At 35.1% G+C, this 121,896-nt stretch overlaps 2 protein-coding genes, 1 long non-coding RNA gene, 1 other non-coding gene and 3 pseudogenes across 10 annotated transcripts; 3 read left to right on the top strand and 4 right to left on the bottom strand.

The window, feature by feature from the left end:
- The first annotated feature begins 3,990 nt into the window (after nt 1–3,990).
- On the top strand, nt 3,991–6,596 carry eIF3m (eukaryotic translation initiation factor 3 subunit M). Its single transcript, XM_011638917.2, has 7 exons — nt 3,991–4,150; nt 4,357–4,536; nt 4,617–4,711; nt 4,799–5,017; nt 5,278–5,546; nt 5,634–5,777; nt 6,072–6,596. The coding sequence occupies exons 1-7, from the start codon at nt 4,106–4,108 to the stop codon at nt 6,293–6,295; spliced, it is 1,176 nt and encodes a 391-aa protein (XP_011637219.1). The 5' UTR covers nt 3,991–4,105; the 3' UTR covers nt 6,296–6,596.
- Nucleotides 6,597–8,862: 2,266 nt separating this feature from the next.
- PRAS40 (Proline-rich Akt substrate 40 kDa) lies at nt 8,863–12,638 on the bottom strand. Of its 3 annotated transcripts, none has more exons than XM_011638916.3 (8): nt 12,128–12,638; nt 11,241–11,414; nt 10,368–10,491; nt 10,076–10,220; nt 9,783–9,993; nt 9,514–9,670; nt 9,296–9,447; nt 8,863–9,138 (listed from the first exon to the last, which is right to left on the bottom strand). In XM_011638916.3, exons 1-8 carry the CDS (start codon nt 12,248–12,250, stop codon nt 9,016–9,018), a joined length of 1,209 nt encoding a protein of 402 aa, XP_011637218.2. In that variant the 5' UTR covers nt 12,251–12,638; the 3' UTR covers nt 8,863–9,015. The 3 variants fall into 3 exon arrangements, with proteins under 3 accessions (XP_011637218.2, XP_011637216.2, XP_011637217.2); XM_011638914.3 differs by having other exon boundaries at nt 10,076–10,256; nt 12,128–12,607; XM_011638915.2 differs by having other exon boundaries at nt 9,296–9,435; nt 10,076–10,256; nt 12,128–12,590.
- A 5,241-nt stretch (nt 12,639–17,879) lies between these two features.
- Nucleotides 17,880–101,326, top strand: LOC105429006 (uncharacterized). 5 transcript variants are annotated; one of them, XR_016141459.1, is made up of 7 exons: nt 17,880–18,549; nt 18,655–18,804; nt 50,861–51,019; nt 99,585–99,809; nt 100,106–100,226; nt 100,495–100,660; nt 100,799–101,326. It is a non-coding gene; the product is annotated as an uncharacterized LOC105429006 (long non-coding RNA). The 5 variants fall into 5 exon arrangements; XR_016141462.1 differs by lacking the exon at nt 50,861–51,019 and having other exon boundaries at nt 17,897–18,549; nt 18,620–18,804; XR_016141460.1 differs by lacking the exon at nt 50,861–51,019 and having other exon boundaries at nt 17,904–18,549.
- TRNAT-GGU (transfer RNA threonine (anticodon GGU)) lies at nt 21,277–21,348 on the bottom strand. The gene has a single exon. It is a non-coding gene; the product is annotated as a tRNA-Thr (tRNA).
- Nucleotides 60,449–61,580, top strand: LOC148937829 (uncharacterized; annotated as a pseudogene).
- A 10,811-nt stretch (nt 101,327–112,137) lies between the features above and the next one.
- Nucleotides 112,138–116,347, bottom strand: LOC148937828 (uncharacterized; annotated as a pseudogene).
- Nucleotides 116,348–119,165: 2,818 nt separating this feature from the next.
- Nucleotides 119,166–121,896, bottom strand: part of LOC148937827 (uncharacterized) — a 10,410-nt pseudogene continuing 7,679 nt past the window's right edge.

Raw genomic sequence — 121,896 nt, 5'->3', positions numbered from 1 at the left:
CATCATTGTTTCAAAGGAAAAGAAGTTTTCCTTGAAGAAAAAAAGGAATTATACTCATCTGAAATAAATGAGATTCCATGTAATGTCAAATCGAAAAGATCATAATTATTTCACAAATATAAAATAAAGCGCTTTGTAACCAGGAATGAAATAATCAATACATATAATTTATTTAAATTTATTTCAGTATGTATCAATAATTCTTCAAAAAATGCACTGGCAATAATAAAAAAGATGCACTCATGTTTATGCGTGATGGTCTTTTTTACGTTACAATCTCTCTAGTGAGCATGTTTAGTAACTTATGTATTCTAATTAAACTCTGTACTGTGTCTTATAACTGTGTCTACTATACTGTGTCTTACAGTGTCTCTCTGTGTCACATTGTGTAACACCAAATTCTCCTTGAAAAGCACCCACTACAATAGACTGGCCACAACTCTGATCCGTCAATCAGAAACTGGCCACGACTTTGATTCGTCATGTTTTGACTAAATCCTATGAGAGAGAAAGAAATATATACTATCTCACTCTAACCAATAGCGATATTTTTTATTTTGCATGTACATTGATTTAAATGTATTATGCATGTGTATTTAACACATGGAAAGCGTGATAATATATTTTATATAAATAATAGAGATACTAAAATTGCAAAATATAGTCATAAATTAATTGTGATAAATCAATATAAAAAATGGGATGTTAATTTTTTTACTTAAACTTTATTTTATATTGTAATAAAGTTTGTTTATAATAATAATAAATATGTATAATAATCCTTTCTAAAAAAGGCATGACATCGATACTCTTGCATCTTTCAAAATTTCTTCGTTTATTGTTAACACTTTTCTGCGATGAGTTCTCTCGCTGCGCTAACTTTGTGAATAGCTATCATTGTATTGATTTCACAGAGGATTGTTTTAACAATTATGTATCAAAAAGTTAAAAATATTATAGTGTAACAGTAGTATAATAGTATTATATTAATTTTTGTTCTTGTGTTGAAAAAGATAAATATCGAAAAAAAGATAAATAAAAAATATAAATAAATAAATAGTAATAAATTTAAAATTGCTGATATTAAAGGAAATATATTAATAAATACGATATATTAATAAATATATTAATAAATTGATAATATAACAATGGTAAAATAATATATATAATATATATAATATATATAATAATATAAATAAAGTTTTATAAATATACACATTTTATTACCTTTAAAACACTTATGTTTTTAAATTATAATATTACAATTTAAGATTAATGTATTTGAAAATAAGTGGGAATAGCCAAAAGATGGCGGACCAATCAAAAGTTGCTTTTTTGTGACCAGTTTCTTATTGCAATGTCTCTATTGTTACCTATTACATATACAGAGCTTTCATTTCTCTTAGTATATGTATTTCTCTATGCTCATTTTCGTGGTTCAATTCGGAGTTCCTGTAAACTGTATTTAATTTCAAACTCAGTTAATCTTCGATCAACTTGCTTTGTTTTTCTTCAACTTTATCTTGGTTCCGATCAACTAAACATATATCTGCTAACTCCAATTAAATTTGTATCAATATGATTGGTGCATAATGAGCATAACAAAAAGGATGAAAAATTTGACAATAAAAGTATCGAGATGATCAAGCAAAACCAAATTCCAAATAATCTTCAACTTCATGACGAAACTCGGAAGAGTATAAAAAAATTGTTGGTTAATTGTTGGTTAATTTGTTAGTGGATAATAAAGTAGAGTTAATAAATATATTGATGAATGTAAAAGAAAAACATGAACTTGAAATCGAAATTTTAAAGATGCAATTGCAAAAAGAAAAGTTGCAAATTGAAATATTACAGAAAGAATTAGAGTTAAAAATTTTTATTTTAGAAAAAGAACAGCGAAGATTAAAGATATTATAAATATTGAAAGATATCTATTAGATTCGGAAAAATTAACGGAGACCGACTGGATTTGAACTCGGGATCCCTCGTCTACTAATCCGAAACTTAGTCTGCACGACCACGACGGCTCCTCTCTGTTAGCTGTTTATATTCCGAATCTCTTTCATGACCGCTTACGGTCGTCTAATTCTTACAATATATATATATATATATATATATATATATATATATATATAATACTTTTTTATAGATAAAAAGTTCTTAAATTTTTATTATTTTCGTAATTAAAGCAAAATTTAATTTTATTTACAATTATTTTTATTTATTTTCAAAAACATATGTTTATTTTAATTTTCCTATTATCATAGATATATTTTTGAATAATTAAAGATAAAACCAGGATTACTTACATTTATTTTAAACTACTATTATTTACATTTATTATAAACTACTGTTGTACTCGTAGCCTTATATAATTATCAAATAAAAGTTTTAATTTTACTCGTTTTGTGATAGAAATATGATTAAAAGTTTAATTAATTTGATTAAATTTTATTTATTTGTTATAAATAAATAATAAATTAATTTGTCATAAATGTTACTTCATTTATTTATTGAACTAGCTTTTAATTATTCAACGATGAATATAAATAGTTTATTTAATAAAATAATATACTGAATATACTCTCAAATACTGATAAATATATACACATATGTTTTGCATTGTCTTCTGCTTATACGCCGTTCAAACTTTTTAATTAGCCAAAAATGGGCGTTCAGAATGAACGTCGTTTAACTGACTTGAACTTATACAAAAAACTTGGTGGAACGCAAAATTTCATTAATCGGAATTTAAACTTGGTTAAAATTTTGAACTACATTGGAAGAAGCAGGCATTAATATATATGCTATATATATTGTCACAGAACATTTACTGAGAGAAATGAAAGCTCTCTATATAAGATGGGCAACAAAAGATGAGATACCATCTGATGGTGGAATGCAAACTAAAATAAATTGTAGGATTTTGTCTCATATATACATGTAATCTTTTTAATATCGAAATTTGAAATAGATATTAAATTATAATTAGATAATTAAATAGGTAAAATTAATAAAGATAAAAATAAACACTATATACAAAATAGATATATTTATTACCAAATAAACTGCACAAATACAATATATTTGCACCAATATTTACATGTATCCATGAATAGAGATATCATGCTTCATATACTTATCACAAAATATGCATCACAATAATATCATAGAAATTATCTTATATACTGTATGTTGTATTATATATTAACATATTACTTGTTTATATATTAACATATTGACAATAGTTGTATGTAGTTGAGCCTCTCATATACATTGGATGTTCCATGTAATTCCATATTTGTAAGTTCCATAGTGTATGTTCTGGAAAATACGTTCTGGAAAAATAAAATATAAAAAATTACACAAGATTTTGTCGATTACAATATATAAATTTATAAATTTAATTATATCTTTTGCTTATATTTGCAGACACACATTCCGTGTTCAATAATCCAGTATTGCTGGATCAGCGAAATAATCTGAAATAAAATTTATATTAGTATAAATAACTTTTCTTTCTTTAAATTCTGTTTAAAAAATTATTAATTTCTTTCGTCTCGACGATTATAAAGAATAAAAAATGTAAATTTATGTTGAAGTTATATTGCCATAAAGACTTGAAAATTTGAATACAAATTAGTAATATTAATATTAATATGTAATAAATAATATTAATATGTAATAGTAATATTAATATGCAATAAATAATATTAATATGTAATAATAATATTAATATGTAATAAATATGATAAATTAGATCAATTTGTTGTATTGTTTATTAAATTAATTAATTGTTACGTTTATTGCTATTGTTTATTAAATTAATTAATTGCAATTAATTAATTGCTTATTACTGGTTGACCAACTATTTAATTTTACATAAAATATTTATAAAAGTTGCTGATGGAACGATCAGAACTTCTGCGGAAGTCAGTGCCATGGCGTTTTCTGATTGGTTACGTTAACCCCCACTTTCGAGTGTCTCCGTCTTTTTCGTGTTGTAGGAAACCATGATATTAGTTTTACTCCCGTGTATACTGTATCTCTGGTCTTTACCGATTGAACTTGAACACGGTGAAACGTGGTATCGTTTATCAAAATGCAAGTGCCACCCATTTTCATGGAATTGCCCTTAGATGACCAGGTAAATTTGTAAAATTTAAATTTAAATGATAGGCCGTCTATTTTTCTAAAAATATACTTTCTGGCATATACATACGTATAAAAAATCTTCGAAATATCTCGTAATATTAAGTTTTTTCTGAATGTATATATATTAGAAACATTTTAAAACATATTTTGATTAAGCAACAATAATTAGGAAAGTATATAGTAATTCTTAAATATTAGGCGCAGGAACTCAGAGTATATTTTAAAAGCCTTGGTGCAGAAATTAGCGAAGAGAAATCTCCCAAAGGTATAGAAGATGATTTGCACAAGATTATCGGCGTATGTGAAGCGTGTTTCAAAGAAGGAAATGAAAGTGAAATAGAAACTGTGTTGAATGACATCGTATCTATCATGATTTTGGCAAGTTTAGAATTTTTAATATTTTTATTATTACTATAGATATCAACTAAATAATTTTATTGTATAATATTTTATTTTAGATTCCTACAGAACGTGCTGAAAATTTAATTTTGGCATTCTGTGAAAAACTTGTAAAAGCACCTGGTTATAAGCTTGGATTAGTTTGCTTAAAAGCGTAATATGTTAACTTTCATAAAATCATTATATAATCATTATAATATTATATATTTTTTTAATATTAACAAACAATATTTGTTTACAGTTTATGGCTATTATTCCAATCTCTTGCTGATGATTCTCCAATGAGATATCATGTTTATTACCATTTGGTACAAATAGCTCGCAATGTTGATCAAGTAAAAGCTGTGTACAGTGGAATAGATCAATTAAAACAACAATTTGCTTCCTTTCCTCCATCGAATGAACAGATGCAAAAATTATTGCGTCTGTTACATGAAGTTCTTTTGAACTGCAAACAGGGGTAATGTCTTATGTTTTTTTCATCTTTGTTTTTCTTTTTGCAGATGGCCATGTGCATTTTTTTTAGCAATATTAAATAATATTAAGATATGTCTAATAGTTTATATAAAATGAAACAAATCTAATATATATATATGAAATTAAGATAAAACATTTTTATATACAGAATTATTTTTGTACATAGAAATAATTTTAAGTACGAGTATTTTTTTTCTCCTAGATATATTGTCTATATAATATTTGTATAAAAAAATGTTTTAGAGAGCAAGCAGCAGCTGTTATGGTGGAGTTATTGGGAACTTATACAGCAGAAAATGCTTCCGCAGCTAGAGAAGATGCCCAACGTTGTATATTAGCTGCGTTAGCGGATCCAAATACATTTTTGTTAGATCCACTTTTAGCTTTGAAACCTGTGAGATTTTTGGAGGGTGAATTGATACATGATTTACTTCTTGTATTTGTGCAAGATAAATTACCAGCGTATTTACACTTCTATCAACATCATAGAGAATTTGTTGAGCATCAACTTGGTACATATCTAATCTAACATAAATAATGTAAAATACCGACTTTATTTGAACAAAAAAGATTTGTCATATTTTCTTTTTCATTTACAGGATTAAATCATGAGCAAAATATGAAAAAGATGAGATTACTGACATTTATGCAACTTGCAGAAACAAATCCAGAAATGTCTTTTGATACAATACAAGAAGAATTGCAGATTGGTGAATCTGAAGTAGAAAGCTTCATAATTGATGGTACGTTTTTACTTTTTAAAATCTTTTATTTGCAATAAATGACGAATTAACGCCCTGTACGAACAATATAGTTTTCATTATTGGTCATTTTAGTGGAAACTAGTTTTTAACAGGGTATATTAAGTGAATCGGTACTGACTTGATAAAGGTATATTTTTATCAAGTTATCGAGATATTCGACATAATTTTGATATTTGAGAACAGATTCGTATAAAAAACGCGAAATACTATGACAGCATATAATATTCTCACGAGATACTCAAGTGATATCGTTTTAATCATCATCTATTTTAGTTTTGAAAACTAAGCTTGTGAGAGCACGTATGGATCAGGCCGGCCGTAAAGTATTAATTTCGAGCACAATGCATAGAACATTTGGTCGTCCACAATGGATGCAATTGCGAGATTTACTCGTATCGTGGAAAGCTAATCTCTCGGCTGTGCAGGATGGTATGAAAACCGTAGCTGCTGCACAAATGGAACTTGCAGTAAAGAACAAAGCTACTCTTGCTCACTGACAGTATCAAAGTTACATAAATATACGCAATTATTCATTAGTGTAGAGAGTAAGTAAAAGTTTTTCCCGGATATAATGGAAATTTACAAACCTAGCTAATAAATGAGTAAAGTAACTAAAGATTCATGGTAATCATGTACTACAATATTATACTTGTATAGCACAGAGCTATCAAGAGAAAATTTTACAAAAGTTTAAATATGATTCGTTAATATTAACCCCTTTATATCATTAAATTATTTTTATGAAATAAATTTAAATTTATCACAATATATGAAATCTATTAAAAAATTGGATCAAAATGATTAATGTTGCCAGTTTTGTCTATTTTCATGCTATATTTATGTCCATACGTGCACATATCGCGGAGGCTTGTGTACACATTTATAGCATATTGGAATATATGCCTAATAATTAGATATTACATATTTTGTAAGGAATATACAAATTGGTATTAGAGCTCTCTCGAGTAGTCACCGTGGCTATATTGGAATCATGACATCAGAGACGAGAAATGACAGTAATATTTATTGCACCTAATTTGCAAAGAGATATTTGACTAAAAAAAGCACTTGAGACGGCTTTAAGATTTACTTCGGAAAATGGATGGCTACTATTCTTTCCTTCCTGATAGTCAATTAATTGTAAAAGGCATATGAAATGAAGCCTGTTCAGATAGAACACGATTCAAGCTGTTGAAGGAAGTGAAAACTATATTTTTATATATAAAATTCAAAGGTAACTTTAGCTGCCATCCATTTTTACGAATTTGGTAAGTACGAAACAAGTCACATTTGCACGATTAAGCACATAATGAAATTAGTCGGTCCACAATAAGTATTTAATTTTTAAACCGTAAGAAATTGACCAATCATAGTCGATTATTCTTTTCATATTCAATTATAATTGGTCAATTTCTTATTTCTTAAAGCTTAAATCTTAAATCACCTATCGTGGACACTAAGGTACAATAAAAAATGTTATCAGATCACTTATATAAAGATAAACAAGGCTAAGATGAATAAGGATGACAGCTTTTAATTTTTACCGCGACGTTGTGTAACTATTGTCAAGACAGAGTTCTTAGTCGATTTCCATTCACTACACTATACCAGGTCAATGCACATTAAAGATTGCTACATAATGAAATATCTAAATGTAGTAGCATAATCACTTCCTTAATAATGAAATTATTAATTCATCTTCAGCTAAATAATGACAAATTCATTGTTGACTATTTATATAAGCATTTTGAAGTGTTTATGTATTTTTACATTTCAATAATTTCATTGTATATCAGCATTTAGTATGCATTAACTCAGTGTAATGCAGTGAATGGAATTCGCTATTAGTTGAATGATCGGGAATCTTAAACATTGCATACATATGTTGAAAGAAAAGTCAGGAAATATATTTTTAAGTTTCATATAACTGTAGTAATATTTTTATAGATATCTCGTGTGATGTGAGTAAATTTAAATCAACACTATATCTTTGAAGATTAACAGATTTGATAACAATAATAAAACGAGATATTTCATTTTTATCAAAAGCAGAAATCGCATATAATTATATCCAGTCCATTATATATTTATAGAAAACTTTATTTTTTCTCACACATTGCAATAATAATTATTCAATCAGTATATTAAATAAATTGCGAAAATATTAAAGTTATTAAAGTTATTTAATAATAAAATATGCGATATTATAAGAAACATATGATAATGATATGCTTTAGATTTTAATTTTTGTATAAAAAAATTATGATTTTTTTTAAACTTTCTTATACGTATATTGACACATGTGTTTGTCTCTATCACATTAATTATGTAATCTTTTTGTAAAGTATCTCTCTCTCTCTCTCACACACACACACACACACACACACACACACACACGCACACATGCACACATCGCACGCGTGTGTACATATGCACATGTAAAATTAACATTTTTACAATTCGCAATTTGCGAATTGTACGCGCGCGCGTACATGTATGTGTATGCGTGCATGTGCGCCTGCGTTACAGTTTATGATCATCACAGTATAATAGCACAACGATTACGACAGATTACTGCGTTGCAATGGATTCAGCGAAATAAAGCAATCAATGAGCGGTTAATGATTATTGATCTTTACATTTAGTCTAATTACATTGGCGAATTACCTAATTATTATTCAACTCTTGTGTTTTCTGAATGCAGTCAATATGTTCATTATTTCAATTACACAATAAAAGATTCGGTCTATTGCATAGTACTTTTTAATAATGATCTGTGTATACAGAAACATTTATCGGAATGAATTATAAAATTTCGAATTACTATACTAGGTAACTTTAAATTTCGCACATGTAAATTTAAGTGTCAATTATGAATATTTAATTTGTTTTTAATCTATTTAAATAATCTTTTCACTTCTATTAATATAACCCGTTTAGTTAGCACATATTTCATTTCTTGAAGTATCTGTATCATTATATATTTAGTAAATTTGAATATAGCCGAAACTTGAATTAAGGCATTGTTCTCGAATTTTTATAAAATACATAAAATATTCTGTGCTTCTCTGCATAACTGATTATATTTATTCTAAGCCATATTTATACATATTTTATAACTTTTGTATGAAAGACAAATGACGGATGATTAGGACTATGATATATATAAAAAAATTGAGAAATGTTGAGTCGAACTTCTCTCATCAAATTTGATAAATCAGATCTGTGTCGAAAATCTGGGACGTGGTAAATCTCCAAATACTGTATCACCATGGACACTTTTAGCTAATGCTTTAATCGAAGCTCGAATATTGTGTGGATCTAGCGGATCACTCGGCAACTGTAATTATAATATATATAATGGTATTCTTGATTTTGAGTGAATTTCAATAAAGTAATAGCGCAATAAAAAAGAAACAGAAATAAAAAGAAAATGTATGAGAAAATCTTATATAATAGAGAGAAATATGAAAAAATTAAGAATTGTATAGTTTTACCTGGTCATCGTCTTGATCCTGTATCGCACGACGAACAATAGAAGGGAAAACAGGCACAGTGACAGGCAACGATTTTGCTAACGTGGAATGACCATCCCGTTGACTTTTTAGCATATGAATCCCTTCATTTTGACTTGAATCTGAGCAGATTACTGATATGTTGATATGAATGCTGATAATCTAAATACACTATATTATCAAAAAAAAATTTGGTATACCATCGGTATCAGATCCTTCTTCCGAAGACCATAGAAGTTGTTGATTGGCTGCATCTGTATCTTCCATTCCTTCAAAAGGAAACAACGCTTCCGTATCGAAGGTAGCAGATTCCTTGGTACAAATGTACAATGGATCTTTTTTTCTCAAAATTTCATTCTGTTGAGTATCATTAATATTATTATTATCATTATGATAATGAATAATTGCAATAAAGTCATTTATAGATCAAATAATACCTAAAGAAATTTTAATACATTTTAATACTTACGTTAGTAATACTTTTAGAAGAGGATTTAGTGATTGTCTCATGTTTAATGTTTGGGCTGAGTATTTTTGTATCATTGATTATTATATTGGATTTTGGAGTCACTGAATCAGTTGCAGAGGTAGTCAAGGTACTTTTAAAGCTATCAGGAGTTGTCGGTGGAGTTTCTATATTATTCGTTACTCTATTTGTCTCATCTCCTCTACACACTAATCTAATTACAATAAAAAAATGATTATTAATATTATAGTAATATGCACATACTTGTAAGATAATCCATCTATTAAGAAACATACTTTGATAACAGTCTGTGTTCATTGTGTGCTCTTTCACGAAATTGTTCTAACAATTGATACTGTTCAGCAGTAAACGTACGTATCTTATCTTCTAGCGCCGTTGTTTGACGTTGTACAGCTTCTTCTAATTGTCGTTGTAATGCATCTAGGGCCATTTGGACTGTGTTAGGTAATTGTGACACTAGATAAATAAAAGAATGCAATATATAGCATTGTAAATATATATACATATAAATATATATATATATACATACATACATGTGTGTATGTACATATATACTGTACCACTTACCAGAAAATTTATTAGGCTGTTGTAGATAATCATCAAGATCTTCCAAACTGTGATTAATTACTATCCTAAACACTGGACTATAATCTGGATTGGATTTCAATTTATTTATTTCTTCGGAAGATAACTGAAATGCATAATTACTTTTTCTCATATCAGGCAATTATTTAGAGATTAACAAACCCATAAAAATAAATAATAATGCACAATATTGTTATAAGTTCACAAAATATGTGTATCATATATGCGTATCACAAAATTTTTCTTTGATATTTATTAATATCATAGTTGTATAATACTTAGCAGACAATAGTTGTGACCAAAACAATCTTTTCACATGTACCACATAGATATAATTTAGTTTAATGTCAGCCTATTTTTTCTATGTTTTTACTGACACAAACTACAATTGATTACACTGTAATCAATGGATGTACCTTTTCAAAGATGTTTAAATCAAGTATTATTTAATACAACTTGCACAATACTTGTTTGTTATGTAGCACTTTTTCCATGACAATCTGACGAGACAAGCAACTGTTTTTATCAAGAATAATTATCTATATGATATTAATAAATGTACAATTTGTTGTTTTATATTATATATATATTATAAATATATTGTATATTATTATTTATTTTTATGAAAAAGATAACATATCCATTGAGTGTAATCAATTGTAGTTTGTTGTATCAGTAAAAACATAGAAAAAATAAGCTGACATTAAACTAAATTATATCTATGTGATACATGTGAAAAGATTGTTTTGGTTAATATCATTAAAACTATTTAAATAGTTGCAAAGAAAAACTATTTAAGTAGTAGCAAAGAAAAATTTTGTAATATACATATATACATATACATATGAAACTTACAACAATATTATTATTAATGAGAACCAAAGCAGCGCCGTATTCTCTATGAACCGCATGAGTATACATTGAGCAATTATAACAACGGTGTACAATCCATGATCCGACATTTCTTATTTCCATTAAACCAGGTTGTTCTTTAGTAATAGTTTCAAGTTCTGGTACATTTGCTAGATCCTGCCAAAGATAAAATCGATGATTATTAATTAATTATTGTTATATTATGTCTTGATTTAATTTTTTGCATTTTACAATTATATAAGCATCTGTACAATGATGAGATCACACGTGCAGATTTTATTTAAAAAAGAAAAAAAGAAAAATCTGTTAAAAAGATTATATAGTTTTTAGATATAACATAGTTTCTATTTATTGATTAACCAGCAATGCTATATTAATTGTTAAATTTTAGTCATTAATGAATTTTTGCATGATTATGAGATCAAGTATCTTATATACAAATCAAGAGAGATAAATGAGAGATCGAAGATGAATACGATTAGATCGTTTTAGTATTCCAAAACAAAAAAAAATGTTATCATGAAGCATCAGATTATCATTGCACTGTGAGAATTAAAATTTGTGTGTGTGTGTGTGTGTGTGTGTGTGTGTGTGATAACCCTGTCTGAAAAGATATATTTTTAAATCTATATATAATGTAAAAAAATTGTACTCTACACTCATACTGGCTTTAATTTTACAATTAAGCAAGTAAAACAAATGGAGGAGAGGGATGACAATGATTCGACCGGGGTACATCAAATATAATGTATAACATTTTTATGGAATCTCAGCGGATGACTTTCCTTTGTATTTCTTGTTTAAAAATTTAATCGTATTTATATATCGTGAAGAAAAGGTGGAAAGAGAAAGAAAATCTTGCATTTTACCTCACGAAAAAAGACATCGGCACGCTCGAGGTCGGTCAATTCGACGTTGGCGATATCGATCCGTTGTAATTCAGTACTTCTGGACCTAATGGATACATTTAAGCATTTGCAGGTAACATGCATCTTTCAACAATTGGTGAACAATACACGCACAGTGTGAAGATCAGAAAGGGCAGCGTTTCTTTTTTTCTTTTTCCAAGATCGAAAATGCGTAGTCTAACACCACGAACTATGCACTTTGTTCAGGTGCAGCTTCGACAATTCTACTTTCTTTTTGAGATTTACAACTTTGATCGAACGAATATCATTACTATGAATTTGTATGAACTGTCTTATTCGTCAAAATGGAAATATTGAGGATTTTACCGTACGCTTGCAATCAGATAAAGTATAGGCTATTGAAATAGTTATCCAAGTAAATATCGTGCATGCATACACGCGCGCGCGCGTTCTTTCGCGCGCGCGTTTGATAAATCATTTGTCTTTGATATAATTGTCCACAAAGAAAAAGGAAACAAATAGTGAGTCAAGCAATCAACCGTTATCATTGTGACTATTTTCTTTCTCTTTTTTTAAAAAAAAAACTTCGATTGCTTTTTGCGATCGATAGGAAAAACGTAAAGAAAGAATTCTGATTCTTACCTCCCCCTCCCCGCCCGTTCTATTCACACATTATATATATATATATATATATATACACACACACACATACACACACACACATTTTTGTCTCAATCATATGATTGAGACAAAATTTGCGATTTATTGTTATACAAAAAATTCGAAAATTTTATTAATCCGCAGATATATCGATAGAATGCACATGAATATAGATTTGTTTTTTATTCCCAGAACTTCCTGAAGTAGTGCAAGAAGTGTACACTAAAGCGTTTTCTATTTCTGGGGGTCAATCATAACTTTTCCCCTAGGGCGGAAATGTGAAAAGTTTCACGTGAACTTACACTCATGTACGATTTTACGGGATCATGTAACTCTCTCAAACGTGAAAATATGAAATTTTTCACGTGAACTTTTTCGCCATGTACCTTGATGGCGGAAAGGCGGCAATCTAGGGAATTAATAAATTAATTATATGCTTCGGAATTAGAGAAGATTAGGGCTGCGTTAGGATTAAGTGTACGTAGTACATATACAATTGGTTATTAAAAGATATATATAATACTGTACCAATAAAATAATTTTCATTAGCTATAAAACCTATGAAAACTATGTTTCATGATTTCACTTTCCACGCATCCAAGCTACATACATAATCGCTGTACGTGAAAAGTTTCACGTAAAATGTCAAGGTGTGAAAAATGAAAAGTAAAAAGTGAAAAATGAAAAATTTCACGTAAAGTTACATGATTGATTCCCTGAAATGACAATGATACTGTTTGTTATTTCAGTGCGACAGAACTTAGTGCGAGTTCACTGAACTGGCTGCACTGGATTTAGAGTCAGTACAAGCAGTGTAGGGCAAACGAAGTTCAAACAGTAGCGGTAATTTTGAACATCATAAAATATTAATTAGTAAGTATGAAAATAGAAAATTTCTTAGAGTAAATTTCAGTGTTTCATTGATATTGTTTATATATTTTAATACATAGTACTTGAGATATGCAAAAATAAAATTATAAGTATTCACTGTTTAGAAAATAGTATTCATTAAATATTAAATTTATAGAAAATTTGTAGATTAGAAAGTCGGACGCTAATGCACAATAATTAATAATATTATATATAAATATTATATATCTGTTTTTAAATTTATATTTACTGTTTAATGTCTTATAAATGCTTGAAATTTTTTTGAAGTTATTTTTTCTTATTACAAAGATTTTATATTATAAAATTGATTTATGTTGTGGCGATTATATCGTCATGATTCTCATGATCACATTTTTTTCGGTAATATATTTCTATTTGGATTTCGCCGAATTATCTATTCTCAGAGAATCGCACTAAATACATGCAAATACGAAGGCGTTGCATGTATTCAATATCAGCTTAATAGATTTATTTTCTATATTCTCTTGTAATAATTTCTTTTTATATTGTTTGGAACTAGATATATATTCCATGATTATTATCTTTAAGTTTTTATAATACCGAATTCCTGCGGGTTGAAAACATAATTCGAAACGTTTAATGTTTAATAAGACAATAGATAAGATACAAACAATAATAGCAAACAGGTTCTCCTTCAAAACTGTATTTGTTTGTAAAAATTAAGATATTTGCTATTTAAGAATAATCTCGAAGGAGAAAAATATAGGGAAGACAGCTGATACGGAATAATGGACGAGGAATACGACTGACGGCACAGTATAAGTAGATTCATTCAATTATCCGTGAAATGGTTGTCACTCGCGCATGACGGAAATGCACACTCAACAATATGGCGGTTCAAAGAAATCGTACATATTATGATGTAGAAAGGTGTACCTGTGACGTCCCATCGTTTTTTTTTTTCATTTTATTATATTGCCAAACTGACAAATATTTATTTTTGAATATTAAAAGCGTCACATCTTTTTCCGACTGATGAAGTAGTCACAATAAATAAAACTACTTTTGTTCATTCTAACTTTTATTTTGTTTATACATGGCCTCTTGAGGACAGCAATCAATAATAATAACAATACAAAATAATATAATAACTTGATTTTGGACAATATTATAAGCTCTTACCATTAAAAGTTCGGAAGTAGTTTATCTTATTATCGATAGATGTCTTAAGGAGTTAGTTATTGTAGGCTCAGCTCCTTTTTCTTTTAGCGATCCCTCCCTATATAAGTTGTGTACGTTATGGCGTAGAGAGAGCGAATTTACGAACGCTTTGGCGCGATTTCGTCCCTTTTTGATTTCGAAGATAGAGAGCCTTGGTACAGCTCTCGGGCAAGACATCTCGAACCCGCTTTTACATATATTGTAATATCCGCACAACACCTCAAGATAATAAAGTGCTATTGAGTTTTCTTAACGCCAGTGAGTTGAGTAATTACCCTCTCCTCCTATTGGCCTGGTGACCATACGCACACAGGAGGCACGAACGACGACACTGTTCACGCCGGCCATATTAAGATATCTTCTACCTACATTATCATATGGCCTATAAATGTCGCATGAACAGAGTTTCCTATATACTAGATAGATAGATAGTTCCTCACAAATTCAACAGATGGCCTGAAATTTGATTTCACTTTAAGACGATGCTGAACTTGTATTACCAATAAAACGCAATAATTTTTGTATTGCTCTAATTTCTTATTAACTTTATAGATTTGGAAATCCTTTTCCACAATTAAAGTTTATGCATTAATACGTGTTTAACATATGAATTTCGTATCAAGAATAAGAAAAAATTTTAAAATTTAGATCTTTTTTACCATTTGGTACCTTAAAATGGCGTCCAAAACTGTCAAGTCGCATAAATATTTACTTTATATGAAACTTTTACAGCTTGTACCTACAAAATTGATATTGCTAGACTAGAAGAATACATGAAGAAGTAATGTTAAGTTCTTAGAATTAAGCTTAGACACTTATTATGAACAGAGGAGTATCACAAAAATTTGTTCATATATGTATCATGTGTATACAGAAATGTATGAGTGTATGTATGTATACATAAATGTAGATGTACATATGTGTATTCGTTCGTTCGAAGTTCGTTCGTCAGTTCAGCATCCCCTTAAACTTAACTTTTATGCCTGTTTCCTCCAATGTGGTTCAAAATTTGAACCGAGTTTAAACTCTGAGCAATGATATTTTGCGTTTCACCAAGTTTTTTGTAAGTTCAAGTCAGTTAAACGACGTTCATTCTGACGTTCACGCCTATTTTTGGCCAATTAAAAAGTTTGAACGGTGTTTAAGCAGAAGACAACACAAAACGTATGTGCATATATTTATCAGTATTTGAGGGCATATTCAGTATATTATTTTATTAAACAAACTATTTATATTTATTGTCAAATAATTAAAAACTAGTACAGTAAATAAATAAAATAACATTTATGACAAATTAATTTATTATTTATTTATGTCAAATAAATAAAACTTACTATTAAAACTTCCTTTTGATCATATTTCTATCGCAAAACGAATAAAAATTAAAACTTTTATTTGATAATTATATATAAGAGTATATATATATATATATATATATATATATATGAGTTATATATATGAGTATAACAGTAGTTTATAATAAATGTAAATAATCCTGCTTTTATTTTTGATTATTCAAAAATATACCTACGATAATAGGAAAATTAAAATAAACACTTTTTGAAAATAAAAATAACTATAAATAAAATTAAATTTTGCTTTAACTTACGAAAATAATAAAAATTTAAGAACTTTTTATCTATAAAAAGGTATTATGTGTGTGTGTGTGTGTGTGTGCGTGCGTGCGTGCGTGCGTGCGTGCGTGCGTGCGTGCGTGCGTGCGTGCGTGCGTGCGTGCGTGCGTGCGTGCGTGCGTGCGTGTGTGTGTGTGTGTGTGTGTGTGTGTGTGTGTGTGTGTGTGTGTGTGTTTATACATCTTTAATTTTTGCTATTCTTTTTCTAAAATAAAATTTTTAACTCTAATTCTTTCTATAATATTTCAACTTGTAACTGTTCTTTTTGCAATTGCATTTTTAAAATTTCAATTTCAATTTCATGTTTTATTTTACATTATTCATCATTATATTTATTAACTCTATTTTTATTATCCACTAACAAATTAATTAACGGTTTTTTTTTTATATTCTTCTGAGTTGTCATGAAGTTGAAGATTATTTGGAGTTTTTTTTTGCTTGATTATTTCGATACTTTTATCGTCAAATTTTTCATCCTTTCTGTTGCTCATTATGCACCAATCACATTACTTGATACAAATTTAGTTGGAGTTAGCAGACATTGGATATACGTTCAGTTGATCGGAATCAAGATAAAGTTGAAGGAAAACAAATTAAGTTGATTGAAGATTAAATTGAGTCAAAATTGAACGCAGTTTATAGGAATTCTGAATTGAACCATGTTGGAGGAAATGGGCATTAGACATCAATAAAACAAGATGAAAGAAAATATTGGTAACAAATATTAATTAATTATTATGTTTTACACAGGGGATAACAATAAAATTTTTGAAAAAACAAATAAATAAAACTATAATAACATTATTTAAAATCCTGTAAATAACAAAATAAATTTAAATTTACAAAATGGTCAGTTTAGTAACAAGAGCATAAAAGAGATTTTTTGAAAATTCAAAATTGCAAATTTTCAAGATGACGATCCTCTGATAACAAACCAAAATGATAACGCCATTCGATAGCCTTATGTTAATTGTAAAATTAACTACGTTTAAATTTTCTTAATATGACTAATAGTTTCTGAAATAATCCCATTTGTTTATAATTTTGCAACTTTCAACAACTTTCTTTACCCCCTTGAGTGTAAATAAACTACTAGTAAAGTCCAACATCGATCCATTCTCAAGATATTCACAATTATTTATTGCAAAAAGCGATCAGCCAACTAAGTATATTGTTATAAAATAAATTATGAACAATAAGAATTTCATAAAGTCAATTGTCATAAACGATTAACGGTAAATTTTTTATTAACAAATAACCATAATAATCGTAAATTTACTTCTTTTTTCGACTTAATATAAAGAATCTTGTGAAAAACGAGAAATAAGGAAAGGAATAAGAAAAACCGCTGTTATGGAAGAACAGTATTAAGCAATGACGCCATCACCGATATACACGAATGCATTCATATCTCGTTCTATGTATATCTCATAAAAAGGTATCATCTGTAGAATTCACGCGTACCATCTACTATATAGTATATTTTATGGACACTCTATATTCGTATTCGCCATAAACTATAAGATTTACGGAAACTTATGAAATCTTAGTGTCGGTCCACAATAGGTGATTTAAGCTTTAAAATGTAAGAAATTGACCAATTATAATCGAATATGAAAAGAATAATCGACTATGATTGATCAATTTCTTACGGCTTAAAGATTAAATCATCTATTGTGGACCGACATTTACGGATGCAGTAAATATATAAGCACTCGGGGTATTTACGACAAATGATCAGAACATCGATTACATATTTTTCAGTGTCATAGTTCACTTTTAGATTTTCACTAGTGGCCATCTCACGGTTTCACCGTTTGTCATTTTCACTGCGATCACGCAGCGAAAGAAATTATTAGTGACATAACTAGAAGTAGTGAAGACCTATTCACCTCAAAATATTCCAAAAATTACATTAAAGACAACTTCACGATTGTAAATATAACCTTAATATTTAGCAAAATAAAGAGGTACGAACTTAGGAATAGAATATTCTTATCCATGCAAAGAAGATAAATACATCAACGGCAATAAGGAAGATAATTACTAATAATTGTAAGTTGCAACAATTTATTAATTTATTTGAAATATATAAACTTTCATTTAAAAAATTTCTCTATTTTAGTGTATTTCATTCATATCTGTATTTCAAACAAACAGGAGCAAAAAGGTAGCCAACTTTGAGAGCTAAGCCCGCTTGAAGACGTCCAAAGTGATGAGCTGCAATTTATCGAAGAGTATGAGTCGTTGGAGTCCATGGAGTAGACGACCCACACAAACAAAAACCTCTAATACATGTTCATCATGGAGGTTTGTAACTTTCATTAGACGTCCATAAATCCTCTAGAAGACCTCTACAGAAAAAGTTATTTTTAACTTTTTCAAAAATATTTCTTTGAAGGAACGAAGCGCGCATACATACATAACGTGCAATGGAATTAATTAAATCTTTTTTTATCTTGTAAATGTTGGTAACATGTCGGTAAAATGTCACATAATTTTTCCGAGGATCATCCATTTTTGTAATTTACACAGTCAAGCTTGCTTCACCTACGTGATCGGCTGATCAGATACTAGAACAATAGTATAATTAAATTTAGAACTTTGATATAAAAATATGACAGATCTTCGATCAGTAATTGTTATCGCATTGTCATAAGATTCAAATAGTCTCAATGTCAATGTCCTGATAGCGTGTATAATTTTTGTAGATAATTTAATTTTGTAGATAATTATATATATAAAGGAAAATTATATGTTATATGAATTTTTAATATCATGTTCCATGTAAGTAATGTTTATAAATTTACGTATATATTCTATTTATTCATTTATACATTTATTGATCGTATTAAATACGTGGGATATTTTTCTTATTCGACAATATATGTTTTCTTGTGTTTGTATGTAATAATTTATATACAATCAAATATAAATAAATAAGATACATAAATAAATTTTAATTATTTATAAATTTTTAATTTATTTATAAGTAATTTAGTAGTTTTAAGTTAATTTATTTATAAGCAATAAATTTTTAATTTATTTAGTATATATTTATATATTTTATATAAGTATATATTTATAAGTATATATATTTATAAGTATATTCTCAAAGTTTTTATCAAAGTAAAATAATCATCTACAAAGAATCTGAAACCTCCAATTAAGCTCTGTATGATCCATGAAAGTTTCATAAAACGTCTGTAATTCATCCATACAATCTCCATAAAGGCCATATCAGACAATTGCGCAGCTACGGTTGCCGGTTGACGATTCTATTTCAGCCAGTCACAATGTAGTAGGTCCTGGTTATGATTAATGTGATTCATAATAGTAGAATCGTCAATCGAAAACCATAGCCAGGCAACCGCCAGTCTGATATAGCCTTAAGGGGGTCTAATGGGGGGTTGGTAGAACTCAATTAAAACTCCATCATGGAGATAGTATAGGTTTCTATTAGAGATTTATCTGACTTTCATCATGGAGATAGATGTCGCATAGAGGTCATGGAGGTTATGTGAATCTATGGATGTCCTCTAATGGATGTCATATTCCGTGTGGGACCATCCACCGTGAAGGTTCGCTGGACGGCTAATGGATGTCCACGATGGAATCCTAGAGCATTGTCCACCGTGGAGATTCCCTGGACTTCTAATGAACGTCTATCTGATTTTCATCGTGGAGATAGACGTTCAATGGAAGTTTAATGAAGCCATGGAGGTTTAATGAACGTCCACTAGAGATTAAGTTCTATGTGGGTAAAGTTTGTAATAAATTTGAATTTATATATTGTAATATTTTTTATACTAAACATTTATTTCTATAAAAATAATCTATTTCAAAGCTTGTAGTTATATTGAAAATGTGCAAAATCGCGCAAAGTTAATAAAAAAATATTTTATTAAAAAATTGTTAGATAAAAAATAGTCATGAAAATAAAAACATTAAGTTAAACGCATACTTTTGCAATATCAAAGTTTTTATCATTTTTTTATAATTTTAATTACATTTTAATTACATTTTGTGATCTTCTTATAGTAAATTAACTTAACACAACGTTTTTATTTTATAGAAATGTCAAATAATATTTTTGTTTATTTTTTTTAAATTGAAAGTAATCTTTTTAAAATTACAAAAAATGATAAAAACTTGGGTACGCAAGAGTACACGTTGCACGTTTAACTTGACGTTTTTATTTTCATTACTCTTTTTTATCTAATAATTTTTTAATATTTTTTTATTAACTTTGCGCGACTTTGCATTTTTTCAATATAACTAAAGCTTTGAAATAGATTATTTTCACAGAAAAAAATGTTTAGTACAAAAAATATTACAATATATAAATTTAAATTTATTACAAACTTTATTTTATATTTTGTAAAATTATTTAATATTACATATAAAAAAAGTAAAGAGAGGATTACCTTTCAACAAAAACGCTTTTATGCTTCGTTAATCCACGATGATTGATCCGATCAATACTGAGACAGAGATCATTGATCCGGATTAGGAACATTTAGAAAATTTATTGGTTGAGTGCCACTGTTTCGTCCGAACAGAGATCTGATCATTTGTCGTAAACATCCTCGGAAAACTAAGGGTTAGTTTATGGAGGCCGTAATCTGTTAACTTATGCCGTAACCGTAAAAAATTGACGAATCATAGTCGATTATTCTTCTATAATTCGATTATATTCCTAAATAAGAAGGGAGAGTGTGCGTCACGGCGGGGCCCGATCACGAACCAATGAAGACTCGTAATTATTTTGCGAAAAAATACCACCTCAGCCAGGAATCGAACCTGGATCTCCTGCTTACCAGGCAGGCATCTTATCCCTTCGACTACCGAGGCATGTGATAATATTTATCGCAAATAACGTGTTTAGAATAACACGTCAACAATACAATGATACACATATATACGTATGTTACAATATACATATATATATGTATTCTTTCGAATCTCCACGACCGGTACTCTAGAAAGATGATGGTCCTATTCTCTCGATGGATGCAGTCGGACTGCAGCGGCGATACTCTCCAACGCCATTGGCAAATATACATATAAATACATTGGCAAATATACATATATATACATATAATCCTCGGAGCACGACAGGAGAAATTATATCAAGCATAGCTCGAGCCCCCGATTACGGCTTCCATAAACCAATTCTAAATCCCATATGTAAAATTAAAACGCAAGTTATTTAATTTAAAGATTTTATTAAAATTTAATAGGAACATTCATTCCTGATTTTAGGAAACTAAAATGACAAAATTCGTAATTTCTGAAATAAATAAAATGTAACATTAATGCTTATACTCATTGTGTTCGTCAGACAATTTTAAATATAATGACTACATATTTCTTTGTGTAATACAGAAAATTGCAGAACATTAAACATAAACGTAACACCCGTTCTCCGATCTCAACGATCCGCCGACCTCGCGAAATATCCACCCTCGCGACAACACCCGCGACACGCGTGCACGTTTAAATCCACGCCGATTGAAAGGCCCGCGACGAACACGTGCGACACCGCCGCCGCCGCACGCGCCCCGCGCCACCGAATTGCGCGCCGCGATCAGTATCGCGCCGAGCGCCCGAGCGATATCTTATTTTATATTCACGCGCTATCCGCGCGTCGATCGCCGTCTCGCCCGTCCACGGCCACGAACATTAACGCGAAGATTCGGTGCATTCCATCGCACCACTCTTAGTCAAATAAACATCGTTTTTTGTGATAATTATCGCCTAACAATTTAATCACACCTTTCTGTCTCCAACGTCCTTGCTTCTCCTCCTGGTAACCGACTGACCGCTCTCCGCGCGGGAAAGCGAGACCGTTTTAACTTTATATCACAATAGAAAAATTGGATATATAATAAGAAAAAAATTTATATAATTTCTTATTTTTTTCTTGCAATTGTTCAATTTTTCTTACATAGATTGAACAAATTCTATTTTTTCTGTTTTATCTTTTTTATTAATTTATTAAAAAAGTGTTTGTGCCGTTCTACTATTTTTATTTTTTAGCGTACTACATGTTAAATTTGAAGTGAAGGTGATATTGCAATCACATTATTAACTTGCTTTCTTCCATCATCCCAGTCTTGAGCATTTGATAACACTTTTCCTAAGGAACTCAAAATATCCTTTTCTGATACAAAATATCCTTTTCTATACAGATATCTCTGTAATACTTTTGTTAAGTGGTATCACATAACAATATAAAAAAGAAAATTGATAAAAATAAAAATTGAAACATTCATATAAATTGAATAAAATATGGTTTATAACGTAAATATATTAAAAACATCTCTCTTCATGTTCTTCATGCAATTAAAAAAAGGCTATATTATACATAAGAAACTTATTATTAACTTTCTTAGAACTTGTAAATTTCATTGCATTTGTGCTGTTATAATCTTTTTTAACATTACTGAAGATTTAGTAATAATTCCATTTTTATCTAAATAGAACCTAAGCATGCTGTTTTGGAAACAAAGAGTAATTTATTTTAAATGTTTTTATGTTTTTATTGGAGTAATATGCATAATAATTCAAAATAAATTTGCAAAGCCTCTAAATTCTATCATTTACGTCTCTTCGGCTTTGTAATGATTCACGATAGATATAATTTTTTAAATGTTCTTACAGAAAAAAATCTAATAGGGTTAAATCTGGCGATTTAGCCAATCTAGCCAATTTTGAGGCCCATTCATGGCGTCCCATTTGTTTGCATATATTACATTCAAATAATTTGTAACATTTCTTGATATATTTAAAGATGTGCCATTTTGTTGAAAATACATATTTCTTTTTATTGCCAACGGGACATTTTCCAACAATATTGGCAAATCATTTAAATAAGTTTTGCTGTTAATTCGAATGATTCACTCTAAAGAAAGTTCAAATTATTTATTTTTTTAAATCTAAATATTCAATGATATGATGACAATTAAAGAGTATAAATATGTTAAAAGATAACATATTAAAATATTGTCCATTATACCAGCCCATAAACTGATAGTAAATCTATGCTAGTAATTTATTGCAATGTGCTCATGAGGATTTTCATTTGCCCAAATGTAACAATTATGTCTGTTGAAAATTCCTTCACGGGTAAAATAACATTCATCGCTAAACATTATATAATGTACAAATCCAAGTTGTTGTTCTTGATTTAATAACCATGTGTTTATTCGCCGTGCATAATCTTGTGGCATCAAATGTTGCACTTTCGAATAATGAAATGCATGCGTTTTTTTCGCGTCTATTTTCTTGTAAAATTTTATTGAAAAAAAACTGTTGTACCAAGTTAAAAATAGAATGTAACTAACAATATCTTTTATTTTAAAAAAATAGAACTCAAATGGTACGTATATCTGTTTATTCATTGGAGTCTTTTTATTGTTATACTTAACTCAATTCTAGTTGTGATCAAACTAAAAAATAAAATCTAAATGCTAGTATCTTTGTGATAATCTTTGTATTTTCATTGAAGAGTTTTCCTATTCCAAGTGATAGTAGCTTTAATTCTTTAAAAAAAATTTATTTCCACATTGCTAACTTAACTCAAATGATATCATTTGTATAAAAGATTAATATCAATAATTGGTGCCAAGTTATAATCCTACTATAAAAATTGTGTCATTCTACTAAATCCAAGTGATATGTATCAAGTAAAGGGACATATGTGCCCTATGAGCGGAGATATTGCTATACAAAGTTCGATTCGTAAATTTTTACTTTAAGAAACGTCATCATTATTATTTGTATAAAAGACTTGATATCAATAACTGGCGCCAAGTTATAGTCCCATAAACATTAAGCTACAAGTTCACCTTAGCCAAATTATATATTTCATTTGTAAAAGATATTTCATTCATAAAAGATTTGATATACCACTTTTTTAAAAAAATAAAATCAAGCGGTATCTTTAATTTAAAAATAATAAAAACCAAATGATATGTATATCTTTCTACCCATTCAAGACTCTCTTTCCTAACTCAAGTGGTAGTTAAGTGGTAATTATTTAGTTTTAAAATATTGTTACGACCGAGCGACGCTATCCGATTTTCAACGTGAAGATCGTTCTTTGCCGACGCGGTTATCAAGCGATCGCTAAGCGGTTGTCAAGTGGTTGTTGTAGCGAGAGAGTCGGTGCGCGAATTTGAGCCGTAACGCGGATTATAATTGCGAATAATAATTAATCATGAAAGTTTTTGTTAAAGCTCCTGTGCTTTGTGCGTAATAAAGTTTGTGTTCTTTTCCCAAACTGTTCTTCCTTTCTTGACGCGAGTGAACCCGCCACGAGTGCGACATTTTTGGGGGCTCGTCCGAGATCGGAATAAAAAAGAACATGACGGAGCGTCAAGCGGAGGAAAAGGAAACAGTGACGGAGGTGGGACAGGAAGGAGCGTCGGAGGTTGTCTCAGCAAGAAACAGAGCTTGTGTGCGTACGGAGGAGCCGGAAACGACTCCGAGCTTGGAGATGGCTATGGTTCTCCGAATGACTATTGAGGAGCTTCGCCTTCTTAGAGAGAAGCCGAGCGGCGACTGGATGACAGACCTGTGTGAAGATAGCCCCCTAACATTGAAAAACATAAAGTTTCTATAGCTCATTCGATTGCTCATCGTTTGCACATGTATGCACATTTCGAATTTTCGTTTGCACACTTCTAGTAAAAAAGTTATTAACAAAACAAATTTCGGGGGGCCACTTCACACTAGCCCCCCAACTATGAGTAAATTAAATAAAAAATAGCTCAATTGATAGATATTCGCTTGCACATTGCCAAACAGCTCGATTTTTCGTTTGCACACCTCTAGTTAAAAAGTTATTAACAATTAAAGTTTCAAAAGCGAGCGACTTCGGCAGATGAAATAGAAACAAGAATATTGTGCTTAAAATGGTATTATTCGACTTTTGTTTGCACTTTTCCGAGCAGGAAGCTAAATTTTCGTTTGCCTCTAGTTAAAAAATTATTAACAACCAAAGGCCGCTCTTGGGGAGCGGCAGTTCTACATAAAAAAATTCGTTTTCAGGATGAATTCCGAAGATACGCGATTCAAAATAGAACCAATCGATAGATATTCGTTTGCACAAACGCGAGATTTCCATCTCTCAAAATTTTGTTTCTAGCAAGAGAGGGAACGCTTCGCGTTTGTCATCTGTTAATTCCGAATAGCGCAAGGAACAGAGGTACAACAGCGACTGTGTCTAGTATTTTCAGTCCGCGTAACACGTGGAGATTTTACGCATTCGATTTTACGTTTCTCAGCGTTTAAAATTGTCTTCGAATATTGTTGTCTTAAAATTGTCTTAAAATAAAATATAAGTATGCCTCGTAAAGCCTGTGTAATAGCAGAAGAAATATTTGAGACTATAAAAGATAGAGATTGTTTCACAGATGGAATCTTAAATCGCGATCTGATTCCATATGGATAGATTCCATTTGCCGGTCTTTAGAAAGCAGAATACAAATAACAAATCTGTATTTATACTTAAAGCAAAACAGGAATAATGTTCTCTCTCGTGTAATGAATTATAAAGGTATTGCCATTGTACAAGAAACAGAATATTCACTCTCTTTTGAATCTTGTAATATGAACAGCACTAAAGAAAACGAGAGTATTGAAAGCATCATCCATAGTGATAATGAACAAGTGCGTGTGAAAAATGGCAATGAATGTCCAACTATTTTATACACTATAACGATCGATGCTGAAACATGGCAGCGTATAGATCCGAAGACAGTATTATACAAAGAAAAAGGCAAATGTAACAATAAACAAAAATATTCGATATTACAACGAGGATGGACAGATGTGATATCTAAACTATGTTGGCTTAAAACTAAAATCCCATGCGCGTATATTTTCAGAAGAGCGAAAGTATACGATTCAGTAAATAGTATGTATATTACAATCTTTGACAGATGTAAAGATTGTAGTGCATATTTTAGCGCGCATTCTGTTAAAAAACCCGAAATAGGAAGTGATTTAAAATTATTTGTAAAAACAGTGGATACAAGAGGAATATCCCATGAAAAAAAAAGAGCATTGAAAGGCACGGAAAGAACATCAGTGCAAAATGATCTTCTGCATAAAAAAGCAATTGTTTGGCGTCGCGAAATGACGAAAGAGATGGAATATGGCGATCCTGAGCCGAGTCATTTATATACAATTGATGTATTAAGAAAAGCACGTTAAGAAGGTAAAGATAAAGAATTAGCGTACACAAGATTCAAAATGTTATCGAATTTATAAATAATTTAAAATATAATGTTCAATACGCTGGTATAATACGAGAAATCGGATTAGACAAATTTTATTGTATGTATTGGTCACCATTACAAATAGATATATATAAGGATATAATAAAATTGAATAATCCCATCTCTATTGACGCTACTGGTTCACTCGTGCAAAAGATAGACCGAAAGAATAAAAAATCTGGTCCAATTTTTTTATATCAGGCTGTTACAGCTGGAATATGTGGCATCGTACTATTATTTCAGATGTTGTCTGAAAAACATGATGCTAATACAATTCAATATTGGATAAGTGAATGGTTATGTTGTGGGAATAAAATACCGCATAAAATTATCACTGATTTTTCATTATTAAATGCATTATTTTGCATTATTAAATGCTGTTGCACGTGCGTTTAATAGCTGCAATTTATCTCAATATCTTCAAATATGTTTAAAATATCTAAATTGTGAGAAAGTTACCATGCCAATATGTCGTATACGTTTAGACATCGCACATGTCATAAAAATGATTACTAGATGGCAATGTTTTCGTGGGAAAGGAATTAAAGATTTTTACATGCGATGTGTTGGATTTTTAACTACTATTCAATTAAAAGATCAATTTGAAGACATTCTGCACTCAATATTAATTGTAGCACTTAGCGAATGTGATGATAAAAATACTGAATGTGCAAATAAACAGGAATTTTTTTTAAATATAATACGTAATTTTACAATTGATGAAAAAGAAAATCCAAATGAGAAAGAAGATTCGGAAAAAAATGATTTCAATAATAATCATTCCATAGATGAAATAGATGCAATGGAGGATGATAATTCTTTTCATTTTGAAAAATTATACGATAGCGCAAAAAATTTCGCTGCAGAAGCAAATTCAGGTCAGCGACCTAATGCATATTATTGCCCAGAATTTGTAACACCGTTTATGCGATTTGCAACATATTACGTTTTATGGACAAATGTCAATGATGCAGAAAACTGAAACTGAAACAAAATATTTCGTAGTTTCGTCCGCTAGATCAGAGGCCTATTTTAATGATATAAAAAATATCATATTTTGCGACGAAGGCAAATCGATAAGAGCAGATAAATTTATTATCAAACATGTGCGCTCTATTAACAGTATCTGCAAAATTGAATGGGCAGCGCTTGACAATCGCGCTACTATAAAAAAAGATAATTCCGTTGAAATAAAGGAAAATTTTAAGTGCAACGTTCAAGTAATCGATGAAGCAGCTTTGAATCTTAAGCCATATTCAGATGCTGAAGAAAATTGGCGTGGTTTAAATCCACCAAAAAAACGAAAAGAAGAAGCCACAGTAGATATCGCAAGGAAGAGAGGAAAATATTTAACAGCCTGCCCAGATATTACTTTCATTCACAATCGTCCTTTCCGTAAAAAAAAGGGCGCTTGTATTCAAAACGGCTCGTTACTTCCATCAATTAAAATTGGCACAACCAAATTACAAGCATTCTCCACTTGTCCTTTTGATGCTTTAACAGAATTATTAGCAACAGCATATGCAGACTCCATTGTCTATAAGCAGACGATAGATGAAAAATATAAAGATTTAATATTCTTCCAAGTAATGTTAAATTACGTTACTAATGGTATCAGTAATGCATTTTATTTTGAAAGACTCTTTTATCTACTGACACTTTTTGACATAGAAAAAAGCGTAATTCATTGTGCTTGTAATATCTCTGCATTCATTGCAAAAGTATTAATCGATGCGCCAAGCGTCAAAGAAAAAAACTCGTGTACACAGTGTCATCACAATGAAACAAAAAATATTCCTATCACAGAGATTAATACTAAACCAATCCTTACACATGGTCTGCACAACGGATTGCAAAAATCTATAGATATATTTTTCAATAAAGAAGTATTGTGTAAAACCTGTGGTAATAAAATATTGAATGATATAAATCCAGAAGCACATTTGCTAATAAATGTCGAACATGCATATCACAGTACACTCTTAGCTAAAATGAGATTTTTAAATTTACCCAAGCATATAGCCCTGTCGGAAATACCAACACATTTATATATAAAAAATGAGAAATATCAATTAATAGGATTGATTTCTTATAACGGTTCTGCCGAACAAACATTAGGGCATTACATTGCTTATTGTCATAGAGTTACACATGCAGGCTTATGGGAAGAATATGATGACCTACGAAATAAATGCGTATAATTACAGATAACAACAGCAGCTATTAAACATGTAAGACCATCCGTTATAGCATATATAAGATTAACGCAGTAACTGTGTTTTTGCTTTAATGCATTTCAAGATGAAAGAAATATATTATAAACAATATCAATCAGATTATTACACAAATATGTCAAATGATTATGCTCACATTTACCTACACCAAAATTTTTTCTACACACACGCACACACACACACACACACACACACACACACACACACACACACACACACACACATACACACAAAGAAGCGTAAAACCGACCGAGCAACCTCCACGTGGTACGCTTTGGGTAATGCTAATGCCGGCGGTATTTAATATTCTAATAATAACTCTTAAATAACTCTTTAATACTATTGCACTAAATTACAAATTCTTGATTCAAAAAGTCATCAATCAAAAATTTTATTTATGCTATTATATTAAAACAAATAATAAGCATTTCAATGCTAAACTTATCAGTTATTACAAGATATAACGTTTAGGTACAGATATTAAAGATGAGCGAGAACATGCAATAGATTTATGAGAAATAAACAAGAACCGAATATAAATGAAAACGCCACAACTTTTCGATTGATATCATTTTAAGCACAATATTTTTGTTTTCACCTCATCTATCGAACTCGCTCGTTTCTGAAACTTTAATTGTTAATAACTTTTTAACTAGAGGTGTGCAAACGAAAAATCGACCTGTTTGGCAATGTGCAAACGAATATCTATCGATTGGTTCTATTTTGAATCGCGTATCTTCGGAATTCATCCTGAAAACGAATTTTTTTATGTAGAACTGCCGCTCCCCAAGACTTTGTTTGTTGATAATTTTTTAACTAGAAGTGTGCAAACGAAAATTCGAGCTGCTCGGAAAAATGAAAACAAAATTCTATCGAATAATACCATTTTAAGCACAATATTCTTGTTTTTATTTCATCTGCCGAAATCGCTCACTTCTGAAACTTTAATTGTTAATAACTTTTTAACTAGAGGTGTACAAACGAAAAATCGACCTTTTGGCAATGTGCAAACGAATATCTATCGATCGGGTCTATTTAAATTGCGTATCTTTGGAATTCATCCTAAAAACGAATTTTTTTATGTAGAACTGCCGCTCCCCAAGACTTTATTTGTTAATAACTTTTTAATTAGAAGTGTGCAAACGAAAATTCGAGCTGTTTGGGAAAGTGCAAACAAAAATCTATCGAATGATACCATTTTAAGCACAACATTTTTGTTTCTATCTCATCTACCGAAGTCGCTCGCTTCTGAAACTTTAATTGTTAATAACTTTTTAACTAGAGATGTGCAAACGAAAAATCGAGCTGTTTGGCAATGTGCAAGCGAATATCTATTAATTGAGCTATTTTTTATTTAATTTACTCTTAGTTGGGGGGCTAGTGTGAAGTGGCCCCCCGAAATTTGTTTTGTTAATAACTTTTTTACTAGAAATGTGCAAACGAAAATTCGAAATGTGCATACATGTGCAAACGATGAGCAATCGAATGAGCTATAGAAACTTTATGTTTTTCAATGTTGGGGGGCTATCTTCACACAGGTGGATGACAGCGTTAAATGCCAGGTCAATCGTTAATTAATTAATTTCTTTTCGCTTTTATAGATAAATTTTTTTCGCTTTTAAGATAAATTTTGTTTTTCTTTTTATTTGCTTTTGCGCGCTTTTGAGTTAAAGAAAATTTTTTTATGATGAGTTTTCTTTTGACACGGATTGATTATCGGACGGATTGATTATCGGACGCGTATACGTTTTTCAAGTTTGGCACAGGCTTCGATGTTTCGGTTTTAGGAGGGAAAAATCAAATAATTTAGGGAGTCTTATAAGCTTCGAAGTTTCTTCTAAGTGTCTATTAGAAGGGAACTCATTCAGATGTGTGAATTCCGTTTCGGGGAAGCGTTCTGGAGTGGTTTTCATCGGAGCCTGTGGGGAAGTCGGTTGTTCTTTCCGTCCAAAGAAGGGAAAATATTGAATTGAAAGATGTTCTTATTTTATAAATTACTGTTTGTGTTTCTTTGTTTTCTTTAAGTATTTCATGAAGAGGAATCGTGCAAAAAACGATGTGGGGAAGAAGATCTTCTGTTTTTTGTCCGAACATTTAGCTAAAGAAATCCTTTTTTTTAAGAAATCCGTCTCGCTCTCGGTTTTTTTTTGAACCGTGATTTTTCCGAGGGACTTAGGGCAAATGCCGAGGCGAGGACTTGGGGTGTCCGTAAAGACGAAAGGAAGCTTCCCCCTTCCCTTGTCTGAAAATTCAAGTGTGAAGTGCGCAAGACACAAGTGCAAGATAAAGAAACATCACGGAGAAAGAAAGAAGAGGGAAGATGACCTCGCAGCGGCACGGAACTTCCGAGAAGGATGAAGTTTGGGACTGGTTCGACGCTCGGTAACCCGCAGCAATAGCTCGGGATAGAGCAGGAAGCCGACAGATTCCCTGAGAGCTTCACCATTGAAGAAGAAGCCGACTTTTCTGCGGAGGAGTTCCCTGGAATTGTCGGGACGACAATTTCGAAGAGGAGGAGGGTAGTGTTACGACCGAGCGATGTTCCGCTCGACTATCCGATTTTTAACGTGAAGATCGTTCTTTGTCAACGCGGTTGTCAAGCGGTCGCTAAGCGGTTGCCAAGGGATAGTTGTTGTAGCAAGAGAGTCGGCGGCGCGGCGCGTGAATTTAAGCCGTAACGCGGATTATAATTGCGAATAATAATTAATTGTGAAAGTTCTTGTTAATGCTCCTGTGCTTTGTGCGTAATAAAGTTTGTGTTTTTTTCCCAAATTGTTCTTCCTTTCTTGATGCGAGTGAACTCGCCGCGAGTGTGACAATATTATACACAAAATTGTTTTACTCAACCTAAGTTTTTATCACAAAAAATTAAAGAGTAACAGTACAAAATAAATGATAAAATTTTAGTTAAATAAAAAAAATTTTATGTAAAAACACTTGACGCTGCCCGACCGAATAAAGAAAATAATAATTAAAAATGTATAATTAATGATGAAGTTATTTGAATGTTATAAAGACTTATTGTTCCATATGTATGATAATTATGAGATCAAACGAGCCCGTCGAAGACGGACAAAGTTTGATCAAAATTATATGAAATGTCTCGTTCGAAGATGATAGTATTGTAGTGTTGCTTGTCATACCTCATATCACAATGTTTAATGTATGACCAAATCAAAACTTGAGATCTTTATGAATACATTATCTTCTTTCGAGCGCGATTAAGAGGATCCTAAAGTGACGGGAATTACCGACACATTCCAGTGCACCAAAGAACTTTTTATTGGCTTGACAGATTGCAAAATTCTTTCAGGCAATTAAAATACAAACAAAAAAATATGCGAGATAATCGATTTAATAAGTAAATAAGAAAAAAATTAAAAATTTCATAATTTTAGCTCGTACAGCTGTCACATCAGATTTTCGTTTCCTTAATACAAAAATTCTACAGCTCATATATACAAAATGAGTACGTTCCGCACTTCGGACTGAATAAACGGAATGAATAAACAATATTATATTTTTGAATTTATGATTGAAAGCTTAAAAAAAAAGTTTGAAACTTGAACAGATTGTGTATGATTTTACGCATATATATATATATATATATATATATATATGCTTGGCGCAGATATAAAATGATAAGTAGAGCAGTAATTGTAGTTAATAGATCTTGCAATAGATGGCGTTGCAGAGGAAAGATAAGGACAAACGATTGATAAAACGTTCAATAAGCTTGCTTGTTAAAATGAATTTAATTTTTTATCGAAATCAACCATCCCGCGCTTCTTTTTTGTGCTATGTTTCAATTGCAAAAGAATTTTGTAATCTGTAAAGCCAATTCAAAGATTTTTCAATAAAGTAGTATTGAAGTATTTTCAATAAAAACAGTCAACATATAATTTTGTGTTTTTACTTTAGATATATATATATATATATATATATAATATATATATAATATATATATATATATATTATATATAATAGAAATTTATATATATATAAATTGCTCCCCTCTTCATAAAATTGTCGTCCCGACAATTCTTCGAAGCATGAGCTTGAAGATCTTGCTTGGTGCTCAGGCTCGAGGATCCCACGATGCTTCTCATGACGGAAGAAAGCTTAAAGAAAGATAAAACAGAAAACAGTAACTCAAAACAATCAACAAGAAATAAAAGTAATGTCAAAATTGGAAAACCGGGCTCCGAAAATCTCTACTTAAAATTCTTCCCTTTCTCTAAACGGAGCTAACCTGTCGGCATGCACAACTTTGCTTTTCTGACCACCTGAACGAGAAATACAGAAAACTACATTACTAATTTTCTTAATTATCTCAAAAGGCCCCTCCCAATCGTTCTGTAGTTTGGGAGACCTACCCTTCTTATGGTGAGGATTAAACAAACCTTCTGTTCTTCCTCAAAAACAAGATGCCTAACCTTTCGATCATAGCGGCATTTGATCTTCAAAGACCTTGATTCTAATCTCTCTCTTACTCTCTGATGAATTGCATCCAGCTTCTGCCGCAAATTCCGAATGTACTCCTCCGCTGACTCGGAAAAACCGTAACTTGGAGAAGTACCTCTTAGCAAATCCATCGGCAAGGTAAGATCTCTTCCGCAAAACAATTCTGAAGGAGTTACGTCTGTAGTTTCATGTTTAGAGGTCCTATAGGCAAGAAGAAACATGGGAATCCAACGATCCCAATCCTTTTGATTCTCTTCAACAAACTTTGACAAATACTGTAAAATTGTCTGATGTTGTCTTTCAACTTGACCATCAGACTGAGGATGAAGAGCGGTCGTCCTCGTTTTCCTAATTCCCAAAATTCTCATCAATTCTTGAAAGAGCTGTGATTCAAAATTCCTTCCCTGATCAGTATGAAGTTCCAACGGGATCCCATATCTAGAAACAACCTGATTAACAAAAATTTCTGCTACTGTAGTAGCTCTCATATTTTTCAAAGGAAAAGCCTCTACCCATTTAGTAAAACAATCTACAACAACTAGGAGATACTTATTGCCTGAAGAAAAAACGGGTAACGGGCCTAAAATATCCATTTGAATCCTCTCAAAAGGAGCTCCCAAATTAAAGATCTGCAAAGGAGATTTCCCCTTATCTGCAGCACCCCTCTTCGCAATACAAATCTTACAAGTTCTGCACCATTCCTCAACATCCTTCTTACAGGTTGAACAATAAAAACGCTTCCGGATCTTTTCCAGCGTTTTATTGATCCCGAAATGTTCTCCAGAAGAAGTATCATGAGCTTCTTCTAAAATCTGCTTCACTTTGCTTCGCGAGACCATCAACTGAAGAAAACTGTTTTTCAAATTAGGAGCCTCCCATCTCTTATGCAAAATTTTGGACTTCCAAAGCATGCCAATGATTGATGCCAATAAATCTTGGCTGACAATCCTTTCGAAGAAACTTCCTCCCAAGAAGGTCGCAAATCATTTTCTTTGGCAAGTAAAAACATTGCCAGTTCCTGATCCTCTATTTGAGCCTTACGCCAATCCTCAGAAGAATCCTTACGCAAAACAATACGAGCAACTACTTTATCCTCAGAAAGCCCTCTCTGAACTTCCACTTTAGTACAGAATTTACATTTTTCTTCTGCAGAAGGGCGTCTCGAAAGACCATCGGCTATATCGTATATAATCCCCTTTCGATAAGCAATATCAAAATCGTATTGTTGTAATCTTTCCGTCCAGCGAGCCAATTGTCCCTTCAAGTCTTTGAAGGACATCAACCATCTCAAAGAAGTATGATCAGTTCGAATAGAGAAACTCTTTCCGTACAAATAATGATGAAAATGTTTCACCGATTCTACCAAAGCTAATAACTCTCTTCTTATTGTGCAATAATTCCGCTCAGGCTTGTTCAAAACTCGACTATAATAAACAATAACCCTCTCATAGCCGTCCTGAACTTGTGAAAGTACCGCCCCTATTCCAAAATCTGAAGCATCCGTAAAATTCCCCCTTCGGAAAGGAAAGAAGAGGTGCAGACGTTAATACCTGTTTTAACTTCAAAAATGCTTCTTGACATTGCTCGGTCCATTCAAATTTAGTCAAATTCTCAGTTAACTTAAACAGAGGCTTCGCAATTGAAGAAAATCCCTTAACAAACTTCCGATAATAAGAGCAAATTCCAAGAAAACTTCGGACCTGTTTCTTATTCTGAGGAACTGGCCACTCAGTGATCGGTTCAGTTTTCTTTGGATCTATAGCGATCCCAGCAGAAGAAACAACATGACTCAAATATTTTACTTGTCTCCTAAATAAATCACATTTCTTTGGGTTAACACTAAGTTTCGCAGCACGAAATCAGAAGAACCTCTCTTAAATTCTCTTTCATTTTCTCAAAAGTTTTGCCAAATACTATCACATCATCTAAATAAACCAGGCAAATTTTCGAAAGTAAACCCATTCCATAAGACGTTTAAAGGTAGCCGAGGCATTACACAGACCAAAAGGCATTGCAACAAATTGTCAAAGTCCATTCCCCACAGAAAAAGCAGTCTTTTCCCTATCTTTGGGACGAATTTTCAGTTGTCAATAACCACTTTTCAAATCCAGAGTAGAAAACCAGGCATTTCCCGATAACTGATCAAGAAGATCATCAACCCTTGGAAGCGGATAAGAATCTTTTTTCGTAACCGCATTCAATTTCCGAAAATCAACGCAAAATCTAAGAGATCCATCTTTCTTCTTTACCAAAACTGCTGGAGAAAGGCTTGAAGATTCTTCAATTACCCCTTGTTCTTTCATGTCTTCCATAATATAATTTTTTCAACTTCTGGACGCATATGTATTGGAATTCTCCTAGGAACCTGTTTGATAGGACGAGAATCAATTCAATTTTATGTTGAAGAACTTCACACTTTCCTGTAACGGCTTGCTCCGAAAACACGTCACGAAATTCTCGCAACAATATAGCGAAAACTATTCTCTGATCTACCTCCAACTCTCGGGAATTATTATTAAAGAATTCTTCCAACTCCGCGGGCACAGCTTCATCCTCTTGCTTAATCCGACGACAAAAACCTTCCCTTTGACCTCCACGGAGAAAAGATTCTATTACAGTTTGCATCCCTACTCGTAAAAAGAAATCCGCGCCCAAAATACAATCCTCACCAATATCGGCAACGAAAATTGGTAACTCTAAATTAAATCTCCCTAAGTTTATCTTAGCGAACATTTTAAAACTGATCGGGACCCTTTCCCCCGTAGGATACTTCAAATTTTCTTCATTTGCTGAAAAACGCATCTCTTTTCTCCCTACAAATTTACTGCTCATCAAGGTCACGTCGGAGCCCGTATCCAATTTAAAAAAACAGTCTCTCCCATTAAGAGAGCTTTGGAAAACAAAATTTCCTGATTTTTCATACCCTCTCTCGAAACGCCTACAAACACCCGGGGCATTTCTTCCATTTGTCGAGCCCGCCCCTGAAAGTTCGACAAAACCTATTTTCCCTGTTGTGAAACAGAAAGTGATGGACACTCGGAACGGAAGTGCTCTTGTTTTCCGCACTGCCAACATTTCTTTTTCCCTTCAATTCTAAAATTTTTCTTTTTCTTAAAATTTAAACCCCTCGTTCCACGAGATTCTACTTTGAACCCGTTTAAATCAGGATTGCTCTTATAATCTTTAACCTCTGTAAAATCAAAATTTCTCCGTTTCTTTAAACAATTCTCCCTAATAATTTTAATAGCCAAAGTCCTTTCTACCGCGGCTCTCAAAGATGTTAACCCTTCTAGCTGCAATGTCTGTTTAACATTCACATCAGACAATGCAACTACAAATTGAGGACAAGCAATTTTGTCACGAACTCCGGGAGAACATTCAGGATAAGCTAATCGAGATTAACGCTCGACATCCGAGCCTAATGCAGCTAAATCTTCTCCGAATCTCTATTTTCGATTTTTAAATTGATAACAATAATTTTGCGAAGATAAATTTTCTCCAAAACGTAGTTCTAAACGCGCGACCAAATTTTCAAATTGAGAGTTCTCAAAATCCATGCTTCCTTCCAAAATCGCACGCGCTTTTCCTCGGAGACATGACACTAATACGACAGCCTTCTCCGCGTTTCCCAAATTATTCGCCTGCGCAATTAAATTAAACTGCGTAAGATATTCGCGCAACGGAACACTACCGTCATAAGTATCGGGCTTAAGTTTTAAGTCGGAACTAAAATTTGAAAAAGAAAATGACTGGCCTGATATCGGACGTTGCGAAATCTCTTCCTGCGGACCGGGCATTGAAGATGTTTCCGTCTTTCGACGAGCACGCTCCTCCCTCAGAGAGCGAAGCTCCTCCAGCGTCAAGCGAAGAATTTCCTCCAAGTTCGGAGACGCCTCCGGCCCTTCCGCTCGAGTACAGGCCCTTTTTCTTGCAGAGATCACTCTCCGACCTTTTGCCTCTTCCTGTCCAGTCCTCTTCTCTTCCGTTTGTCGCTCCGCCATTATCTCACACACACACACACACGCACGCACGCACGCACGCACGCACGCACGCACGCACGCACGCACGCACGCACGCACGCACGCACGCACGCACGCACGCACGCACGCACGCACGCACGCACGCACGCACGCACGCACGCACGCACGCACGCACGCACGCACGCACGCACGCACGCACGCACGCACGCACGCACGCACGCACGCACGCACGCACGCACGCACGCACAGGGATCGAAAAATTCGATCCCGGACGAGCCTTTAAAATTGTCGCGTTATTTCCCGAGATCGCGACACTCGGCGGAGCGCTTTCGGAAAGGAAGAACACTGTTTAAAGAAAAGCTCGCTCTTTATTAAATCAACGGTACAACGGTACAGAAACGCGTCTGGCCACCGCGGAATCTGGCCGTGAAATCTCTATAACAGTCGGAGAACGACACGTTGTCAAGGGTCGATTCTCTATTCGAACTCTTATCGATTGATATTGATTAATTTCACGGGGCAGCGCCGAACGGAACACCGCACGGCCGCAACACTATATATGTATATATATATATATATATATATATATATATATATATATAAGTTTTACGGTCTCCTATGGATAAAATGATATAATTCAGTTTGAATTACTTTAAAAAACAATACTGAGCTTGTAAAATTACAATCCGAAGCCTAACAAAAAAGATCTAAGCATCAACAGTATGCGTATAATTATTTCTCATTTCGACGACATCATCCGTCTTTCTTTTCGTGTATTTATCCTTGTCTTTTAGAATCAGATTGCAACGCCATCTACTATAAAATCACGGTTGTAAAATCAGCGTTGCAATCTGATTCTGATAAAAGAGGCTCAAGACGTGACATAACGTGTAAGGCATGAAAGAATGGACCAATCAGAGTTCTTCATTCTTATTCCGTAGAAATGAGAAATGATTATACGCTTATTGTTGATGCTTAGATCTTTTTTGTTAAGCTTTGGATTGTAACTCTACAAGCTCAGTATTGTTCTTTAAAGTAATCCGAAGTGCGGAACTATATCATTTTGTATGTGCAAAACTTTTATATTCGTCGAAATAAGACATCGTGTTTCTGCTTTGTATAATGTATAAGGCAAATGTACAAATTGTAACTTAGAAAAGAAATTTTCATAAATATATCTGTCGTACATTTTGTTAACTATTTCAATCATGTATACAATAGAAATATCAGAATCGAAACGGTGATCGACGAAGTTCTATGATAGAATGGCAACATATGAGACTTGTCGTACGAAAAACTCGGGTTCTATCCCCAGTCACTCTCCGCTAGGAGATGATGCTATCATATCTTCTTTTTTTTATCTTTCTTACAACAAGAAATATACGATTGATAAATTTAATTAAAATAAAAAATTTTTAATAACATTTTATTTGCCAAATCGTTATGGCGCTATATATTTGTGAATTTTTATCATGGTATGGATGTACCTTTAAAAATATGAACAATTTATATATAATTGGACGTTGGAGGAGAGGGTGAGGGATCTGGAAAGGGAGAGGGAGAAAAGAGAAAGGACTGAGAGAAGGAATAACATTGTGATGAAGGGCTTTAAAGAAGTAAAGGATGCAAGGAAAAGGGTGGAAGAGGTGTTCAGGAAGATAGGAGCGAAGGCGAGGGTGAAAGAGTTAAGAGTAGTGAGAACGGGGAAGGAGGAGAGAGAGGGGATGGCCATTGTGAGGTTGAAGGAAAGGGATAAAAAGGAGATAAACGGAGAAAGGGTATGGATAGAGGACGATCTGATGTGGAAGGAGAGAAGGTCGAGATGGAAATTTAGGGAGGCAGTGGCGGAGGAGAAGAGGGGAGCGAGGGTATGGGTGGGGGGTGGTGGTAAGGTGATGATAGAAGGGGAATGGTGGAATTGGGACGATAAGGAAGAGGTTTTGAGGGACAGAATGGGAAGCAGAAGAGATGGAAGAGAAGGGGAGAAGAGGGAAAGGGACATTGCAAAGTGATGTTTTGGAACGTGGCGGGACTTGGAAAGAAGAACAAGGACTTTTGGAAAGGGATCGAAGAATAGGATGGTTGTAATGTCCGAGATGTGGTAGAGAAAAAGGGATAGAGAAAGGTGAGGGAGAAGCTATCGGGGAGATTTGGGAAGTGCAATTGGCCAAAAAGAGGAACAAAAAGGGAAAGGTGATAGGGAGAAAGGTGATGAGGAATGAGGAAGGGAATAGAGATGGTGAAGGAGGGCAAGGTAGAGGTGGAGGGTCTGATGACGAGGATGATAAAATTAAAGGGAAAGGAGTGGAGAATTGTTGGGATATACGTGAATGGAGATTTGGAGGAGAAGTGGGAGATCATAAGGGAATGGGCGGAACATGATCGAGAACTATAGTTGGGGGGGATTTTAATGTGAGAAGGGAAGCTAGGGGGCTGGTGGGAGGGGAGGAGTTAGGCGAGGGGGTAGAGGGAGAAAATCAATGGATGGCAAAGTGAGTAGAGAGGGTAGGTGGTTGGTAGGCAGGTTGAAGGAGGTGGGGTGGTTTATTTTAAACGGATGCGAAAAGGGAGATGGGAATGGAGATCTCAGGAGGGCGGGGAGAGTCGGTTCTGGATTACGTAGTAAGGAACTAGGACATGTGGGACAGGATAGAGAAAGTAAGAATGGAGGAGAAAGTCGATTTTGATCACTTTCCGGTCGTGGTATGGATCAAAGGGGAGGAAGAAGGGATCAGAAAGAAAAAGAGTGGAAAGGAGGTCAGAAGGAGATGGAGTTGGACAAAGGAGGGGAAAAGGATTTTTAGAGAAAGGATGGAGAGAGTAGGGGGGAGAGGGGAGAAGAAAGGGAGATGAGTTAGAAGAAATTGAAGAAGGAGATACAAGGGATAATGAAAGAGGGGCAAGGGCTAGAAAAAGGGGGAAAAGAGAATAGGGATTGATGAGATGGGGAATGTAAGGAGCTTAAGAAAAAGGTGAGGATGGAGCTTAGAAGATGGAAGAAAGGGACGGAGGGGGAGACAGATATAGAGAGTACAGAAGGGAGTATAATATATAATAGGCTCTGTGAGAGAAAGAAGAAGGAGGAAAGCGAGAGATGGTTGGAGGTGGCAAAGCAGGCGAGGACGGAGGGGCAGGTTTGGGAAATGGTGAATAGGGAAAGGAGGAAGGAAAGGGGAATAAATGAAGGGAGAGAGAGCTGATGTTGGAGAGAGAGCAACATCACGTGAAGTGCGTTTGGCAACCACGCTAAAGTGACATTATACGTGCGTAGCAGTCAGATGGCGCGCGCTGACCCGGAGTTCAGTTCATAAAGTCATACGGAACTATTAGGTGTACAAAAAATTCTGAGCTTTAGATTTCATACACCGAAATAACAATTTAAATTTTATGTATCTTCCCGCACTTTTGCAGTTTTAAAGCGTTGACATTTGGCCTTCTAAAATGCCAAATGCCAATACGGTTTGGCGTTTGATGCATATAACCTCAAAAATCAGTAGTGTTCATGATGGCAATAACAAAAGAGCATATTCGATTTTCCATCTTTGCGTTTCATCTGAAGAAAAATGCTGCTGAAGCCACTGCAATGATTTGTGCTGCATATGGAGAGAACGCTGTAAAGTCATACTACATGTAAAAGATGGTATCAAAAATTTCGCCAAGGAGATTTCAGTCTTGAAGATGAACCACGTGCTGGACGCCCTCAAAAGATTGAAACGGACGAATTGCAAGCACTGCTGGATATAAACTCTGCGCAAACTGAAAAGAAGCTTGCAGAACAGCTTGACGTTACGCAGCAAACCATTTTCGTACGTTTACATACGATGGGAAAGGTTCAGAAGGAAGGCAGATGGGTTTCCGCATGAATTGTCCGAAGACAACAAAAATCGTCGGCGTGACACTGCACTCACTTTGCTTTCGAAGTTCCGGAAAAAAGATTTTCTGTACAAAATCATTACAGGCGATGAAAAGTGGATTCTTTATAATAACCCTAAACGTAGAAAATCATGGGTTGACTCTGGTCAACTTTCGACATCGACGCCAAAGCCTAATATCCACGCCAAGAAGGTTTTGCTCTGTATCTGGTGGAATTGGAAAGGTGTGTTGTATTACGAGTTGTTACAACCGGATGAAACAATCACGGCAGACCGCTACCAACAACAATTGACCAATTTGAGCAATGCATTAGAAGAAAAGAGGCCATTTATTGGCCAAGGACGTCGTAAAGTGATCTTGCTTCATGACAATGCTCGACCACATGTTGCGAAAGCGACTCAGGACCATATCTTTGCGTTAGGCTGGGAACTTCTCCCGCACGCGGCATATAGCCCAGACATGACGCCTTTCGATTACTACCTATTCCGGTCGCTGCAGCATCATTTGGCTGAATACACATTTCGTGAGATTTGAAGAGATACGAAAATGCATTAATGACTTTATCGCTTCGAAGCCGGTGAGCTTCTATCATCAAGGAATTCGCAAGCTATCCGAAAGAGTTGATGCAAATGGGGAATATTTCGCTGATTAATATTTTTTGGTTTGTTTTTGAATAAAAATTGAATTTTATAAAAAAAAGCTCAGAGCTTTTTTGTACACCTAATATAAGGACATATACTCGGTTTCTCATATTCAGTTTATATATGTATATTCTCATCAGTAATCTGTTTCTCTAAATATATGTTGATTTTTATATCATATATGTAACCAAGTCCATTTTTGTGTTACTATTGTGTTCACTTGCATTTCACCGCCAACAGGTTATGGGCCCAGTAATCCATCAGTAACGGATTATCAGTGATTAAAGTGATACTGGTATGAACAGAAACAATGCAAGTGAACAAAAGTGAGACTCAGTAAGTGTATACTAAGGAATAATAGAATAATATGGCAGAAGTTACTAGAATTAGGATCGAGAAGCAATGAAAACTACCAGATATGGAAATACAGAATGGAACAATTGCTGATTAAAGAAGATTTATGGGAAGTCAGGAATGCGGCTCCCGCAACACCAACAGAAATATGGACTAGGAAAGATGACAAAGCCCGTGCAACGATTGGTTTGTTAGTGGAAGGTAGCCAATTAATCCACATCAGGGAAGCAACCACGTCAATCATGGGATTCACTACACGACTAAAAAATTATCACGAGAAGTCTACCCTGACAAGTAAAGTGTTTCTACTAAAAAGAATATGTAAGGTTGGTAGATGGAGATAATATGGAAGAAATACCAAAAGTGAAAAGCAAATAAAGAAAAGGAAAGCAAAGATAAAGATTCAAAAAATTCTAAGGATTCAGCAAATTTCTGTTTCATGGGAATTGAGAGTGAAGCCAATTCAGGAACTTCAAATGAGTGGTTTGTAGACTCTGGTGCGTCGAGCCATATGTCAAACAACCAATCATTTTTCAAAGAATTTACTCCAAGCCGAATGAGTGTTCAACTCGCACAGAAAGGAATCACTGCTGAAGTACTCGGCACCGGATCGGGTAACATAAACAGTCTCGACGAGAAAGATAATCAAATTAAAATAACCTTAAAGAATGTTTTGTACATGCCGTCTTTCGATGAGAATTTGCTCTCGGTAAGCAAAATAACTCAGAATGGGTTTAAAATGATATTTGGCGAAAATAATGTTGAGATCTTATGCAACGGAAAGGTTGTAGCAGTTGGACAGCGATTCGGAAGACTCTACAAATTAAGAATGTCAGAAGCAGCCTATGTGATGAAAGATGATACAGAACACAACAAAGAATGTCTGTACACATGGCATAAAAGATTTGGTCACAGGGATCCAGATGCTATAAAGGAACTCCAGAACAAGGATCTTGCAGAAGGAATAAGGATTACAGACTGTGGAATTAAAGAAACCTGCCAATGTTGTATCGAAGGAAAAATGTCACGTAAACCATTCCCAAAAGAATCATACACAAAGTCGAGTAGCAGTAGGGGATTTGATTCACACTGATGTGTGTGGTCCAATGCAAACGATGACACCAGGCAAACGAAGGTACGTGTTGACGATGATCGACGATTACAGCAGATTCATTATAGTTTATCTAATGCAATATAAACATGAAGTGATCAGGTTTCATTATGTTGAATGGATAAAGACACAGCATGCAAGAAAGCCTAAGGTCATTAGATCAGATAGAGGAAAGGAATATGTAAACTCTAAATTGAAGCAATATTTAAAGGGTAAAGGAATAGAGATGCAGTATACAGCAGCATATTCATCTCAGCAAAATGGAATAGCGGAAAGAAAGAACCGTAGTCTAATAGAAATGGCTAGATGTTAATAGAAGCAAAATTGTCCTACACATACTGGGAAGAGGCAGTCAACACACCAAATTATTTACAGAATAGATTACCAACAAGATCAAAGAAAACAACGCCTTATGAATTATTCAAGAAAGCCTAATGTAAACAATTTACAAATTTTCGGTTGTATTGCCTTCGCTCAAATACCAAAAGAAAATCGAAAGAAATTAGATGCAAAAACAGAAAAACTAACTTTCGTTGGATACTCTCTCGCACTCTCGACACGTATGAGAAGGAAATAGAAATATTATCGTACTCTTTCGCGCTCCATGTCGTGCAGTCCTCTTCGACGTTACCTGATCACCGCTCATTATTGTTGAGTACAGTATTGTTATACAGTATGAATTAAAAAGAGTAAGCAGATATGAAAATAATGTATGAAGAAATTCAAAAATTGTTATATGCTTTACTTGTCATACTCATAATGACCTGTTATATAATTTTATAAAATTATAACTGAAGAGTCTAATAAATGAGTGAGAATAAGTACGAAATTATTTTCTTATTATAATCTTATTGTATATATTCCGATTCTTAGAAATGGAAAATTTATTATATTTCAGATAATTAACTATAAATTTAACAAGTTGCGTATATTTTTGCTTATGTCAAATAAAAAGGAAAGAGAAAGAAGAAATAATATAATTTTATTATTTCATTTATCGTTCAATAAATGTCTTGTCGAATTTGTAAGTAATTACTCAAAACTGTAAATTTCTTAAAAATTTTCGAAACATATATTATACATTTATGCTGAGAAAATAATTTCATACACATTCTTATTTATTACATAATTATAATTTTTATACATAAAATTATATACAATTATATATAACAATTTTTGTTTTTCTTTATGCATTGTTAATGTCTGTTTACTCTTTTCAATTCTTTCACTATATTACGTTAGCAATAATGAAGGATAATCAAAAGACGCTGAACCATCGCATACTGCGCGAAAGAGTACGATAATATTTCTATTTCCTTCTTATACGCGTCGCGAGCGCGAGAAAATATAACGATATTCCTATTCTTTACTCACGGTGCTTCGGTGCGAGGGAATAGGATGATATTTTTATTCTCTTCGGCCAACCCAACGTTGCCGAGCGCCGAACGCACATGTACATGTCTCGTCTTTTGTGTGCGTGCCTCGCACATGTGAACCCGTCGCAGTATGGTCAAAACTGTGGCGATCACTGCTTCGCAACCGCACCATTGACACACCGTCGCGCACAATCCCGCGTAGCATGGTGGTTCGCGCGCCCGCCACTAGATGGCAAATCGACAAACCACTTTCTCGTGTCTGAAACGCCGCAGCGGAGTTATATAAGAGCGGCACTCGGCATCGCTCTTTGCCTCAGTCGCTTCCAACTAGTTTACTGGTTACGAGCTGCACTGCGACGCCTTCCGAGCTCTGGAGGCCAGCCCTGGCCTCATTGCTCAGTACACGGCAGTTTTTCCTGCTGGAAATCACCAACCTTTCGGTCGTACTCCCCGCGGCAGTTAACGTCGCGGATACTCTTCCGGCCTTACCTCTGACGGTCGTGAACGCCGCCATATCCTTCCGGCCTACGTCTGACGGCCGTGAACGCCGCCATATCCATCTCGTCTCTCTCCTACGGACGTGTTCCTGTCGGCCGTGAACGCCGCAGCAACACCACGTCCAAGAAGGACTCTCGCGGCCAGCGACGCCGCCCAATCCGCCCATGTCCGGGCGACCTGCTCCAGGCCGCAGTCTCAGCACGCCGATCTCCATCGACTCGAGGAGACGCTGCGCAACATGAGGACCTCCGCCGGCGTACATTCTCTGTAGGGGCCGCCCACGACCATTCGTCATCTCCGGGACGATCGACGCTGCCCACCATCCGGCAGTCACCGGCACCACAACGCTCGCCGCCGCCGACTTCGCGGCCATCTACGCCGCTGCCTGGGCGCACACCTCCCTCGCCGTGCACCGACGAGGAGGGACGAGTTTCCGGACGACGAGCCAGGCGCCCAACCGGCCGCTTCAAGCAACGGCTCCTGTTCGGGTCAGCTTCATTCTCAGAGGACAGCCTGCCCCGGCCGCCGACTTCGCCAGCAGAGGACACATCGAGGCCCTCGACCTCCTCGAGCTCAACGGTACCCGAGCGACCACCGACTCCTGGTCGCTCTTTGGAGCTCGGCACGCAGCAGGACAGGCCGTGGCAACTCTGCGCCATCGAGCTCGGCCACAGCAGCATCGGTCGCCGCGCAGACCGCGGGACTGCCACCGGCCCAGATCGAGCCACCAACACTCACCCCCGGTTATGCCGAGGAGGAGCCGGGGCTCGTAAGAGGGAACGGCTACAAGAGCTTGCATGCGCAGAGACCGACGCGATCGACTCGCCCACGCGTTATTCTTGCGGGACTCAAACCAAGTCCCGATAGCCTTTTTGCAACATTTTCCTTTTTGTTTGCGAGAATATGGCTTTATATTAACTCGGAGTTCCTTGATTGTTAGCGGCATGCTAACAATCTTCATATATCCTTCAGCTTGCGCTCTTATTATTAAATGCATAGCGACACTTGGCTGCTAAACCTTCCGCTTTGCTTAGTGCCGACACTCGCACCATTGGTCTGCCACACAGCTGGTCGAGGACAGATACTCCCCTCAGACTGAGAACCAGCTTTCATCAACCGATTGCGGGCGACGTAATGCAGCAGGCCACACATTCGCTCGAGACGCAGTGCAACACGCAATCATCATCCACATCATCAAGCACAACAGCCACCACCACAAATTGACACAGCCAACAACACCAAACAACCAACATACACACCTTCCTCTACAAAACAATTAGAATCGAGACAGAGCGTGACATGAAATTACGTACTCGGAAGAAGACGCTCTTTTCATAATTATTTTATCCACAATTATATTCTTATAATTAGTGCAATGATGTTTCATCAATATCAGAAGCAAAGTCCATTCTATATTTCATATTACAGTATGATTCTAATAATAAAAATCAGAAGCGTCTGTTTGGACGGTACCGATAAAAATTATAATCAGAAGCGTCTGTTCTGACGGTATTTGCAAAATGAATGTCAGAAGCGTCAGTTCTGACAGTACTGATTATTACAAATAAATTATTTGTAAACAATCAGAGAGACAAGAAAAAAATTATCAATTGCATTCTCATGAGAATGAAGAAGTTCATTCTATATTTTATATTACAATATGATTCCAATAATAAAAATCAGAAGCGTCTATTTGGACCGTACTGGTAAAAATTATAATCAGACGTCTGTTTGACGTTACTGGCAAAAATGTATGCCAGAAACGTTTATTCGGACGATACCAATTATTACAAATGCATTATTTGTAAACAATTGGAGAGATACACACACACACACACACACACACACACACACACACACACACACACACACACACACACACACACATATATATATATATATATACTGGAAAAATATCGCAAATTCTACTGAAATTATATATATGTTTGTACTAGATATCGTAGATAACTAGTCAATAGCAACGGTACAAATAGTTCCATGTTCTTTTATAGACATAGCAAAAAGTCACTTCACTACGTATGTGCGTATACACATATTCTCTTTGAGAAAAATACATGTAGTGTCCTTCGTATTCTGACTTATAAGGATATTGAACATAGCGAACGTCATGAAGAATGACTACTGCATTGACAATACATGTATACAATATATACATGTGTTTTCATTTATTTAGTAAAATAATAAATAATATGACAGTAAACGGAATTAGTCATATCGATAATATAGACGTTTTAAATTGTCGATAATATCGACTTTTTAAATTGTCGAGTGTTACCGACATTTCTTTAATTCCGTTTAGATGGCTAATGCCATCTAAACGGAAGCCGTCGGAATTCGTCCTTCGCTTTAGGATCCCTTTAAGTCTACGTTTATTCTATGCCCCCTACGGAAACCTATTCACTTATCATAGTATGATTGGGTATAATGAGGATGTGTTATACTACTACGCGTCTCGAGAGAAGACGGAAACTGAATGTGCGAAAGAAGAATGCGAGTATGTGTGTATGTGGCCTGTCGTACTGCGTCACCCGCAATTAGCTGATGATAGCTGGTTCTTTTCTCGAGGGAGATATCCAGTCCTCGACCAGCTATGTGGCAGACCAACGGTGCGAGTGTCAGTGCCAAGCAAAGCGGAAAATGAGCAGCCAATTATCGTTATGTTTTACCGTGGCGGTAGCGCAAGCTGAAAGACATGCGGAATATAAAGATTGCATGCACACTCAATAATCAAGGAACTGCAGAGTTAATCGAAAGCCATGATATATATTCTATACGATAAGTTAGATACAAGAAGTTATCGGGACTGTGTTTGAGTCCCGCGAGAAAAGCGTGGGTGCGTCTAAAGCGTCTACTTCTGCGCGCAGGCGCGTGAGCTCCTGGAGCCGTTCTCGACGCCTTTCCCGAGCCCCGGCTCCTCCTCATCATGGCCGGGTGATGCGTATCCACGGAGTAGCATGGGCCGGCGGCAGGCCCTCAGTCTGCATAGTGGTTTCCGCGTAAAAGCGAGAGTCGCGGCGCGGTGGCCGTTGTGGACGTGGCCGAGCTCGATGGCGCAGAGGCGTCACGGCTTTTCTTGAATGGTGCCGAGCTCCAGAGAGCGACCAGGAGTGGATGGTCGCTCGGGCGTTGTCAGCTCCTCCTGTGGAGTCGACGGTCTCGGCGGGCTATCCTCCTGTGAAGTCGGCGGTCTCAGCGGGCTATCCTCCGGGGAAGAAGCTGACCCAAAAAGGTCTAAGAGTCACTGTTTGAATCGGCGAAAAGAGCGTCTGATTCGCCGTCCGGGAGGTCATCCTTCTGCGTCCACGCGTGCTGGAGGAAGCACGTAATCAGGCGGCGGCATAGATGGCCGAGGTAGGCGGCGACGGACGTCACGGTGATTGCCGGGCGGCAGGCAGCGTCGGTCGTCCTGATGGAATAGACGAGTCGTCGTGGCTGGCCTCTAAAGAGGACGCACGCCTGCGGAGATCCGCATGCTGCACGGAATCTTCTCGAGGCGGCTGAGATCAGCACGACGGAGGTCGCGGCTCTAATCAGGTCGCCCGGATACGGGCGAATTGGGCGGCGTCTCTGGCCGCAAGAATCTTTCCCGGACGTGGTGTCTGCAGTGTTCACGGCCGCGTAGGAAGATCGCGGCGGTAATTGCCGCGAAGGAAGGATTGCCCGGAGAAAAGACGGACTGGACGGCTTTCACGGCCATTAGAGAGATGCGCTCGGAGGAAAGGATGGGTTAGTGTGGCGGCTTTCACGGCCGTCAGTGGTGCGTTCGGAAACGGACGGATTAGAGTGACGACTTTCACGACCGTCAGTGGTGCGTCCGGAAACGGACGGGTTGGTGTGGCGGCTTTAACGGCCGCCAGAAAGATGCGTCCGGACACGGACGAATTACCGCGGAGCTTACTGCCGCGGGAAGTACGGCCAAAGATCGGTCGGTTTTTCCCAGCAAAAAAAAATTGCCGTGTAGTGGAGCTTGAGGCCAGAGCTAGCCTCCAGAGCTCGGAGGGCGTCGCAACTCTTAGCCTTTAACAGGCTGGAGGCGACTGAGGTGAAAAGCGATGCTGAGTGCTGAGTGCTCTTATATAGCCCCGATGGGGCGTTTCGAACACGAGAAAGTGATTCTCCGACTCGCCATCTAGTGGCGAGCGCATGAACCACTGAGCTACGCGGGGCTGCGCGCGACGGTGTGTCGTGGTGCGGTCGCGTGGCAATGTCACAATAGAAACAATTAAAAATTATATTTCTCATTTTTTCCCAAATAAACTATGGAATCCTGATACTTCTTCGCACTGTTCTTCCCGTGGTACTCCCCCCCCCCTCCCGGTGGAATGATGAGTGAACATGCCATGGTTTTGAAGCGCAACGCTATTGCCGAATATAGACATGCCCCCATTTTAGAAGCTTATCTCAACCTCAATCTTTAACAACCTTAAACGCACCGCCGCAATATGCAAAAGGACCTTATACAGGGTTAAATCTCAATCTTGAAAAATTTTCTGTACTTCTTTTAGTCGCAAAACTCCTACTATCTTTTTATGGAATCTCGTTAAATCGTTTAAACGATGCAATCTTGCCAAATCTCTTCCCACGCCAGACCTTTCGACACCCACAGACATTCTTACTCAATCCATTAATAAACTATATCTCCTTTCGTATTTGCATCTCACTGAATTTTTCCCTTCTGACACCATCTTCCCTTTCCTTTGCATCCTTTTACATTATCGAAAAAGAGTTTAGAGATACTCAACTTCTCTAAAATTAATTCCGTTCCAGGCTTAGATCAAATTAGCTACTTCATAATTGCTTACATTTCCGATTGTTTCATCTCGGCTCTGACTTACTGCTTCGAATTTCTGACGGAGGCATCATTCTTGGAATTCTGGAAATCCTTAATTATTTTAATCCCCAAATCTGGGGGGGAGGCGCGTCTAATTGTTCTCCTATCATGCCTACTGAAAATTATAGAAAAATTCATATACTCAAGGCTGCGCTGGTTCGTTGAAGCTAGCACGCTATTGCCAGATGTGGATTCAGATCCTACTACGACAATCTCATTATAATCACACACACAAAGGATTCGCTTCTAACGTATACACTCTAATCTCGTCTTTTTGAACATTGCATCTGCTTTTGACAACGTAATTCCCAACATCTTGATAGAAGACCTGATAAAGATTGATATTCCTGACTTCATCTGTAACTTTATCTACAACTTAATTAGAGAAAGAAAGCTTTAATTCATCACCGATGAACGCATATTTAGAGTCTACTCCTCTCACAAAGGCACACCACAGGGATCGATTTTTAAGCCCTTTACTCTTTAACATCTACTTAAGAAAACTTCCCAAATCTCTAGAAACTAATGTATAGCTTGTATCGTACGCACACGACATCACAATTTTCACTACTAACAAATCTCTCGCCACTACTCTTAACTCCTTAGAAACTACTTTAGGTAGAATGGCTAATTTTTTGCGCCTGAGAAGACTGGAAATGGCTCCCACAAAATCAAGGTGTATGATATTTCCTAGAAAAAGAAATATTCCTCACACTTGGACATAAAACTGCAGCGTGTTACTATCCTGGAGGCGCATCAGATTCTTGGAAATGTAACTGGATGCGAAAATGGAGGGAAGGGAGCAGTTGACATCTCTTCAACAATAAAGGCAATCAACAAGGACAAACAGGTCGTGAGTATTCTAAGGCTTCCTTGGCTTGTATGTCATGGGGAACTCATCCATCAACTATGGTCACGCTGTATAAGGTTGTCTTCAAAGGCGCTATGGATGCCCATATTTCGCAGACACCAAACTTTGTTTCTAAAACTGGAGAGGTTACAATACAGAGCTATCAGAATGGCTACAAAAAACGACCTCTATTATCTTACATGTCGAGGCTAAGAAACTTCCGCTTTCCATGTGCTTCAAACTATTCCCAAATAGTAAAATTCCAGCACTGTGCCAGCAGATCCGATCATTCTTCGCAGCAGATTTTAAACTGCTGCTTCCCAATTAGCTTAGTTTTTTGCGGCACACCTTCTCATCATAGAATAACGAACAAAAATGCGATAAAAATCGAGCATTGCTTGCTGGCTCTCATTGTGACAGCAGATATGTAGCAGATATTGTTCAAAGTTTGTCATATCAGATACTGGCAGCAGAAACGCAGCAGAAATCGAGCACAGTGTGTCGTCATGATGTGACGGCAAAAACGCAGTAGAAATCGAATAGGGCTTGCTAACATAACTTGTTGGTAAATTAACAACAGAAATCGAGCAAATTCTGTTTCGTAAATATTTAAATTGTTATTACTAAAAAATTTTGAAAAATAATATCTTTATTATTTTTTTATTTCTTATTTAAAAAAAATAATTTTTAATTATTTTAAATTATTTTCTAATGATGAAATTAATATATTTTTTACAGTACAAATAAGTTATAGAAAAGATATCTTTTTAAAGATATAAATTAGAATTCTTTTGAATCTTATATAACGTATCAAATAATATATTAAACATTGTATGTATAATGTACTATTTCCCAGGTACTACACTTTGTTAACAACCTTGGACAATTACATCTTACAATAATCTATCAATAATTACATCTTACATCAAGCGCATACATAAAAATAAACGTAAATAATAAATGCATGTTTAAATTTTGATTATGATTTCGCTTATGTAGAAAGTTTGATAAATTTTACATGCGAAAAACGGACGCAACCTAGCAGTAGTTTTCTAATTATTATGTTTAATGACAGACGCAGAGTTTTGTATGATTTCTATTGCCGATTTGCTGGCAGATTATGCCAGCAACCCCTACTTGATTTCTGTTACAATTTTGCCAGTATGACATGATGGCACATTGAATTCGATTTCTGCTGCATTTCTGCCGACACACTGATAAGGCAGATCGTGCTTTATATCTATCAAAATTTTGCCGTCACGATGTAATGGCATACTGTACTTTGTTTCTACTGCGTTTCTGCTGCCAATATCTGACGTTACAGATCGTGTTGCATTCTTGTCGCATTTCTGCTGCCACAATGTGAAAGAATAAATATGTCAGATATTTATCACATTTTTGCAACATGTCTTGACGGCATATCTAAATTTTGGAATATTTTCTGTTGAATATTGTGACAACACAAAATGCTTCAATTCTGATATATTTATGACGACAAGCTTTTTCAATTTTTATAGTATTTTTGCAGCATGTTATGATGCAGAACCTGCTCGATATGTGCTGCAGCTTTTTGCTGGCAGTATCTGTTACAGCAACCCATGCTGGATTGCTGCTCGATTTTTGCCGGCATAACATATATCATAACTTCGCAATTTGTGCTTTTGGCCCGTTTTGCTATCTGGGTAAAATCAGGAATAAATGTTCCTATTGAATTCTAATAAAATCCTTAAATTAAATAACTTGCGTTTTAATTCCATTTGCGTTTTAATTTCACATATTAGATTTAGTTTTTTGAGTGCTGATATGCTTACTGCTAGAAACATTATAAGAGACTGGATCAGACCACGAAAAGGCAACTTTTGATTAGTCCGCCATCTTTTGGCTATTCCCACTTATTTTCAAATACATTAATTACATTAATCTTAAATTGTAATTTAAAAACATAAACGTTTTAAAGGTAATAAAATGTATATATTTATAAAACTTTATTTTACATAATGTTACGTCCGGGAGACTCATGAATTCTTCTCTTTCGGAAAAAGACAACGGCTGCTAATCAGAAAATGAAGCACTTCGAACCTAAAGAAACCCTAAATAAATACACAAAAATTCCTCTCGAGATACGCCTCACTATCAAAAAAAATAATTCTTGGGATAGATAGCTTTGTCGGCACCGACAAGTTTATAACATACCAATAAAAATAAAAAATATTAACAAAAACAAATTCCTAACGGATAAGAAACGCGTCGGATCGTTCGAGGGTGACACTCCCCAAATTGGTGGGGAAACTAAGGGAAACGCCAATCAAAAAGAAATGATTAGCGGCCGTTGGCGGCCACACCAATGAATAATTGAGGGTGTGGAATTGCGGAAAAATTTTCACTAATTAATTCCATCATTCGATAGGAAATCTGGAAATATAAAAACAATCACAATTCACAGAACACCGCTCCCCTCCTTTCTCTATATTCACAATTTTTCTAAACTATCATTCGACAAGCCAACGCGAAAATCCATCACGCCCTCAGATATTCCCATCCCTTCGGAACCCTTTAAAAACCGCGACTTGGAACGGATCGCTCTCTTCTCGCTTCTTATCGCTCCACGCCTTCACGGTCGGTGCCATCCGAGCTTGTCGCAAAAATTTCTTTTCTCAGTTAGAATTTGTGCGATTCTTTCATTTCGTATGATTCGATCCACGATCCAGCCTAGGCACCACACCTCTCGTCCATCACCAGCGCCCGCCACAACAAAAGTAAGTCCATTTTTATCACTCTTTCTCGCGGTAGACTGGCTGTTTGGTTCGCGACCTCGACATATTTGTTTTCTTAAAACACTCCAACATTCCAAACTGGCAAGCCGCCGATTAACTCGGTGAAGCTGCTTTCCCCGATTTCTCCACATTCCGACTTAGCAAGCCGTCGATTAACTCGATGAAGCTACCTCCCTCGAACATTCCAACCTGGCAAGCCGCCGATTGATTCAGTGAAGCTGCCTTGTCACGATACCTCAATTTTTTTTTACTACTCTCACCTCACTCCCTCCCTACTCTCACTCCCTCTCATCTAACTCTTATATTTACATAGTGAACCAAACGAAAGCCATCCCGAACAACCCAATAAAACGAGCATTGCGACACCGTCGGGAAAAGCTAAATAAACGGATTCGTCGCGAAACCGGACACGCCGAGGAACTCGCGGAGCAGTTAATAGACATAGAACCGAGACTTGCTAACATCGCTTTAAAACAATACGCCACTGCCCTCTGCTCCGCGGCAGATTTCGAGAAGCAATGTACTCCAGAGAACTTCGACTTGGAGAAGTTCTACGATCTCGTCCGTCAATTTCCCCGCTCTCCCACCCATCCACCTCCTGGAACCTTTTTCATTAAAAAAAAATTTAAACCTGACAGCCAGTTTTGGGATCAAATCTCAAGACATCAAGTTAACGATACCATCCTTATATACATTTCCCGTGATCCTCTTCCCTACCTTATTCCAGTAAAGGCTTTTCGCAGCGCTCATCCTAATCCCCCGCCACACCTGCAACTCGATCCCATTGATATGCTCGCGATCATCAATTTTTTGCCCCAATTGGAACAATTGGGTATATAAATACCAGATTTCTTTGTTTTGTTATTTATTATCATTTGAAATTTTATGTATAAAATTTTTTTGTAACCAGTACTTCTACACTCAAATGTACACAGCAAAATTCGCGAATTAACATATTGTATTTCCTTTTTTTTTATTATTATTAAATCAGTTATCTCTGATTCCGTCTCGATTTATTTACCCAAAAACTTGATCCCGAACCGTTCACGGCTCCCTGAGGATCGCACGAGTCCATCCCTGGTAAAAGAGATTCGGTTCTCTGACCAAAAAACGGACCACCGATAGCGCTGGCGCAGATAAGGGTTATAACGTCACCGACGTTGACCCGATTCCTGTCCCCTTGATAAAGCATTTACACATGTCCCTTTCTAATGAATCTTTAATATTCTGTTCGGGAAGAGAAGGTCCCGAACTTCGATATGCTTCGAATATTTGCTTCCCCAAAATTTTCACTCTATTCGCGTATGTTATTACGTCTTCGTCGTTCCCTTGATAGACACATCCCATTTCCTTTTGTAGTTGATAGACATTTTTCGAAGAACCGTAAATTTGTTTTAAATATTTAGTGATTTGGGCAACGTTGTTAAAGTCTTGATCCTGAATGGTTCGACGTACTTCTCCGATTAAAACCGAAGATCGAACAAAGAATATTAAGAAAGCCACAGATGGATGTTAAAGCAACTGTAGCTGATGCGATACGCATAAAAAGAGAATTACGCGCAATGTCAGATTTACGGCGCGGTAATATCGCAAAAATGCAAAATATTAGTTTACAACGCGAAACTTGCCAAATTTGTTATAAAGACGGACATTTAGTCAGTAACTGTAGAAAATTCATTCAAAATTCACAGCAGAATTACGAAATACTAATTTGTTAGATTTGTAAAAAACGTGGTCACGATGCTAAATGTCGAATGCGCGACCCGCAATCACGTCGAACTGTTAACGTGATACGAGAAAATACGATTGTCTGTCAATTGTGCTTTAAAGCCGGTCATAACGCGAAGTCATGCCGTAGTACTAATCAAAACAAGCCTCTCTTGATTTGCCAGTGGTGCGATAGACAGGGACACTCAGCTAATAACTACTGGAAAAAGCAAAACGAATTACGCGCGACAGAAAATAAAGCAAGAATTATTTGCCAAAATTGTAATAATGCAGGGCATACTGCTAGGGATTGCAGATCCAGAATGGATCGAACTACGAGCAATAATAACACACCATTTTGCCGATATTGCAAAACGCAAGGGCATCTCCTCGAAAACTGTGAGTTGCGCATCGCAAGTAATAATCGAAGAATGGCAAAAGATTCGGTAAACTCCAATGGCCCCTCGAAACCGGGCGTGCAACAGGGGACCGAACGGATTCCACGCCCGTCGACATCTTCGGCGCTTCAATAAAAAACGCTCCGAACGCTCGGTCAGTAGCGGTAAACCTCGATAAACATAATCGCGTGCCGATCGTTCAGGTAGAAATACGAAAAACAATCGAGGAAGACGAGATTATGAATATAAGTGACATTAAGATTGTTAACGAAAATAAAAATGAAAATAAAAATAAGAATGAAAGCGAGAATGCAAAGACGAAAGAGGACGGAATTATAAATAATAAAGAAATTAAAACCTCCATAAATGAAGATAAAATTAATAAAAATTTAAAGGTCAAAAATAAAAATAAAATTAAAATGAGAGGAAGTAAAAGGAAAAATCTTAATTTTGATATTCAGCGAGAGGGAAGTTACCAAACCTCCTCTGAGATATCCTCCCATCCCAAAATTCTCGGAGAGGGAAGTTACCAAACCTCGTCCAAAAATTTAAAAAATTCTGAGTTACTTGGAGATAAAAATTGTCGAATCACTTCAAGAAATAATTCTGGAATTGCCAATGGAAGTTTCCGCACTCCTCGAGCATTTTCTAGCTCCATCGGTTACGAGGAGAGAAATTACTAAACCTCATTACGTAATCCGACACGATTCTGTCTAAAGGAAAACGACAATACTAATTCCTCAGTCTCGTTAAAAGGTGTTAAATTCCCGAGAGTTGGGATGATCTCGGAAAAAATGATTGGAAAAAATGAACCTTCTCATATTACCGTCAAAGAGCTTATGGAAAGGATACAAATAAATAAATCGAATAAAATAAATCTTGGCAAATTAGGAATGAAAAATAAAAAACCGTCTTCAAGAATTTTTAAATTAAGACAAAATCAATCTCAAGAGATATTAGACGGATGTATACAAAAGCGCAAATCAAAACATAAGGAGAAAGTTATACAAGGGATACAGAGTAGTAGCAAATGGAACGGAACTACCGAATGCTTAATACTATCGGAAGAAAACCAAAAGGATAGACTCACAAAAATTATAGAATTATTACTAGAGCACTTGAATAATTATGAAGAAGAGAATGTGATAAATCTTATAATTAATAGTCAAGACAGATTTCATATACTGATGGCAATTAATGTTCTACGACATAAAATATCAACAACAGATGACCAGCCGATAAACACCCGTCAGTAGATTTCCGCAAATTCATAAAGAGGAAATAAACAAACAAGTAGAAGATCTGCTAGAAGGGGCCATAGTAAAACCTTCACAGTCGCCTTACAATATGTCCATATGGATTGTACCCAAGAAAGAGGATTCTCAAGGAAATAAACGATGGAGAATGGTATTAGATTTCCGGGCATTAAATGACAAAACTATCGGAGATGCGTATCCACTACCAAATATAGTTGATATCTTAGATCAATTGGGAGGAGCTCGATATTTTTCGGTATGCGATCTAGCCTCAGGATTTCATCAAATAAAAATGGACCCAGCAGATAGCCATAAAACCGCTTTTACAACACTTTTTGGGCATTATGAATTTGATAGAATGTTTGGATTGAAAAATGCTCCCGCTACTTTCCAACGATTAATGGATTTAGTTTTATCAGGATTACAAGGAAAGGAACCATTTGTTTATATGGACGATATAGTTATTTACGCGTCGTCATTAGAAGAGCATAAAAGAAAATATAATCTTTTAATAGATAAACTATGCGAAGCAAATTTAAAATTACAGCCCGATAAATGTGAATTTTTAAAATCAGAAGTAACTTATTTGGGACACGTTATAGGCAAAAACGGAGTTAAACCCGACCCAAAAAAATTAGAGGCTGTGCGACGATTTCCTAGACCCAAGACACCTAAAAACATTAAACAATTTCTAGAACTAGCGGGATATTAGATGATTTATCTCTAATTTTTCTAAATTAGCAAAACAAATTTATGACAAATTTATTAAAAAATGACGTACGTTTCGAGTGGACACAAGAACAAGAAGAATCATGTGAAATATTAAAACAAAGATTATGTGAAGAACCCATGCAATATCTTGATTTTTCAAAGCCTTTTATCCTAACCACCGACGCTTCCGGAGTAGCCATAGGAGGAATATTGTCGCAGGGTGAAATAAATAAGGACCGACCAGTCGCGTATGCGTCGCGAACTCTAACTGATAATGAATTAAAATACGATACATACGAAAAGGAAGCGCTGGCTATATTATATTGTGTTAAATATTTCCGCCCACATTTATACGGCCGAAAATTTACTTTAGTCACAGATCATAAACCTCTATTATGGTTTAAAAACGCTCAAGATACCAACATGAGAATATTACGATGGAGATTAAAATTAGCCGAATACGATTACGATGTTGTATACAAAGCAGGAAAAACTAACATAAATGCTGATGCATTATCCAGGAATCCAATAAATTTTGAAGAAGTGAACTGCAAGGCAATTATTGACCGGAGAACTTTCCAACGAAGCAAAGGATGCAGAAATAATTTCTAAAATGTTAGAAGAATCCGATGAGGAAGAAGAAACAGAAGAGGACGAAAACTTCGAGTTATATCTTTCAGCACGACGAGCAAACAGAAAATTTACTACCTGACGACAATCTGTTTAGAGATAATACGAATTCAATATCTTTTACACAAGAAGAACTGGACGAATTACCAATGCAGCAGACAGAAAAGGCATTAATACACGATCCACCGAGAGCCAGAAGAGTGCTCACTCGCAGCCAAACGATAAACGAAAAAAATAAAGGCTTAAATTCAACGCAACCTCAAGGAAGAAATGAATCCCAAGAAATTGAAGATCAAACCAACAAAAGCGACAAGGAAAAAGAGAGTGACGAAAATACTGACGATGAAGAAGAAAGCGAAATAACAAAGAAAGAAAATGAAGAAAATGAAGAACTTAGTAATATAGATAAACTTAAACCAACTATCATTGACCATAAGCTAATGAAAAACAATGTTGTTGATTCTCGCGAATTATTATTTTTGCGGAAAGATAACGTAGCATATTTTGTCGATATCGATGGAAATCCATTAGATTCTGGAGCACAAAAATTACTCGAGCGCAACGAATTGCCTATTCTCAATGAACTCGCTCTGTGTAGACCGCAGGTTGTAAAACGCAAAAACTATTTTCACGTGACCTTACCCATTGATGAAGGATTGAGAGAAGGGCCAACAATCATTTTAAATTATATAACGCAAACTCTGATAAAATTACGAAAAATAATAGAGGAATTAAAATTAGAAACTATTAGCATTGCTAAAACGGATTTTATTTGCAACATTCCGTGGAGCAATATTAAGACACAAACACAAACGACCTTTCTCGACTCATTAACTAAACTAATTATTTGTAACGAATTAGTAAAATATCCTTCGAAAGATCTTCGCCCTTCTATAATAGGCGAAACACATTGTTCACCTACAGGTGGACATAGAGGCGTTACTAAAACGTATAACAGAATTAAGCATTATTACTATTGGGAAAATATGAAATCTGACATCCAACGGTATATTCAGCAATGCCTGCAATGTCAATTGAAAAAGTTAGTACGCGTTAAAACGAAACAACCCATGATAATTACCAATACTCCGGGAACAGCCTTCGACAAAGTAGCAATGGATATTGTCGGGCCTCTACAAAAAACTGAGAAAGGAAAACGAATACATTTTAACACTGCAAGATCAATTGACTAAATTCAGCATGGGAATTCCCTTACCAAATCAAACCTCCGAAACAATAGCCGAGACTTTTGTTAATAAATTCATTTGTATATTCGGAACACCCAAAGTAATACTAACCGATCAGGAAAGAAGTTTTGTCAGCGATTTAATGAGAAAGATTACAAAACTTTTTAGAATCCGTAAGTTTCGTACAACCGCCTTCCATCCTCAATCCAATGGATCTCTAGAGCGATCGCATCACGCACTAGGAAAGTATCTTAAACAATATGCAAACGAACAAGAACAATGGGACCGATTAGCCTCGCAATGTTTAATTATAATACCTGCATACACGAAGCTACAAAACATACTCCATACGAATTAATATTTGGAAAAATTGCAAAAATACCTTCGGAAAAATTTCTAGCACCAGAAGATAAATTAACTAGCTATGATGACTATTTAGTAACCTTAGTCACTCAACTCCATAACCTTCGACGGAACGCGCGTGAAAATATCATCAATGCGAAACACAAATCAAAGAAATATTATGACAAAAAAATCAACCCTCAAATCTTTAAACCTAGGGATTACGTATTTCTATTAAAGGGACCTAAACCGGGTAAATTTGGGGATCAGTATACCGGACCACACGAAGTTCTAGAAATATTAAATAAAACTAACGTAAAAATTAAAATAAAGAAAAATAGTCGAATCGTCCATCCTAACCGTTTACGAATTTCGCATATTAAGTTACCTCCAGACAAATAATAAAAAAAAACGTAACCATTTTCAAATGGATCTTCATAATTACTGGACGGTAATAATAGCAATTTTAACAATCCAGTTTCATAAAACGCATGGGATAATAGGCTATGACTGCGGCTCGCCCTCAACAAATCTAACAATCTTATCTCTATTAAATATTGAAGAATGCGACATCCCGCCACAGAACGTAAATTCAACTAACGTCTATATATAACTTCTACAAATAAACGAATTTGAGTCAATAAAGGTTATCCAATGCAAGGTCGAAATAGACAGATTAATAAAAAAATGCGGAATGTTTTCCCACTCCATGGATGTTTTAAATGGCAAATATTCATATATAGAGGAAACATCGCGCGAAGTATGCCAACGAATGCATTCTTATGGAACTTATCAGTTACATAACGGATATATCACTGGATTAAAATCGAATCATACCACTGCCCGACCAGTAACATTGACAGGACACGTAGACGCCGATGGATCATGCAAGGGGAGCATGTATTCAGATCCGTACGGCATGTGGGCTGACGTCGTGGTACTCGCCAGCATAAAAATCTCACTATAAGAATATATAGCCGACGTACGAATAAATAGTAATCGAGTGCTACTCAGATCCGGAGTGGCCTGTGAACTCACAATCACTCATTGCACAGATATAGAGGGAGGTGAAATCTACTGGGACCCAGTGCCCGCCGATACTTGTAAATTCAGCAATTACGGAGTATTGTACAGTGGGATTGCAGACAAAATAATAGATAACGTAAATGAGCAACAACTAGTCGTCTATTCATTAACTGCACAGGATACAACTGCACAGGATACAACTTGACTAGCAAAGGAAAATATGCAACATGCGGCTATACACTCACTCGAACCGAACATCCCAAATTAATCATCTTCGAAACCTCGCGTGGCGTAACGATCTTCAAACAACGAACGCGTGTCTCTAACCTTGACATATTCATCTACATGAATTCCAAATTCGTATACATCGAAAAGCACATCCGTACGCAGATAAATCAATTATACAGAAATATCCTTTTGCAACAATGTGAACTAGAGCAAGGAATGTTAAAAAACGCCTTAGCTAGCTACTCAAACACCCAATATCTTTGCTTATTATCTAATGAAAGAACCTGGATATATGGGCCTGTTAGCCGGAGAAGTAATACATATATACATAAAATGCGTACCCGTAGAAGTAAAAATCAGACTGACAACTGTTACAATCAGCTACCGGTCATTCGGGGAAACGAAACCTATTGCTTAACGCCGCAAATCCATGTACTATTGCAACAAGGAATTCAGATACATTGCAACTCTTTCGCACCCACTATGTACCTAGGAGACTCATGGTATAAACTCATGCCTAAACCTGTAGAATCATTACCGTCCACAATTATGAAACCTATGACCAAACTTACGTGGAAATATGTTAGCCCTGGATCGCTCGTTACAAGCGGAATATACACCAAAAATGATTTCAATGATCTACGAGACCACATATTGTTCCCTGCTGAGCGACCGGCGGTGCTCAACACGGTAGCTAGGCGGATGATAGGACAACCAATGGGACAATCTCTGAATGGGAGGATCACTCTCAAATCTATTAGACGAAGCATTCATAACAAAAATAGCTGCATCCGCATGGAAAAAATTTTGGAATAAATTCTTAATTTTCGGCAATATCAATGCTGGGATAATTGGAATATATCTTACCGGGAGAATCATAAAATTAATAGTAAACACAATCGTACATGGTTACGCTTTGCATACCGTATATGGGTGGTCCATACATCTATTGGGCGCTATCTGAGACTCTATTACCCATCTTTTATTACTGTTGGGGACAAAAAGGTTTCAAAAACCCGAGCAGGCCAGCGCACCAGAGTCTGACCTGTATAGTAAAACTCTCGAAAACCAAATATACCCTTTATTACCACCACAAGAAAAACCAGGATTTTCGTTCGAACTAAAAAAATAATAACAATAAAACAACGTCTTTTCTTTCCTTCTCCTATCTACTATTCCCCCTCCACAACCACCTAATAATCATTAAACTTTTTAGAAGTGAAGAAAGTAAAAGTAAAAAGGAGAGGAGAAGAATGGAAGCCATCGATTTGACTCGTTTGACTCGTGGGCGTCTCGAGTGTAAGATTCTACGAATGGAATTTCCTCTCCTGTTTTGGGTGCGGTTAAAAAAATGGAGAATCAGCTCTGCAAGATCTATCGGAAAAACTTAACTTTCGAATGAACCGCAAATCCAAAGAACTCATTTGCTGGCCCAACGACATAGAAGAAGACAAGCCTGTTGCCATAAAAGACGACGATGTATGACAAAGGGGATTGATTACGGGAGTCGACCCGGCCCAGAGGACCGCCCGGATCGATCTCAGGAACATAGGACGCCAAGTGTGGAGACCATTCCATCAAATTTTCTTTGCTTGGAAGGGCGTTTCCAAGAATTATGCTGGCAGGCTCTTACCTGTGAAGCCTAGCCTACACAGGCCCAGCTAAACCAACCAGATTTTGGTCCAGGAAAACTAGAGCCTTGTGCCGAATCCTAACCGAAGGACGCAGCGGATATATTAACATCGTGCGTCGACTGGAAAACGGGGTCGCAATGGTCAAATTAGTCTTGCCGCACGAGGACGACTGGGGGTCACGAACTTTCGTGACACACTGGTATTTCTAGGAGAGGCACGAGTCGAGAAAGAGGCCCGAATCGTGGATATCTTCCAGCGATCTAAAAAAAATGAGTCTATATACTTAGTTACACAACCTTTGTTTCTTTTAATTATACCATCCTTATTTCTCTTAGTTATATCTTTTTTTTATCTCGTATATTTACTTAGTTAATAAAGTAATGTTATTATAATGTTTAAGTTGAACAATCGTAAACATTATAATATATTTAATAATAATCATAATAATTTTGATAACAATTACTTAAGTTCCTTTTACACATTTATCATCTACTTCCTTTATTATTAAACTTATTAAATTAATTTTTTCTTTTTGTGGCATAAAGAGGGAGGAAATGTAACCAAATCGATTAATTCTTTATTCATATCGATACTACTTGAGTGTCTACTGGAGAGCGGGAGCGCTTATTATTTTTATTTTTCTGTCCTCATCTGCAACCACCAACACTCTAAACTACAGTATAATAATATTAACAAGTTGGTAGAATAATAATTCTACCCATCTAATTGCCCAGTTGAATAAATTCTCATGCGAACGTCACCTTACCTAGTATAACAAATGTATCATATGTAACAAATATATCATATAATCAGACGATACGCAACGACTGAGGCAGGTAAAACGCCTAATGGCCACGGCTTGACCATTTGTATTAAGACCCCTGAAAAAAAAGAAGGGGAAGAGGATAGGAAAACCATCCTGGGATGTAAAACATGGAGATATAATTCCAAACCAAGCGAGACGCGACTAGTGGTACTCACGTAATATAACATGTTGTAAAAAAAAAGGGGGGGAGGCAAGAATTTGCTGATCGTTTGTTATACAAAATCATTTTCTTCCTCTTGAACGCTATATAATAAATACGATAGAGTTAAGCCCAAAATTATCATTAATCCTTTCGAAATTCTTATAATTCCTTCGAATTTATTTGTAATAATAATAATAATAATAATAATAATAATAATTATTATTATTATTATTATACTAATAATAATAGTCTTCTATCGAATCCAAGCACCTTCGCATACATCAAGATTTTGCGCATTTTTCACCCTCTCCAACAAGGAGAAATAAGTCCTTTCAAAATAAATACGCATTAACAAATTTTAGGCATGAAACACTTAAGATATTTTTCTTTAAAAAAGAAAGGAGGGGAGAGTGAATGATGCGCACAATTTAATTTTAAACAGTATTGAGAATATAATGTAACGTTAGTTAATGTAAGCGAAGAACGAGGAAGAACGAGGGAATAAGGAAGGGGTTTTGGTGGTTGTCTGTTCCTTTCTTCTTTTTCACAAAAAAAAGGGAACCGAAAAAGAAGAATTATTATCCTATTGTTGCAAATGTTGTGCACCCCCAACATTTGTCTAAGGCGGGAGGTGTTACGTCCGGGGTACTTCACGAATTCTTCCCTTTCGGAAAAAGACAACGGCTGCTAATCAGAAAATGAAGCGCTTCGAAAGATCTAAAGAAACTCTAAATAAATACACAAAAATTCCTCTCGAGATATGCCTCACTATCAAAAAAAATAATTCTTGGGATAGACAGCTTTGTCGGCACCGAGTTTATAACATACCAATAAAAATAAAAAATATTAACAAAAGCAAATGCCTAACGGATAAGAAACGCGTCGGATCGTTCGAGAGTGACACTCCCCAAATTGGTGGGAAAACTAAGGGAAACGCCAATCAAGAAGAAACGATTAGCGGCCGTTGGCAGCCATACCAATGAATGATTGAGGATGTGGAATGGCGGGAAAATTTTCACTAACTAATTCCATCATTCGCTAGGAAATCTGGAAATATAAAAACAACCACAATTCACAGAACACCGCTCCCCTCCTTCCTCTATACTCACAATTTTTCTAAACTATTATTCAATAAGCCAACGCGGAAATCCATCACGCTCTCAAATATTCCCACCGGAACCCTTTAAAAACCGCGACTTGGAGCGGATCGCTCTCTTTTCGCTTCTTATCGCTCCACGCCTTCACGGTCAGTGCCATCCGAGCTTGTCGCAAAAATTTCTTTTCTCAATTAGAAATTTGTGCGATTCTTTCAATTTCGTGTGATTCGATCCACGATCCAGCCTAGGCACCACACTTCTCGTCCATCACCAGCGCCCGCCACAACAAAAATAAGTCCATTTTTATCACTCTTTCCCGCGGTAGACTGGCTTTGGTTCGCGACCTCGACATATTTGTTTTCTTAAAACACTCCAACATTCCAACCTGGCAAGCCGCCGATTGATTCGTGAAGCTGCCTTATCGATTCCTCAATTTTTTTTTACTATTCTCACGTCACACTCCTTCTCATCTAACTCTTATATTTACATAGTGAACCAAATGAAAGCCATCCCAAACAACCCAACGAAACGGACATTGCGACATCGTCAGGAAAAGCTAAATAAACGGATTCGTCGCGAAACCGGACACGCCGAGGAACTCGCGGAGCAGTTAATAGAACCGAGACTCGCCAACATCGCTTTACAACAATACGCCACCGCCCTCTGCTCCGCGGCAGATTTCGAGAAGCAATGTACTCCAGAGAACTTCGACGTGGAGAAGTTCTACGATCTCGTCCGTCAATTTTCCCGCTCTCTTATCCATCCACCTCCTGGAATCTTTTTCATTAAAAGAAAATTTAAACCTGACAGCCAGTTTTGGGATCAAATCTCAAGACATTAAGTTAACGATACCATCCCTATGTACATTTCCCGCGATCCTCTTCCCTACCTTGTTCCAGTAAAGGCTTTCCGTAGCGCTCACCATAATCCCCCGCCACACCTGCAACCCGATCCCATCGATATGCTCGTGATCCCCAATTTTTTGCCCCAATTGGAACAAATGGGTATATAAATACCAGATTTCTTTGTTTTGTTATTTATTATCATTTGAAATTTTATGTGTAAAATTTTTTTGTAACTAGTACTTCTACACTCAAATGTACACAGCAAAATTCGCGAATTAACATATTGTATTTCCTTTTTTTTTATTATTATTAAATCAGTTATCTCTGATTCCGTCTCGATTTATTTACCTAAAAACTTGATCCCGAACCATTCACGGCTCCCTGAGGATCGCACGAGATCCATCCCTCGTAAAAAAAATTCGGTTCTCTGACCAAAAAACGAATCACCGATAGCGCTGGCGCAGATAAGGATTATAACGTCACCGACGCTGACCCGATTCCTATCCCCTTAATGCGCGTTCGACTCGCGGATCGACCTCACCACGTCGGTCTGTGAGAGCAACGAAGATACCGTGCGTCCACCCGAGTTCTCCTCCTCCTGACGGAAGGTATTATCTTTCCTCCAGAACCTCGGATGTAATAATAATTATATTACCAATTTATTGATATATATATCCTTTAATATTAATAATATATTCTTTAATTTTAACGATTTTAAATTTATATTAATTATTTATATTAATTATTTTTTTCACTATTTATTTTTTTCAATACAAGAGCAAAAATTAATATAATATTATTATACTACTGTTACACTATAATATTTTTAACTTTTTGATACACAATTGTCAAAACTATCCTCTATCAATATAATAATAGCTATTCACAAAGTTAGTGCAGCGAGAAAACCCATCGTGGAAAAGCGTCAACAATAAACTTCGAAGAAATTTCGAGAAATGCAACTATCGATGCCTTTTTTTTAGAAAGGATTATTATACATATTTATTATTATTATAAACAAACTTTATTACAATATAAAATAAAATTTAAGTAAAAAAATGAACATCCATCCATTTTTTATATTGATTTATTACAATTAATTAATTTATAATTATATTTTGCAATTTTATAATATCTCTATTATTTAATAATATATTATCACGTATTTAATACACATGCACAATCACTTAAATCAATGCAAAGTGTTACGTCTCGAGATGGCATAGAACGGTTAATGGAATTTGGGAAGGGATATCTAGTGTATTTATGTTGAATGGCGATACTGGATATGATTAAACTATTTTCGGATTAGAACTCGCGACCGAGCGGAAATCGCGGGGAAATATGTTTTGTTAATATAATAATCAGGATATGATATTGTATTATAAAGTTATGATTGTTGTTGTAATTGGTTGTGAAATTGTGATTCAAAGTTATTTAATATGACAGAAAGAAATGATTTGTTTGATTATTGTAAAATATTAAATGTATGTAAAAAAAATTATATAACACGAATAAATAGTTACATTAAAATAATAATAATAAAGAAAATAATAATAATATAATAATAGTAATGAAAATATTAATGAGAATTATATGGTGAAATATAGTGATAAATAAAATAATGCCAAAATATCGGAAATACAGGTTTACATATATATGAATATTTGATCTATGCAAAAGATGAAGGTAATATAAGCTTAATTATATATGAAATGAGAATGGAAATCAGAAAATATTGTAAGAATTAGACGACCGTAAGCGGTCATGAAAGAGATTCGGAATATAAACACTAACAGAGAGGAGCCGTCGTGGTCGTGCAGACTAAGTGTCGGATTGGTAGACGAGGGATCCCGAGTTCAAATCCAGTCGGTCTCCGTTAATTTTTTCCGAATCTAATAGATATCTTTCAATCTCAGAAGTGGGATTCAGCCTATGTTACCTCAGAGAAGATTCAGCCTATGTTACCTGACAAGTCGATCGTTCAGGAGTGAACGGAAAAAGTCGGGGGTAGTACTCCAAAGTCGTTGTCGGTCGTTCAAGAGAAATGAACGGGAAAAAAGTCGTGGAGTAGTACTCCAAAGGAGTCGTGTCGGTCGTTCAAGAAAGTGATCGAAAGTCGGGAGCAGAAGCTCCAAGTTTCGGATAAAAAAAATCCGATAGAGGAAGACTCGGTACATTCGGGACGAATGTAATACCAGAATGGCCGAACTGTAAGAATTAGACGACCGTAAGCGGTCATGAAAGAGATTCGGAATATAAACACTAACAGAGAGGAGCCGTCGTGGTCGTGCAGACTAAGTGTCGGATTGGTAGACGAGGGATCCCGAGTTCAAATCCGTTAATTTTTTCCGAATCTAATAGATATCTTTCAATATTAAATAGAAATGATAAAAAATAATGTGTAAATTCAAAGATATACGATTAAGGAATATTAATACACACACACACACACACACACGCGCGCGCGCGCGCGCGCGCGCGCGCGTGTGTGTGTGTGTGTGTGTGTGTGTGTGTGTATAAACAGAGATATTGACGTTGAACATAGACAGACGTAGATATAATAATAATATGAATGATACAACCAATAAAAATATCAAATATGTAATAATAATGAGATAAGATGTGAATATGATAATTAAATTCTAAATTATCTTTAAAATTTATATAAGTAGTGATATTAAAATGAAATGAAAATCAATAATATAAAATAAACAAATCAGATAATATAATATAATATAATATAATATAATATAATATAATATAATATAAGAAAATCAATAATATAATATAAGCTGTCGAATAATATAATATAAGCTAATCAAACAATATAATATAGGCAATTCAAATAATATTCAAATAGTATTAGAAGCAATGATTACCTTAAATTGTTAGAGGTAAGTTATTAAATGTATTAGAATTCTAGTGATTTCCTTTCCTTTTACTTTTCCTTTATAATTATAAGATGTAATTCCTTGTAATTATAAGATTCAGCTGTTTGAGAGAGTGACTGCACTCTTTGACGATTTGATAACGACTGCCGCATCTGCATCCAAGCCGTACCTCTAGGGTAGGGCCCGATGCAAAGGGGAGGGGCAGACAAAGCACTCCTCGACTGAGCATTTTATTTCTACGGTTATTTATGCGAAAATAGGAGAAGATAAAAGAAAAAGAAAAAAAATAAAACTAAGACCTAATATTTTTTGGAGATATTAATACTTAATAATAAATCTTATTATTGCAAAACGAGAATTCATTTAATTCGTTTTCGAAGGTTAAATTTCGTTGCGCAACGAAAGACTCTCCGAGCTAGCCCGTTGGAAAGTTTACATTAGGAATATTTAAGTGCGATAAGCCTCTCCTTTAGTATAAACTAAGATCGTCGAACGCTCCTTTGTCTTGTAGTAGATAATGCGTTGCTGGTTTATGATTTATGATTGAGCCCTGAAAAGTCGGAAAAGCAGGAAGGTTGCAAAACAACTAAATAATACCATCACGATTTGAAGTTCGACCATCGCCAGCAAAGTCTCGCAAAGTTCTGGCTCGGTCTCGTTTATTTCAACAGACAACGGATAATAATTTCTATTAGGTATACAAAAAAGTTCTGAGCTTTTTTTTGTAAAATTCAATCTTTATTCAAAAACAAACAAAAAAATATTAATCAGCGAAATATTCCCCGTTTGCATCAACGACCTTTTGCCATCTTTCGGGTAGCTTGCGAATTCTTTGACGATAAAAGCTCACCGGCTTCGAAGCGATAAAGTCATCAATGCATTTTCGTATCTCTTGAAATCTCACGAAATATGTATCAACCAAATGATGCAGCGACCGAAATAGGTAGTAATCGGAAGACGCCATGTCTGGGCTATACGCCGCGTGCGGGAGAAGTTCCCAGCCTAACGCAAAGATATGGTCCTAAGTCGCTTTCGCAACATGTGGTCGAGCATTGTCATGAAGCAAGATCACTTTACGATGTCCTTGGCCAGTAAATGGCCTCTTTTCTTCCAATGCATCGCTCAAATTGGTCAATTGTTGTTGGTAGCGGTCTGCCGTGATTGTTTCATCCGGTTGTAACAATTCGTAATACAACACACCTTTCCAATTCCACCAGATACAGAGCAAAACCTTCTTGGCGTGGATATTAGGCTTTGGCGTCGATGTCGAAGGCTGACCAGGATCAACCCATGATTTTCTACGTTTAGAGTCATCATAAAGAATCCTTTTACTTTTCATCGCCTGTAATGATTTTGTGCAGAAAATCTTTTTTCCGGAACTTTGAAAGCAAAGTGAGTACAGTGTCACGCCGACGATTTTTGTTGTCTTCGGACAATTCATGCGGAACCCATCTGCCTTCCTTCTGAACCTTTCCCATCGTATGTAAACGTATGGAAATGGTTTGCTGCGTAATGCCAAGCTGTTCTGCAAGCTCCTTTTCAGTTTGCGCAGAGTTTATATCCAGCAGTGCTTGCAATTCGTCCGTTTCAATCTTTTGAGGGCGTCCAGCACGTGGTTCATCTTCAAGACTGAAATTTCCTTGGCGAAATTTTTTATACCATCTTTTACATGTAGTATGCCTTACAGCGTTCTCTCCATATGCAGCACAAATCATTGCAGTGGCTTCAGCAGCATTTTTCTTCAGATGAAACGCGAAGTGAATGGAAAATCGTATATGCTCTTTTGTTATTGCCATCATGAACACTACTGATTTTTGAGGTTATGTGCAAATGCCAAACCGTATGGCATTTTAGAAGGCCAAATGTCAACGCTTTAAAACCGCAAAAGAGCGGGAAGATATATAAAATTTAAATTGTTATTTCGGTTGTATGAAATCTAAAACTCAGAACTTTTTTGTACACCTAATAGAACAGTCGGTTATTTGACAAACAAAGCGAACGCGATATTTACACGGCTAATATCACAAGACAAAGAAAATCGAGACGATACAATGCCACAAGGGCACCGCGAACACGAAAAATGCGCGTGACAAATGTTATTTTGCGGAACGTACAATGCCTACAAGGGCCACCGCGGACACGAAGGAATGTTTGAGATTAAAAAACGCTGAAACAAAGAGAAATAGAAAAAGAAACGCTGAAAAAGATCGCTCGCGAAAGAGCAGGCGGATCGCCGAAAGACGCACGCTGCGTAGCCATGCGGAACGCTCGCGAATCACAGGAGATCGCGGGCAGCTGCCGCACGCCTAACGCTGATTAAAGAAACTGAAAGAACGCGACGCAGACAATTGACAGACGCAACGCAGACGAGCATGAAACGCGGGTAAAACAGGACGCACGCAAAAGAGAAATGCAGAGGGCGAGACGCGGAACCTTGACGATTGCACAGAATGCGGATAAAACGCAGAAGACGGGATGGAACAGACGCGAACGCGGATGAGACGCACGCAGGTCGCAGATAAGACACATGTTCGCGAGCGAGAAAGAAAGACCGCACATACGCGAATGAGAAAGAGAGCAAGAACCAGCCGGTCACACACGAGCAAGAGAGGAGGAACGGGCGCACCAACGTCTCGCGCGCAGGCGAGAGAGATGGAGGCGCACGGAGAGCGAGAGAGGCGGCGAACACCTGGCGCAACAGGCGGAACGCCGCACGTGGTCGCACGACACAGACACGATCGCGACACAGCACAGGACCCGGCACATACGCGACACCCGACACTACACAGGGCGCGGTCACACACTCGCACGATACGGACGACCGGGATGATACCTGGAACTCTCTCTCCCTCTTTCCTTGCGCCAGACGTGTGGCTGTCTGTGCATCCGATAGCAGGCACGAGGAACCGCGTAATGGCCACTCAATTCGATGTGGCTAACGGGGAGGAAGACGGAAGTTACCACACTGGTCGTGATATAATCGTCTGCTTTCTCGGTGGACGGTGGCGCTCGGCGACGGTCGCGCCAAGCGGCACAGCGGAAGTAGGTAGCAAGGCCGCCACAGTCTCTTCTACAGTTGCAACATCGAGAACCAAAGAAGAGAAAAAGAAAATTAAGTTATAGAATTATATTTCCAAATTATATATCCAAAAGAAAACAATAGTAATAATAAAATAAAATTATATCTTATCGCAAGACGAAGGAAAATGAGTTCTCGCTTTATCATTAATTATCTTAATAATAAAAATTATATAAAAAAAAGGAAGAATATAAAATAGTATAAATAAGACTATAAAATAGTAAAAGTATATAAAATAGTAAAAGTTATATATCTTAATATTTAAAATTGCGCATGTGTTAACCCTAAGGTACCGCTCAACTGCACCTACGTCATTTCGGATGAACGTTCGCAAGTTTTAATTTTTTGCGGACGTTACAAAAGTAAAAAATATCGCTATTAATTAGAGTGAAATAGTGTATATTTTTTTCACTCTCGTAGGATTTAGCCAAAACATGACAGATCAGAATCTCTGATTGGCGGATCAGAATCGTGGCCAGTCTCTGATTGTAGTGTCTATAGGAAACTTCATTTGTGCGACATCTATAGGCCATATAATAACATAAAACATCTATTAGTAATAAGATAAATTACTTTCAAACTTTTAATAGTAAGAACTTTAATATTATCCAAAATTAAGTTATTATATTATTTTTTATTGTTATTATTACTGATTGCGATTCTTAATAAGCTGTGTATAAACAAAATAAAGATTAGGATGAACAGAAGTAGCTTTACTCGTTATTATTTTATCAATCGGAAAAAGATGTGACGCTTTTAATCAAAAATAAATATTTGTCAGGTTGACAACAGAATGAAAAAACGACAGGACGTCACAGGAAAGATGTCTCTTAAAAAGTTGCAAATTTATGTGACAATGAATTATGAATGTTCGATATAACTGATATCGACCTTCAAGCAGCAATAACTGGCAATAAGTGCTAATATCGACTGCGTAAAGCGCATATACACGCATATGCGCCGAAGATAATGTTTCCTGCATATGCGCGCAATAGCTATATTAACCATGTTATATTCCTGTATAGTGAAGTTGTCTTTTAACAAAAATGCGCGCATAAACTGCTTCAAGTCTGAAATAGAGGCACTAGTAACATTAGTAATTTTTCAATCTTTTGGTTGCATTTAGGAATGCGCGAGTAGTTAGGTCAAAAATTTAAAGAGAGACGTGAAAAGTTGTAGAAAAAAGTAGGATTATTTTTATTATTTTTTATTACAATTTTTTTATTTATCTTTTCATAGTTCATTTTCAAGATATGGATTTAGTAAATTTTAATGTTTATATGAAAATGAAGATATTACATTAAAAATTCAAATTGATCGGATATCGAAAGAGCATTTAGAAATTAGTTTTTTTTACATATTTTTCTCAAGTATTATACAAGAATTTTTATTTACTTTTATTTCTTCAGATTCTGTCTATTTATAAGAGATAACAAATCAAGAACTAAATAAATTAAATATGCAAGCAGCAAAAAAAAGATTTAAAACAAACTGCCTATGGATTGAAAATAAAAATGAAAATAATGAGAAACAATTATCATACTGTGAAGATACAATAGGACTTATGTTTATAAAAAATTTATTATTATTATTCTTTATTATAATATACTCATAATTTTGAAAAATGTTTCTATAGAAATAAATATTTTATTATGGGCACCGAATGATACTCATCTCCTTTTAATGATATAATGAAAGAGAAAAAAAAGAGGAAAAACTTTAAAAGAAAATAATTGAAACAAGGACAATTTTGGGAAACTATTGCCAAAGAAACAAATAGAATTAATCCTAAGATACAGAAAACTGCAATTCAGTGCAGCAGTAAGATTGCTTGTTTAAAAAATATTTATAAAAATATCAAAAATCATAATAACAAATCTAGAAATAACAGAAAAAATTGATCATTTTATGAAATATTTTAAAAAAGCTGTAAGATTTATCTTATTAAAAGAGAAAAAATTATAGAAAGATTGAAAATTATAAAAAATATTAAAAATTTTTTTTTTTAATATGGGGGATTTTTTTGACAATCGAGCATGAGTCACTCCAAAATGTTTGACTTCAGAAGCTCAAGTCAGTTTTTAACATCTAGGTCAACATCATCATTAACATTGTCAGCAAATCCTAAAGTGTCTAAAAGAAAAAGAGAAATTCTCTAAGATGAATTAATAAATGAAATTAAAACTCGTTATGAGGAAAAAAAATGCAAAAAGAAAAAAAACTTGAAATGTTTAAAAAATTTAGAGACAAAAAAGTTCAGGTGCATAAGGAAAAATTTAACATGCAACAAAAATTATTGGACGTAATGACAAAGTTATACTCAGCAAAAAAATAATATAACTTTTTTCTAAGTTGTTTTAAATATTATTCAATATTATTCAATATTTTTTAATTATATTTATAAATTTGCATTGTTTCTTTTTATATTATAGTTTATCAAACAAAATATTTTTAAAAACATTGATTTTAAAAATGTTGATTAATATTTTTTTTTTTTGTAAATTTGTTTAAATTTTATTAAGATTGAGTACACTAAGTTTTGAAGAATTAATTATTTTATAATAATGAAACTCTGTTTTTATTTTATATATTATAATAATATAATAAAGTGATATTCAAGTGTGACGTAAAAGGAAAGTACAACCCACACGGAAACCTCCAATGGACGTCCACAAAACCTTCACTAGACGTTTATTGGAGATCCATAGTTTCGCATTTTTAATCTCCATTAAATTTCCATTAGATCTTCATGTAGACGTCTCAGAGATTATGTGAATTAATTATGAATGTTTTATACGATTTTGAGAAAGATTAATAAAGATTAAATACACATTGGAGACTTTATGAGAAAGTTATTAACAGTTATTAACAAAATATTAAGTATATCGATTATTTTTTTATATTATATAATTAAAATACTAAATAAAATTTAATTAATGTTATAAAATAATTAAAATAATCAGAAAAAGTTAATAAAATTGTTCAGCATTATAAAATTTATTTCTACTACTGAATATTGTAAACTAAAATTGCGATTTTGATATAAAAGTATGACAGATCTCCGATTAGTGAGTGTTATCACATTGTCATATGCTTTAAATAGTTTCAACATCAATATCCTGATTGCGTATGCAATTCTTGTAGATAACCTTAATAACATGTCCCTAATAAAGACGTCCTCAGGCTGTCCTTAGAATGTCCTATAAGAGCCGGATATCCTGAGGACTACCTATTATAACCCTGAAACGTAAACAGGACGTCCTGTGGATTGAGCAAATGAGCGCCTCATTATGTCCTCGAGATGTCCTCAGAATGTTCACCACTCAGCCTCCGACTACTTGAGGACTTTTTTAAGATGATTTTAAGATGATTTTAGGATGACTTCAGGATGACTTCAGGGGCATCCTGAAAACAATCGCGTTCCGATATGACTGCTAGTATTGAAAATCTATAATATACGTGACACTCCTTACGGAAAATAAATGAAAAAAAAAATAAAAAAATGAAAAAAAAAGAGAGAAAGTAATGAAATATCTTTTATCTCGTACCACCGCATGTTTCTAAAACCGGTCACCCATTCACTTGAAGATCCTGCTCGATGTCGTTTAATCTCTGTATGAAACCTGCTACTGAAATGAAGTGATTACATCTCGGCTTAAAATATGATAAAGCTGGTCAATGAATGTTACTATATTGTCGCATAAATAATCTCAATTTTAAAATCTCGATTGCATATGTAATTCTTGTGGATAATTTAATTACATATATAGATCCGTGAACCCTGTGTGTTTAACGAGAATCATTTTTATTATAAAAATTGTTTATAAATTGTTGAATATATTTTGTTTCTTTGTTTATGAATTTGTCAATAATTGTATTAAATATGAAAAATATTTGTTTTATTTATATATTATAGTTAATTAAGAAAGATAGTAATAAATAATGTTATTTCATTATTTATTCATTAAAAATTATGATTAAATGACGTATTTATAATGATAATATTTCGGCAAATGTTACATTATTATTTTACGTTATTATTTTTTATTAGTTCTGGTTCGTGGTCGGGCCCCGCCGTGACTCTCCCTTCTTATTCGGGGGCTCGAGCCATGCTTGATGCAATCTCTCCAGTCGTGCTCCAGGAGGATTATTTGTATATTTGTCAATGGTGTTGGAGGGTGTCGCCGCTGCAGTCCGACCTGAATTCATCGAGAGAATAGGATCATCATCTCTCTGAAGTATCGGTCGTGGGGATTCGAGAGAATACATGTATATATGTATAATATACGTATATATGTGTATCATTGTATTATTGACGTGTTATTCTAAACACGTTATTTGCGATAAATATCATCACATGCCTCGGTAGTCGAAGAGATAAGATGCCTGTCTGATAAGCAGGAGATCCAGGTTCGATTTCTGGCTGAGGTGGTATTTTTTTCGCAAATAATGAGTTTTCACGACTAGTTTGTGATCGGGCCTGCCGTGGCGCACACTCTCCCTTCTTTTTTGGGAGGGACTGACGTCGAATGCTGAAAAATAATTTTAAATCATCGTTATTGATGTCATCTTGCTACTTGAAATACAACAAATGATATTCTACACAGATTTTATACGAATAATCTTTGATATAATCACAGTACATTACACAGTATAAATACAGAATATGTGAGATCATGTGCTGATAGGGTATATTCAGTATATTCTGAAGATGAGCTTAAGAAATGATATACCATCAAGATCATATGAATGTTCTTTTCTATATTAGGCAATAGTATGTATTACCAGTACTTTCAGTACGAATGTAGAATATTCGAATGATATCGTGTGCTATTAGAGAAAAACAGTGATGATACAAGATAAAAAATGTGTCATTACTTTCTCTCATTTTTTTTCATTTTTTTCATTATTTTCTGTAAGAGGTGTCACGTATATTATAGATTTTCAAGTTCTATATATCTGGGATACACTTATGCATGCCCTACATGATATATACTGTTTTTAAATCATTTTCATCCTATGGCCATACTGCGGGATATTCTCCAGTACATACTAGAGATTAGGTTAGTAATAATCTAAGTACATTCCACAGTATATCGCAATACGTATTTCGAATGTTTGGAGAATATCTCGAATATACTTGTATGATATCCCGTGGAACGTTCTCAGAATAGATAAGTGCTATTAGAGTATAAGAAATGTTTGCAGTTTTATCATAATTATATAATAATTATATAATAATTTTAATATAAAATACATAATGCAAAATATTTGTGTTAATATAAGTAATAATATAAGAACCATTTCAGATTAATATATTTTATTCTATGTTTACGTTTCATAATTTTATATAAGAGTTTTATAACGGCTGAGTGATCAAACAAAAATTTATTTCCCAGGATTCCATCTTGCGCGAATCCGATATCATCGGATACAACATGGAAAAGGGCTAACTTTCCGATGATAGATATTAGAATAGTACCCAAAGTATTTACTAGTAGGGAAGAGATTTCTTGTAACGTAATATACCTTGTCGTCTTCCCATTTAATTGGCGGCTTCACGCAGTTTTTCTTGATTAAATTTATCCATGAGCCAGAGTCGAGTCATAAAACAGTTGTAAGAAGTTCTTAAAGCGACCGGCAGATGGCGCCAAAAGTACCGTTCGGCGATCGACGAGAGTGACACTCAAACGATCGCAGTGCCCGTTTCGACTTCTCGATTTCGACGAATCACCCTGTGAGGCTGATGCAATCTCTGTTTGAACTAAAATCATGTAGCGTGTAGCGTGCTCCGGAGTTTTTTGGAGCAGCCGGTGACATTCTCTCTTCGATCGGCGGTTGAGACGGACATCTTTTCCGCAAGCGTCAAGTCGAACATAGTTGGAGTCGAATTTAGTCGGAGTCATAGTCGAATCGATTATTGTAAAACCTCGCGCTCTTGATCATTTGTATTTTTGTGTAAAGACGTTAAATATATCGGTGTCGGTTAAATATATCAAGTTTATTCGTTAAATCGTCTATTATTGTGTCCGTGATCATTCGCCTTTCCGCGAACTCATCTGATGCGCGCGCTACAAGTAACGGACATTAAATAAAAACGGACTCGAATTTCTAACAGTTAACTTTATTTAAATTCAAAAACAAATTATTAAACAAATAGCTTACACAGCATTGATTAATTAAATGTGGCGACGAGAGAATAATTAGTAGACTCTTTTTTAATGCGGCCATCGAATTTATTTTGATAACGGAGAGAGCGTCGGTCTGTTTAATATACTGATCCCGCTCGTTGACGGGCGTCCTAACTACGTCGCATTCCGGCGGACGTCTTCCGGATCCGGAACGCTCACGGCGTTTTCCGAATTTCCGGCATTTTGAGCTTGTGCGTTGTTATCCATTGTCTTTCTATAGGCCAATTTACGGCATTCTCTCATAACATGTCCCGGAGTTTTATAATAGAAGCAGATATTTACCCTCGGCACGTTTGGTCCTAATTGGCCTGGAATCAGAGGATTAATGAATACATTCCGTGATCTACTATTGTGTGGTTGTTCGTATCTTGGATTTATAGAGTTGTTTTTGATATTTGGATTCACGAAAACTGATTGCCTTTCTATTCTGGCACGAAGGGATAGAACTGATCTTTGAACAAAATGTCATTTTCTTAAGTTTTCAGCTTCCAAAGTCTTACATAGTTGGATGGCATTGATTATAACTTCTTCTAAGGTATAATATCCTTCAATTTTGACTCTCACTAAAAATTCAGGCGGAAGGTCGTTAACAAAGCTATGTATGGCGCACATTTCTATCGAATTCTTCATGGAAACATTTACAATACCATAAAAATCTGCTTCACAGTCTAAGATAGCAGCTCGTAATTTTTTGACTTTTCCAACGTAGTCAAATAAGCTTTCACAAGATTTCATGTAAATGTTTGCAAGTTCTCCACGATATTGATCGATAGACTTATTTGATCTAAAATTTTCCTCAGCTTTCTTGTTAAATCAAATACGGTAGAATATTCGAATCCTTCGATGGCAGCATGTGTAATCGTGAAGCTTATTTAAAATTAATTGTACCAAATAATATTCGTAATTTGATGAAATTAAATTTTTAGCTCGTACATTTTACAAAAGTGGGAAACAGACAATTTCTGACTATCACAATGGGGAATGAAATCGACATCTTTGAGATGAATAGATGAAATTCCAACTTCGATTGTTGTTCCGACGGTAATTTGATCATTGAATGTAACGTTTCGACGCATACCATTTTCAACACGTCCACTAGTAGACATTGATTTTGGCAGCAATCATCTTGTCGAATTATTGATCTAAAGAATTTATACGATGCAGCACTTCTTGATCTATATTGTTCATCGCAGTGACTCGTTGATCTATTACTTTAGTTGCGGCTTCCATGTCTGTGCGTATTCTGTCAATTTCTTCTTGTCGTGTCCTTAAGGCTTCCGCTTGTTTCTTAATTATTTGTTCCTTGTCAGCGAATCTTTTAGTAAGTTCTTCAATTTATTCTCTAGTTAACAATTCCTCCATTTCTGCATCACTTTCTGATGGAGCGCTCGAGCTCTGGAGCTTCTGGCTATCCCAACTCTCACCATGAAGATGTCATTCTCTCTATTTACCCCCTTTTTGGCTATCCCACCGCTGCCATCAAAAATTTTTATAATGTCACGTCTCACGTGATGCGTTTTCGGTTTCCTAGGGATTTTGAGCTAAAAATGACGATTCGTTTCTTAAATCAAATTTTACTTTAACCATTACAATTTCTGTATCAACTGAATTTACCGGGAACGCATTGGTGATGAGAATTTGATCTTATTCGATCTCTTGTACCTCAGTCGAGAAACGAGCGTCGCTCTCTATTTTGTTTCGAGGTTATCTACGCGGCAATACTTCTGGGAAGCCAAGAGCGTGGAGGAAGGAATGGAGGACGGCTACCAGGAGGAAAGGATCAGCAAAATAATCGCGTGATTTTAGTTTCTACTTTTATTCATAAAAATGTATCAAAAGCATTATCAAATTGCATCGACAGTATCGAAAGTGTAAGAATAATATGATTAAACGTTATTGTCCGGAGTAAACACAAGATCAATGACTTTATCGACTTATCGTATATATCCCGTTTCCCTCTATTATTACGGCTAAGAATCGGTTTATTTCTTGAGAGGGAGGGGAAGGTGGTATCTATAATAAGAGCGCTCTTGTGGTAAAGATTAGTGGGTTTTCAATTTTCGATAAGTTGGTTCCTTTTATTGACGAGCCTTGTTCTTGTTTATCAAAGATTCATCTTGTTAATTATTTTTGTTTATTGATGTCTCATAATCGCTGACGGGCGAAATAAATTCTATCTGTTCAAAAGCTGTTTCATTAAAATTTTCTTCATCGGTATCGAAGTTGATATCAAGAGCAGCTCATTCTTCCGTCTTCTCTATAGTAAGGAGAGACGGCTCAAATGCAGATGTATGGAAAATGACATACTCCTGCAACAGTCTGCAGGAATCTCTTTCGGGGCTGTTTCAACTAGATGATTTATTTCCTCGGGCGTCCTTATCCGTATGCGTATTGGAAAAATCCGTCTAAACTCCGCACGGTTCCTGGCTGCCAAGCCTCGTAAGTTTTAATTGCATCAAGAAATAATCAACTAAATCCTATTGAAAAAAAGGAATTTTCTTTCGCATATATCGTTCTTCTTTAAACCAAACTTGATTTTACTAAATCTCTTTATGAAGTAGAGTAAATATTTTAATGAAATTCTTTTAATTCTGTTATGGGGGTTGTGCGTGTCACCAATGTCGTAGTTTAGTATCTGCAATGTGGTAGTCGTCAATATTGCGGTGGTCGTTGCCAATACGAGTTGTTGTGATGTAGTTGTGATATTTGAATGGATTCGACGAAACCAACTCGCTGTACCTCTCTGCATGCCCCGTCAGTCCACGCTCAGGTAAAGCGGAAAATGGCGGCAGATTCGAAAGGGAAATGAAGGTTTTCGTGCAGGTTCCCAGGATTTAGAATATGGCAATCTTTAAATACACATTATATATTTTTCATGTAAAACTACAAAAACGAACGGAGATATCAAGGGCGTGACGCGGGGGTTTGCGTGCCCCGGGTGTTTGGCGTGCGACCCGATGTGGCGGAATCGCGAGGTTCTTCGCGGAAGCGCTGTACTCGCCTTTCGCGAGCACCAGCCCCGCCGTGGTGCGTGGTCCTGGCGCGAGTCGTCAGCAAGCCTCCAGCGTGCTGCGAGGCCTCGGTCTGCGAGGCAACGTTATAGGAGGCCGGTCGGTGGTTCCGTCGAGGCGTCCTTGCGACGATGCTCCCGAAGTCGAGTGGGATGAGGCGCTACGGATGTCTGGGGAGCTCAGGACGCTGCCCCGGAAAGCTCGGAGTAGGCGGGCGATGATGCGCCGCAATCTGCGGTGAGATCCTCGCCCGTTGCGGGGTTGATGGCTCGCTGCGTGGGCCCCTACAGGCCGGGAAGCTGATGGTACGGCCCGGCGTAGACGGGCAGGTCCGTGGAGCTGTGCTCGGGCGCGGTGGTGTTCGCGACGCTGGCCCTGATGCGTGACTGTCCGCCGAAGACGATGAAGTCGAGAGGGCGCCGAATAACTCCACCAACTGCTCTCGCCTGGAGGCCGGGAGGCGCGTTGGTTGCCCCTTGCTACTGGGGGCGCAGGCTCTGGCCGGCGCGAAGTCGCCGACGATCCGGGGTGTCGGGGTGTCTCGCTGTCCTCCTAGCCGATGGGAAGTTCGCTCGATGCTGGTTCTGGCGGCGGAGGTAGGCCTCCTCGCGGTGACGGCTGCCAGCAGGTTGCTCGGGCACGGGCGGATGTAGCTGCGAGGTCGGCGGCGGTGAAGAGGCGGTCCCGACGTGGTGGCACAGTCCTGGTCCCTGAGCGGCGTACTCCGGTGGCGTCTCCGCGGTGTGGCTCTCCTCCGGTATCGGAGGCTCGTTCGGTTGCCTCTCGGCAGGGATGCCAAGAGTCTCGTCCAACGGCGTGTACGGCCGCTGAGAGAACTCAGGCGAGAGGAGGCACGGCGTGCACGGCCGCGTCGGAGGGTTGAGAAAATCCTCGCGGCCACTGAGGGGGGAATACGACCTAGTGGTCGGTAACGCCAGCCGTATAAAAAAGGCAGTATAATAACCGCAAGCGATCAATCCTCAGTGCTAGCTTAAGCCGTGCGCGAGCTCCAGTGCGCACTGAGGGGGTAGTGTCGAACGGTAATACTGGCCTCTCTTATATAGCGTCGATGATGCTTTCCGCGCACGAGTGGATGATCAAACGGTTGGCCATCTCGTGGCGAGCGCGTGAATCACTCCCGTGCGCGGGCCCATGGTGTCGGAGATGCTTTCCGCGCACGAGTGAATGATCGAACGGTTGGCCATCTCGTGGCGAGCGCATGAATCACTCCCGTGCGCGGGCCCACGGTGTCGGCGCGCTTGTCGATGAGCCAGAGTGGCGGTGACCGCCACACTTTTAATTCTTTCAAAATACCAAAAATCAGATTTATTTTGCTTAATGACTTTCTGAACAAATTGCAAAGACGTTTTCGTAAAAATTTATCTGTTATTAATTTCTTAATATCAAAATTATCGTCAAAAATTTGTCTTTAACTGTTATAATCAAAAATAATTTCCTTCAGATACCCAGTTTGAGGAAGATTACACAATTTCAGTAGCGCCTAACGTTAACCTGAAAGAGTTTCGAAATTCTAACAGAGATGGATCAATGCCCACTTTTACATATATCACAAAGAAATCGACAAATGATTTCATAAAAAGTTGACAAGTTGTTCACAGTATTCACAATTGGACAAGAAATTAACATGCGATTAGTATCTTACCTTGATCGTTTTTTATTGTCATCGCCTTTTATTTGTTTAATACATGATTTATTAACAAAATTTTGTAAGAACAGAGCGTGCCAAGATGTAAAGTTTCTATTTCTAAGGATAGTTAAGCCAGTGGCACACAATGCTTTTTTTTCTGCTGGTTTGCTAACTGGATTCGCGTGTTTGCTTTTTTTAGATCTAAAAGAATATACCAATCAAAGACAAGAGCTCAGCAAGTACACAAATTCAGCTAGCAAACCAGCAGGAAAAAAAGCATCGTGTGCTGCTGGCTTTAAGCAGGATACGATAGCTCATCACGTTAAGGTGCATCTTTAACGCTCACTTACACCGTACGGAAATTTATATTTTTTTTTTTGTGAAAGGAAGCGGCTTGCAATCTCATCTACATGTAAAGTCTTGATTCTCCATGAAGTGTACTTTTTCAGATACGCAGATTACAAAAACCAATCATAAATTAGTTTAGCATTTCTGTTAGAGAGTACAACAGAAGCCTTAATCAGCAATTGGTTGTATTAATTACGCATTTCTCGAAATTCCGCGAAATACGCTCTATGTGAAAGAAGGCTTTCAGAACGGCGTAACGTGTTTTAGTAAAATACTAGAATACGCAGATTACATTTACGCAAGTTACGTCGCATATAATGGCACTCTAAGGCGGATGAAGTGAATCTCTTGTAACGTGCAAGGGTGAGGATTCACGACAGAGAGAATGCCGTGTTACGTCCTGAGATGGGGGAAAACAGTTAACGGAGTTTGGAAAGGGATTTCTAGTGTATTTATGTTCAATGGCGATATTGGATATAAACTATATTTTCGGATTGGAACCTGCGACCAAGCAGAAATCGCGGGGAAATAGTTTTGTTAATATAATAATCGAGATATGATATTGTATTATGTTACAAAGTTATGATTCTTGATGTAATTGGTTGTGAAATTATGATTCAAGATTATTTAATATGATAAATAAAAAGAAATGATTTCTTTGATTATCGTAAAATATTAAATGTAACACGAATAAATAGTTACATTGAAATAATGATAATAAGAAAATGATAATAATAACGAAAGTATTAATGAGAATTATATCGTGAATTATAATGATGAATAAAATAATGCCATAATATCTGAAATACAGATTCACATATATGCGAATATTTGATCGATGCAAAAGATAAGGGTGGTATAAACTTAATTATATGTGAAATAAAAATGCAAATCAGAAAATATTAAATAGGAATGACAAGGAAATAATGTATAAATTCAAAGATGTACGATTCAAGAATATTAATATATATATATATATATATATATATATATATATATATATATATATATATTATATATATGTAAATAGAGATATTGATATTGAACATAGATTGACATAGATGTGATAATAATATGAATGATATACAACTCAACCAATATAAAAATACCAAATATTAATAATAATGATACGATGTAAATATGATAATTAAATTCAAAGTTATCTCTGAAATTTATATATGTAATGATATTAAAACGAAAAAGAAATCAATAATACAATATAAGCAGTTCGAATAAGAAAATCAATAGTATAATATAAGCAAATCGAATAATATAATATAAGCAAATCAAATAATATTATATAAGAAAATCGGTAATATAATATAAGCAAATTGAATAATATAATATAAGCAAATCAAATAGTAGTATAATATAAACAAATCGAATAATATAATATGAGAAAATCAAATAGTATAATGTAAGCAAATCAAGTAATATTAGATTCCAAATAATATTAGAAACAATGATTACCTTAAATTGTTAGAAGTAAGTTATTAAGATATTAGAATTCTAGTAATTTCCTTTTTCTTTCCTTTTACTTTTCCTTTATAATTATAAGATTCAACGGTTTGAGACAGTGACTCTCTGACGATTTGGTAACAACTATCTTCTTCGGAGGTTCGTTCACCACTGCCCCGTCCGCGCCCAAGCCGTATCTCTAGGGTAGGGCCAGGCGCAAAAGGGAAGGGCAAACAAGGCACTCCTCGACTGAGCATTTATTTTGTACTACAATTATTTATGAGAAAATAGGAAAAATAAAAGAAAGAGAAAGAAGAAAAATAAAACTAAACCTAATATTTTCGAAGATATCATTAATGCCTAGAGATAAATCTTATTATTCAAAACGAGAATTCATTTAATTCATTTTCGTCGTCGGTTAAATTTTGCTGCGCAACGAAAGACTCTCCGAGTTGGTCTTTCGTTTGAAAGTTTACGTTAGAAATATTTGAGTGCGATAAGCCTCCCCTTTTGTGTAAACTGAAGGTCATCGAACGCTCTCTCGTCTCTTCTACAGCTGTAACATCGAGAACCGAAGAAGAGACGATTCGAGAAAAGAAAATTTATAGAATTATATTTCCAGATTATATTTCCAAAAGAAGTCAATAATAATAAAGTAAAATTATGTTTTATCGCGAGACGAAAGAAAATAAATTCTTGTTTTATCATTGATTATCTTAATATCTTAATATTTAAAATCTTAATATTTAAAGTTATATATATTTTAATGTTTAAAATCGCGCATGCGTTATTTAAAGTGTCATTCAATTTACTACATTATTTTTGGATGAACGTCCGCAAGTTTAATTTTCTGCGGACGTTACAGCCGGTTCTCTTCCTGCGCAGAGTCATATGGTAGAAGAATAGTATAGAATAGTTAAGCAGGATACGGAGGCTCCAATCGCGTTGCAAAGTGCGCAAGTGCACCGTGCCACTAACTCATCGCACGAGGAAATAATAAAAAGAAAGCGACTTTTTATCTTAAGGCTTAAGGCGGGCAGGGTGAATCTCTCTCAAGGCCATATCAGACTAGTGATTGCGCGGCTACGATTGCCGGTTGACGATTCTATTTCAGCCAATCACAATGTAGCAGATCCTGGTTACGGTCAATGTGATTGGTAATAGTAGAATCGTCAACCGCTAGTCTGATATAGCCTTCACGCACGGGGGTCACTACCAGAGAAACGTTCTCTTCTCTGGCACAAAGCGTAGTAGAAGAGTAGTAAAAGAAAGAAAAAATAGAGAAAGAGAGAGAAGCTTATGTAAATAAGAGTAAAAAGAAGTATAGGGAACGCGCACTCATTGTTCATTTCTAGACAATGTCTTTTTATATTCATTAATTGACCTCGCGGTACGATGACAACAGTTTACAAGTTATGTTAGTTTTGAGATTTAAGATCCTCCGTAAGAGTATTGTTGATTAAAATACGCTACCTGATGAATAATTTTAAATCTTTTATTATACATGCAAAATAACAATCTTGATTCTTAGTGCAATATTTGTATTATAAATACTTCGAGACATGCAAACACATTGAGTGTACTCTATTTCACAACGTAATTGGATGTACTACAATGCGCACACACATGCATTAATTTATAAATGATACAGAGTTCAGACAAATTATCAATAACTTACGAAAATTGCAGAATTAGCAGCAAGGCAACAAGACTGTTCGATAGAGACTTGTTACGACAGGCGCACCCAGCAGGAATCAATTGGTATTCACAAAAGTATTCTAGAGACTTTACAGAGACGTGCACTTCTTTACTCAATAAAATTCCCACAGAGTCTAAGTTCTTTTATATTAGAAAATTTATATGATACGGAAATGCGCATTATTCGCTCAATAAATTTCGACTGCTCGGATATTATAAAATAATTTTATATTCTATGTTTCCGTAGTTATTCGCGTAAAATATTCTAAGTACAAGCCGAATGTCAAATAATTCTAAGTTCCGATTATGAATGCCGAAAATATTCTAAGTTCTTATTCGAAATTATTTACAGAAACAAATTCAAATGTATAAAGTCGTACCGAAGTCTAAATTCTTTTTTCACGAAATTGACTGACGCGGAGATGCGTGCTCTTTAATTGCTAAATTTTTACTGCTCTGCGAGCACTCCTTAGATAGCTCTTTTATATTCTCGGATTTCATCAGCCTCCGAATATTCCAGAACGAAGTGTCACCCTCAAATTCTGGGAATTGTTTTGGATTTATTGTATCAACTAACATGACTCCAAATTATTTTTCCAGAAATCAATTATAAGCTAACAAGCTCGTTCGGCATTAAAAGAAAACAGCGTCTTCTTTGATTTGATATCAAAGGATGCCATCTTTAAGAGAGAAATTATTTTAAATTCTTTTGAAGCAGTTCGTGCATGTTTATTTATTCCCGTTCCCTGCCGAGAGTGCTCGGCTGACGGGGGGTGCGCCCCCCGTCTGTCTGTCTGAATGTCGAGTGAACTCGGCCAGCCGGGGAGGGCCCCAGCTGTGTGCGGAGAAGAAAGTGGCGGTGCCGAGTGTACTCGGCCGACCAGGGTGTACCCTGGTGCTCGGAGAGGTCGTATCGGGGAGAACCCCGATACTCGGCGGTGAAATCTCGGGAACGGCGGAGTCGGGTCGAGCGAACTCGACGCGCTGGGGAGACCCCAGCAACTCTCGGCTTGCCGTGCGAGCTACGGAGACGGCTTTCGGCCAGGCCAAGCGAACTTGGCGCGTTGGGGAGAACCCCAACAAATCTCAAGCTTGCTACCGGTTACGAATGCTCGCTTCCTTGAGACGGGCTCTCGGAAAACGAGCTAGGAACAGGAGTAAACGAGGAGTAAGTTCCTGTGGAGAGTGATGCCTTTTTATACCCGAGATCGATCTCGGTATTTTCAGTCGGATCGGTCGGATTGGTCGATCTCGGGGTTAGCATCCCTCTCCCCAGGAACGGGAAAAAAAGGATCGGGGGATGATTGGTTTTTTTGGTAGGGAAGGAATTCGGTGGGAAGGTAACGGCGCGGTGCGGGGTGGTTGCGCTTGTGGACGCGGTTGTAGCGCGGGACGCTCGCTCGGTTGCGTGGCGCGGCGTCGGTGTGGCGCGGGACGCGTTCACGCTCGGTGGTACGGTGCGTAGCACGGTGCGGGGTGCGTTCGCGCTTGTTGACGCGACGCTTGGCGCGGTGCGGGGAAATACCACGAAAACATACGTGTTTTCGTGGTATTCTCCGACGCTTTCGGAGTTCGCGTACAAAAGTATTAAAAAGGAGGCATCGCTGCCTCTTTGCGGCCACTGCCGCACTCCGCCTGATGTCCGGCGGTCCCCAACGGATGGTCGGTCGGGGGAAATCCGGAGGAGGACTGGAGCGGAAGGATGCGCTTCGTTACAAAGTTAGTGTTCCTAATAGGTTAGTAACATTGTTTTCAACATATCCATTCTTTAATTTCTATTTTTATCAACATTACATCTTATAATTTTTTTTATTATTAGCAAATATATAGTTATAATTAATTTTTGAAAATAAAACTTTTTTTTAGAAAAAAATATAAAGTTTTCATGATATAGGCAATCCGAATGTAACAATAAGGTTAATGAGAACTAATAATGCAGAAAATTTTCAGAATATAATGCTTTACTATTTTTAATATAATATATATTATGCATACAAGATTTCTTGCATTATGAATCTCATTAGCCTTGAAATTTTACAATTAGCAAACAAACACAAATATAAAATATTACTAGAACAAAACTGCAGTAGTTTATGAGCAGCAAGCTTACTTATTAATTATGAGCAGCTTGCTTATTAATCTGACGCGGAGTGGAGGGTGGCGTACTGTTGCAAGGTGATGTTAGCTAATCTCGGTTCTACGCTTATCAACTGCTCCGTGACTTCTTCGGCGTGGCCGGTTTCGCGACGAATCCGCTTATTAGACTTTTCCCGACAGTGTCGCAATGCCCGTTTCGTTCGTCTATTCGGGATGGCGTTCGTTTGGTTCACTATGTAAAAGAGAGTCAGATGAAAGAGAATGTGAGGCGAGAGTAGTAAAAAAAAGGAAATTGAGGAATCGTGATAAGGCAGCTTCACCGAATCAATCGGCGGCTTGCTAGGTTGGAATGTTGGAGTGTCTTAATGAAACAAATATGTAGAGGTCGCGAACCAAATAGCCAGTTTACCGCGGGAAAAAGTGATAAAGATGGACTTACTTTTATTGTAGCGCCCGCTGGTGATGGATGAGAAGTGTAATGGCTAGGCTGGATCGAATCACACGAAAAATGTAAGAATCGCGCACAGATTCTAACTGATAAAAAGATTTTTCGACAACTTCGGATGGTCACGTCCGTGAAGGCGTGGAGCGATGAGAAGCAGAAAGAAAGCGATCCGCTCCAAGTCGTGGTTTTTAAAGGATTTCGAAGGGTTAGGAATATCTGAGGGCGTGATGGATTTCCGCGTTGGCTTGTCGAATGATAGTTTAGAAAAATTGTGAGTATAGAGAAAGGAGGGGAGCGGTGTTCTGTGAATTGTGGTTGTTTTTATATTTCCAGATTTCCTAGCGAATGATGAAATTAGTTAGTAAAAATTTTCCCGCCATTCCACACCCTCAATCAATCATTGGTGTGGCCGCCAACGGCCGCTAATCGTTTCTTCTTGATTGGTGTTTCCCTTAATTTCCCTACCAATTTGGGGAGTGTCGAAACGATCCCTCGAACGATCCGACACGTTTTTTATCCGTTAGGAATTTGCTTTTGTTAATATTTTTTTTATTTTATTGGTATGTCATAAACTTGTCGGTGCTGACAAAGCGGTCTATCGCAAGAATTATTTTTTTTGATAGTGAAACGTATCTCGAGAGGGATTTTTGTTTATTTATTTAGAGTTTCTTTAGATCGTTCGAAGCGCTTCATTTTCAGATTAGTAGCCGTTATCTTTTTCCGAAAGAGAAGAATTCGTGGAGTCCCCCGGACATAACATAGTAAACAGGGACACTTTCGCTCGGACTGTCCGATCCTTTTGGAATCGCAAAAGGGAAATTAGGTTTCGTTAAGCTTACGGAGGCGAGTTCAACGAAGAAAGGTAATGTCCCATTACCGCTAAGTAGCATTAGGCGTTTTAAAAGAAATTGTGAAAAGAATGAAAGGTTTGTTTTGCGCGGTTTGCTAAATGAAAAAGATTGTTTATTTAAGTTAGATACGAGCTCCGATGTTACACTCGTAAATAATTTTGCAGGTATTAAAGGGAAGCGATTTTCTGTAAGAGAAAGTAACTTGAGATATAGGGGAAAAAGTTCCAGTAAAATTTAAATAAGATTTAAGATTTAAATAAGATTTTTAATTAAGATCGAGATAAGCAGGTTTACTTTGGAGACTTTTGCGTTTGCGGTTGAAATGGCTGAGGATTGTATTCTGGGAACACATTTCTTTTCGTGCGTAAAAATGCAATCGGTTATGGAGGCTTTTCTTCAAGAAGGATTAAAAGTTAATTTCTGTCGGCGGATAACGAGTGTGGAGGAGGGTGTTCCTGGGATTGAAGGAATTCTTCAATAATAATTCTCAATCAATTTAATAATAATTCGTGAATTAGAAGAGAATCAGAAAGTGATTTTTGCAGGAATTTCACGCTGTATTTTCTGAGCAAGCTATTGCAGGAAAGTGTGAAGTTCTTCAACATAAAATTGAATTATTGGATTCTCGTCTTATTAAACAGATTCCTAGGAGAATTTCAATACATTTGCGTTCAGACGTTGAAAGAATTATGGAGGACATGAAAGAACAAGGGGTAATTGAAGAATCTTCAAGCTCTTGGGTTTCTCCAGTAGTTTTGGTAAAGAAGAAGGTTCTCTTAGATTTTACGTTGATTATCGGAAATTGAATACGGTTACGAAAAAAGATTCTTATCCGCTACCAAGGGTTGACGATTTTCTTGATCAGTTATCGGGAAATGCCTGGTTTTTCACTTTGAATTTGAAGAGTGATTATTGGCAGTTGAAAATTCGTCTCGAACATAGAGAAAAGACTGCTTTTTCTGTGGGTAATGGGCTATGGCAATTTGTCGTGCCTTTTGGTCTGTGTAATGCCTCGGCTACCTATAAGCGTCTTATGGACCGGTACTTCGGAATTTATTTCCGAAAATTTGCCTGGCTTATTTGGATGATGTGATAGTATTTGGCAAAACTTTTGAGGAAATGAAAGAGAATTTAAGAGAGGTTCTTCTGAGATTTCGTGCTGCGAAACTTAATGTTAACCCAAAGAAATGTAATTTATTTAGGAGACAAGTAAAATATTTGTCACGTTGTTTCTTCCACCGGGATCGCTACGGATCCTGAAACGGTCACTGAGTGGTCAGTTCCTCAGAATAAGAAACAGATCCGAAGTTTTCTTGGATTTTGCTCATATTATCGGAAATTTGTTAAGAGATTTTCTTCAATTGCGAAGTCTTTGTTTAAGTTAACTGAGAATTTGATTGGACCGGGCAATGTCAAGAAGCATTTTTAAAGCAGGCATTAATGTCTGCACCTCTTCTTTCCTTTCCGAAGGGAGAAGAAAGGATGATTCTGGATACGGATGCTTCAAGTTTTGGAATAGGGGCGGTACTTTCTCAAGTTCAGGACGGTTGTGAGAGGGTCATTGCCTATTATAGTCGGACTTTGAACAAGCCAGAGTAGAATTATTGTACAACAAAAAGAGAGTTATTAGCTTTGATAGAATCGATGAAACACTTTCATCATTATTTGTACGGAAAGAGTTTTTCTATCCGAACTGATCATGCTTCTTTAGTTGATGTCTTTCAATCACTTAGGGACAATTGACTCGCTGGACGGAAAGATTACAGCAATACGATTTTGATGTTGCTCATCGTAAGGGGATTACACATGGTAATGCCGATGGTCTTTCGAGACGCCCATGTGCAGTTGAAAAATGTAGATACTGTACTAAGGTGGAAGTTCAGAGGGGGCTTTCTGACGATAAAGTAATTGCTCGAATTGTTTTGCGTGAGGATTCTTCTGAAGAATGGCGTAAGGCCAAATGGAGGATCAGAAACTGACAATGTTTTTACTCGCCAAGGAAAGTGATTTGCGATCTATTTGGGAGGAAGTTTCTTTAAGGGGTTTGTCTGCCAAGATTTATTAGCATCAATGGCATGCCTTGGAAGTTCAGAATGGGATTTTGCATAAGAGATAGGAGGCTCCTAATTTGAAAAACAGTTTTCTTCAGTTGATAGTCCCGCGAGGCAAAGTGAAGCAGATTTTAGAAAAAGCACATGATACTTCTTCTGGAGGGCATTTCGGGATCAATAAAACGCTGGAAAAGATCCGGAAGCGTTTTTATTCGGCAACCTGTAAGAAGGATGTTGAGGAATGGTGTAGAACCTGTAGGATTTGTATTGCGAAAAGGGATGCTACGGATAAAGGGAAATCTCCTTTGCAGATCTTTAATTCAGGATCTTTAATAAGGAGCTCCTTTTGAGAGGATTCAAATGGATTTTAGACCCGTTACCCGTTTCTTCTTCAGGCAATAAATATCTCCTAGTTGTTGTGGATTGTTTTACTAAATGGGTAGAGGCTTTTCCTCTGAAGAATATGAGAGCTACTACGATAGCAGAAATTTCTGTTAATCAGGTTGTTTCTGATATGGGGTTTCGTTGGAACTTCATGCCGATTAGGGGAGAAATTTTGAATCGCAGCTTTTTCAAGAATTAATGAGAATTTTGGGAATTAGGAAAACGAAGATGACCGCTCTTCATCCTGAGTCTGATGGTCAAGTTGAAAGGTAACATCAAACAATTTTACAGTATTTGTCGAAGTTTATTGAAGAGAATCAAAAGGATTGGGATCGTTGGATTCCCATGTTTCTTCTTGCCTATAGGATCTCTAAACATGAGGCTACAGGCCATAACAGGCCATAACATAACTCCTTCGGAATTGTTTTGCGGAAGAGATCTTATCTTGCCGATGGATTTGCTAAGAGGTACTCCTCCGAGTTATGATTTTTCCGAGTCAGCGGAGGAGTATGTTCGGGATTTGCGGCAGAAATTGGATGAAATTCATCAGGGAGTAAGAGAGAGATTGGAATCAAGGTCTTTGAAGATCAAATGCCACTATGATCGTAAGGCTAAGCATCCCGTTTTTGAGGAGGGACTAAAGGTTTGGTTATTTAATTCTCATCGTAAGAAGGGTAAGTCTCCCAAGTTGCGATTTGGAAGAGTCCTATGAAGTTATTGAGAAATTGAGTAACGTAGTTTTCTGTATTTTCCGTTTAGAAGGTCGAGCAAGCAAGGTTGTGCATGCCGATAGGTTAGCTTCTTTTAAGGAAAGGGAAGAATTTCAGAAAGGTTTTCGGAGCCATGTAATCTAGTTTCTTTTGTCGAGTTTTGATTGTTCAGTCCCGTTCTTCCTAGTAGCGATTAAAGTCCGGTTCTTGCGGAATAAAGGGGAATTAAAAATATTAATTGTACCTTTTTAAGACGTTACTGTTTTCTGTTTTCTTTTCTTTTTTTTAAGTTTTCAATTTTTGAAGATACGTTGAGGGAAGATCCTCGAGCCCGTTCAACAGGCAGGAACTTCGAGCAAAACATCGAGCCGAAGAAATTTAAAAAAAAAAAAAAAAGAAGTTTGCTTCGCCCCCGGTTTTCCGAGTCGTGATTTTTCCAGGGGATAGAGGGCAAATGCCGAGGCAGGGAGGCTCAGTGAGTCTTTCTTAAAGACGAAGGGTCTATGACAAATACCCCCACTTTGCCCGAAGAATAAAAGAGAGAAGCGCAAAGCTCAAGAAGAAGAATCAAGAAAGAAGCGCGCAAAATTTCAAGAACAAGATTCTTCTGAAGAGTAGATAAGACTGGGACTAGAAGTAGCGGTGCCCGGTAACCTGAGGCAGCAGCCCAGGATAGGACAGGAAGTCACCAGATACTCAGAAGTCTTCTCCAAGAAAAAGTTCTTGAACGAAGAAGAATTGTCGGGACGACAATTTTATGAGGAAGGGGGCAATGTTGCGGTCGTGCGGTGTTCCGCTCGGCGCTGTCCCCGAGGAATCAATCAATATTAATCAATGAGGGTTTTAAGTGAGAATCGGCCCTTGGCAACGCGTTGTTCTGTGGTTGTTTTAATGATTTTCATGGCCAGATTCCGCGGCGATCGGACGCGTTTCTGTGCCGGTGTATTGTTGGCTTAATAAAGAGTGTGTTTTTCTTAAAACAGTGTTCTCCTTTCCGGAAGCGCTCCACCGAGTACCGCGATCGCGAGAAGCAACACCGCGAACGCGACAGTATTAATATTTGACAATTATGATCAATGATCATATAAAGACAATTATAATATAATAGTGATGCAGTATAGTAAGAAAATTAAATAAACAAGAATGAAAAAGTATATTATTAATAAAATCAAAGAGTTTAAAAAATAGCACATACAAAAAATTTATTATCAGTAAATAGTTGAATAAATAAAATCAGAATAATATTAGCAGCAAAAGACTAATAAGCAAGTCACTAAAATTAATAAGCTACTAAAAATAAGATATAATAATTACAATAAATAAATGATATTATCACTCACTGTAAAAAGCATAGTATATAGCATCACAATTTAAATAAAGTGGAATAAATAAAAAAGAACATATCAGGTTTCGATTAAAACAAAGCTATAGATATATGATATGATATATTAGGTGTACAAAAAAGTTCTCAGCTTTTTTTGTAAAATTCAATCTTTATTCAAAAACAAACAAAAAAATATTAATCAGCAAAATATTTCTCTGTTTGCATCAACGACCTTTTGCCATCTTTCGGGTAGCTTGCGAATTCCTTGACGATAGAAGCCTCACCGGCTTCGAAGATAAAGTCATTAATGCATTTTCGTATCTCTTCAAATCTCACGAAATGTGTATCAGCCAAATGATGCTGCAGTGACCAGAATAGGTAGTAATCGGAAGGCGCCATGTCTGGGCTACGCCGTGCGGGAGAAGTTCCCAGCCTAACGCAAAGATATTGTCCTGAGTCGCTTTCGCAACATGGTCAAGCATTGTCATGAAGCAAGACTTTACGACGTCCTTGGCCAGTAAATGACCTCTTTTCTTCTAATGCATCGCTCAAATTGGTCAATTGTTGTTGGTAGCGGTCTGCCGTGATTGTTTCACCCGGTTGTAACAACTCGTAATACAACACACCTTTCCAATCTCACCAGATACAGAACAAAATCTTCTTGGCGTGGATATTGGGCTTTGGCGTCGATGTCGAAGGTTGATCAGGGTCAACCCATGATTTTCTATGTTTAGGGTTATCATAAAGAATCTATTTTTCATCGCCTGTATTGATTTTGTACAGAAAATCTTTTTTCCGGAACTTTGAAAGCAAAGTGAATGCAGTGTCACGCCGACGATTTTTGTTGTCTTCAGACAATTCATGCGGAACTCATCTGCCTTCCTTCTGAACCTTTCCCATCGTATGTAAACGTACGGAAATGGTTTGCTGCGTAACGCCAAGCTATTCTGCAAGCTCCTTTTCAGTTTGCGCAGAGTATATCCAGCAGTGCTTGCAATTCGTCCGTTTCAATCTTTTGAGGGCGTCCAGCACGTGGTTCATCTTCAAGACTGAAATCTTCTTGGCGAAATTTTTGATACCATCTTTTACATGTAGTATGACTTTACAGCGTTCTCTCCATATGCAGCACAAATCATTGCAGTGGCTTCAGCAGCATTTTTCTTCAGATGAAACGCAAAGATGGAAAATCGAATATGCTCTTTTCTTATTGCCATCGTGAACACTACTGATTTTTGAGGTTATGTGCATCAAACGCCAAACCGTATGGCATTTTAGAAGGCCAAATGTCAACGCTTTAAAACCGCAAAAGGGCGGGAAGATATATGAAATTTAAATTGTTATTTCGGTTGTATGAAATCTAAAGCTCAGAACTTTTTTGTACACCTAATATATATATATATATATATATATATACAAATGTTAATGTTCATCAATATTTTACAACGAGAAAATTGCACAAATTGCGTAAAATAAATATTTAATTATATAATTATATATTTAATTATATTCTTGTTCCTTTCGAATTGTGGAATTAGCACGGACACACACACACCGGAATGAAATTTTGTCGACATTGTCAAAAAATGGAACTTAACCTTCTTTCACATAGAGCATATTTCACGGAATTTCGAGAAATGCGTAATTAATACAACCAATTGCTGATTAGGGTTTCTGTTGTACTCTCTAACAGAAATGCTAAACTAATTTGTGATTGATTTTTGTAATCTGCTTATCTGGAAAAGTACGCTTTATGAGGAACCGAGACTTTATGTACGAGTATGTGTACGAACAAGTAAAGACTTTATGTACGAGTATGTATACGAACAAGTGTGAACCTAATCTGTAAGAATGTATTCAGAAGTCATTATGGACCCTGACCCGTTGTTATTAATAATATGGAAGTGATGGCAAAAGTAGAAGAGAAATAATCTCAACAACAGAAAATTAGATGGTATATTTTAAAATTGTTTGGAATATGGAAACTAATGATATATCAACAAGAAAAAATTTGTCATAGAATGTGAGTGCGTCCGTATTCACAGAAAGATGAAGATATTACAGAGTGACAGTAACAATCTGGTCAAAAAAATGGAATTTGAAGAAATTATGAAATGTTCTACAATTATTGTAGAATGTCCATAGAAATATTTAATCATTTGTTAGATATTGTTGGACCACGCATTGAAAAACATTATAAATTAATTTATATATATATATATAAATATATATTATTTATTATTAATTAATTTGATATGATGATTTAATTATTCATTATTATATTAATTAATTAACTTATCCTAATTTGATTTTTGTTCATTTTGTCAAAAAGCTCTGATTATTCACTGTATGTGTGTTTCTTCCGCAAAAAATTAGATTCAACGTAACAATAATAACATAAACAACATAAAGTAACTAGGAGGAATCTGATGTTCAAGTGAAACGATGTGATTGGTCGGCGCAAGTTACACTTACGCAAGTTATGACGGCATTCTAAGTCTCGGTCTACAATAGTGTCGCTTATGATAAGTCAATTTCTTACGACTTAAAGATTAAATACCTATGTGTTGGTCCACAATAAATATTTAATCTTTAAGTCGTAAGAAATTAACCAATCATAGTCGATTATTCTTTTCATATTCGATTATGATTGGTCAATTTCTTACTTCTTAAAGCTTAAATCATCTATTGTGGACCGACACTAAGAGTCGGTCCACAATAAGTATTTAATCTTTAAACCGTAGGAAATTGACCAATTATAATAGATTATTCTTTTTATATTCGATTATAATTAGTCAATTTTTTACTTCTTAAATCATCTATTGTGGATCGACACTAAGAGGTGTTTACAATGAGACTTTAAGCCGTAAGATTTAAGAAATTGGCCTACCACAATCGATTATTCTTCTATAAATCATGATTGGCCAATTTCTTATGTCTCAAAGTCTCATTGTAAACGCCGCTTAAATGTCGGTCCACAATAGCTGATTTAAGCTTTAAGAAATAAGAAATTGATCAATTATAATCGAATATGAAAAAAATAATCGACTATAATTGATCATAGTCGATTATTTTTTTCATATTCGATTATAATTAATCAATTTCTTACTTCTATTGATAATTTCTTACGGTTTAAAGATTAAATACTTATTGTGGACCGACACTAAGTGTCGGTCCACAATAAATGATTTAAGCTTTAAAAAGTAAAAAATTGACCAATTATAATCGAATATGAAAAGAATACTCGACTATGATTAGTCAATTTCTTACGGCTTAAAGATTAAACTTATTGTGGACCGACACTAATAGCACAGTACCAGAGAGAAATCTGAGAGCGGCCATCCCGGCCTTTTTCGTGGGATCATCGAAACCCCCCTGTACACTAGCGCCACAGGTCCATTTTAGCATGTTGAAACTAAGGGTGCTGTCACATGCGGTGTAACTTGCGTAAGCGTAATCTGCGTATTCTAGTATTTTACTAAAACATGTTACGCCATTCTGGAAATCTTCTTTCACATATTTCGTATTTCGCGGAATTTCGAGAAATACGTAATTAATACAACTAATTGATAATAGGGTTTCTGTTGTACTCTGTAACAAAAATGCTAAACTAATTTGTGATTGGTTTTTATAATTTGCATATCTGGAAAAGTACATTTCTTGGGGAACCGAGACTTTATGTACGAATATGCTACGAACAAGTCAAGTAGATGTGAACCTAATCTATGAAAATGTATTCAGAAGTCATTATGGCTCCTGACCTATTGTTATTAATAATATGGAAGCGATGGCAAAAGTGGAAGAAGATGAAACAATCTCAACAACAGAAAATTTACGTTTACAGAGTTACGTTTACACAAATTACGCCGCATGTGACGGCACTCTTAGGGTGCATATCGCAGATCGCGCGTATTGAAAATCTGACCAATTGCGGACGTTCCGCTATTTTCGATACGCGTTCCGCCGAATCCATTATTGTAAATTTCGCGATTGTCAGATTTTCGATACGCATGATACGCTCCATGGGACAGCACCCTTAGGCTGGTGTCCTATGGCGCGGAAATCCACAGCAGAACGGAACGCGCAAACCAATCACAGCGAAAGAACTAAAAGAAAACTCGTTCATTCTGTTCGTTCTTTTGCTGTGATGGGATTCGCGAACGTTCCGTTCTACTGTGGATTTCCGCGCCATGGGACACCTTACTCCGCCTTACTCGTCATTACACACAAAAGTTGTTGCTATTGGCGGAATGTTAATTTGCTATTAGAAATGCGCCGTATGTTTTATCGCGCATTACGAACAGGTCCATCGATACCTTCGGCGCGCAATTGCGTAATTCGAAAATCGCTACGCAGTTTTCTGATGCGGCTTCACCATCGCGAAAGAAGGTGTTTTTAGGAGGCATAAAAAAATTCGCTCTGCGAGATACTCCATTGCACAACGATTGTATTTCATCATTTTGTACGGTAAATTTAGTATATTGTATATTCTGTATTTTAATCTCTATGTATATCCTCATTTTGATAATGCAAATCAGCGAGAACAAAGACATCTCGAAGAAGATGGCTGATATAACGATCGCAGATGGTTAATCTACTAGTTATATTAAATACATATAGACATTATATTTCTATTAAATTATTTTATAAACAGAGATACATCAAGAAAGAATATCGTCTCAGTAAATACTTAGTCCAGCACTTGTAAATATATCAAATAAAAAAGATAAACCCAGAAACCAATTCCTTGAACTCCACAAAAGCGGCTGCAACATCAGATACAAGAGAAAATACCTACAAAAAGTATGTATTTGGACATTTTAAAGCTATAAAATGAAAATAAGCAAAAATCGTCATAATGGTTGAGAAATTTGAGAAATTTAAAATTGTCTCTGCCTTCTTTTATTTGGAAGATTATTTGGCACTTTATTATTTTTTATTTACTTAATTTTTAATTTTCTTTCTATATACTACTTTTTAGTTAACTTTTGACACTGTACCTCCCGCTCTTATAGAGAATGTGGCAGTACTGCCTCCTGAATTATTTAAAGAGAACATGAAAATATTAGCTTTTTTAGAGGAAATTAAATTAAAATTATATTTAGATAATTCCGAGATTGTTAAACGTTCAAAAGGGTTAATCATTGATCAGAGGATCTCCTTAACTGATAAACAGCTTAAAAAACAATTTCAGAATGTACAATTTTGTTGTAGAGTGAATTTTTTAATTATGTAAACTTATAAAAAGTATATGTATATATATATATATATATATATAAAATGAACTTATAGAGAAGTCTAGAAGACAAGAAACTTTGATTTGAAGAAAATTTTAAAAATTCTTTATGTTCTGATTAGCAATTGGACACATCACAAATTAATCATCCGATATCGGCAGTAAATCTATTTATGCAACCATTGTATTTACCTAAATGTTGGAATGCTAACTTAAAACGCAATTCTTTTGCTCATTCTATTAGTAATGTGACTGATAAACTCATGCAATGTAAAATTTTATTTAAACATTTATTAAATATTCACATTGATGAAATTTTAAATAATTATGTCTTTAATTTCAGCTCAAGAAGTGATATGTATAGAGATACTAGATGAAATCTTCCTATGGAAGATTTGAGTGCATTTGGGAAAACAAATATCATAATTGCTACTGAGCCTACTGTGCCTAGTATTGCAAACATTATACCGATAACAAATATAATTCATAATATTTCATGAAATTGAACAGACATCAATGGTACTAGAAATGCCATCAGATACAATGTGACTGTAGAAGAAAGTACTAGGTAATAATCTATTTTATCGCGAATGCTCGTAGCTAATTTGATATTTATATTTATATTTGAAACAAGTTGACGAAAATAGAAATTCAATTGTTTAAATAACTCTATTATATATTTTATATATGTTTATAACACAAATATGTATGTGCAAGCGCGCGCGCGTGCGTACATACATATTTAGTCTATGAACTTGTTAGTATTTTATCAATTTCTTATTTTTAATATTCTTTATGTTTCTTTTATGTTTTAACACTGCAATTTTTTTTACATTAATATCTAATTTTTAAATTATATTTTAGGATTGTTGATCATAGGACAAAAAATAACAAGTAAAAATGATAATGTAGAAAGCTTCGAAGATATAGAATTTTTAAAGAAACAGCAATCCCAGAGCATACATCTTTCATAATCTTGTACCATGTAATTTGAATTTTTCTTTTATCTTGAAGTAAAAACTGAATGTAACAACATTCCAAGTACATATCCGATAGCTTTCGTGGATAAATGTTTATATGTGAAAACTTAATCTTAGAAATATGAAGAAAGAATTAGATTTTTATTACTTTGTTTTTTTCTAAGAAGTTCACATTCTTTTCTGTGAGAAGGAGTGGCATGTTGTTATCTCAAATTTATTATTTATTAAAAAATTGTTTAATACTTAATAAAAATATCGTTTTTACTACACCAGTTCAATTGAGACATCACGGCCTTCACTGACAAGTCAAGAGATTTTGGCTTTGTTGAAAGTTTTATGATGCGACAAATCATATGTTAAATTCATATGTTAAATGAACTCATTCCTAAGGAAACGCACACGAAAGATGACGCTGCTACCGCTTTTGACATACCTCTCCGTAAGTATTATTATGTTTATAATGTTTATTGTTACTTCGAAAAATAATAAATTTTATTTTATTTTTCTTTGTTGTGCTAATTAAATATTAGCTATACTTTGTTTTGATAATTTGTTATTTTAAATATGTTATTTATAGAGTTACATGCGCAAAAGAAAATTGTTTTGCAACAGGAAAAATGTTAGCGCATTCTGTGGATTTTAAAGTACGGTCTAACTCATAAACATAATTGAAATATAAGTTATATTACTTTAATTATATTTAATTATTAATGTAGATAATATAGATAAAGCGTTAATTATAGTATCTTTTATATAACGATATTTATTTAAATTATTTTTAATACTTTTAATATTTATTGAAAAAAAATGCAAAGTTTTATTAACTTTATAGTATGTTTAGATAAAATATTAATTGTAGTGTTCCCTTGAATTATTGTCATTGTTATTTAGCAAAATATTTTATATTTTAAAGTTTGTCTTTAACGTTTTTATGAAATAGATAAAAATTTACGTACGTAGTACGTAGCATGTATTACCTGATATGTATTTTTGTTATATCTATGTTTTATTTTTATAAGAGATAGTTCATATCTCTATTCATAATTATTTTTTTTAGCACATTACAAATTACAAATTATTATATTTTATTGTTACTTTACGAAAATTGGAATAATTTAATAAGAAAAAAAGAATATTTGCTTTATGCATTCAAAAGATTATAAATATTCGTGCAAATACGCGAGTGTACGCTTATTGTAATAATCAGTGATACTTTTTTAATATTTTTAATATTGACAATGTTAAAATATAATATAATAAATCGTTTTGTGTTTAGTTGTATTTTACAATATTTATTTAAGAAATGTTTAAGAAAAAATTTTAAAAAGTTACAAAATTTTAATAAAATTTACCCTAATGTATATAGTTTTCTTAAATATTAATAATTTTTAAATATTATTCTTTATAACAAATTCTTAATTAATGCCTAATTTAATTTTAAAATAAATATCGCTAAATATAACTTCTATTAAATTTATATTTTAAAAAATAAATCGACATATGCATAATTATATCCATAATTATATCCAACAAATTGGAAATAGATCAACAGAAAATTGAATTTATCTAATTTGTCATTTAGTGTTTTAATATTTTGAAAATCGCGACATCTTGATCTTTTTGATACTTCGAAAATCAAATATTTTTCGAAACATTTCAAATATAGAGATTAGTCAAAATGATTTTCATTCGAGTCACATTTCTTTCATACTTTTCGCCGTTACTGCGCGAAAATAAATCTTGGGCATAAAATATTTCTGCAAAATTTCGATTATATTAACATTATATTGTCATGAGCGGCCCATTGTCCCGCTGATCGCTAATGAAAATACTTGAAGCAATGCCAGTTTCTCGACAGATTTGAAATCACGTTCATGGGACAGAATCACTATGTGTCGTTTCATGTGAAGCGCAAAAAGAAGTTTAACGCGCATAAAAATAATAGAAATAGGAAATATCTCGCGAAATGTTTGAAACTTCTCGTAGAGAAGTGTATTACAGTGAAAAAAAAATTATTGATTTAAAAAAATTATTTGATTCAACTATATACACTGGTCACAGGCTGTCAAGCAAATATTTGTAAATTAAAAAAAATATTACGTTGTAATAAAAACAAAAATTAAGTTATGCGAAAAGAAATATTTAGTTGACCTAACAATAATATATTACATCGAAATATACATCTAATAAAATTTACAAATTGGATTACTTTATATAATATTAATTCGTTTCAATTAATTAGATATATAATTAAATTTAAAAAATATTGAATTTATGTAACAAGAAACTCATTTTTATGAAATATATAACGTTATATATAATATATAGTTGAATTGAATGTCATTCATATTTCATTGGATAGAAGTAATATTTATTTAACTCATTATATATAATTATTTATTCTGATCAGTTTTCTAATTTAAGGAACAAAATATTTTATTGACTATCATTAATATTTAATTTAAAGGAACAAACATTTGCTTTAATTGGCCAAGTTACTAGTAGGTTCATTTATCTCATGTAGAGAACAATATATTTTTGTTCAATCAATCAAATATAATATTGGAGAAAATATATGCGTTTTTAATATAAATATACATATTGTCGCGTTCGCGGCGTTACTTCCTGAGATCGCGTTACTTGGCGGAGCGCTTTCGGAAAGGAAGAACACTGTTTAAAGAAAAGCTCGCTCTTTATTAAACCAATGGTACAACGGTACAGAAACGCGTCCGGTCACCGCGGAATCTGGCCGTCAAATCTGTATAACAGTCGGAGAACGACGTGTTGCCAAGGGTCGATCCTCTATTCAAACTCTTATCGATTGATATTGATTAATTTCAGCAGCGCCGAACGGAACACCGCACGGCCGCAACACTGCCCCCCTCTTCATAAAATTGTCGTCCCAACAATTCTTCCTCTTTCAAGAACTTCCTCTTGGAAAAGACTTCTGGGCTCCTGGCGACTTTATGCCCTACCCTGAGCTGCTGCCTCAGGTTACCGGGCGCCGCTACTTCTAATCCCAGTCTTCTCTACTCTTTAGAAGAATCTTGGTCTTGAAATTTTGCGCGTTTCACTCTTGACTCTTCGTCTTGAGCTTTGCGCACTTCTCTCTTCCATTTTTCGGGCAAAGTGGGGGTAATCGTCGTGGACCCTTACGTCTTTCTAAAAGACACACTAAGCCCCTGCCTCGGCATTCGCCCATCGTCCCCCGGAAAAACCACGACTCGGAAAACCGGGGGCGAGGCAGACTTCTTTTCAGTTTGAAGCACGAGCTTGAAGATCTTGCCTGGTGCTCAGGCTCGAGGATCTCCCCAAGACGCTTCTCATGACGGAAGGAAGCTTAAAGAAAGATAAAACAGAAAAAAACAGTAACTCAAAACAATCAACAAGAAATAAAAATAATGTCAAAATTGGAAAACCGGGCCCCGAAAACCTCTTAAAACTTAAAATTCTTTCCTTTCTCTAAACGGAGCTAACCTGTCGGCATGCACAACCTTGCTTTTCCGACCACCTGAACGAGAAATACAGAAAACTACATCACTAATTTTCTTAATTATCTCAAAAGGCCCCTCCCGTCGTTCTGTAGTTTGGGAGACCTACCCTTCTTACGATGAGGATTGAATAACCAAACCTTCTGTCCTTCTTCAAAAGGGATGCCTAGCCTTTCGATCATAGCGGCATTTGATCTTCAAAGACCTTGATTCTAATCTCTCTCTTACTCTCTGATGAATTTCATCCAGTTTCTGCCGCAAATTCCGAACGTACTCCTCCGCTGACTCGGAAAAACCATAACTGAAAGGAGTACCTCTTAGCAAATCCATCGGCAAGGTAAGATCTCTTCCGCAAAACAATTCTGAAGGAGTTACGCCTGTAGCCTCATGTTTAGAGGTCCTATAGGCAAGAAGAAACATGGGAATCCAACGATCCCAATCCTTTTGATTCTCGTCAACAAACTTTGACAAATATTGTAAAATTGTCTGATGTTGTCTTTTAACTTGACCATCAGACTGAGGATGAAGAGCGGTCGTCCTCGTTTTCCTAATTCCCAAAATTCTCATTAATTCTTGAAAAAGCTGCGATTCAAAATTTCTCCCCTGATCGGTATGAAGTTCCAATGGTATTCCATATATAGAAACAACTTGATTAACAAAAATTTCTGCTACCGTAGTAGCTCTCATATTCTTCAGAGGAAAGGCCTCTACCCATTTATTAGTAAAACATTTCATAACTAGGAGATACTTATTGTCTGAAGAAGAAACGGGTAACGAGTCTAAAATGTCCATTTGAATTCTCTCAGGAGCTCCCGAATTAAAGATCTGCAAAGGAGATTTCTCTTTATCCGCAGCACCCCTTTTTGCAAATCCTACAGGTCCTACACCATTCCTCAACATCCTTCTTACAGGTTGCCCAATAAAAACGTTTCCGGATCTTTTCCAGCGTTTTATTGATCCCGAAATGCCCTCCAAAAGGAGTATCATGTGCTTCTTCTAAAATCTGTTTCACTTTGCTTTGCGGGACCACTAACTGAAGAAAACTGTTTTTCAAATTAGGAGCCTCCCATCTCTTATAAAAAGTCTCATTCTGAACTTCCAAGACATGCCATTGATGCCAATAAATCTTGACTGACAATCCTTTCGAAGAAACTTCCTCCTAAGAAGGTCGCAAATCATTTTCTTTGGCAAGTAAAAACATTGCCAGTTCCTGATCCTCTATTTGAGCCCAATCCTCAGAAGAATCCTCACGCAAAACAATACGAGCAACTTTATCCTCAAAAAACCCTTTCTGAACTTCCACTTTAGAACAGAATCTACATTTTTCTTCTACACAAGGGCGTCTCGAAAGACCATCGGTATTACTGTGTATACTCCCCTTTCGATGAGCAACATCAAAATCGTATTGTTGTAACCTTTCCATCCAGCGAGCTAATTGTCCCTCCAAGTCTTTGAAGGACATCAATCATCTCAAAGAAGCATGATCAGTTCGAATAGAGAAACTCTTTCCGTACAAATAATGATGAAAATGTTTCATCGAATCTACCAAAGCTAATAACTCTCTTCTTGTTGTGCAATAATTCCGCTCAGATTTGTTCAAAACCCAACTATAATAAGCAATGACCCTCTCATAGCCGTCCTGAACTTGTGAAAGTACCACCCCTATTCCAAAATCTGAAGCATCCGTATCCAAAATCATCTTTCCTTCCCTCTTCGGAAAGGAAAGAAGAGGTGCGTTAATGCCGACGTTAATGCTTGTTTTAACCTCAAAAATGCTTCTTGACATTGCTCAGTCCATTCAAATTTAGTCAAATTCTCAATTAACTTAAACAGAGGCTTCGCATTTGAGGAAGAAAATCCCTTAACAAACTTTCGATAATAAGAGCAAAATCCAAGAAAACTTCGAACCTGTTTCTTATTCTGAGGAACTGGCCACTCAGTGACCGCTTCAGTCTTCTCAGGGTCCGTAGCGATCCCGGCAGAAGAAACAACATGACCCAAATATTTTACTTGTCTCCTAAATAAATCACATTTCTTTGGGTTAACACTAAGTTTCGCAGCACGAAATCTCAGAAGAACCTCTCTTAAATTCTCTTTCATTTTCTCAAAAGATTTGCCAAATACTATCACATCATCTAAATAAACCAGACAAATTTTCGAAAGTAAACCCCGAAGCACCCGTTCCATAAGATGTTCAAAGGTAACCGAGGCATTACACAGACCAAAAGGCGTTGCAATAAATTGCCAAAGTCCATTCCCCACAGAAAAAGCAGTCTTTTCCCTATCTTCGGGACGAATTTTCAGTTGCCAATAACCATTCTTCAAATCCAGAGTAGAAAACCAGGCATTTCCCGATAACTGATCAAGAAGATCAACCCTTGGAGCGGATAAGAATCTTTTTTCGTAACCGCATTCAATTTCCGAAAATCAATGCGAAATCTAAGAGATCCATCTTTCTTCTTTACCAAAACTGCTGGAGAAACCCAAGGGCTTGAAGATTCTTCAATTACCCCTTCTTTCATGTCTTCCATAATTTTTTCAACTTCTGAACGCATATGAATTGGAATTCTCCTAGGAGCCTGCTTGATAGGACAAGAATCCATTAATTCAATTTTATGTTGAAGAACTTCACACTTTCCTGCAACAGCTTACTTCGAAAACACGTCACGAAATTCTCGCAACAATGTAGCGAAAACTATTCTCTGATCTTCCTCCAACTCTCGGGAATTATTATTAAAGAATTCTTCCAACTCGCGGGCACAGCTTCGTCCTCTTGCTTAATCCGACGACAAAAACCTTCCCTATGACCTCCACGGAGAAAAGATTCTATTACAGTTTGCATCCCTATTCGTGAAAAGAAATCCGCGCCCAAAATACAATCCTCTCCAATATCGGCAACGAAAATCGGTAATTCTAAATTAAATTTCCCTAACTTTATTTTAGCGAACATTTTAAAACTGATCGGGACCCTTTCCCCCGTAGGATACCTCAAATTTTCTTCCTTTGCTGAAAAACGCTTTCCTTTTCTCCCTATAAATTTACTACTCACCAAGGTCATGTCGGAACCCGTATCCAATTTAAAAAAACAGTCTCTCCCATTAAGAGAGCCTTGGAAAACAAAATTTCCTGATTTTTCACATCCTCTCTCAAAACGTCTACAAACACCCGGGGCATTTCTTCCATTTATCGAGCCCGTCCCAGAAAGTTCGACAAAACCTATTTTCCCTGCTGTGAAACAGAAAGTGATGGATACTCGGAACGGAAGTGCCCTTGTTTTCCGCACTGTCAACATTCCTTTTTCTCTTGAATTTTAAAATTCTTCTTTTTCTTAAAATTTAAACCCCTCGTTCTACGAGATTCTACCTTGAACCCGTTTAAATCAGGATTGCTCGTATAATTCGAGCAATCTTTAATCTCTTTAAAATCAAAATTTCTCTGCTCTTTTAAACAATTCTCCCTAATAATTTTAATAGCCAAAGCTCTTTCTACCGCAGCCCTCAAAGATGTTAACCCTTCCAGCTGCAATGTCTGTTTAACATTCACATCAGACAATGCAACTACAAATTGAGAACAAGCAATTTTGTCACGAATTCCGGGAGAATATTCAGGATAAGCTAATCGACATAAACGCTCGATATCCGAGCCTAATGCAGCTAAATCTTCTCCGAATCTCTGTTTTCGATTCGTAAATTGATAATAATAATTTTGCGAGGATAAATTTTCTCCAAAACGTAGCTCTAAACGCGCGATCAAATTTTCAAATTGAGAGTTCTCAAAATCCGTGTCCCCTTCCAAAATCGCACATTCTTTTCCTCGGAGACATGACGCTAATACGACAGCCTTCTCCGCGTTTCCCAAATTATTCGCCCGCGCAATTAAATTAAACTGCGTAAGATATTCGCGCAACGGAACACTACCGTCACAAGTATCGGGCTTAAGTTTCAAGTCGGAACTAAAATTTGAAAAAGGAAATGACTGACCTGATATCGGACGTTGTGAAATCTGTTTCGGACCGGGCATTGAAAATGTTTCCGTCTCTCGACGAGCGCGCTTCTCCCTCAGAGAGCGAAGCTCCTCCAGCGTTAAGTGAAGAATCTCCTCCAAGTTCGGAGACGTCTCCGGCCCTTCCGCTCGAGTACAGGCCCTTTTTCTTGCAGAGATCACTCTCTGACCTTTCGCCTCTTCCTGTCCATTCCCCGTCTCTTCCGTTTGTCGCTCCGCCATTATCTCTCACACACATATACACACGAATCGAAAAATTCGATCCCGGACGAGCCCCCAAAATTGTCGCGTTCGCGGCGTTACTTCCCGAGATCGCGTTACTCGGCGGAGCGCTTTCGGAAAGGAAGAACACTGTTTGAAGAAAAGCTCGCTCTTTATTAAACCAACGGTACAACGGTACAGAAACGCGTCCGGCCACCGCGGAATCTGGCCGTCAAATCTGTATAACAGTCGGAGAACGACGCGTTGCCAAGGGCCGATCCTCTATTCAAACTCTTATCGATTGATATTGATTAATTTCAGCAACGCCGAACGGAACACCGCACGGCCGCAACAATATGTTTTATATTACACAGAACATTATCTCACTTTTACAAAATATATTGTTACCTTGAGAGAAAAGTATTTGGCATTTCTGATTATAATTGAATGTTAAAACAATTAGGAGCTCCACTTTTACATTCCTGCTATTACTGTGATAATAACATATAATGTGTTATACTTTTTTGTCAATGTAATACATTTTATGTTATTATTATTAACAATAATGGCAGGAATGTAAAAATGGAACACCTAAACATAATTATTTTTACATACAATTATAGTTACAAATACCAAACCTTTTCTCTCACAATCATTGTAAGTATAGCAAATATTTTCTTGAACAGGCTTTATTGGCATTAATCGAATGCTTTATCTAAAAGAATATACCATTAATTTTCATGTACACATATATCATCAACTGCGAATGTCAAGTTTTGTATTTTTTCACTAATATGACTTTATAACTTTATTTTCGACAAGGAAGCCACAATATTCCCTTATGATACAAGTGAATTAAAACTCTAGATTAGCAACTTCCACATTTGCAACTCTAGCATATATCCGCTGTTTAAAATTGAATAATAACATTACATTAGAGAAAAATCTAATCATTTACATATTCACAATTTTAAAAAACGGAAATATAATTAATGGCAATATAACTATATATTTTGAAAAAATAATTTAGATATTAAACATATATGAAATTTACATAAACTAAATATTTTATTTTTTAAATTTTCCTTTTATCTTTCACAAAAAATTTATTGATATAGTAACTTTAATAAAAATAAAATTATTATATAAGATACATAATGACTTCCATCTATCATAATATGTATATGATTAAGAAAAGAAGAAATTAATTTTATGTGAGCAATACAATCCCATATATATCCCATATTTGTTCGCATTACTTCAAATGCATGTACATGCGAAAATCGTAATGTTTCTATTTTTTTATAAACATAATAAATACATTGATTTGTATTTGTTATAATATACTGAATGAGTCCGAAAAAACAAAAAATATCATCTATATCTATTTCTATGATCATACCAGGTTTAAATATGATTCCATTAATATTTAGTCACGATACAGTAAAATAATTTTTATTGATATCTTTAGACAATGTGTTTTTAAAGATATTATAATTATGTATTTGCAGCAGAGTATTATTTAAAATAATACCAGAATAACAACAGAATGCGATTCTCGAAGTCTTTGTTCTTAATAAATCAGTATCATTAATTTTAATTGATGCTTTAGAGCTAAAGTGTAAGATGGATTTCGTCGCGATATTACTACTTTAGTGTATTGTTTTAATTCCTTGTGCTTTGCTTCAAAACACATACAAGATAAGTATTTTAAAGGACCTATCCTCGTTATTATTCGATAATGTAGTATGGATGGATAATGCAGTAAATAATGATGCTTTGGTTTTAATGGTACTTTAAAAAGACTTAAATAAAGTTCATGATGTTTTGATATTAGTTTCTGCAGTAAATTACAAGAATCTGTTGTTATCATTATTATACATATAATTTCTTAAAGAATTATATACAATTCCCAAATTTTATTTTTATGAGATATTAAATCACCAATTATTAATCCTAGAAAATTTATCAAGGTAGACATTTCTGAAGCCGAAATTAAAAGAGATTCATTTTTTAATGATGATTTATTTATAGTGTTGTACCCCAGATGGGCTACAACGATAATATTAGAGATAGTCGGGTTCGTTAAGCCTAAGGAGTTGGGACTCCGAGCAGAATCAAAAGAATGGAAGGAAATCTTCTTGAAATCACTAACACACTTTCTTTATGTTACTTGGTTTATTTAACAATTGCACAATTTCTTGGATTTAGTATTGCTTATTTTATTTCTTTCACACACGGTTAAACGTCGGCGGGCGCGTATCGCGTTACTCTGGCGGCCGTCGACCGAATATGTCACCTGAGACGCTGATAGTACGGCTCGCGTGAACTTCGCTGTGCTCGTGTAATATCTTGCGCGATAATTATAATAACGATTCCGAACGACACGTTATTCTTTACTGTTGACTTTTGACTCTTGACTCTGCTGATTCCGCCTTGTGTAACCGGTTATATAGTCTGATCGATGCCCGATCAGCATTCTGATCGATTGCGTCGATCGGTTGCGTGATATTGATTAATCAATATTACGCTCGATTTGATCATCAAATTTAGGCATTTGCTGATCAGCTTTTTCGCAATGTTCTCGCGATGCATTTCTGCGGTCTTTCGAAAGACTGGTCGCAATTTCGGCGGTCACACATTTGTGTTATCTTTCGAAAGACTTTTCGAGATTCATGCGACCTAATTTTGTTGCCATGCGGACTACTTTTGTTATTGGTTATTATTTTATTATTTTATTATTGGTTGTAGACCTGGCTACAACAATAGCAGGTGGAATATTTTTATTATTGTGAATAGGATATTGAAAAAAACGGATTCTATTATTCAAAGTGTTCAAAGAAAATAACTTTTCTATATTTATGAAGTAATTTAAAATTTTCGCTATTTTGTACCAGCAGATATTTTCAAAAATGTCATGCATGACATCAAAACACATATTTTCAATAAAGTGAAAATTAAGTAGTGTATTGAAAACACATTCTTATTGAATATCATGAGTATTTGCAGCACAATCAGCATTATAATTTAAACAAGTTTGTAATATTTCAGAATTTTCTGTTATTTGATTTTGAAGAGTGGTTTTATCAACTAGACATGCTCTGCAATAAGAAGAATAATATATATAATATAAATATTAAAATTTTTTAAACCAAAAATTGTATGAAGTCCTAAATTATCTCCTATGATATCTATTAAAGTAAAATATATTTTATGTTGCTTTTCATTAACTTTTATGATATAATTAAGCCATTTCTTTCTAAGTCTTTAATTTCGTTTATTAGATTCGAAAATATAGCTTTGTTCCCCAGCTATAAATGATCTTTTATATCATGTAGTTGAAGCAGAAAGATATTTTCAAGTATATACTTGAATACATGTTTGGAATAGTAGGAATAGTACAATATATGGCATCAATTTTATGTATTCCACTGTGAAATCCGAGAGGATTATTAATTTCAAAATCGTCGAAATAAAGGTATAACAAACAGCAATAAAGGTATAACAAACTTTTCTGCAAATTGTTCTTCAATATGTTTCCAAACTTTCCCATTAATAGAAGTTAATGTATTAGTAGATTTATTTTCACGCATATTATTATGTGAAGAATATTTGGTAACTGTAAAAATTTTATTAATAGAAGGAACAATTTTAAAGGAACAATTTGTAACGTTTGATTGATTAAACCCACGTTTGTACATGTGTTTGTACACGTTTTTCTTCGCTTTGGATGTAACATTGCACCAATAAGCACCGATTGAGGCATTATAAGATAACCGCATTGTATAAAATATTGTAATGTTTGGTGTTCAGTTTTGAACGCATCAAAAGCACTTTGTAAAATTACGCACATATCTTTTATATTTTAGATACTACATTTTCCTTATTCTCTTGACTTTCATATTTATGTTTGATAATTTCTATAGATAATTTATAAAAAATCGCTTACATGTTGTATTATTTTATGTGCTAACAATCGTGTTAAAATAGTATCGGAATATAATTTTGAAATAAATAAAAGCATTTTTTGTTATTATATTATCAAATTGATTTAACGTTATTGAAGAATTATTTATTAATTGTTCGCAAGCTTCTCTTGTTAACAAATCTTCAGAATTAATGTACTTTGCAAATTGATTATCTGCTTCTAGAATTTCGGAAGTATTATTATTATTATTATTATTATTAAGAAGTAGATGCCATTCAGATGAAATAGAAACATTTTCATTCTGATTAGAATGTTTTAGTATCTAAAACGTTTAAATGAATACAGATTTATAAAACTATGTGAACAATTTTCCTGTTTACATAGAAAAATAGAATGCGATACACTGTGCACCATTTTTAAATGTGCTATAAGATATTTAATTTCAAAAGTATTATTATCACAGCACGGACACTTATATATGTTATGGCAGAATATTTTGGAAACTAATCTCTGTTAAATTGCACAAAAACTTTAAAGTAATTATTTATTGATGGAGTATGTTATAATAATATATAATAATGTATAAAGAGGAAACATAAAACTTACTTATCATTTATAGAGTTAAGCAATTTAAAAGTATTGATAATTGGCATTATATATGATATTTTTTTATCATACTTTGTAGAAAATTTACAAATAAAAAGCTGAATTATATACCAAATATGTTCACTTTCTGGCGGATAATGAATATCAAATAGATGAATATTTTAAAATAAATCAATTGCTTTTAATGCTGCTAAAACTTGATATAACACCTTATCAATCCAAATATAGAATGCATTTATTTCTGCAAGAGTAAGACCAACAACTATTACATATGGTTGTATAGTTAGTCCTAAATATTGTGCTCGGTTTTTTTTTTTTTTTTTTTTTTTTTTTTTTTTTTTTTTTTTTTATGATTTATATCTTCATGTATCTGAAAATAACGCTGTTTGTTACTTTTTGCCTATATTTTTTGTAATAATGAATAATATTGATAGAATATATGTTTATCCTTATCTGACATATACGCGCGCATGCATGTACGTATATGTGTGCGTGCGCGCCCACACGACACGCTTACACGGACGCGCACGCACACATGGATACATAGGCACACACACGATGTACACACGAATACACGGGCGCACACACACGCACGGACACAGACGCACACACGGATACATGAACACACACGAATACACGAGCGCACACGCACGCACGCACGCACACATGTCGATAATTTGATATGCATATCTTTACATGTAATATAATGCTATTTTTACATTCACTTATGGATGATTTAAAATTTCTTGTTTTATGTATTTCTTGTTTCTTGTTCTTGTTTTATGTGAATTCTTCCTTTAGGAGGAATTAGATGAGGCAATAAAGAACTTGTATTATAACTTTAGCATCTAAAAACATGTATAAAACATATATAAAAGTTAAGTAATTTTATTAATCGATAAATATTTATGAATTTACCATTTGTCAAATCATGTACTTCATGTACTTCAAGCAGAGAACATAATTCGTTTACAATTTTATTTTCTTTCATATGACAAATTCCTTGTATTTAAAAAAAAAATTGGACCAATTTTTAATACAATCCTCTGATGTCAATTTTAGAAATTAAAAATCCTCGTCTTTTAAAGTATATGCTGTAGGATGTTTTAGAACAGGCCACTCGGTAAAAATGTCAGTGACACTTTTATTTGCAGACGTTTGAATTTGATTCTATATGACGAGGTTATTTTCCAATAATTTGCAACCAATTACCACGACAAATTACTTTGAAGCCACAAAATATTTTCGCGGATTACAGAATCATTTAATCAGAATCATAAAAAAAAATAATAAATTAAAATGATAAGTTATATGAAAAAATATATACCATATATATATATATATATATATATATATATATATATATATATACACCATATATAATGAATATACACCATATATATATATATATGATGTTAGTGCATGACATATATTCTGTCTATCTATTTCTATTTATTTTGTTCATACCTTCTAACTCGCTATTATAAGCAGATATTGAAGTGGATGTTGAAGATGCAGAATTGTAAACTGTAGAATTGTAATCTGTTAACTGTATCCTGTTAACTTTTTATAATCCCGTATTTTATTTCTATATTTATCAAGTTTACCACGTAATTGATTTGTTATTTTTGGAATATTTCTTTTCTATAGCCGGAAATGTAATACGTGCTGCTTGTTTCTATTGGAAATAATTTTTCAATCTCCTTTGATAACGAAATCTTTATTCTTTAATGGTCTGAAAAATAATTACAATAATTTATTTAAAAGAAATGCTATATAAATTTATTATTTGTTTAAAATTTAGTTTATATAAAAGAATTTAGCCGTGAATATTATTTAACACTTCTGATAAAATTAAATCCACAATAACACTTTGGCATTTTCTACTTAATATTTTTTACGATAGTAGTAAACGGGCAATGAGAATCAGCGTTGTTTATGGTGCGCAATTTATATTCTTTATTACAATGCATTTAAAAATGCATAATACACGTTTCGACTCTAGTTTGAATCATCCTTAGTGTATACAAAAAATAAAGATAGACTACCATGTTCATTCGACATGTTTACTAACGTTAATTTCGTTAACTCGAATTATTATGATCGCACCGTCATGTCATCCTTAAAGAGATAGGATTCTTTAAGGGTTGTCAATTATCGGATGTGGCTCATACAAACCGAACAAAACACGCGCAGGAGTGCGGCGCGATTTGCACCGAACAGCACACCAACAACGCGTCCGCACGCCCAGAGCTCCAGGCAGTGACTGAACGCGGTGATTCTATAAATCAACAACTTATCATCAAAACAAAACCGGGATTACAGTGCTCAAGACAAAAACGTATGCGTGGTCCAAGAATTTAGTATCAGACTGTGAATTCAAACAATTATTCTGTCTCTTAATAAAAAGCATCTCTGAGATCAGCCGCAAGTTACGTTCACAGTTTAATATTTTCACATCGTTCCAGTCAAATTCATGATCGTAATTCAATCTATGTTCGGTAATGATTGAATGTGTGTTCGTGTTCTTACGTATATGACTCTGTGTTCATGCAGTATCGTTTTTAATTGTCTCATTGTCTGTCCGACATAGTACGCATCACAGCTGCCGCAACAGATATTGTACATTCCTTTTGGAAATTGTGCTGGTAGAGCGTCCTTATGAACTCTGATCATGCCTCTCAACTTATTTATACTTAAGTACACGGGTTTTGCATGGTAAATGTGCCTTAACATCCTCAAGCACGCTCTCTTCCAAATCTCTTAATCTCTTATTAAATCAGTTATGATCGGAGACAATGGGGAACCATTCCAAAGGTTTGCTAGACTACATTGTCAAACATAAAAAAGGTAGAATTTAGGACAAACGAGACTGCACCTGAAAATTCATCCTTAGGGATATCGCAGTTCTTCGAGATGTCTCCCAGCGCTTAGCAATATTGTCAATTGATAGGTCGATAGGAACATTGGTGAATAAAAAGATCACGTCGAAAGAAACAAGTGTGTGATCAGTCAATTGTATGCTAGACAACTCATTAGCAAGTTTAAAACTATTTTCTACATGTATTAAAAGCTTTGGGATACTTCTTGAGAGAAGTTTGTTCAAGAAGGATGCCAGATTGTAAAAAGGACTATCAATTGATAAGATAATTATTCGGAGGGGGCATCCCCGTTTATGTACTTTAAGGAGCCCGTAAGCCGACGCTCTACCAGCACATTCCAAAGGGAATGTAGTGTACAAAATCTGCTGCGGCAGCTGTGATGCGTATTATGTCGGACGGACAATGAGACAATTAAAAACGAGACTGCATGAATACCAGAGTCATATACGTAGGAACACGAACACACATTCAGTCATTACCGAACATAGATTGGATACGATCATGAATTTGACTGGAACGATGTGGAAATATTAGACTGTGAACATAACTTGTAGAACGACTGATCTCAGAGATGCTTTTTATTAAGAGACAGAATAATTGTTTGAATTCACAGTCTGATACTGAATTCTTGCACCACGCATACATTTCTGTCTTGAGCAGACAGTAGGGGTGTAACCCCGGTTTTGTTTTGATGACAAGTTGTTGATTTATAAAGTTACCGCGTTCAGTCACTGCCTGGAGCTCTGGGCGTGCAGATGCGCCGCACTCCTGCGCGTGTTTTGTTCGGTTTGTGTGAGCGGTGTCCATTCGATAATTGACAACCCTTAAAGACTGTCCTATCTCTTTAAGGATGACATGACGTTGCGATCATAATAATTCAAATTAGTGAAATTAAGTTGAGTTCTGAGATTTTTCTTACTCGTTGGAGCATATTCGTCTTCACTTTCGACATTATCGCTTTCACTTGTTCCTCCATTACTCTCGTGTTTTTTATCAGATGCTTCACCAATCTCCATTTTATTAACTAATGACCAGACATCAATTTCCTCGTCTTCTACATCAACATTCTTTATTGATAATATAATAGATTTTATAACACTAGAAAGTCGTGTTGTTACATAATTCTAATAAATATATCCCTCGTTCTACCCTAGCGTTATGGTGTTATGGCGTCGTTATGAGACGTCGTTATGGGTATAGGGTTGCGAGAGTAGTACGAAAATGTTATAGGATTTTTAGTTTGACTGTTTGGAGCTTAATGAGCTACGGAGTTTGATGTTAAGTTGAATGATCTACGATTAAATGGATTTTCCAAAATATTTTTGTAAAAAAAAATCCTGACGTGTAGGGCCAAAACTGAGGTCATATTCGGTTTCAGCGGGCCAAAATACATAGGAATATCATAGTCTAGTCCACGGCGCAGACAACTTTTTCTTTTGTGGGCCTGTGTAATTAATCCATTTTTTTAAAAATCAATCAAGTCTTTAATTATTGATTGAAATAAGTTTTTATTTTCATGAATCTTAGCATCGGATAAAAACAAACATATTAAAAAAATATTTTCAAGCTTGGACATATATTCTTGCGATAGACATGCTATAGTATAGTAAAGAGCTCCTAATTGATTACTCGCATGTGATCCAGTGACGTTGTCTGGATCCATATCATCGAAAAAAAGAAGTGGAATCACAATTTTACCTTGAAAACTGGCTACTTTTTTTTCCATGTTTCAGTCTGAACAACATTAGTCAATGATTCATTTGTTTTGGTCAAATGTTCTAAATTTGACAAAATTGTTTGAAAACAATTTAATAAAATGTTTTATGACTTCCTTCATTGGGATATATTAGCCAATATCGAGTTCATGATTCATTATTGTTTTGTTACTCTTAGTGCTTGGTTGATAAACTACCAATAATATAGCTAATAAGAGCCACATAACAATCACTGTCTTTAAAAACGTTTAGTCTTTGATGGTTTGTAAACCGTCAAAAATATTTTTACAGTCATAAAAGAAAGTTCCTCAAATCTTCACTTCTACAATTCAAACTTTGCAGTACATTAAAAACTTTTTTTTTAATAAGTTAATGTATCTATTAGTCAAAAGTTCCGATGTTGAATCTACAATTTCTTGAACATGAATTCTATTAGGTGTACAAAAAAGTTCTGAGCTTTTTTTTTGTAAAATTCAATCTTTATTCAAAAACAAACAAAAAAATATTAATCAGCGAAATATTCCCCGTTTGCATCAACGACCTTTTGCCATCTTTCGGGTACCTTGCGAATTCCTTGACGATAGAAGCTCACCGGCTTCGAAGCGATAAAGTCATCAATGCATTTTCGTAGCTCTTCAAATCTCACGAAATGTGTATCAGCCAAATGATGCTGCAGCGACCGGAATAGGTAGTAATCGGAAGGCGCCATGTCTGGGCTATACGCCGCGTGCGGGAGAAGTTCCCAGCCTAACGCAAAGATATGGTCCTGAGTCGCTTTCGCAACATGTGGTCGAGCATTGTCATGAAGCAAGATCACTTTACGATGTCCTTGGTCAGTAAATGACCTCTTTTCTTCTAATGCATCGCTCAAATTGGTCAATTGTTGTTGGTAGCGGTCTGCCGTGATTGTTTCACCCGGTTGTAACAATTCGTAATACAACACACCTTTCCAATCCCACCAGATACAAAAGCAAAATCTTCTTGGCGTGGATATTGGGCTTTGGCGTCAATGTCGAAGGGTGACCAGGGTCAACCCATAATTTTCTACGTTTAGGGTTATCATAAAGAATCCACTTTTCATCGCCTGTAATGATTTTGTGCAGAAAATCTTTTTTCTGGAACTTTGAAAGCAAAGTGAGTGCAGTGTCACGCCGACGATTTTTGTTGTCTTCGGACAATTCATGCGGAAACCCATCTGCCTTCCTTTCCCAACATATGTACGGAAATGGTTTGCTGCGTAACGCCAAGCTGTTCTGCAAGCTCTTTTCCAGTTTGCGCAGAGTTTATATCCAGCACTGCTTGCAATTCGTCCGTTTCAATCTTTTGAGGGCGTCCAGCACGCGGTTCATCTTCAAGAAATTTCCTTGGCGAAATTTTTGATACCATCTTTTACATGTAGTATGACTTAGTGTTCTCTCTATATGCACCACAAATCATTGCAGTGGCTTCAGCAGCATTTTTCTTCAGATGAAACGCGAAGTGGATGGAAAATCGAATATGCTCTTTTGTTATTGCCATCGTGAACACTATTGATTTTTGAGGTTATGTGCATCAAACGCCAAACCGTATGGCATTTTAGAAGGCCAAATGTCAACGCTTTAAACCGCAAAAGGGCGGGAAGATATATAAAATTTAAATTGTTATTTCGGTTGTATGAAATCTAAAAAAAGCTCAGAACTTTTTTGTACACCTAATATTTAAAGTATTAGAAGCATAATATTTTGAAACGAAAGCAAGAGAAGATGTTATCAAAGCTTTTTTGAAATCATAATTTGTAATATCAAAATTTTCTAAAGTTTTATTCTCATTTATTTCAAAGTCTATTGAAAAACTTGAAGAATCATTTTTATTTGGATGTTCTAGTATATTTCTTTAAAAAATTGTTTCTAAAGACAATGTCGTGTTATGTGAATTATCGCCTGTTTGAGAGTAACATTTTACTAAATGTCATTTAAAGGCTCGCAATGAAGAACATATTTTAATAAGTAAGTAACAGGATATTTGAGAGCACTACTTGAAGAGAATGAAATATTTTTATATGTGTAATTAGAGTAATATGTGTAATATGTGTAATTATTTTATATGTGTAATCAAAATGGTCTCTGAAACACATTGACATATGTAGCAAGTTAATCTCATAATGAAAGAATAAATAACAAGTTATTAAATCATGTAATGTGAATTTTAATATAAAAACTATTTAAATCATTAAATGAGAATTATGAATCATTGACTAAGTTCTTCAGTTATTACATAATAATATATATCATAACAGTTATATATAAACTTAATAAGCTTAATTTAATTCTATACAGACTTTTTCACAATTGAGATTATTGAACTTTAAACAACTTAAGAAGTAGACGTATTATATAGAATTTGAAATGATTTAACCAGTGTAGCTACTGCAGAATTTTTTTTATCATAACGAGTGTATATTTTATACAATGTTTGCTAAACAAAACGCCAAGCTCCTTTAGCTTCATACGGATATTCGGTGTTAAGAGAATGTATAGCTTTAAAACAAATGTCAAATGCCTTCACGATGCTGTCAAATCTGTACTTAATGTTGTCTATAACAACATAACATATATCAAATTTCTCTAAAGGGACTCCAACAACAGCAACAAAGGATTGAACCCTTTTATTAAGTTTTAAAGCTACTTCCTGTCTTCTTTTTATAGCAGGTATTAGATCTCCAGACACCTGCATGTTAAAATATAGATAATATAGATAACATTAAAAAAGCTATTATGAATATAAAACATGATAATAATAATAGATATTCATGAAGAAATGCAAGGAGCCACAGATATGTAGCCTCCCTATAATCAAAATATTTCATATTTTACTTAATATTCAATATAATTGTCTCAAATGGATCATGAAGATCGTAAATTTTATCAAGAATATATAATTGTATTATCTATAAGAAAATATATTATTGAATAAATATAATAATATAATTATAGAGCTGAATATGACATATTTTCATTATAAGGAGGAAATTTATTTCTAATATTTTTTGTAAACATCCAATAATTATAAAAAAATTCATAGGAAATATAAAATACATAATATAAAATTTCCAAAACAGTATGTTAATATAGATAAAATGATCTTATACTTGCGTGGAAGATAAAAGCATTCCGAGTTTCTGTAACATTAGCTTTTAACGTCTCTCCAGAGTGACATTTAATTTTATCTCTGGGTGTAATCATATGAGATAAAAATAATGTCAAAGCAAATGCTAATTCTAATAAAATATAAAAATTATAAAAACATTTTTAAAATAAAAAGAAAGATAAAAATGTGAAAACTACTCTTACAAACCTGAAGATAGCTTTCCATCATTTAATTTTTTTAATAATTTTTTTCCATGTATATCTTTAATTTCTGCTTTCATTTTAATTCTTCCAAAAGAGGCATATATCATTTCCAAGCAAATAATGTAAGATAATGTAAATTCTTTTTCTGGATATTTTTTTGCGAAAGTTGAGTTCAAGCTAATAAAGAAAACACAGATAATTTTTCAGTGAGCAACATTCAAAAAATATGTCTAAAGAATACTTTAAAATAGAGCTCGGAGAATTTTAATCTTTTCAGCTGATTTTTGAGAATTATGTTCACTTATTTTCTCTTATCACTCGAACATGTTTGGCGAACAATGAAATTAATAGTCTTCATTTGCTGTCTCAGTGCTATTTATATTGTAACATATATGAAATCCAGAGCAAAAGCTAAAAATCAAGTTGTTTCGAAATGTTTTTTAATTATTATTTAGAACCTTATACATAATATGATATCAACAGCACTAACATAGAACTCTACAACCGTTGAATGGTCCGCCGAGCAGGTAGGGAAAATAAGTAGGAATAGGTCGTGAAAATCGGCTGGAAAAGTAAAATCTTTCCGAACTTTATTTCAAAATAAAATTATTATGATATTAACTGGCTATGATATTCTATTTTCCATCAGAATATTTTCAGCAAACTTTTTTTTAACATTAAAGAAAAAAAAACTGTAGTTCATCATTTCAGTGTGATGGATCCCTGAAGTATCTTATTTTCCTAATTTTCTTTTTTTTTTTTTTTTCAATTTATTTTGTAATAGTTTTAATTTAAATCCATTTTGTCAATTTACTTTTATCATAAGTATCTTATTCAGATTGTATATTTTAAATAACATATTCTTAAATAACAAGTGTAAAAATATAAATTAAATAAAAATGAGATGAAAAGTTCAGAGGTCTCATGGAACAGAATGTAATAAACCATACAAGAAAGTATGATGAGTTAAGATTAAAATTAATATATAAATTAGATATAAATAAATTATTATATACAAAAAGATTAATATTTTTCTATTAATAAGAAAGAATAGAAAATATAAAAAAATTTATAAAAGTAAAAAATGTACATACTAGAGTATAACCTGAAATATCCCATTCCTCATAATAATTTCATAATAATTTACTGGCAAAGGAGCACCTTTGTCAGTTTTCTTATTGACAAGCATTTGTTGCCTGAAATCATACGTAATTTTCCAAATTCTCAAAATATCTGGTTCACGGCTAATTTTTAACCATCGGGCTGCTATTTCAATAGTTTCATCATTTTCTACACAAAAAGATACAATAAAACACTCAATAGATTTCTTTACATACACACGCATGCATACGGAGAGAATTTATAGTATACAAGCAAATAAATAAAGTAAAACCCATTCCTTGTTATCTTGATTCGAAGATTGACCTTCAGTTTCTTCTGAGTTTTTGTTATTTTTCTTTAAGGGACATGCGACACTAACTTTTTTAATAATGATTTGGTATTTTGTACCTTATCTACGTT

The sequence above is a fragment of the Pogonomyrmex barbatus genome, unplaced genomic scaffold (assembly GCF_055798465.1).
Source record: "Pogonomyrmex barbatus isolate J1 unplaced genomic scaffold, ASM5579846v1 scaffold10, whole genome shotgun sequence".
NCBI classification, from domain to species: domain Eukaryota; kingdom Metazoa; phylum Arthropoda; class Insecta; order Hymenoptera; family Formicidae; genus Pogonomyrmex; species Pogonomyrmex barbatus.
This window is presented reverse-complemented; position numbering and strand designations above follow the sequence as displayed.

Excerpts from the sequence above, each read along its gene's own strand:
- eIF3m (XM_011638917.2), top strand. The coding sequence starts at position 4,106 with ATGCAAGTGCCACCCATTTTCATGGAATTGCCCTTAGATGACCAG. Across the intron at positions 5,547-5,633 it reads ATTTGTTGAGCATCAACTTG|GATTAAATCATGAGCAAAAT; the intron begins GTACATATCTAA and ends TTTCATTTACAG. Across the intron at positions 5,778-6,071 it reads AGAAAGCTTCATAATTGATG|TTTTGAAAACTAAGCTTGTG; the intron begins GTACGTTTTTAC and ends CATCTATTTTAG.
- PRAS40 (XM_011638914.3), bottom strand. The coding sequence starts at position 12,250 with ATGCATGTTACCTGCAAATGCTTAAATGTATCCATTAGGTCCAGAAGT. Across the intron at positions 10,492-11,240 it reads TCATTAATAATAATATTGTT|TTATCTTCCGAAGAAATAAA; the intron begins GTAAGTTTCATA and ends TATGCATTTCAG. Across the intron at positions 10,257-10,367 it reads ACAGCCTAATAAATTTTCTG|TGTCACAATTACCTAACACA; the intron begins GTAAGTGGTACA and ends TTATTTATCTAG.